This window comes from Cervus elaphus, chromosome 20, assembly GCF_910594005.1.
Source record: "Cervus elaphus chromosome 20, mCerEla1.1, whole genome shotgun sequence".
Classification (NCBI taxonomy): Eukaryota; Metazoa; Chordata; class Mammalia; order Artiodactyla; family Cervidae; genus Cervus; species Cervus elaphus.
Window position 1 is genome coordinate 81,190,122 of NC_057834.1, and position 137,443 is coordinate 81,327,564.

At 41.2% G+C, this 137,443-nt stretch overlaps 2 protein-coding genes and 1 long non-coding RNA gene across 12 annotated transcripts; 2 read left to right on the forward strand and 1 right to left on the reverse strand.

Moving 5' to 3' along the window:
* The first annotated feature begins 806 nt into the window (after positions 1–806).
* On the forward strand, positions 807–42,881 carry MCOLN3 (mucolipin TRP cation channel 3). Of its 6 annotated transcripts, none has more exons than XM_043878370.1 (13): positions 807–1,378; positions 6,914–7,143; positions 11,371–11,538; positions 20,069–20,222; positions 21,611–21,695; positions 21,770–21,866; positions 27,335–27,434; positions 30,494–30,606; positions 30,688–30,837; positions 34,310–34,411; positions 34,520–34,642; positions 35,759–35,965; positions 40,157–42,881. In XM_043878370.1, the coding sequence occupies exons 1-13, from the start codon at positions 1,303–1,305 to the stop codon at positions 40,289–40,291; spliced, it is 1,740 nt and encodes a 579-aa protein (XP_043734305.1). In that variant the 5' UTR covers positions 807–1,302; the 3' UTR covers positions 40,292–42,881. The 6 variants fall into 6 exon arrangements, with proteins under 6 accessions (XP_043734305.1, XP_043734306.1, XP_043734310.1 ...); XM_043878371.1 differs by having other exon boundaries at positions 807–1,170; XM_043878373.1 differs by having other exon boundaries at positions 822–935.
* Positions 42,882–51,774: 8,893 nt separating this feature from the next.
* Positions 51,775–112,846, forward strand: MCOLN2 (mucolipin TRP cation channel 2). 5 transcript variants are annotated; one of them, XM_043878044.1, is made up of 14 exons: positions 51,775–51,906; positions 68,157–68,316; positions 74,844–75,017; positions 77,238–77,391; positions 85,884–85,968; positions 86,618–86,714; positions 88,652–88,751; positions 94,249–94,361; positions 95,540–95,689; positions 97,089–97,190; positions 97,294–97,416; positions 107,593–107,799; positions 109,565–109,686; positions 112,041–112,846. In XM_043878044.1, the coding sequence occupies exons 1-14, from the start codon at positions 51,830–51,832 to the stop codon at positions 112,075–112,077; spliced, it is 1,701 nt and encodes a 566-aa protein (XP_043733979.1). In that variant the 5' UTR covers positions 51,775–51,829; the 3' UTR covers positions 112,078–112,846. The 5 variants fall into 5 exon arrangements, with proteins under 5 accessions (XP_043733979.1, XP_043733983.1, XP_043733981.1 ...); XM_043878048.1 differs by lacking the exon at positions 51,775–51,906 and adding an exon at positions 52,192–52,304; XM_043878046.1 differs by lacking the exon at positions 51,775–51,906 and adding an exon at positions 52,721–52,864.
* On the reverse strand, positions 98,995–100,667 carry LOC122677792. The gene is made up of 4 exons (XR_006335918.1): positions 100,557–100,667; positions 100,276–100,366; positions 100,104–100,166; positions 98,995–99,047 (listed from the first exon to the last, which is right to left on the reverse strand). It is a non-coding gene; the product is annotated as an uncharacterized LOC122677792 (long non-coding RNA).
* Positions 112,847–137,443: the final 24,597 nt, after the last annotated feature.

Here is a 137,443-nt window from a genome sequence, read left to right on the forward strand (position 1 = left end):
AAAAAAAAAAGAATTCATGAAGAAAAAGGTTATGGTTGGAGATCTATTCTCAAAAAAATTGTCCATGACACATTAAAGTGTCCACCCAGATAGTTATAGGGACCATTGCAATGGGATTTTCCAGTGGAGGGAGAAATGGAACTCAGCTCCTAATACAGCATGGGCAAGTGAAAATTTGCAGGGTTGGGGGGTCAGTGGATGGAAAATTACTAAGAGAAAATAGGGCTAAATTAACCTAACAGGATTCTTATTGAAAAAGAGCCAGGACAATCAGACATCACCTGGGGAAGGGTGGAAGATGAGGAACTTGATCATATATTGAGGATCATCAGATACTGGGGGAGGGGGGGTGTTCCTAGTTAAACTGACTTAGTAAAGTTCTTGCTAAAACTGGATTTTACAAGGAAGTGCACAGATGAGCCTAGGAGAAGGTTTCAGGAACCTGACTGAAGTCTGGCCAAGCAAAGAATCTTCACTTCAAGTATTTCCAGTCACATTTTTTTAAAGAGCTTTTCAGGGCTCTTTCAGACGCAACATCCGGTTTAGAAGAGCCTAGTCAACATCCAATAATTTCATAGCAATTCTCCCAAACTGAAAGGGTACAAGGCTCAAGTTTTAAATATCTTCCCCTTCCCGGTTTGCTTACAAAAATTGGAATAGAAGGCTGCTAGAGAGGACTGGGTACTCACATGCCTCCAGGCATTTGACATCCTGCCTGGCTCTTCTACGCACCCACCCTTCCCCGCAGCCCCAAGTAGAGAGAGGAAGCCAGGAGCCCACGCCCTCGCACCCGGGCAGCGCAACTCTGGAGCAACCTGAGAAACCCGAGGAGGGCGGAGAGGATCGTTTACACAGACGGGGAGGGGCGCGAAGGGAGTTAGGCGTCCAGAGACCGGATGGCCCCGGGCTAGTTCAGACGGCCTCCTGCGCCCCAGGTCCAGAAAGACCGCTGCAGAAAGGGGCGTGGGAGGGAGGGGAGCTGCGGAGGAGGGTCACGGGTTCACTCGGCCGGCGGAGGGAGGATGCCACCGCTGCTGGGCTCACGTCGAACCCCGGGCTGAGCTGGACTTCAGAGGCTTCTAGAGCCGGCTCACCTGCCGCGGCCCGAGCCGCGAAGTAGGCCCCCCACCGGTCCTCTCTGGCGCCCCGCTTCCCGCGCCGCGGCCGCAGGTGAGCCGAGCCCAGCCGCACCCGGAGGCATCAGGTGTCGTGGGAACGGCGCCCGCGGCGCGAAGGGAGAGCCCGCCCCGTCTCCAGCCATCCGTGATACCCGGCGGGAGGGTCGGGTGCGACGGCGGCGCCATGGAGGGGACACAGGAGGGAGCGGGGTGCGAGCTGCAGCGGTTCGGTCCCCCGGCTGCTCAGCAGCCCGCACAAGGTCAGTGGCGCCCCCGCAGTTGCGGGGACTCGGGCTGCGGCGCGCCGCCACCGGGAGGCCGGCCTCACCCGCGAGGCCTGGGAAGGGGGCGGCCTTCCGCGTGGTGCTCGGGGCTCGGTGGCGGTCTGCTGGTGGCACAGCCAACCTCTCCGGACTCGGAGTGCTGTTTTATTAGAAGGAATGGGGAGGATGTACTTGGGACCAAAGCCGGCGTCCCCGCGCGGGGAGAAAGCAGTCTCCAGTCGGTCGTGAAAGGAACTCGCGTCCTTGTCATCAACTGAGAGGCTCTTACTATTTACACGTATTCTTCGGCTTTAACTTTCTGCAGTTCACTACAATTAAGCCTCTGCAGTTCACTACAATTAAGCCTCTCCTCGCCCTGAATAAAGAACCTCAGGGTGTTCGTTTGTAGATTGTAAGAGCAAACCCAGCATCGCGGATCGACTCTCCTGACCCACGTCTCCACGAACCCTGAATCCTGCGCGGCGCCCGGGTGGGTGTGCAGGGTTTGGGGCGACTCGCCCTCAGCGGCGAGGGGTTCGGACAGTCTCCGTTTTTAAAAAGTGAGCCTTTAGACGGGCTTCTGTGACAGTAAAGCGAAGGTTTGCAGCGAGTTGAGCGGTCAGTCCTTGTGAATGGAACATCTTTTTCGTAAGCTTGGTGCGCGATGTGCTGAGTAAGTTAATTGTGGTTGGCTTCTTTTTCACTTTGTTCCTATGGGTTACTGTTACACGGCGTGTGGCTGGTTTGTTTATAGTTTAATTTTCCCTGTATCAAAAATAGAAAGGGCTGAATGTGAGCTCCAATCTGTCATTCACTAACAGAGGCTGTATTATCAACAGTTCCATTATTTTGTTACTGTTCGTGTGCGAATTTCCATGAACTGGCGTGAATCAGCTTCCTTATAAATCCCATAGATAGTGTCTTTAAATGCTGATGAAAACATTAATATACCCTTTTGAAGAAGGAAATAAAATGTTCTTGAGTGAAAATCCTAAGGGATTATCTTTTTTCTCTCCCTATGTCTTTATCTAGGAGTTACTGTACTCAGACTTGGACAGGCATTTAAACACACACAGCAACCATACTTTAATGAATTCTGTCATAATTACTTCACTCTGAAAGTGTATTGTATGTATTAGCACACTTTGACTCTTCCCCACATCCCAATCTCTGAGTAGAATTTTCGGTAAAAAATATCACACAAAATCAGCCTTTCTATTCTGTAAAAAAGAACACTAATGTCTGTAGTATTTTGTGGTATTTTATTTTGAAGAAGTTTCCATAATATCAAAATTAGTCTGAGGGACAGTCCAGGATAGGTTCCAGATTACAAAGTGACTTCTTTATCACTTTGGATAAGCTGACTATGAAGACAGTAAAACCAACCCTATCCCTTTCAAAGGGACAAAAAAAAAAAATTATGAAGTGCTTTGAAAAGTAAAATGTGCTATATAAATATAAAGGTCCTCCATAAAAAGCTAATGCAAGTGATGTTGCTGATTAGGATTTGGACTTAAATTGAGATTCTGAGTTCTCTGCAGACCTCCTTTGTAAGTCCCCTGAAGCTCACACTGCCTCTTAAGAATTTTGTTGGCTGTTTAGGAAGCTGCTATGTCTGCTGGGGCTGTAGGGAAAGTTAGGCTGATGGTTTAGTGTTAGACCCTATGCAAGGGCTTTATTTTCATTTTCTCACTAGAAACACATGAAGGTGTAGATATTCTTATTCCTATTTTGCAGAAGAGAAAACGGAGGCTCAGACAGGCTGAGTGACTTGTATAAGGTCACAGAAGTGTCTCAATGTAGAACCAGGATTAGAACCAAAACAGGATCTTTGTTCTCTACATCACATTTTTTACCTTTAACTCAATGGTTTAAAATTTTTTTTCATATAATCTGATAAAACTGTATCTCCCCAGGAAAATTGCCCATATCCATATATATACAAAATTTTGCACATAATTTCAGAGTCCAGCCTGCTTTCTGATACCTTTCCAGTGCTTTGAGGACACCCTACTCTGTCTGTTGCTGATTGAGGCAAAAAGCATATACATACTATATATTGGTATTATAATCTATTAACAGCAGCCCTTTGAACTTGGTAGTTTTCAATTGCGTAAAAATTCATTCAGTGACTGAAATAAAAAGAAAAATGACTTGCTATGTTCTAATTGATTCTGTAAACACCAAAATGCAGTTTATTTTTTTTATAGTTGTAATCACATTCTTTTTATTTTTTAAATTAAAAAAAATTTGTTTTATATTATAGTTGACTTAAAATGTGTTAGTTCCGGGTGCACAGCGAATTGGTTGTCGTACATATACATGTATCTATTGTTTTGTCAGATTCTTTTCTCATCTACATTATTACAGAATATTGAGTGGAGTTCCCTGTGCTACACAGGAGGTCCTTGTTGATAATTTTATTTATGTGGTGGTGGTGGTGGTGGTGGAGTCACTCAGTTCTGTCCGACTCTTTTCGACCCCATGGACTGTAGCCCACCAGGCTCCTCCGTCCGTGGGATTTTCCAGGCAAGAGTACTGGAGTCGGCTGCCATTTCCTTCTCCAGGGGATCTTCCCGACCCAGGGATCGAACCCGGGTCTCCCACATTGTAGACAGACGCTTTACCATCTGAGCCACCAGCAAAGTAGTGTATTTATGTTGGGGCTTCCCTGGTAGCTCAGTGGTAAAAGAATCTGCCTGAGATGCAGGGGACTTCGGTTTGACTCCTGAGTTGGGGAGATCCCCTGGAGGAGGAAATGGCAACCTACTCCAGTGGTCTTGACTGGGAGAATTCCATGGAAGGAGGAGCCTGGTGGGCTACAGTCCATAGGGTCACACAGAGATTAAGCGGCTGCAGCAGGGGCAGTATGTATATGTTAATCCCAACCTCCTAATTTAACTCTTCTCACCTTTCACCTTTGGTAACCATAAATTTGTTTTCTGTGACTGGAAGTCTGTTTCTGCTTTGTAAATAAATTCATTGTATGACTTTTTTTCCCCTTAGATTCCACATCTAAACAATATCACATGATATTTGTCTTTCTCTGATGTCATTTAGCATGATCATCTGTGGGTCCATCCATGTTGCTGCAAATGGAATAATTTTTTTTATGACTGAGTAATATTCCATATATGTATTCATGCCACATCTTGTTTACCTGTTAATATGTTGATGGATGTTTAGGTTGCTTCTATGTCTTGGGTATTGTAAACAGCACTGCAGTGAACATTGGGGTGCATGTATCCATTCTAACCATGGTTTTCTCCAGATATATGCCCTGTACTTGGATTGCTGGATCATATGGTAGCTCTGTTTTTAGTTTTTTAAGGTACCTCCATACTGTTCTCCATAGTGACTGTGCCAAATCACATTCTCTTCTGTAGTGTAGAAGGATTCTTTTTCTTCACACCCAGCATTTATGTTTGTAGATTTTTTGATGATGGCCATTCTGACTGGTGTGAGGTAACATCTTCATTGTAGTTTTTTTTTTTGATTGGAGGATAATTGCTTTATAGTGTTGTGTTGGTTTCTGCCGTACAACAACGTGAATCAGTCATAAGTATGCATATATCCCCTCCCTCTTGAGCCGCCCTCTCAATCCCCATAATCCCACCCCTCTAGATTGTCACATGGCACTGGGCTGAGCTCCTTGTGTTATATAGTGGCTTCCCACTAGCTATGCGTTTTACACATGATAGTGTATATATTTCTCAGTTCACCCCACTCTCTCTTTACCCCACTCTATCCACAAGTCTGTTCTGTATGTCTGCATCTTTATTTCTGCCCTGCAAATAGGTTTATCAGTACCATTTTTCTGAATTTAATATATATGTATTAATATGCAATATTTGTTTTCTCTTTCTGACTTAACTTCACTCTGTATAACAGGCTCTAGGTTTTGTCTGCCCTCAGTTCAACTGACTCAAATCTGTTCCTTTTTTATGGCTGAGTAATATTCCATTGTATATATGTACCACTTCTTTATCCATTCATCTGTCAGTGGACATCTAGATTGCTTCCATGTCTTGGCTGTTATAAATGCAATGAACTTTGGGGTACATATGTTTTTTGAATTATGGTTTTTTAAGGGTATGTGCCCATTAGTGGGCTTCCCTGGTGGCTCAGTGGTAAAGAACCCTCCCGTCAATGTAGGAGATGCAGGTTCTATCCCCAAGTCAGGAACATTCCTTGGAGAAGGAAATGGCAACCCACTCCAGTATTTTTGTCTGGAAAATCCCATGGACAGAGGAGCCTGACAGGCTGCAGTTCTCGGAGTTGCAAAAGAGTTGGACACAACTTAGTGACTAAAAAACAAACATGTTGGGGTTGCTGGGTCATATGGTAGTTTTATTCCTAGTTTTTTAAGGCACCTCTGTACTGTTCTCCATAGTGACTGTGTCAATTTACATTCCCATCAACAGTATAGGAGGTTTCACTTTTCTCTACACCCAGCGTTTATTGTTTGTAGGTTTTTTGATGATGGCCATTCTGTCTGATGTGGGGTGATACCTCATTGTAGTTTTGATTTGCATTTCTCTAATAATTAGTGATGTTGAGCTTCTTTTCACGTGCCTCTTGACCACCTGTAAGTCTTTGGAGAAGTGTCTATCTAGGTCTTTTGCCCATTTTTGATTGGGGTTGTTTGCTTTTTTATATTGAGCCACATAAGCTGCTTCTAAATTTTGGAAACTAATCCCCTGTTAGTCACATCGTTTGCAAATACTTTCTCCTATATATTTTTTAATATTTGTCCGTGGGTTGTCTTCTCATTTTGTGGTTTCCTTTGCTGTGCAAAAGCTTTTGAGTTTAATTAGGTGTCACATGTTTATTTTCGTTTTTATTTCCATTACTCTCAGAGACAGATCAAAAAGCATAACTGCGGCTATTTATGTCGAAGAGTATTCTGCCTGTGTTTTCCTCTAAGAGTTTAATAGTATCCAGTATTACCTTTGGGCTTTCCTGGTGGCTCAAAGGTTAAAGCGTCTGCCCGCAATGCTGGAGACCCGGGTTCAATCCCTGGGTCGGGAAGATCCCCTGGAGAAGGAAATGGCAACCCACTCCAGTATTCTTGCCTGGAGAATCCCATGGAGGGAGGAGCCTGGTAGGCTATAGGGAGGAGCCTGGTAGGCTACAGTCCACCGGTCACAAAGAGTCGGACACGACTGAGCGACTTCACTTTCAGTCTTACCTTTAGGTCTTTAATCCATGTTGAGTTAATTTTTGTATGTGTTAAGGAATGTTCTAATTTCATTCTTTTACAGGTATCTATCCAGTTTTCCCAGCACCGATTATTAAAGAGACTGTCTTTTCTCCATTGGGTATTCTTGCCTCCTTTGTGGTAGATTAGTTGACCATAGGGTTTACTTCTCGGCTTTCTGTCCTGTTCCTTGATCTTTGAAGGTGCAGTTTAGAACAGTGGTGCTCATTTGAAAGCAGATCTTTTCTTTGGACTCCATCAACTATCCTGCAAAAACAAAGAACATAGATGTTGCCTTTACTTACAGTTTTGTTTTGTTTTTTTCCTCCTAGAGATGGCAAATGCTGAGGCTGCTGTAAGTAACTGCAGCTCTCATGAAGAGGAAAATCGCTGCACTTTTAACCAGCATACATCTCCCTCTGAGGAACTTCTATTAGAAGACCAGATGAGACGAAAACTCAAATTTTTTTTCATGAATCCTTGTGAGAAGTTCTGGGCTCGAGGTAGAAAACCCTGGAAACTTGCCATACAGATTCTAAAAATTGCAATGGTGACTATACAGGTAGGCACCTCAGATCATGAGTTTATCTAAGTCTTCTTTTACTAACAAAGATGACTATGTGTTTTATTTTGTTTTTAGATAACTTTTTAACTATATGCCTCATAACAATAAATTAGGAGATATACAATCTTAAACCCTTCCTCTTCCATATTTGTGAAAGAAGACTTTTTTTTTCCCCCTAACTTGTTTCTTTTTTTTTTTTTGCCCCCCCCCCCCCCCCGTTTCTTTTCATCTTTCATTAAATTGTGATTTTACTCACATAGTGTAACTAGATTTCAGGAAAAGAAAATTTTAATATTTTGCTTTCAGTCAAGAAATTTAGCTGAAGGTTTCTAAACCAACTTTGGAAGCTAGCTATTGCCCAATTAGATAATTCTTTTTTTTCCTAGTTAGTTGCCTGAAAATTTCTCTCTCTCCATAATTATTTGGATTCTCATAGCCCTGTGATCATGTGAGCCCTGAAGTGGAAGAATGTGGAGCTGATTAAAAGAAGTAACATAGGTAGTGAAATACGAGACTTCATTTTGGGAAATGTTGAATCTCATTTCCTTGGCTTCTCTTAACATTTTGGGAGGAAATTATGTTTTGTGATTTTTTATATATATTTATGATTTACTCTTGTGAAGGTATGTTCCTGCTAGTGAGAGTAATTATCTCTTGTTTAAAGCAAAAGAGCAAAAATAAAAGCGCATTTTGATAGAAAAAATAGGTGATTTATTTTTTCTTAACTTGGTGAAAAATGCACATGTAAATAAATGACTGGTATGTAAGGAGAATTTTTTTAACTCTGAAATCACGCATCTTAGCTCATTATTGAGGACAAATTCTTCTCTATTGTGAGAAGCTGGCAATCATATGAAGTTGGTGAAATTCTTTTATTTATTTATTTTTTAATTGGAGGATAATTGCTTTACAATTTTGTGGTGGTTTCTGCCATATAGCAATGCAGATGAACCGTAATTATACATATATCCTCTCCCTCTTAAACCTTCCTCCCCTCTCCCACCCCTCTAGGTCATCAGAGCGCCAGACTGAACTCCCTGTGTTGTATACTTCTCACCAACTATCTGTTTTACACATGATAGTGTATATATGTTGATGTTACTTTCTCCATTCATTGAAGTTGATGAGATTTTTGCCTAAGTTTTTGATGCTAGATATTGTGTAAAGGAAGCTGAAATTTGAGTGATTATCTTGTTCCAAGACATTATTTTTGTTTAATTTCAACAATACTTCTATTGGATAAATACTGGACTCCTTCAGTTTACAGAATAAGGAGCTGATATTTATAAAGTTTTTTGAATGCCACATGACGAGTACTGACTAGTACGGCCAGTGGCAGAATTAATACTTTAGAGACATGTGCTCTTTCTAATTATCAACATAAAAATGATTGTTTGATTCCCAATATACTTGACAAGTTGGAATTGAAATTCTTAATTTCCAAGTGATAATGTATGTCACAATAGGGAAAGTATTTCTCTATGTTGTTTCTGATAAGTCAAAGGGGAAGCCTCTATCAGTTGAACATAAATATATTCTACTGGTAATGATAAGTACCACTTCTATGTTTACTGTGTTTCAAGCTAAAGAGCATCATAGTCAGTTCTTAAATCAGAGGTAGGTAGTGGATCCCCACTATACAGATGAGAACACTGATGTTTAGTGAAGTAAAATAACCTGTTATAGTCAGGAAACTAGAAGAGTAGAACTGAGACTCAAACTCATATTCTATTCTAAGACTTATGTTCTTAATTACTCCTAAATCATTTAGGGAGCTCCTCTTAACTTTCCTGTGTCTTCTAAGGCAGTCAAGAGGAAAATTGACTAACAGTTTAAGATGTTAAGCCTGTTAGTATTAAGCATATAAAAGGCATTTAGTAATTTTTTTTTTTTTTTAAGTAACTGAGGGTTTTTCCTAACAGACTCTTGAGAGTCCCTTGGACTGCAAGGAGATCCAACCTGTCCATCCTAAAGGAGATCAGTCCTGGGTGTTCATTGGAAGGACTGATGCTGAAGCTGAAACTCCAATATTTTGGCCACCTCATGTGAAGAGTTGACTCACTGGAAAAGACCCTGATGCTGGGAGGGATTGGGGGCGGAGGAGAAGGGGATGACAGAGGATGAGATGGCTGGATGGCATCACTGACTGTATGGACATGAGTTTGAGTAAACTCTGGGAGTTGGTGATGGACAGGGAGGCCTGGCATGCAGAGATTCATGGGGTCACAAAGAGTTGGACACGACTGAGTGACTGAACTGAGCTGAGTATTTACTTAATCTACATTGGAGCAATCTAGCAAATATTACATAAAGACTTTGAGCAACAGAGGGTGACTTGATGACAGATTTCCTCTTTTCAGGGAAAAGACGGTGGCATTTCTGTTAAGTTGGAGATTCTGTATCTGCAGCAGCAAAAGAAAGATGTTTGTGATGATAGGTAGCTTAGGAAAAGTTTCCCTTTTCCCACTGCCTGACCCAGTCTCTGATTTATAGCAGTTCTTTCTCTGCAGTGCCCCTCCTGTCTGCCCTTAGGTCCCTGAGGTCAGGGACTGTGTCTTCACATTGGATGCTTAGGACCTGGCTCAGTGCTGGCTTGTGGAGGCACTCATATATTTGCATGAATTGGTAAAAGTATCTTTGGAAATTCTCTGGAGGCTTTTTGATCATCAGCTTCAACAGATATAAAATCCCTGGACTATCAAGCCATCATCTTCCTAAGATTAAATAGGACACAGTTTAAAGAGACTCTTTAGAAATGGAAGTCAAGTTAGGTAAAGAGTGATGATGTGAGGGGACAGGGCATACATCACAAGGGTAGGTGAGAGGGGAAAGGATTGGTCTAACTGTCTCTGTTCTTCCCTGAAAAGATCCTGCATACTTTGTGTAGCATGATAGTGTAGTTAGAGCTTAGATTTAGTTTGTTAGACTTGGGTTCGAATTTTGACTATACACTTGCTACCGAGTGACCTTTAAAAATTATTTAACTTCTTTGAGTCTTTATGCATCTGTGAAGTGGGAGTATTAGGAACTATAATGTGGGATTGGTATGAAGAAAGTACCTGGAATAGTGGATGGAACATAGGTTTTCAGTGTTGTTCCCTTTTCTATGCAAAATATATGTTATCCCCTCACTTTGGGATCTAAGTCAGAGTGTATATTCTAAATTTATAGTGTGTGTGTGTGCACGCACGTGCATCAGAGAGAACAACAGAATTTCATGTAAAACTCTGGGGTCAGTCCTACATGAATATTAAGAATATGTTTAAAAGCTGAAAGTGAAAGTCACTCAGTCATGTCCAACTCTTTGCAAGCCCATGGACTGTATAGTCCATGGAATTCTCTAGGCCGAAATACTGGGGTGGATAGCCTCTCCCTTCTCCAGGGGATCTTCCCAACCCAGGGATCGAACTGGGGTCTCCTGCATTGCAGGTGAATTGTTTACCAACTGAGCTATAAGGGAAGCCCTAAGAATATATGTTAATATTAATTTAGAGATGAGTTGAAAGAATATTTTTATTTTTAGTCTTATTGTCATAGTTTTGGTAACTAGTCCTAGAAATATAGTTTGATTATAAGACTTAAACTTACATATTTCTCAGGTTTTATTGTACACCTGCTTCAAGCCTTCTTGATGTCCTGAAGAATTCATTTTGAAATCTTCTGCTTGCCCTTCAAGCTCCTGTACCATCTGACTTCAGTGTTTCTGCTCACATTTTTCCTCACTTTTTTTCTAATTGAATTATGCTGGTGTGTCCTCAGTGTCCCCTTCAAAGTGCTAAGTTCAACCAGACCTTCTTAGCCTTCTCCAGATGCTCCTCAAATGTCCCCTGCCCAAAGTTATGCACATACTACAGGGTTTCTATTATTCTTTCTTCCCTTAGGGAAACCTTCCAGCTTCCTTAGTCAAAGTTATCTTGCTTCTCTGAGCTAAAGAACTCCTAAAGGACTTCTCAGAGCTCCTAAAGTTTTTATTGGTGGGGACAGTGTCATAAGTGAGAAAGTACATGAAAGTAAATGTTGAAAATATGCAAAGTCAGTTTCTTTAGTTTAAAACTAGAAACCCACCTTATCTTTAAGGACAAATTAGTTCCCAACTACCAAAAGTTTAATTTCTATAGAATATATTAAGAATTAATTACATATTGAATCTTGAATAGATGAATTAATCATTTAGTGGAGACCTTTATTTCATTGCTGTTTCACCCTCTTTTTCTTTCTTTTAAGCTGATCTTTTTTGGCTTGAGTAACCAGATGGTGGTAGCTTTCAAGGAGGAGAACACTATAGCATTCAAGCACCTCTTCCTAAAAGGATATATAGACAGAATGGATGACACATATGCAGTGTATACACAAAGAGATGTGTATGATCAGATCGTCTTTGCAGTGAACCAGGTAAGTCAGGCACATGCATTCTTTACTGGGGAGAAAGATTTGGCTGGAGAATTGTTAGCAATGTGCAAAATGGAAGCTGACATTCTGGTGTACAAGGGTGAGCATTTTTTAATGAAATTATAAATGTTTTGTATGAAACCATTAATTTTTGTAACTTTGCCAACAAACTTTTACAAAACTCTAAGTTGAGAAGAGCTTTTGCTTAGTAATAGAGAGGCAGAAACTTCAAAGACTTAATTAAAAGAGTCAGATCTAGGGCTTGGCATAGGAACCTCAAAGGTTTCAAATTATTAACCATGACCTTGATTGTAAGTAGTCATTAGGTCTTCAGAGTTTATATGTTCAGGGACCCTTAAGAAACAATGAGATTATTAACCTCGCAGAATGTGTAGAGCAACCAAGACCTGAAATTCATTTAAAAAATAAGAAAGGCCTTTATGTCACATAAGGCAATGGTTCTATTATAACATTGATTAACTGCCTGAGAAAGGAAGCTTGTTTTTCATACATGTGGGTCAAATTTCTACTCTAAGTTTTTTTAATCAATTTGTTTTTGCTACAAACAAACAGTACTTTCTCAAGTCCGAAAATCTCCTATTTTGTAGGAATCTTTGGCAGCTTTCTTGACGTCAGCATTTCCAACCTGAGTTACTACTGCAGACAACATTTCTGCAGTACTAACTGCAGTATATATAAAAATTATAACTCTTCTTCAAAAATTGTTATAGTGTAATTCAGTTCAGTCACTCAATCGTGTCCAACTCTTTGAGACCCTATTAACTGCAGCACGCCAGGCCTCCCTGTCCATCACCAACTCCTGGAGTCCACCCAAACCCATGTCCATCGAGTCGGTGATGTCATCCAACCATCTCATCCTCTGTCGTCTCCTTCTCCTCCTGCCCTCAATCTTTCCTAGCATCAGGGTCTTTTCCAGTGAGTCAGCTCTTCGCATGAGGTGGTCAAAGTACTGGAGTTTCAGCTTTAGCATCAGTCCTTCCAATGAACACCCAGGACTGATCTCCTTTAGGATGGACTGGGTGGATCTCCTTGCAGTCCAAGGGACTCTCAAGAGTCTTCTCCAACACCACAGTTCAAAAGCATCAATTCTTCGGCACTCAGCTTTCCTTATAGTCCAACTCTCACATCCGTACATGACCACTGGAAAAACCATAGCCTTGACCAGACGGACCTTTGTTGGCAATGTAATGTCTCTGCTGTTTAATGTGTTGTTTAGATTGGTCATAACTTTCCTTCCAAGGAGTAAGCGTCTTTTAATTTCATGGCTGCAATCACCATCTGCAGTGATTTTGGAGCCCAGAAAATAAAGTCAGCCACTGTTTCTACTGTTTCCCCATCTCTTTGCTATGAAGTGATGGGACCAGATGCCGTAATCTTAGTTTTCTGAATGTTGAGCTTTAAGCCAACTTTTTCACTCTCCTCTTTTGCTTTCACCAAGAGGCCTTTAGTTCTTCTTTACTTTCTGTCATAAGGGTGATGTCATCTGTGTATCTGAGGTTATTGATATTTCTCCCAGCAGTCTTGATTCCACCTTGTGCCTCCTCCAGCCCAGCGTTTCTCATGATGTACTCTGCATATAAGTTAAATAAGCAGGGTGACAATATACAGCCTAGACGTACTCCTTTTCCTATTTGAAACCAGTCTGTTGTTCCATGTCCAGTTCTAACTGTTGCTTCCTGACCTGCATCTAACTGTTGCTTCCTTCCCGAGAAACCTTGACAGGTTTCTCAAGAGGCAGGTCAGGTGGTCTGGTATTCCCACCTCTTTCAGAATTTTCCAGTTTATTGTGATCTACACCGTCAAAGGCTTTGGCATAGTCAATAAAACAGAAATAGATGTTTTTCTGGAACTTTCTTGCTTTTTCGATGATCCAGTGGATGTTGGCAATTTGATCTCTGGTTCCTCTGCCTTTTCTAAAACCAGCTTGAACATCTGGAAGTTCACAGTTCACGTATTGCTGAAGCCTGGCTTGGAGAATTTTGAGCATTACTTTACTAGCGTATGAGATGAGTGCAATTGTGAGGTAGTTTGAGCATTCTTTGGCATTGCCTTTCTTTGGGATTGGAATGAAAACTGACCTTTTCCAGTCCTATGGCCACTGCTGAGTTTTCCAACTTTGTTGGCTTGTTGAGTGCAGCACTTTCACAACGTCATCTTTCAGGATTTGAAATAGCTCAACTGGAATTCCATCACCTCCACTAGTTTTGCTTGTAGTGATGCTTCCTCAGGCCCACTTGACTTCACATTCCAGGATGTCTGGCTCTAGGTGAGTGATCACACCATCGTGATTATCTGGGTCTTGAAGATCTTTTTTATACAGTTCTTGTGTGTATTCTTGCCACCTCTTCTTAATATCTTCTGCTTCTGTTAGGTCCATCCCATTTCTGTCCTTTATTGAGCCCATCTTTGCATAAAATGTTCCCTTGGTATCTCTAATTTTCTTGAGGAGATCTCTAGTCTTTCCCATTCTGTTGTTTTCCTCTATTTCTTTGCAGTGATTGCTGAGGAAGGCTTTCTTATCTCTCCTTGCTGTTCTTTGGAACTCTGCATTCAAATGGGTATATCTTTCCTTTTCTCCTTTGCTTTTCACTTCCCTTCTTTTCACAGCTATTTGTAAGGCCTCCTCAGACAGTCGTTTTGCTTTTTTGCATTTTTTTTTCTTGGGGATGGTCTTGATCACTGCCTCCTGTACAATGTCAGGAACCTCCATCCATAGTCCATCAGGCACTTTGTCTATCAGATCTAGTCCCTTAAATCTATTTCTCACTTCCACTGTATAGTCATAAGGGATTTGATTTAGGTCATACCTGAATGGTCTAGTGGTTTTCCCTACTTTCTTCAATTTCAGTCTGTATTTGGCAATAAGAAGTTCATGATCCGAGCCACAGTCGGCTCCCGGTTTTGTTTTTGCTGACTGTATAGAGCTTCTCCCTCTGTGACTGCAAAGACTATAATCAATCTGATTTCAGTGTTGACCATCTGGTGATGTCCATGTGTAGAGTCTTCTCTTGTGTTGTTGGAAGAGGGTGTTTGCTATGACCAGTGTGTTCTCTTGGCAGAACTCTATTAGCCTTTGCCCTGCTTCATTCTGTACTCCAAGGCCAAACTTGCCTGTTACTCCAGGTGTTTCTTGACTTCCTACTTTTGCATTCCAGTCCCCTATAATGAAAAGGACATCTTTTTTGGGTGTTAGTTCTGTAAGGTCTTGTAGGTCTTCATAGAACCATTCAACTTCAGCTTCTTCAGCATTACTGGTCGGGGCATAGACTTGGATTACCCTGATATTGAATGGTTTGCCTTGGAAACGAACAGAGATCATTCTGTCGTTTTTGAGACTGCATCCAAGTACTGCATTTCAGACTCTTTTGTTGACCATGATGGCTACTCCATTTCTTCTAAGGGATTCCTGCCCACAGTAGTAGATATAATGGTCATCTGAGTTAAATTCACCCATTCCAGTCCATCTTAGTTCACTGATTCCCAGGATGTCGATGTTCACTCTTGTCATCTCCTGTTTGACCACTTCTAATTTGCCTTGATTCATGGACCTAACATTCCAGGTTCCTATGCAATATTGCTCTTTACAGCATCAAACCCTGCTTCCATCACCAGTCCCATTCACAACTGTGTGTTGTTTTTGCTTTGGCTCCATTCCTTCATTCTTTCTGGAGTTATTTCTCCACTGATCTCCAGTAGCATATTGGGCATCTACCGACCTGGGGAGTTCATCTTTCAGTGTTGTATCTTTTTGCCTTTTCATACTGTTCATGTGTGTAATTTTCATATTCATAGTGTAATTAGGGCTTTTCATTTTCCCAGAGACAAACTGTAGGATAAAATACATATTTGTGACACTAAGGCTTTCTGATGACATTCAGATTACAAAAATTGTCCAGAAATCTATAATAATAGAAGTAAACTACATGCATTGTTAAATAGAATTACATCCTACAGTTTGTAAGGTCAAATAGTAGTAAAATTCTGGAGATACTAAGTTTTGAGACTCTTGTTTTAAGATTACTAAGTTTATCTAAATTACTCTGAAGCAAATTAGTAATTTGTTTTTGACCGGAGGAGTGGGTAGAGGCAAGAGATAAACAGTTCGATAAATTCTTCCTAAAACATTTTTACCTCTATTATTAAGGTTAAAAGCAGTAGTAAAGATATAGTATTTGGCATTCAGGCAGTTCTGTTTATCAGATTTCTTTTTTCTTTACAGAATTGCATGTAGGTAGATTCCTTGTGCTAGTAAATAGGTAAATACTATTTTGGGGTAGAGTTTACCTTGGGCAAGTGACTCCCTACCATCTATCAAGCACTATCATGCGTTTTAAACAAGGTAAAAAAGTATCTTAACCATAATATTAGTGAATAAAGTTTTTGTGGTTAATAAGGTCAGTTATTCTACATGATTCCAGAGAAGTGAATAGGGAAAACATGGACTGATATGAAAGAAACATCTTTGTCTGCTGTAAGGAAATACCCTGATAGTTGAGGTGATAGTCACCAAGAACTGACAGGTAAGACAGTAGCTTCTCAGCCTAAGCTTAGAGTTATATCCATGACTAGTTTTCCTGAAGAGTGGAGCCCTAAAATGTCATCTAACTGAATAATCTCTAGGGCTTATCCTGATTTAACACTGGTTGTCACAGCATCACTCTTGTTTAGTATGTCTATTTATGTATTGGAGTGTCAAAGACCAAGTTATTTTAATACTGTATCCTGGCTTTTACCAATCACGTTTGGGTCGACTTTACTGGGTTCCTTCTTTCAGCTGCCTCTTGACTTAGGGCAGTCCTCAAAGGTCTGTCCTTTTCCTACAGAATTTCCCCCATCGTCACCCATCGCCAAGACAGATGTTTCCAAAACAGTTGCTCACACTGTTGTGTGAAGTGTTGTGCTCACACTGTTGTGTGAAGAGAGCTCACAAGCTCCTCAGAATCATTCTGTTCAAAGCAGGTGCATATTCTCTTCCCACCTACTTCTCAGAGCTGCTTCTCTTTCTGATCAGTTGCTTAGATTTAAAGGTCTCAGGATCTTGGGACCACTTACTTTTTCAGCTCAAACACAGTCTATAAATCCCTACTTCTAGTTGGTTACCCTCTTTCCCTCCCACCTGTTCTACCAGTTCTTGGCAGTTTATTCTAAATGATTCACCTGAAATCACAGATCTGACTACGGGGTACTCCTCATTTCATAATAGTGTTCAGTGCCATATATTAATATATTTATTCCATGAAAATGGAGGTACATACCAGGCACTCAGATGTTTGTGAATGAATGAATGAGCTCAAAAGATTCATGTGTTCAGATCAGATAATCACAGGGAGACCACAAAAAAATGCATCTGTAATCAAGGAACAAGCTGTTTAATCTGCTTTACTTTGGGTGCCACATTTCTCAGGTAAGGATTTTTATGTGTTTTTATATAGTCTCCCAAAGGATGCCCTAGGACCCATGAATCTGTGTGAAAAACTAGTTCTTTCAAGGTGGAGCTGCAGAGGCAAGTGGGGGCAGGTGCCAGGCTCATCAGAGCCCGACAGAAGTCACAGCCGCTTCGGTGCCCCCTTAGTCAGCGCTGCCGGTCACCTGCCTTTCAGTGACGGTCCTACACCACCTGCCACTCCCAGAGTCTTCTGACTCAGGCTCCAGATTGGCCCTTTAGCTGGCCACAGTTCTGCTACTTGCCCCTGACCGTTGTTGACTGGAAAAAAAAAGCATAGCCTAAAAGTTGAGATTTATGTTTTATTCAAGGACCTCACCGAGGACTGTAGTCCAGGAAGGCAGCCTCTCAGGTAGCTCTGAGAGACTATTCCAAAGAGGGTTTTTGCAGAAAACAAAATAAAAACCATGTAGTGGAACATCAAAAGATTACTGCTAATCACAAAAAAACAGATATCTCAAGCTAATAATTTTCTGGGATATGAATCTGGCCTAATGGCAGTTATTCCTTTGATATACATCTTAACCATCCAGGACAAGTATTCTGTTTTTCTCCATCCTGAATTCCCCTCAGGGCATACCCTCAGCACCACTACAGTGGCTGAAGGCTTGATGGCTGGCAACACTTGTTGTTTATGGGAATGGCAGGCAACACTCTTTGTCCACACCATCCAGCTCTGCAGGTGCTCAGACCTCACGTGCTAAGTCACTTCTCCAACTCTTTGTGACCCTATGGATAGTAGCCCACCAGGCTCCTCTGTCCATAGGATTCTCCAGGCAAGAATCCTGGAGTGGGTTTCCATTTCCTCCTCCAGGGGATCTTCCCAGCCTAGGGATCAAACCTGAGCCTCTTACATTGGCAGGCAGGTTCTTTACTGCTAGCGCCTGGGAAGCTGTCAAACTCTATAAGGAGCCTTATTAAGATAGCAAGGAAGTCTGGCTGTAGAATCGCTTATAAAAATAGCATGTACCCGAAGGCCTACAGCTTGGATCTTTTGTGTTTCAAGACCTTATAAGGTTTAAGACACAAGTTTCTATGATAGGAGGTTCAGATCTTTAAGTAATTCCTGTCTGGACTGCTCCATAGGGAGGGGCCCTCAGAAGGGCTACAGGGGCCCAAACAAGTGTGACCCCTGCATGCCTTTCTGGCTTTACTGCCTGTTACATGTCTCACATTTCAGGCGTTGGTCTCCGTGGTACCTTACCACATTCAATATCTTTTACTTCTTTTTTCATTTAATATATTGTATTCCTCTTACTCCCCCATGTCCCAATATAAAACTACCAATTGGACTCTGAGTAGCTTTAGAAAGACTTAAGGCACTTATTTCCTTGTATGGGAAATATCTCAGAACTAAATATGTCTAGCATTACACTATTTCCTCTAGATGCAGGACATAATACTATTTAATGATTTATGCAGCTTAATTACATTACTATAGATTTCTGGCGCGTTTTCCCAGTCCCAGTGCTAGCAGAAATGTTGGTGCCATAACAAATCCTATCCTAGCAGTTTACCATCTTCCTGTATGTAGATGAGCTCTAGTGGGTGAAGATCCTTTATCATATTATAGTAGTTTTTCACCTCACCATTAACTTGACAAATATTTGAGCATGTCCTCTGTGTACTCTTGCCTGAAAGCTGGGTTTGCCTCTTAGTGGATGTTGAGCAAAAAGCCAGAAATCAGAAGGAAGGATTTATTAGTTGCAGCAAATAAGGAGAACACCAGGGATCTTTCTCAAAGCAGTGTCTCCTGGGACAGTAAAATTGGGAAACTTTTAAGTTAAGGACACCTGCATATTTATGAAGGGGCTTGGGCAGTCGACAAGTCCAAGTTTTAGTTGATTGAAGTCATGAGGGTCAGAAAAGGTTGTGTTACGGGCTAATCTTTACCACTGAAACAGAACTGGGAATCTTTACAGTGGATGTGTTATCTATGCTGTTGTTACTTCTCTTGTCTGATAACAGTCATTTGTTTCTATGTTCGTTTGTCCCCTTAATATTATTAATTACTGAGGTCCTTAAGGACCAGCATTTGATCCAAAAAGGCTGAGGCCAAAAATGGCTTCTCTTAAAACAGTCACCCGTATTCTCTTTCTCCAAGGACCCGCCCCCTGCCGAGCCTATCTGCTTACAATATGGTTCTAAGTGCTGAGGTTAGTGCAGTGGGCTTAATAAATTCCTTGCCCTGTGGAACTTAGATTCTAATGGAAGAGATGGATTTTAAACAAATTTAGCAAGATAATTTGATTTCCAACAGTGATGACTGCTGTGAAAAAAAAATTAGGTGGCATAAAACATGAACAGTGGTCTCAAGATGATCAGAAAAGGCTTCTCTGGGGACTTGAGGTCTGAGGAAGAATATTTCAGGCTGAAGGAGTGGCAACAGCGAAAGCCCTGGAGGCTGGAAAACATTTAGTATGTTTAAGGCAAGTGTGCAAAGGAGTGAGGGAAGAGGCAGAGGTACGGCTTTCCAGGCCCTGGAAAAGAGCTTTTAAGTTTATCCTGAGACACAGGAAATTATGGGAGGACTTTCAGTAGGGGAATATTGCTTAAAACTGACTAAGCTGTATTCTTGCAAAGATAAAGATTAACAAAAAATTATCTTTAGACAAAGTTTTGCTGGTTAGTCTGGAACAGTTTTATCCCACTTCCTGTAATATAGTAAAGCAGAACTCTTGACTAGAGAAAATAGTTCAAAGATAAAGTTTGTACTCACATTAAATGTAAAAGTCACTTCCTAAACATAGTTCTTTAAAGGAGGAAAGAACTTGAAATGTTATTTAAGGTTAAATTCAGCCTTTAATTTTGCAGGTAAGAAAGCAGAGGCTGATAAAGTTTGTGACTTGCTCACAATCACAGAAATGAGACTTGAACCCCAAACTCTAATTCACAAGTGCTCTTTGCCCTCTGCCATCCCAGTGCACGGTAGCATGTCAATTACTTTCCAGTCTCCACCTGGACAGGAGGTGGGAACCTACCGTTTCAAAGGCAGGGAGGGAGGGGAATCATGGCTTCACTTCTGACTGGCTGGATGCTCTCATTTTCTGTTTCTCTTTTTGGTTGAAGTACTTGCAGCTATGCAACGTCTCAGTTGGGAATCATGCATTCGAGAACAAGGGAACGGAGCAGTCGGCCCTGGCAGCCTGCTGGCACTTCTACAAGCAAGGAAACATCTATCCTGGAAATGATACCTTTGACATTGACCCAGAAATTGAAACTGGTGATATTCTTCTATAAGCTAGAACTTCCATTTTTAACTCCTTGATTTAAAGTCAGTAATTTCATCTCTGAAAATATTGATTTGGCCTGTGCTATTAGGTCATAGTAAGAACAATATCAGTTATGCCAGGTACTTCACTATAGCTCATGATTCTTAAACAAACCAACAAACAAAAAATCAACAAGACAAGCTTATTATTATCCTCATTTTACAGAAGACTGAAGTGTGGCTCAGAAGGTTTAATAATCTGCTCAGGTGGACCTACTGAGAGATAGTGCTGAAATTTGACCCAGGCTGTGCTCTTGGCCATTTTATTCCACAACCTCTCTTCTGGATAAGCCAGTTTAAAAGATAGATATTGCCCTTATAAAACAAATGTTTGCAAATTCTTGAGTATATAATATATAAAACTTTGTCCCCTCAATAGTACTTCACTGTTCAGTATCTTTGGGGGTAAGTTGAGGAGTAATGAGATTCCCTCGTAGCTCAGTCAGTTAGAGATATGCCTGCAGTTCAGGAGACCTGGGTTCAGTTCCTAGGTCAGGAAGATCCCCTGGAGAAGGAAATAGCAATCCACTCCAGTATTCTTGCCTGGGAAATCCCATGAACAGAGGAGCCTGGCGGGCTACAGTCCATGGAGTTGCAAAGAGTCAGACACAACTTAGCAGCTAAACCACCACCAGTGAGAACCAGAATTTAGAATAGCATAGCTTATTCCTATTAGCAAAGTTCTATTTACAGTTTGTACCTAAAACATTAGCTTAGGTCATTGAGTTAAAAAGTAAGTACTTTCAGCAATAGCCACTGGGATTTTTTTCTTTGAGAATAATAAATATTTAATAGTTAATAATAAATTATAATAAATAAATAATAATTAATAAATAATTAATAATTAATAGTAACTATAATAAAGGATTATAGTACTGATTAGTAAAAACCTTCTAAGATGCTGTCTTCCTTTTTTTAAAAGTGTTTATTGAGGGAAAATTGTCAACGCATAGTATTTTTTAAAAATACATACTTTAAACATAGAAAATTTTATCTTAGACACTCTAGGTACTTCAAATGTATGCATAGGAATCAAAAAGAGAGGGGCCTCAAAATTTAGGCTGAAAAAGACAGAAAGGAAGATGGCCTTCTATACCAGATTAGTGAAATAGAGTTCAGATCTTCCTCTACCTCCATCCACTCAAGAAATGTTATAGTCACATCTTACAAACAAATAAAAGTCATTGTAACCATGTGGTATGGATGTTTAGATTTAAAAATCTTAATTCACAAAAATGCCAGAATCTGAATATTCAGTTTTCATTAGATGATCCTTTCAAGATGCAGTTTTCTGTGTTTATTTCAGGTGCTATATTATGTTTTGTTCCTTTCTATGGCAGAATGTTTATTTGTGGAACCAAATGAACCTTTTCACATTGGAACACCAGAAGAAAATAAACTCAACTTAACACTGGACTTTCACAGGTGAGGGAGGCGGGTGGGAGGGAACTCCTGTCCGTGTGTGCGTTTTCACCGCACTAAAATCTCCTGTTTTCCAGACTCTTAACAGTGGAGCTGCAGTTCAAACTGAAGGCCATTAACCTGCAGACCATTCGTCATCATGAGCTCCCGGACTGTTACGACTTTACTCTGACTGTGAGTGTGGGCTGGGCTAATTTGATTCCTGTCTGGAGAAAAATGGTTTTATCTAGTTATGTGTTCCATCTGCTTGTGTTGAGGGTTGATCAACTGTATAGGGTGTTCTTGTCCTAATTGGATATGCACAGAGGAGACATTGGTTCAGCTAGCTCTGTTAGGCCTTTCTTAACTGCATTTTCACTTTCCGAGGTTTTAGTTATCATGTTCAACCTCTGTCTGAAAACATTTAGTGGGAAAATTCCAGAAATAAACCACTCATGTATTTTAAACTGCTTGTCATTCTGAGTAGCATAATGAAAACTTTCTGACCCTCCTCAGTATGAATCATCCTTTGGTCCAGTGTATACCATCCATTAATCACTCAGTAACCCTCTCAGTTATCTACATATCACAGTACTTGTGTTCAAATAATCTTTATTTTACTTAAGAATGGCCCCAAAGCTGGTGATTCCAATATGCCAAAGTATTTCTTTAGGTGAAAAACTGAAAGCTCTTAACTTAATGAAGACAGAAAACCAATTGTTTGTTGAGATTGCTTAAGCTACAAGAAGAAGAAATCTATACGTGACATTGTGAAGAAGGAAAAAGAAATCCATGCTAGTTTTACTGTTGCAGCTCAAACTGCAAAAATTATGGCCACAGTGTGATAAGTGTGTAGTTAAGATGGAAAAAGGCATTTAATTTGTACAAGATACTTAGACCACATTCATGTAACTTTTATTATAGTAGTATATGTTATAATTTTCCTATTTTATTATTGTTGTTTATTCGCTAAGTCATGTCTGACTCTATTGTGACCCCATGGACTGTAGACTCCTCTGTCCATGGATTTCCCAGGCAAAAATACTAGAGTGGGTTGCCATTTCCTCCTCCGGGGGATCTTCCCAACCCAGGGATTGAACCTGTGTCTCCTGCATTTCAGGTGGATTCTTTACCACTGTACCACCAGGGAAACCCTTTTTTAAAAAATTATTATTATTATTGTTTTTACTCTCCTGTGCCTAATTTATAAACTTGATCAAAGGTGTGTATGTATAGGAAAAAATATTATATATGAAGTTTGGTATTATCTGTGATTTCAGGCATCCGCTGGGGATCTTGGATAAAGGGGAGGGACTCTTGTACCCACTTGTTTAGTTGTTAATCATTGGTCTTCTATACCTCAATGTAAGTTCTCTGAGGGCAGGGACCTTGTCTTGTTCACTGCTGAGTCTTCAGGATGAGGAACAGCACCTGGCAAATACAAAAAGAACAGAGGTTTGTAGGTTTGTATGGTTAGCTCTCAGTAGTCGGTGGCAGTCTGCTTAAGGTCATTGCCAAGGGTTCTTGCTGCTGAGTTTCCTCACTGTGGATATTTGCAGCCTATGGAAGTTATTGCTCACAGTGCCTCCTGCATGCTGCCTCTGAAAGTTCTGGTTAGTTTCCTCTTCTCTGTATTCCAGTTGCAGATGGAGCTTTGATGCTCTCTATGGAGCACAAGATGCCTCTCATGCTGGTTCATCACCTCACAAGGATCAGAGTCAGTAACGCAATGCTGAGGGGCACATGCAGGACAGCATTTGATAACGGCTTGCCTTCATATGGTCCAGATTTCTTAGTACCACAGTAGTAGTTTGTATCAAAAGTTATGTCCATGATACTCAACTAATTGGCTGTTAGAAATAAAATTTTCAGAAATTGAGATTAAAAATATTTTAGGATGTAGTATAATATAATTATGCATATTGTTTAATAAGAAAAAGCACTAATTCTGTAAGACTATATTTAGGCTACACATTTTGATCTTAACAGTAACCAGCAAGTTGTGAGTTTTCAAAATTACATGATTTTTTAAAAAATTGAGCTGTTATCCACAGTCTTCTCTCTCACTGTCTGCCTCTCTCTTATAGAGAAATGATACTTTTAAAAAGCCTTATAATCTTTTAAGGCTTTGGTCAACTGAGACCTTCTTCATGGACCTCTTTGTGATTCCTCAGTTAGAAATACATTCTGTGCTCTGAAGCCCTAGATTTTGTTTTTGTTTTTTATTGTATGTCTTACTACCTTCTCCTTTAAGTTTTTCTAGATGTCTATCACCAGCTCCACTAGAATGAAAGTTCCCTGTTAGAAATACATTCTGTGCTCTGAAGCCCTAGATTTTGTTTTTGTTTTGTATTGTATGTCTTACTACCTTCTCCTTTAAGTTTTTCTAGATGTCTATCATCAGCTCCACTGGAATGAAAGTTCCCTGAAGGCAGGAGCTGTTTTATCTTTTCATCTCTCAGAAAATATAGTAGGTGACTCTGATATTTGTTGAATATGCAAGCAAAAGACTAGTGAAATGTAGATCTTTTCCCATGACACATTACAATGTGAAAGCATCCTGGCCTTTAGTCACATGCAGATGTTATATTTTTGCCATTCTTGGAGAATTATCCCCAGCTATGTCTGTTCATTGTGTATTTAGCAGTACATCTCATAGAACTGTGGTGGAAACTATATCCTATCAGGTAATTTGATAATAAAAGCCATTAGCGTGACTTCTGCCATAAATAAGCATGAACTGTGGTAGTATATCCCTGATGTAAAATACAAGGCTTTGGAGTCAAACAAATGTAGAGTTTAATGTTAGCTTACCAGTTAGTAGCTATGTAATTTTAGGCAAATTATTTAATTGGTGTGAGCCTCAGTTTTCTCATTTGGAAAACCAAATTAATGCCCACCTACCTGACAAAATTGTTGTCAAGATAAAACATAGCACATATGAAGGACCTACCAAATTATCTGGTGTGTGGTAGATGTTTGATTCAACAGCTATTTACTAAGGTTATCTTGTGTGTGCCCAGTTGGGTTCATAATATAAAAGTAGTGCATTAGCATTCATTCATAGGAGTTTGATGAATTCTTGCAACTTGTATTTTGAAGCTCTTTATTAAGTGTATAGACATCTAGGGTTTTTTGTGTTCACTTGAACTGACTTTTTTTATCATTGTGAAATGGCACTTTTTAACCCTTATCATATTCTTTGCTCTAAAATTTACTTTGATGTTAATATAACCATTCCAACTTTCTTATAACTAGTGTTAGCATGGCATATCTTTTTTCATCCTTTTAAATTATTTGTATCTTATATTTAAAGTAGGTTTCTTGTTACACAACATATAGTTGAGTCTTGCTTTTTTAATCCAACCTAGCAATCTCTATCTTTTAATTAAGGTGCTTATATCATTTAAATTGCATGAAATTATTAATATGGTTTCTTTCTTTTTCTGCCTTCTTTTGGATTAACTGAGTGTTTTTTTAGGATTCCAGTCTATCTCATATGTTAGCTTATTAGCTATAACTCTTTTTTGTGTTATTTTATAGTTTATAGTACACCTATTTAACTTATTACAGCTTACTTACTTTTTTTTTTTTTTACAGCTTACTTTCAAGTGATGGTGTGCCAGTACATGTACAACATAAAAACCACCTGGCATGGTTTTCTTTCTGCATAAAGGGCTTCCTTTAATATTTCTTATAATGCAGATCTGCTGGTAATAAGTTCTTTCAGCTTCTGTATGTCTGAAAAAGTATTTCACCTTTGATTTTTAAAGGTAGTTTCACGAGGTGTAGACTTCTAGCCTGGCTGTTTTTACCCTGGAACTTTAAAGATTTTGCTCTTTTGTTTATATTGTTTCTGATGAGAAATCTGCTGTCTTCTTCATCTTTGTTCTTCTGTATGGGATGTATTTCTGCACCCTCTGGATGCTTTTAAAATTTTTCTCTTCATCTCTGATTTCAATGGTTTGATTCTGATATACCTTTATGTAGTTTTCTTCATGTCTCTTATATTTGGGGTTCATTGAATATCTTGGATCTGTGGGTTTATAGTTTTTATTATGTTTGACGTTTACTCAGTGTTATTTCTTCAAATATTTTTCTATCTCTTTCCCCCTACTTTTCAGTTTCCAATAATATGTATATTTGGGCACTTGAAGTTGTCCTCTTCCTTTTATTTAATTTTCTATTATTTTCTCTGTGCTTGACTTTGAATATTTTTATTGCTGTGACTTCAAATCACTAATCTTTTTTCCTATATTATCTAGTCTGTTATTAGTTACACAGTATTTTTTCTTTTTCATTTAAAGAATTCAGTTTCTTCTAAACCTTGCTTAGATGTGATTGACATTAAGTCAGAGTTTATTGGATATTTAATGAGCACCTACTGTTTGTAAGACCCTGAGGCTCTTTGTGTGGGCAAAGAATGGTTTATTCTTGGCAAAGATTTCTGACTCATTCAGATAGTACTGAGCATCTTCCTTTTGTGAGGCTGGGTCTCAGCAATGATAAAGATGGGCATACATTATCAATATCCTTGGTTGCTTGTCATGGGAAGAAATTTATAGACTAACATGAGGGGAAACAAAGTAACTAGACTTGCTAAGTTTATTTGTAATCTTGTGTCTGAAGTGATATCTGATTACCCCACATGAAGATTTTCAATTAAACTCATCTAAAAGAATCCACCTGCAATGCAGGAGACCCAAGTTTGATCCCTGGGTCTGGAAGACCCCATGGAGAAGGAACCCACGCCAGAATTCTTGCCTGGAGAATTCTGTGGACAGAGGAGCCTGACAGGCTACAGTCGATAGGATCACAAAGAGTCAGACACAACTGAATAACTAACACAACAAATTGCAGACTTGAACTTTCCTTTTACTTTAGGACTTGAGAGAAGAGGCACCAAAAATGAAAACAAAACCCCCAAAGCAGACTAATTTCCTTAGTTTGCCTTCCAAGTGTCTGCAAGGAGAAGGTGGGGGGAGCCTGAAGGGGAAGACGGTGGAAGAGCTATGAAAGGTGTTCTAGCATGGCTTTGTCCTGTTGGTGCCCGGTATCCCAAAACAGTACCACAGTCCCAAAACCAACCACTGTTGGTTCCCTGTGACCACATCCTTTGTAATATTGTACAACAGTTCCAGAGTGACAAAGAAAACGAATCTTGGGAGGAAAAGTGAAAAAGCTCCACCTGAAATGTTTCAAGACAGAAATAATGAACATCTGTGTTAGTAAGAACAACATTAAAAATCTATCCCTAGCCAAGGCTCTGCTGAAAGAAGGGGAAAAACGTGCTTGTACTTGCTCAGGAGGACATCTAGAGGTGCTTAGAATGAGAGGAGGGGGAAGTTCTCTTGTTTTACAAGTGGTTCAGGGCTTGAATACTACCCTAGAAACTTAGGATTTTTAGAGACTAAACATTCTTTATGGAAGATCTAACTCAACTTTCTCAGCTCACAGAGAAATAAAGGGGACTTCCTGAGGTTGAATGGAGTTAGCATCAGGTGAGAGTTGAGGGTCTGGGTTTCCTGTAACTTTGGGAGAATTGCTTCCTAATGAATGCGTAGCGGCACCTTGGCTTTAAAAGTAGTAGATCAAAAAAAAAAAAAAGATTAAAAAAAAATAAAAGTAGTAGATATGTTTTTGACTCTTCCTGTTCTTCACAGATAACTTTTGACAACAAAGCCCACAGTGGAAGAATTAAGATAAGTTTAGATAATGACATTTCCATCAGAGAATGTAAAGACTGGCATGTATCTGGATCAAGTAAGTAATGAATTTTACTAGTTTTCAAAATGGTTAATAAATAATATTAAATGGTTATTAAATTACTGGTCCCAAGGATATGTGGAACATCAAATGAAAGAATTGGATCATGTCCAAGTCCCTAATTCATTTTAGTTATCTAATGTTCCAAGTAATTCATAAGTTATTAGTAATGTAAATGGTTTTTCTTGCCTTTTCCATGAGACTTCACTGGCTAGTCCTTACCAAAAAAAGTGCTTATAATTACCCCAACAACAAAAATAATCACATCTACTCAAACCAATATTTATTGAGTGTTTATTGCATAAGTACTTTGACCTACACTTTCCTTACTTCCGTGTTTTAAAATATCTTTGAGATAGGTAGTATCCCTTTTTTACAGATGAAGAAACTAAGGCTCAGAAATGAATTTTGGTGTCTGTGGTCATATATTCAGGGGGAAGTCAGGTAGGATGTGGCCCTGAAATATCCCACACATGATAATTACCTTCTATCCACGTCAAAAAGTAGATGAAATAAGGACAGAGTACAGTCCTAGAAATATGGACACAAACTCAAGTATAAACTGAGTATCCCTGAGAATTTTGGAGCTGAACTGGATCAAACCAACTGGAAAGAATTGCTCTTAGTTCCTTGTAGTCGTGTGTGATAGTGTGTTCTGCTTGACTTTAATGATTAGGTCTGAGGGTCTTGGATTCTAGTGAGCAAAAGCACCATTCCAAGTACTTGCTAAGATGCAGTTTTCCCAGCTTCACACAAGACAGTCAGTAGGTCTGGTGGTGAGACCCAGGAATGTGCAGAGAGTCCTTATTCAGACCATACTTGGATAATAATTACTTTAGGGTTCCCTACTAATGGATTCACAAAGTTCAGAAGTAGTAATAAGATAGCATGAATAAATGAAATAGAATGTCTTCATTTTAGTATTCTTTTCACTAATAGGTAACTTCAAATATATGAAGATCTGAACTCACAAACTTCAATTATAAAATGTCAATCACAAAATTGTTTATTTGAAACACAAGCCTGTTTTGTCATCTGTAAACATCTTAATACTTCACACACTTGGGAATAGGAAAAATGAGAGCATATGAAGGTGCCTGGCACATAAGCTTTCTCTCAAATGTTTGGTTCTTGGATTTTAAGTTTTCCTGAAGTAGATTTAATCCTTCATAGAACATTTAGATGCCTCTTGACAAAATTATGGGTTGCTTCATTACAGAATAGTCTTGAGTTCTTTCCATCAGCAGAGAGCAGCCCAACTTGTTAAGTAAGACAAGCTCTGTAAGAGAGCATGTGACGGCCACCCTCTGCTCTTCACGTAGCTGTGTTTCTGCTGGGAGGACTGATTGCCAGAACCTCTGTGTGGGTGGCTCTGCCTTGTCATTCAAGTCTCAGCTAAGAGCCACTGCCTCTGGTGAGGCCTTCCTTCACTGTGTTGTACAAACGAACCTTTCTTCTCCCCATTCCCTCTCCCAAAGCTCCCTCAGCAGTGGTGCTCAAATTTTAGTATTACCTGGAGAGCTTAGGAAAGCAGTTTTTGATTTACTAGGGCTCGGGTAAGGCAGGAGGGTGTTCATTTCTAAGACGTTCCAAAGAGATGCCAAGAACTACTAACAGAGTGACAGATGCTGGAGACAAACTGCAAAGGTTTTAACACTGACTCTGCACTTACTGGCCATGGAATCTTAGGCAAGTTCTGTGACCCCTCTGGGCTTCAGTTATCTCACCTGCAGAGTGGGGATAATCATACCTACTTCGTGGGGTTACTGTGAGGTGCAGATGAGTTAAATCTTCAAAAATGCTTGAAACTATGCCAGGTAGGAAATACACTTAATAGCTGTTTGGATTTACTTTCTTCCTATCCCTTACTCCTATCAGGAAGTGGTTTGTTCATTTACTTCTTTACTTTTTTCTCTTATCTCACTGGAGTAGAAGTTCCACAAGGTCAGGAACTCTGTCTCTCTTGTTCTCCATTGTATTCTCAGCATGTGAAAATGCACCTGATGCTTAATGAGTATTTTATGCCTAGATAAGTATATTTAAATAGGATATGCAGGAACCCTAACTGTATTAAGAACAAAAGATGACAGGTGATAGTTAAAGATCTTTGATACGTGGTTTTTAACCTTCTTTAAATACTAACAGAAGAATTTGTATCAGAGCTTTTTCTGTGTGTTATCTTTGTGGAAAGAATACTTGAATTTTTAAAATTATTCTGAGCATGAGTGTGAAGAAGATCCATATAAAACTTGAAAATGTTTCTGAAGGATGGAAAAAAAAAGACTCGACACATTATGTTTTTCATCAAGTGATTTAACGTGAACATGTCAATTCTCCCTAGATTAATCTATAAATTCAGCATGATTCCCCCAAAAAATTAACAGTAAGATTTTTATTGGAATTTGACACTTTGATCCTGAAGAAATATGGAAAAATAATAAGCAAGACAAGCCAGCAGAAATTCTAATTTAATTAATTAATTAAATTCTAAATCTAATTAAATTCTAATTAAATTCTAATTCTAAGTAATGAGACGTATTTCTCTTAGGCATTAAAACACACAAAAAAATTGGAAGGGGGAGGATATGGTACTTGAATACATTCAACAGCCATTTGGTACATGATAAAAATGGCATTTCACATCATTAGCTCCTTTTATTGGTAAAAATTAATGAATACTGATGTCCAATGATGAAGAAGATGTGGTGATGGTGTGTAGGTATGTAAACTGGCATGATATTTTTAGAGAGCAGTTTCTTAGATCTATTTTTAGAAAGATGCATATGCTTTAACCCAACAATTCCATCTTTGGATATTCATCCGCCTAAAGAATCTCTTGAACCTGTGCACAAAGAGGACCTGGAGAATGGATTGTAGTAGTGAAAACCAGATTACAGCCTGAACATCCTTACAAATAAAGTATTGTACATCTGTACTGAAACAACACAATGCAGCTGTTAAAATAAATGAGGCTAAAAATGGGGGGAAAAGAGTAGAAGTGAATGTCACAACATTGATGGTTCCATTACATAAGCAGGTAACCTTCTTTCCTCCAGTTCAGAAGAACACTCATTACATGATGATCTTTGATGTCTTCATTATTCTGACATGTTTGGCTTCGTTAATCCTGTGTGTTCGATCTGTGTTGAGAGGACTTCAGCTTCAGCAGGTAGGAGTCACTGCTTTCTAGGAATGCACTGGTCATTTTGATTGACAGAAATTCACCATGCTTTCCCTCTTTTCCCTAAAGGAATTTGTCAATTTTTTCCTCCTCCATTATAAGAAAGAAGTTTCTGTTTCTGATCGAATGGAATTCATCAATGGATGGTACATTATGATTATTATTAGTGACATATTGACCATCATTGGATCAATTCTGAAAATGGAAATTCAAGCTAAGGTAAAATTTTTTCCTATTTATGTCATTGTTAGTATCAGATTTGCCTTAACTGTCATTTATTTTTCCAAAATGTAAGGATTCACAGAGTACAAGATTTTTTTCAAACATTGTTTTGAGTAAACCTGAAATAACAGTAATTTGTAAGAATCTAATCAGGAAATATTTTAGGCTGTTTTCAAAGTGTGATTTACAGTCCTCTGAATCAGGGTCATTTGGGTATCTGATAAAATACCCCACGTTAGACCTACTGAATGTGAACTCTGGGGTTGGGGCCTATGAATTCTTGCACACACTGAAAGTCATACACACACCAAGATAACTAAGGAAAAAGATTTTTGTTGTTGTTCTTACAAGGAATGCCAGAATCTTCAATAGAAAGGGTTGGACTGTGGGCAGGAGCTGGGGAGTGAGGCCAAAGTACTATTGTCCAAGTCCTTGCAGTTGTTCCTCTGTACATTCAAATTGAGAATATTCCCATTTTCTTACTGTTACCATTGATGTACTACAAGGTTTTCTGTTTTAAGTTAGGACTAATCCAGATTGTATATCAACCCTCCCCCAAAGCAAAAAAAAAAAAAAAAAAAAACTAATACTGTTCAAACCAATCTTGTTCAGATTTATGTTTTTCTATCCTCGACTGCAATTAAGGATGAGTATGAATCACATGGGGAGCCTGTTTTGGTTCAGATTCCTAGGCAGAGATCTCAAATGCAATAGCTCAGATATGAGAAGAGCTTATTTCTCCCTCATGTAGTTGTCAGGGTGGGTTTTCCAGCCTGGCACGTTACTCAGCTCCACACAGTCATTCAGGAATCTAAGTTTCTCCCATCTTTTTCTCCAATGACCATTGAAGGCTCACCCAGACTGCATGATTGATGCTGGATTGTCTCATGAACAGGTGCAGCCCGTGGAAGGGAAAACTTGGTGTGGTAGGTAGTAGGTCTCTTACAGTCTTATGCCTTGGCCCAGAATGGCAGCCTTCATTCTGTCCAGTCCTGCTGGAGAAAATTTAGTCAGATCTGACTGCAAGGGAGCTGGGGGAGACAGCCCGCACATGTACCTCAAACAGAGAGAGTGAGTTTAGAAGCTATGGAGCAGCTTTCACTATCTGTCAGGGTAACATATATCATTGAAATAGATATTTAACTTTAGGGAACAAATAAAGAGAAGTAGGGGGAGATTTGCAGCAAATCTTCATTTTTACTAATCTTCACCTACCATTAACTTCAGTGAGCCCTTAATGGTGTCCAGCAGTCTTTCTACATTTTTCTAGACCATGCATTCCCCCTGCTTTCTAGCTGATCATTTCATATTTTTTTCTCACTTGAAACTTCTAATACCTCTTTCCCATCCTTTCTTTCAGCTGATGACCCCACTTTCTGTTTCACAAAATAATAAACAGAATTGAAATTCTACAAATTCCCACTTCATTTATGTACCCATCAGCATCAATGCCCATACACCTTGTGTTTTCTCTTACTGTGGATATAATATTTAGGTTACTATCCAGGGCCAACTCCTCCACATGCCTATCAGATGCTGTCCTTACTCGCTTGTTCCAGAGCATGGCTCCAGCTAGTCTTACTCTGTTTCTTATGCATCCTTAATTTCCTGTTCTCTACCATGGCATTTCTATGAGCATGTTTTCTTGTTTTTTTTTTTTTCTTTTCCTTTCTAAAAAGACAAAATCTCAACCTATTCTCTCTCCAGCTACTTCCCCATTCTCTGCTCTCCTTTACATAGCAAAAGACCTCAAAAGATTATTTAGTACTGTTTCTGACTCTGTTCATCCCGTTCTCTCTTGTAACTGTTCTAATCAGGCCACATGGAAGGTGTGTTTTCCAATGACCTGTAACTGTTGCTGTGTCTAACATTCAGTGATTTACCCTTATTTTGACTCATTAGCTTTTTAACATTGCAAGCACTTTCTTTGTTGATGAGTTTCTTCACTGGCTGTCACTTACCTAATTTATCTCCTGAATCATGGCTGGTCTTCACTTCCCTTTGCTGTTCCCTCTCACTTCACCAAGCTATTTAAGTAAAAGAGCTTCAAGGCACCATGCTTAGACACATCGTTTTTCTGCCATTGTTTTGTGATCTTATCCTGTCCTATTGCCTTAAATAGTACCTATTTTCCAATGATTTTCAAATCTGTTTATCCAGTTTGGAATTATTCCCTGACCTCCAGTCTCAAACTGTTTCTTCCACATCTTCACTTGAATGTCTACTCAGCTTCACAAATTTAACATACCTAAAACAATCATTGTCTCAATGGACATGAGTTTGCGCAAACTCTGGGAGTTGTTGATGGACAGGGAAGCCTGGCGTGCTGCAATCCATGGGCTGGCAAAGAGTTGGACATGACTGAGTGACTGAACAACAAAACCACTCCACCTCCATAGTCAAAACTCACTTCTCTGTGGCCTTTCAAATTTCAGTTAATGGTAGCTCTTTTCAGTTGTTCAAGGAAAAAACCATAGATTCACCCTTGACTCCTCTTTTTCACTAATTCCCTCTCCTCCATATCTCATCCAAGAGAAAATCCTATTTGTCTACCTTCAGAAATCACCTCATCACCTCCACCATTCCCAGCCTGGCCCAAAGCACCATCAGCTCTCATCTGCATTATTGCAGTAGCCATCTCTCTCTTCCACAGTCTGCTGTCAACCGTAGAGCCAACATTGGATTACAGCACTCCTGTTTAGAGCTCTCAGTCTCCCCCATCTATTCAGAGTAAAAGGCAAAGTTGTTAAATTATACTTGTGAAACTCTAAAGTACCTGCATGCAGAGTACATCATGAGAAATGAATGTCTACTCAGCTTCACAAATTTAACATACCTAAAACAATCATCGTCTCAATGGACATGAGTTTGCGCAAACTCCGGGAGTTGGTGATGGACAGGGAGGCCTGGCATGCTGTGGTTCATGGAGTCACAAAGAGTCGGATACAGCTGAGCGACTGAACTGAACTGAAATGACTACCTGCTCCCTCACCTTGGTGACTTCTTACTCTTCCTTATTGTTCTCTAGCCAGACCCACTATCTTGCCAGATGCCCTCCTGCTTTTGGGCCTCTGCAGATACTGGTCCCTCTGCCTGGAAAGCTCTTCCCCTAGATTCTTGCTTGGTTTGCTCCCTCACTCCCTTCATTTTGCTCAAATGCCACCTTTTCAGTAAGACCTTCCCTGATCACCCTTTTGAAATGCAGTGCACAGCCATCCTCTGTCCCCTCCCCTGAATTTTCTCCTCACCACTTACCATCCTCTCATGTATGAAGGGTTTCGCTAATTAATTTCTATCATCTCTCTCTACATACACTAGAATGTAAACCTCATGAGGACAGGGAATTTTGTGTTCACTACTTTGTCCTTAGCACCTAGAATGGTGCCCAACTCTTTGCTACTCAATAAATAATTTTTGCCCCAATGAATTTCTGCTATATAACTGATAATTTTTTTCCACTGTGTTTTAGAGTCTAACAAGTTACGATGTCTGTAGCATACTTCTTGGGACCTCTACCATGCTTGTGTGGCTTGGAGTTATCCGCTACTTTGGTTTTTTTCAGAAATACAATGTAAGGAACTCCACAGATCTCCAAGCTGTTGGTATTTCTCTTTCAAAGTTACTGCACTGCTTTGTTTGAAGGACAAAGGGATTCTAATGACCTCTTTTACCTTCCCAGCTCCTCATTCTCACCCTCCAGGCGGCACTGCCCAATGTCATCAGGTTCTGCTGCTGTGCAGCCATGATTTATTTAGGCTATTGCTTCTGTGGATGGATTGTGCTGGGGCCTTATCATGATAAGGTACTGATAAACCGCTTTCTCTGTTGCTATTAAGTTCTCAGGATAGTACCAGTGTCTTGTTATTTTAAAATAAGCTGCTTTTACTTTGTGACTCAGCCTTAAAATGTTGAAGGTATTGTGTCTGTTGCCATGTTTTTAAACTGGTGAGGTAAGACCAGGTGGCACTCGTGGTAAAGAACCCGCCTACCAGTGCAAGACATGTAAAAGATGTGGGTTCAATCTCTGAGTCGGGAAGATCCCCTGGAGGAGGGCAGGGCAACCCACTCCAGTATTCTTGCCTGGAGAATCCCATGGACAGAGGAGCCTGGCGGGCTACAGTCCATGGGGTCGTAGAGAATTGGACACAACTGAAGTGACTGAGCACACACACAAGGTAAGACCGACGTGAGAGGATAGTTGATTCAGTTGGTTACCTCAGCTCCTTTTGTGAACTGTGTCAGATAGTTAAGTCCTTCCAGTGAAGCCAGGTTTGACAATTTGATTCATCAATATATATTGATGGGCTATTTAGGTAATTTTTATTGAAATGTGACTTTATTTTTAAAAGTAGTATAAGGAGAAACTTGTAGAAATATTTGAAAATTTTGTTTACTAGAGTTATAGTCTTGACTATAATACCATCATCTTAAATGGAATGAACTTTAGAACAGAAGCATGAGCATTCCTGTTCGAGACCTGAATTCTCTGGAGAAGCATTTCAAGGATCTCTTTCTACAGAAAAGTAAAGGAGAGGGGAAGGCTTGACTCAGAGGAGCTGGTCTGTCACCTTCAGTGTTTTTTTTCTTCAGTTCAGGCTCCTCCTATGAAGAGGAACATCAAGAAGGCGCTCCTTGTTCCAAGAAAAACAGTAGGCATGTACATACTATGTAGATCACAAAACAAATGTCTATAGGAATGACTTTTCCTGGTTGTCTCCATTGTGTACACGTTACTAAAATTTTGTTTGATTTTCTCTTGTTTAAAAAAAAAAAAATGCCTGTGGTTACCCAAGGGTATTTGTTTGAAAGGGTAACTTGGGATATCTAGTTCCTCTATTTTTATTACGGAGTCATGATCAAAGTCTCCAGTGGGAGGGAACATGAAATAAAATGAATTTTTTTTTTTTTTTTTTTGCAGTTCCGTTCTCTGAACATGGTCTCTGAGTGCCTTTTCTCGCTGATAAATGGAGATGATATGTTTGCCACATTTGCAAAAATGCAGCAAAAAAGTTACCTGGTCTGGCTGTTTAGCAGAATTTACCTCTACTCATTCATCAGCCTTTTTATATACATGATTTTAAGTCTTTTCATTGCACTAATCACTGATACGTATGAAACAATTAAGGTAGGTTCATCTAGAACCGCGAGGAGTGACATTTTCCTAGAACTTGTAGAGAATCAATAAAATACAGTACCTAATGGGGAGAAGATCAATGGAATGGTAATTTCTTCAGAGTAGAGAAAAAGGGCTTCAATTTTAGATCCCGAGAAACAGGATTTCTAGAATGTTGAAAGTTTTGTCTTTGAGTAACTGTGTTTTCAAACAAGCTTTCTAATCTTTTATTAGCATTATAAGGATCATTAGGTGTTGGGGAGTGAAACATGGCATTTCAGATGGTCAAAATTTTGTGGGGCGCTTTTAAAATCCAATTTTCATGAAGAAAAATTGACCTTTTTATTTGAAGTGTGCTGTAACTGAATGCATCATTCTGCTAGGCCCTTCTTGGGACCACCCCAGAGGCTTCGTCTCCAGAACAGTCAGGGAACTGATAGGTCAAGAACTCGCCATGTATGTGTTCCACATTTAGGAGCATGATTTGAAAAGCTGTTATTTAGTCCCTCAGTTGTGTCTGACTCTCAATCACTAATACTGTTATTCACACTGGATTTTAAAAATCAGTTTGAACCCTTTGAAATATGGAAAGGCAGAATAAATATCCATATGTATTCAAATTTCTAATAACCTTCCCACATGGTGCTAGTGGCTCAAGAACCTGTCTGCTAATGCAGGAGATGTAGGAGACTTGGATTTGATCCCTGGGTTGGAAGATCCCCTGGAGAAGGAAATGGAAATCCACTCCAGTATTCTTGCCTGTAGAATCCCATGGACAGAAGAGCCTGGTGGGCTACAGTCCATGGGGTTGCAAAGAGTCAGACATGACTGAAGCAACTTAGCCTGCACACACATGTTAGTAGTAGCACATTAGGTATATTATTGGCATAGACACTTCCATTTGGGGACATCTGTTTCTGAACATGAGAGGGGTAATGAAACATGATGTCATGTGAATAAATAAGGAGAAAGATGATCAAGAGTTGATGGATTATATATTGGTAATTACATATACCTTGTTCAGGCAACCAGGGCTGTGACTTCATTCTTACTGAATCAGATGTCAAGAACCGACTGTCCTCAATGCTCACTTGACTGACTTGCTTAGAGTCACCAAGGAGACTGGAAAGAATGTAGTTGTACCTGTCCAAATCCCTTCCCACGGTGCGCTAAAAGTTCACTGCCTTCACCTCTGCATATAGAAAGCTATATGTTCTCAACACTACTATTCAACTTAGTTTTGGAAGTGTTGGCCACAGCAATCAGAGCAGAAAAAGAAATGAATCCAGATAGAAAAAGAAGTAAAACTCTCACTGTTTGCAGACGACATGATCCTCTACATAGAAAATGCTAAAGACTCTACCAGAAAATTGCTAGAGCTAATCAATGAATACAGTAATGTTGCAGGGTATAAAATTAACACAGAAATCCCTTGCATTCTTATACACTAACAATGAGAAAACAGAAAGAGAAATTAAGGAAACAATACCATCCACCATGGCAACAAAAAGAATAAAATACTTATCTACCTAAAGAAATGACAGACCTATATATAGAAAACTATAAAACACTGATGAAAGAAATCAAAGAGGACACAAACAGATGGAGAAATATACTGTGTTCATGGATTGGAAGAATCAATGTCGTGAAAAGGAGTATACAACCCAAAGCAATCTATAGATTCAATGCAATCCCTATCAAGCTACCAATGGTATTTTTCACAGAACTAGGACAAATAATTTCACAATTTGTATGGAAATACAAAAGACCTCGAATAGCCAAAGCAATCTTGAGAAAGAAGAATGGAACTGGAGGAATCAACCTGCCTGACTTCAGGCTCTACTACAAAGCCACAGTCATCAAGACAGTATGGTACTGGCACAAAGACAGACATATAGATCAATGGAACAAAATAGAAAGCCCAGAGATAAATCCACGTACCTACGGACACCTTATCTTCGACAAAGGAGGCAAGGATATACAATGGAAAAAAGACAACCTCTTTAACAAGTGGTGCTGGGATAACTGGTCAACCACTTGTAAAAGAATGAAACTAGAACACTTTCTAACACCATACACAAAAATAAACTCAAAGTGGAATAAAGATCTAAATGTAAGACCAGAAACTATAAAACTTCTAGAGGAGAACATAGGCAAAACAGTCTCCTACATAAATCACAGCAGGATCCTCTATGACCCACCTCCCAGAATATTGGAAATAAAAGCAAAAATAAACAAATGGGACCTAATTAAACTTAAAAGCTTTTGCACAACAAAGGAAACTATAAGCAAGGTGAAAAGACAGTCTTCAGAATGGGATAAAATAATAGCAAATGAAGCAACAGACAAAGGATTAGTCTCAAAAATATACAAGCAACTCCTGCAGCTCAATTCCAGAAAATAAATGACCCAATCAAAAAATGGGCCAAAGACATTTCTCCAAAGAAGACATACAGATGGCTAACAAACACATGAAAAGATGCTCCACATCGCTCATTATCAGAGAAATGCAAATCAGAACCACAATGAGGTACCATTACATGCCAGTCAGGATGGCTGCTATCCAAAACTCTACAAGCGATAAATGCTGGAGTGGGTGTGGAGAAAAGGGAACCCTCTTACACTGTTGGTGGGAATGCAAACTAGTACAGCCACTATGGAGAACAGTGTGGAGATTCCTTAAAAAACTGGAAATAGAACTGCCCTATGACCCAGCAATCCCACTTCTGGACATACACACTGAGGAAACCAGATCTGAAAGAGACACGTGCACCCGTGTTCATCGCAGCCCTGTTTATAATAGCCAGGACATGGGAGCAACCTAGATGCCCATCAGCAGACGAATGGATAAGGAAGCTGTGGTACATATACACAATGGAATATTATTCAGCCATTAAAAATAATTCATTTGAATCAGTTCTAATGAGATGGGTGAAACTGGAGCCCATTATACAGAGTGAAGTAAGCCAGAAAGATAAAGACCAATATAGTATACTAATGCATATATATGGAATTTAAAAAGATGGTAATGATAACCCTATATGCAAAACAAAAAAAGAGACACAGATGTACAGAACAGACCTTGGGACTCTGTGGGAGAAGGCGAGGGTGGGATGTTCTGAGAGAATAGCATTGGAACAAGTATGCTATCAAGAGTGAAACATCTCCAGCCCAGGTTGGATGCATGAGACAAGTGCTCGGGGCTGGTTCACTGGGAAGACCCAGAGGGATGGGATGGGGAGGGAGGTGGGAGGGGGTATCGGGATGGGGGACACATGTAAATCCATGGCTGATTCATGTCAATGTATGGCAAAAACCACTACAATATTGTAAAGTAATTAGCCTCCAACTAATAAAAATAAATGAAGAAAAAAAAAAAAGAAACGAAAAAGAATAAAAAAAAAAAAAAAGGAAAGCTATATGTTATTCAAGGGTAGTGATATCTGAGGTCTCAAAGAGTAACATGAATGGACAGCTCTTGACACAAGCCTAGGACTCTTAGTTTAGATGTTAACCTCTTTCCACGGACTTGGGGCACTTGTCACATGGACGAGTCCTTTCTGATTCTTTCTGTCCCAGGGCCCGTTCTCGGGATCTTAGATCCCCAAACTGAAATAAATATTAGGCCCTTATATAAATCTGTCCATCTGGAAGAGAGACTCCAAAAGCATGTGCAGGCTGGATTTTCCCTGGAAGGAGGTCTCAGATTCAGATTCAACATGTCCATTTCAGGTTGACTCAGACCCATGAAAGAGAGCCCAGGAGGGCACTGCAGAATCTTAGACCCACTTTTCCTTAGCCAAGCCTAAGAGTGATTCTAGAGGCTCCATTGCCATGAAAATACGTGGAAGCGAGTGAACTATCCCTTTAGAAAAATCCCTACCTAACCCACCCCTGTAGATTTCTCAGGTGTCACTAGTGGTAAAGAACCTGCCTGCCAATGCAGGTAGATGTAAGAGATGCAAGTTCGATCCCTGGGTTGGGACGATCCTCTGGAGGAGGGCATGACAATCCACTCCAGTATTCCATGGAGAAACCCATGGACAGAGGAGCCTGACCATAGGGTTGCACAGAATTGGACACGACTGAAGCGACTTAGCATGCATCCCACCCCTGTAGCCAAATGATCCACTCTGAATTTGAAATAAAGCTGTTGTCAGGGGACTTACTAATGAAAACTTTTTTTCCTTTCTTTCTATATAGCATTACCAACAAGATGGCTTTCCTGAGACTGAACTTCGTTTATTTATATCAGAGTGCAAAGATCTGCCTAATTCTGGAAAGTACCGATTAGAAGAAGACACTCCAGTATCTATATTCTGCTGTTGTAAAAAGTAGCTGTTAGGCTAATCTGTGCTCTGGAGGGGATATATTATGTAAATGAGTTGGGAGATAAAAATGGGTATTATCAGTTGTAGTATGTCTGAAGACTACTATTTTGAGCAAATTGATGACTATAATTCATCAAGAACTGTGTTTATATTTTTAAAGCAATATTTAATGTCTATAGCTTTGTGCTAGGTTTATTTTAAAAAAACCCACTTTGATGAGGGAAACTTTTGGATTCTTGTCCTGTTTGTTTTGCCATAGTTTTAGAATATGTTTTCCATACTTTTCTTTACTCTCGCTTCCAGTTATTTTGACTATGCTGACTGTGTCATCAGTAGAAACAGTTCCTGGTCTGATGTCAGCCAAGTCACTAACCCTGGCCTGGACCATTCTCAGTGGTCATCTGAGAGACGGGAAGGTTGCTCTCTATCCAGTAATCATTGGTGGCTCAGATGGTAAAGAATCTGCCTGTAGTGCAGACCTGGGTTTGATCCCTGGGTGGGGAAGATGCCCTAGAGTAGGAAATGGCAACCCAGTTCAGTATTCTTGCCTGGAAAATTCCAAGGACAGAGGAGCCTGGTGGGCTATAGTCCATGGGGTGGCAAGAGTTGGACATGACTGAGTGACTTTAACTTTCAAAAGAAAGAATGAGAAAGAAAAAAGTCACCAGCTAACAGTCACATATTTGGTTCTGAAGGACAACTGTTATTTGATACTCTTGATTTCTGGAGAAGATCAGATTTTTTTTGTACTCAAGTATAGGTTTTCTCCTTTCCTATAGTATTAAAGGACAAACTTGAAAGAGTATTCTATAAATCTGTGAAAATTAAAGTGCATACCAAATGCATATTCAGTCCCACAAGGATCGATTTATTGGTACTTGCACAGCCTTGTGAAAAGTGCATGATGCACCAGGTCCCTTGGGGGAACATTCATTCTCACAGAAAAGAGTAGCGTCTCAGGGTCACTAATCGCGGTTTCATGGGGAGAAGTTCTATAACGGACATGAAAAATGTTTTGGAAAACAATTATGTTCAAAATTTAAAAATAAATGGGAAATGTATGCCTTAAAAAGACACAAAACCAAAGTCTCCACTCCTTGCAGACTGCTGATTAGAAGCTTCAGGGATTTTCACAACATAAGTCTTTGTTTTGTGTGCTATTTATTCAAACAAATTAATTCAATGATGTGATGTGCAATAAAGGTTTTCTGAAAGCAAGCTCTTTTTTTCCAAGGAAATTGATTATTTTTTTATTTTAACCTCGAGACTCTGAAATCTTATTGTTTAACACAATAACATTCATAATAATGACTCTTGGTGTCAAAATGTGAGATTCTGCAATGAATATAAGCTATTTTGTAGTACCTGTGGCTTTAAAAAACTAGAAATCTAATCTATAGGTTAATTTTTTTTCTTTGTTCTAATATTTGTGTCACAATCATTTTTGGAATTTGCTAGAATGCATTGAGTCTTGAGATTGTGTTCATTATCTGACAGATACTTCTTTTTACCCCTTGAGAAGTTTTTGGATTGGCAGTAATATTTCAGTGGAAATGTGAGACCGCTGACTTACTACTCTGAGGTTTTGCTTTGCCCTGAAGTCACTATGTTCCTCCTGTGAAAATACAGCCAATGACTTGGCACCTTCACATCTTTCTCTTGATTGTTCAAGATTTCTTATTGTCAGGAATCCGTGATAAAGTCCAAGGCCTAATTTTTAGTAATCATCCTTATGGTCTTAGCTGGAAAGCTTCTAAGTTTCTCACTGTTAGGTAGGATATGGGCTGTAGATTTTTCACAGATGTTCTTAATCGAGTTGAAGATATTTCTCTCTGTTCCTAGTTTGCCGACAATTTTTAAAATCATGAATGAGTATTGGATTTTGTCAAATGAATTATTTGCATCTATTGATATTATTGTGATTTTTTTTTGAGCTTACTGATATGATGAATTATATTAGTTTGAGTTTAGAGTGTTGAACTAACTTTGCATACCTGGAATAAATCCCAGTTGGTTGTGGTGTTTGATTATTTTTATATATTGTTGCATTCAATTTGCTAATCTTTTTTTGTTGAGAATTTTGCATCTATGTTCATGAGAGATATTGGTGTGTAGCTTTTTTGTTTGTAATGTCTTTATCTTTTTTTGTTGTTATCAGGGTAATGCTAGCTTCATGAATATGTTAGGAAGTATGATCTTTGCTTCTGTCTTCTGGAAGAGATTATAGAGAACTGGTATAATTTCTTCCTTAAATGTTTGGTAGAATTTACCAGTGAACCCATCTGGATGGGTCTTTCTGCTTCAGAAGATTATTAATTATTGATTCAATTTCTTTAATAGACGTAGGCCTATTGGATTGTCTGTTTCTTCTTACAGGCCAAGAATAGACCCACATCAATGTAGTCAACCAATCTTTGACAAGGAGCAAAGGCAATACAGTTGAGCAAAGACAGTCTTTTTCACAAATGGAACAACTGGATATTTACATACAAGAAAATGAACCTTGACATAGACTTTACATCTGTCACAAAAATTAACTCAAAATGGATCATAGTTGTATATGTAAAATGTAAAATTGTAAGATTCCTGAAAAAAAAAAATAGGAGAAAAGTCTGGATGACCTTGGGTTTGGCAACAACTTTCTAAATATAACATCAAAGGTACACTCCATGAAAGGAAAAATTGATGTTAGGTTTAATTAAAGTAAGAATTTCTGCTTTACAAAAGACACCATCAAAAGAATGAGAAGATAAACCAAAGACTTGGAGAAAATGTTTGCAAATGACACGTGATAAGGGACTTCTTTACAAAATATACAAAGAATTCTTCAAAGTCAACACTAAAAAAACAAAAAACTTGACTGAAAAATGGGCCAAAGACCTTAGTAGGCATCTCTCTAAAGAAGATAAACAGATGGCAAGTAAGTATACAAAAATGTGCTCAGCATCATATGCCTGTAGGAAATGGCAAATGAAAACAACAGTGAGACCACTGTATGCCGGGAGCCGTTATGGGGGGTCCCTCCCGTGACGAGGTCATGAAGAAAATACCAGGCAGGCAAGGCCGTCCGGGACCCCATCCATGACGAGGTCATGAGGAAAATACCTGACAGGCAAGGCCATCTAGGATAAGGGACCCTCCAGGTTGGCCTCGGCCTCTACCCTACCCTATATCCTCCCCCCTTTTCTGCTGTTCTTATTTGCCCTGCTGCAGATTCTTGTGTTGCCTGCCGAGAGCTCTCCTGCTCCTCTTTCACTAAATAAAGACCAACTTAAAAGCTAATTAATAAATCCCCTGGACGCTGGTACCCTATGAAGGGGCCAGGGATGAAGGAAATGCTTCAGTTCAAACCCTTTTGCTGGCATTCTGGCTTGTTTGATAAATGTGTGCTCTCATTGCACAAAATGCTCATGATTGTTCTAAACATCCTAAGTACAGTACGCTAACAAAAGAAACTATTAAGCATAGGCCCCTTCGCGGGGTGAGAAAAGCTCCACAAATATTATAGCCACAAATGTGCCTAATAGAAAATAGTTTAGATAGAGATTAGATGGCGACTTCTTGCAGCTAATTAACTTTTGGACTAAGAGCCTGTTTTGTGCCATATCTGCTGTTTTTGCAATCCTTTGCATTTCTGTTCTGTAAAAATGTAATCCTATCTAGTTCCCTTGGAGATGACACCTAATAGAAAATAGATTAACCACAAAAAAGACAGTGTCGGCTACTGAAGGTGCTTAACGTTGCACCAGGTGCAAGCCATAAATTTTCAACAGGCCTGAAAGCCAAAAGATATTATACATAGAGATTAACCATTAAAAAGGCCCTAATAGGCACAGAGCCCTTTGGGGGGTGAGGAAGCCCTATTAGAAAATACAAAACATATTGTTTTAAAAGTGGTTATTAGATCAACGTTTGATTGATGTTAATGTGCTGAGGTTGTGCAGTGGACACTATTGTTAATATAGTTAAAGATCTAGTAGGTAAGAGCTTAGCCCTAGTGTAAAAACAATAAGATAATTGTTAATTTTAACCAAGAGCGCTAAACAGGGGCTGCCTCACCAGAGTCACAGAGTCTTTGTGTGTTAAGCTTTTTAGATAAATTTAGCTGAGAATTTCTGCAAAAAGACTGACTTTTATGTTAACAGGATTGTATTTCTATTATGTTGCGACTTGCTGTACCATGAGACTGCCAATTTTCTGTTTTCTGCTAACCTCAAGGCCAGAAGATAATGTACAAAAAAATCTATGGAAAAGACTCTCATAAACAAAAATATACAGAGCACACCTGGTTTTGTGAAGGACAAGCTGATGTAATGTTAAACTAAGTCTGTATGCTTATCTGCCCCTTAGAAATGTACCAACTTAGGGTATAAAGGCTACGGTGAAAAATAAAGCAACTGCCAGACTCTGCTGCATATTCCTGGTCTGGTCTCTTTCTCTCTTTCTCTCTCTCTCTCTCTCTCTCTCTCCCTCTCCCCCTAGCAGACTTGGCCCTATCAAGGCCGGTCCTACGTGTCTCTCTCTCGCCGACGCCGTTCATCCTGAGGGTTCCCCTGGATCCTGCTGGGGCTGGACCCCGGCAACTGTATACCTAGCAGAATGGCCAAAATGTAAACCCTTGACAACACCAAGTGCTGGTGAGCTGTGTAGCAACAGGAACTCTCATTTGTTTCCAGTGGGAATGTAATATGGTACAGCTGCTCTGGAAGAAAATTTTGACACTTTATTATAAAACTAGTCTTACCATATAACCCAGCAATTATGCTCCTTAGTATTGATCAAAATGTGCTGAAAACTTTTGTCCACCAAAAAACCTGCACGTAGATAGAGCAACTTTATTCATAACTGCCAAAACTTGGAAGCAATCAAGACGTCCTTAAGTAGGTAAATGTATACATAAACTGTGCTACATTCAGTAATAAACTATCACTCAGTGTTGAAATAAGCTACTAAGTCCTGAAATGACATGGAGGAACCTTAAGTGCATATTCCTAAGTGAATGACGCCAATCTGAAAAGGCTACATACTGTGTGATTCCAAATACACAACATTCTGGAGAAGGCAAAACTATGGGGATAGTAAAAATATCAGTGGCTGCTAGAGGGTGGCAGGAGAAGAATAAATTGGCAGAGCACAGAGGATTATTACAGCAGTTTCTTTATCCTTTTGGGCTGCTATGATAGAATACCATTTTTATGGTGGTTTATAGCCTGGAAAATCCCATGGACTAAGGAGCCTGGTAGACTTTAGTTCATGGGGTCACAAAGAGTCAGACACGGCTGAGTGAATTCACCTCACCTCATAAGCAACAGAAGTTTATTTCTCACAGTTCTGGAGACCAGGCAGTCCAAGATCAAGATGCTGACAGAAAAGAAGAATGGAACTGGAGGAGTCAACCTGCCTGACTTCAGGCTCTACTACAAAGCCACAGTCATCAAGACAGTATGGTACTGGTACAAAGACAGACATATAGATCAATGGAACAAAATAGAAAGCCCAGAGATAAATTCACATACCTACAGACACCTTATCTTCGACAAAGCAGGCAAGGATATACAATGGAAAAAAGACAACCTCTTTAACAAGTGGTGCTGGGAAAACTGGTTAACCACTTGTAAAAGAATGAAACTAGAACACTTTCTAACACCATACACAAAAATAAACTCAAAATGAACTAAAGATCTAAATGTAAGACCAGAAACTATAAAACTCCTAGAGGAGAACATAGGCAAAACACTCTCTGACATAAATCACAGCAGGATCCTCTATGACCCACCTCCCAGAATATTGGAAATAAAAGCAAAAATAAACAAATGGGACCTAATTAAACTTAAAAGCTTTTGCACAACAAAGAAAACTATACGCAAGGTGAAAAGACAGCCTTCAGAATGGGATAAAATAATAGCAAATGAAGCAACAGACAAAGGATTAGTCTCAAAAATATACAAGCAACTCCTGCAGCTCAATTCCAGAAAAATAAATGACCCAATCAAAAAATGGACCAAAGAACTAAACAGACATTTCTCCAAAGAAGACATACAGATGGCTAACAAACACATGAAAAGATGCTCCACATCACTCATTATCAGAGAAATGCAAATCAGAACCACAATGAGGTACCATTACATGCCAGTCAGGATGGCTGCTATCCAAAACTCTACAAGCAATAAATGCTGTGGAGAGGGTGTGGAGAAAAGGGAACCCTCTTACACTGTTGGTGGGAATGCAAACTAGTACAGCCACTATGGAGAACAGTGTGGAGATTCCTTAAAAAACTGGAAATAGAACTGCCCTATGACCCAGCAATCCCACTTCTGGACATACACACCCAGGAAACCAGATCTGAAAGAGACACATGCACCCCAATGTTCATCACAGCACTGTTTATAATAGCCAGGACATGGGAGCAACCTAGATGCCCATCAGCAGACGAATGGATAAGGAAGCTGTGGTACATATATACAATGGAATATTACTCAGCCATTAAAAATAATTCATTTGAGTCAGTTCTAATGAGATGGATGAAACTGGAGCCCATTATACAGAGTGAAGTAAGCCAGAAAGATAAAGACCAATACAATATACTAATGCATATATATGGAATTTAGAAAGATGGTAACGATAACCCTATCTGCAAAACAGAAAAAGACTCAGATGTATAAAACAGACTTTTGCACTCTGTGGGAGAAGGCGAGGGTGGGATGTTTCGAGAGACCAGCATCGAAACATGTATATTATCCAGGGTGAAACAGATCACCAGCCCAGCTTGGATGCATGAGACAAGTGCTCAGGGCTGGTGCACTGGGAAGACCCAGAGGAATGGGGTGAGGAGGGAGGTGGGAGGGGGAATCGGGATGGGGAATACATGTAAATCCATGGCTGATTCATGTCAATGTATGGCAAAACCCACTACAATATTGTAACTAGCCTCCAACTTATAAAAATAAATGGGAAAAAAATAAATAAAAAAATAATTCTAAATTCAAAAAAATAAATAAAAGACTAAACTCTTGGATGAAAAAAAAAAGATGCTGACAGATTCGGTTCCCGAGCCTGCTTTCAGGTTCACAGACAGCTTTTTTGGTTGGTTGTTTTTGCTGTGTCCTCAAATGGCTGAGGGGGCAAAGGAGCTCTCTGAAAGCTTTTTTTATAAGGATACTGATCCCATTCATGAGAGCTCAACCATTAGGACCTAATAATCATGTCCCAAGGGTTTCATCTCCACATGCCATCACACTGGGCATTAGGAATGAACATATGATGTTTAGGGGAACACAAACATTCAGTCTAGAGCAGGTAGTGAAACTATTCTGTATGAAATGGTAATGATGGATACATGTCATTCTACTTTTGTGAAAACCCAGAGATAACACAATTCAAAAAGAGTGAATCCTAACATAAAGCATGGGCTTGGGGTGAAGATGTGTCACCACAAGTTCACCAGTGTACCACTCCAGTGTGTGATGTTGCTAGTAGGGAATGCTGTGCCTCTGAGAGGGCAGGGAGTAAATGGGATTCTCTGCTCTGAAAAATAAAATCTTATTTTTTAAAAATTAAGAATATTCCGTGACATGTGGACGCAGTGGCCCTTTTGTTTATGTATTGTCTGTGACTGCCTTCACCTTAAAAGGGAAAAATTTAGTAGTTGCCACAGAGACAGTAGCATACCCTTTAAAGCCTCAAATATTGACTATCTGGCCCTTTACTGAAAAAGTTATCCAACCCTTGATTCATAAGATAGCTTGTTGAAAACTGACTTGGTCATGTAGAAAACCCTAGCTGCCTTCTTCCCTCTCACTAGATGCCAATTTGAAGTACAATGGACTTTCATATGATAAAACTAAAATGCTGTAGAAAATGCAGAAGAATATTTGTGACCTATGGGTAGAGAAAGAACTCTTAAGATTGTAAAACCACAAGCCATAAGGATTAATATTTGATGTACGGCGAAAGTCACCACAATATTGTAAAATAAAAAAAAATTCTAATCTTGGTTTCAGAAGATCAAAGTTAACTTCCATCCAAGGAGGAACACCATGGACAAAGTTAAAAGATAGGTGAAGACTGGAAGAAAATATAATGTCTAAAACTGGCAAGGAATTGATACCTAGCATATGTACAAACTATCTGCACATTAACAAAAACTGGAAAGGATGTGAAAAGTAAATAAAAAGTGCCAACTTTCCCCACTATTTTATTGTTTCTGCCACATAAACTTCACTGAATATTGTTCTTGTCTATTCCAGAAAATTTTAACTATTAGCCTACCTCATGTTTTCTAGACTACTTAAATCCCTTTTACCAGTGTAAATGTCAGTGAAAGTTGTTTTTGTTTGTTTAAAGGTATATATATTTTTAATTTATTACTTTTTATTGAAGGATAATTGCTTTACAGAATTTTTCTGTTTTCTGTCAAACCCCAACATGAATCAGCCATAGGTATACATGAAGGCAACCTGCTAGAGAAATTCAAGAGAAAGTTTTGTACATTTAAACTTCTATGTTAGAGTACGTTATTGAGCAACAGTCTTCTGTTATTTGTTTATTGGTCATTATAAATTTGAATCAGGGCACAGAACTTTTTGTACTGTCAAATACAGAACAGAATGCAGACATTTGAAAGGAACAAACTAGCACAAAACAATGACTATTACTGCACAGTGAGAAATGAGCCAAGATCTTTACCATAAACAAAGTGCCTTTTTGAAAGTGAAAAACATAATGCCAACTGTGAATTAATTTTCTAATTTAGAATGGTCAAGATTTGGTGTGCCTAGAAACAATAATTTATATCTTAACATGTGTGACATTTACAGCATTCAGCCATCTGACTCCCAACTATCCTTCAATCTCACACTGCCTGCCTCTTGTCCATCCCCAATTCCCTCAAACACTCAGTTTAAACATTTCCTAGAAACTTGCTACTTAAAAGAGTGATGGGCGGACCAGCAGTATCAGCAGCATCTTCTAGTTAGAAATGCAAACCCTCAAATTCTATTCCAGACAGACCCACTGAATCAGAGTCTGTTTATATCAATTTGCTGATATAAAAAAATGTTATCCCAGTTTACGGTCCTCTTCTAAAGGGACTGTAGTTCCTAGTGGAGTCCTAAAATCTTGAAGTGAAGGGTTGTCTCTTTATAGTGGCTTTATATGTTTGTTTTAAATCTTTTTATTTTGTATTGGGGTATAGCCGATTAACAAGTGATGGCTTCAGGTGAATAGCGAAGGGACTCAGCCATACATATACATATCCATTCCCCAAACTCCTCTCCCATCCAGGCTGCCTATAGTAGCTTTTGTTAGTAATTAAAAAGGCTTAAAAATTCTTTAGCATAAAAATTGTGTATATAGATATATATCTGTATAAATATAATATTTCTTACTTAAAACACAAACTTCCTCCAACACTCTCCAACCAAGCTACAGTCTGCCTCCTTAGACCAGCGTCCATGTCCTTCCCACAAGAACAGTGCTGCAACACTTCCTCTCCTTTTCTTCTAAAAAGGAACCACACCACTGCTGCACCCACCTGCAGGGACTGTGAATACACAAACAGGATCTTCCAAGTCTGTCTATACCCAGTGGGCACCTCTAATGAAACAGGCTCTAAACTACGGCTTTTGCCCAATGGCCTATTGAAAGTGACTTTTGGATGTAAAGAAACAGTGTTGCCTGCCATTTCAGTTCTACAAGGATCAAGCCATGGACAGTGTACCTTGAGGGGAATTCAGGATGATGAAAAATAGCTTTCTGGGCTTGGATACACCCAGATAGTTAAGATACATATCTAAGGGAAAATGTCAGTGATCCCAGATTCTTATCATACATATAAAAGCACTAAGATCATTAACTTGTTTGTTCTTTGTGATTAGCAGTGATCTTTGGATGTTCACCCACCCCAGCAAAAAATTCATGCACATTCTGGCTCTTCCCCTACCTCCTATTGAAAGGAAGCACAGTCCTAAGGAGACCCAAATAATAATAATGTAGCCATTAAGCATAGTTGGGGACCTTTAGTTCCTTCTCAAGGGCTATAGATAATATTCTGAGCCATAGCCTGTGAGCTGTCTTATAGATACTGAAACTCCTACCAGGTGGAAGAAGTTGCCTATATGGTGACCAGACTAGACATGACATAAGCTGCCACAATTCCGAGAACTGGCCTCAAAGAAGTAAAAACAAACCCACCCTGGAACTGAAGATTAACTGTACCTAAAACAATCAAGGTGATGTTGGTCAGACCACTGACGACCAATTTCAAGATGACTATCAGAACTGAGTGAACTGTTTTTGCCTGTAACCCCTTTCACTCTGTCTGGAAAAGCTCTTGCCCCTGATCATGTGGAGATGGGGAAGCTGGCCTTGGGACGGATGTTCCCTTCCCCACCCAACACAGCATCGGAAAAAAAGCAAACTTTCCACCATCCTGGCCTGTTCATTGGCTTTTGAGCTGTGAGCAGCCAGACCCAGCTTTTGGTCATGCTATTAGTCAGACACGACCGAGTGACTGAGCATACACATATGCCTCAGCTCCTCAGAGCTATCTGATGGGCTGTTTCCTGGACTATTGTCCTCAGTAAAGTTCTCAAGCAAAACTTAACTCCCAACTTTTGAGGCCTGTTCTCTTCTTTCCGTGGACAAGGGGGTCAATTAGGTATCCTTCTATATACATTATGTGTGTTCAGTCACTGCAGTTGTGTCTGACTCTGCAACCCTATGGACTGTAACCATCAGGCTCCTCTGTCCATGGGATTTCCAGGCAAGAATACTGGAGTAGGTTACCATTTCCTTCTCCAGGGGATCTTCCCCATCCAGGGATCAAACCTGCCTCTCCTGCACTGCAGGCAGATTCTTTACCACTGAGTCACCCGAGAGACCCTTTATATATGTTACTTACTTCCAACTGCTTCTATCTGGAGATGCATATTGGTAGAATATTCTTTGCCCAAGTTAAACCCAAAGATCTTTTAAAGAGTTACTAATTCGAACAGCCTGGACCTCTCGGACCTTGCCGCTTCTGCGGCTACTAACAAGAATAGGGCCCCTTGGAAAAGAAGCTATTGGCCGGTTGGGACTTTCAAGTCAACATAACCCTCAGCTGAAAGTGGCATTTGGGTAAGTGACCGTGACCTTCCTTTCCAAGATCCATGTCCCGTTTCCAACAGGCGTCCTCCTTAGAAGCTCTGGGAGGGTAGAGCATCAGTGGCTGCAGCATGTGGTCTTAACCGGGGGTCCTCAGTGCTGAGCCCTGGGCTTGGCATTCATTGAAAGTGTCCCGTGTCTTGAACGCATCAAAATACAAATGACTTTTAAAATGGTCAAAGGACGGATGTCAGAATCAAAAGAATGCAGAAATCAAGGAAGGATAGAGTCAGGCGCCCCGGAGGGCAGGGAGTGCGCAGCCCGGCCGCTCGGGGGCGGTGTGGAGGGCGCGGCGTCTGCCCAGCGTTCACCGCCCGCGCCGCTTTTGAAGGTGCTTCTCCGCACTACCGCCCGGCAGCCACTCAGGAGGCCGCCTTCTCCCGCCGCTCGGGGCAGCACCATGGCTCGCGACGTGGAGGCGCTGGACCTGCCGGCGTGGAGCAGGGCCTCAGGTCCGTCCCAGGGGCCCCAGTGCAGGTCAGTACCCTAGGGGCGATCGCCGTGGGGCGCCCCCCTCCATCCTGCGGTCGCTCTTCGAGGGGTCCCCAGCCACCCCCTCCCCGGGCTGCTCTCCTCCTTGGGTCTCCTGGCGCGCGCATCTGCGCCCGGGGGCTCGGAGAGGCCGGCTAGCGCGGAAAAAGTGCTCCAGGACACCAAGTTGAAACGCTCTCCGGACGTGCTCCAGCCGGGAGCTTGGAGACCAGGCGGAGGTGGGGACTCGCGGCGGCGCCGGACGCCTGGCCACGCGCCCCTCTCCTCCAGGCGTACGCCCACCAGCCTGGTGACCCAGCCGCCGGCGCCGCCCGAGCGACCCCGCGACTCGGTGTGCCTGCTCTCCGACCCGGGTCCGCGCGCACCGGACGGCTGGTGGAAGAGTGAGAGAGAGGGGCTAAGAGGAGGGGGCCCCCTAGGAGGGGTATGACTTCAGGGGAGGCGGTCCCGCAAAGCCGAAATGCAACGCCGAAATGGAAAGTTTTGAAGGCGCAGGCATGGGCGGGCAGCCCTATCCGTTTCCCCAGGCCAGGAAGCCAGAGGAAAGATCAGGTGTTTTCAGGTTAACCGTCAGAAGGCGCCTGATCTGTGTCTTTCTAGATACTGGACTCTGAAGAAATACTCATCAAGTAGATGACTTTCCTGTTCTAGACTAGAGCTTTCTTGCTGCCTTGCTTATAGTAACTGCTTGCAGTTAGTTAAACCAGGCTGGGCTTTGCCTTCCGGAACAAACAGGCCTTTTCCTCAGGTGGGAGGGTTATAGTGTGGTTAACCCCAGTTCCTCTGCCTGTATGAAAAGGCGTACAGTTCAGACCCGGGGCTCTGCCAGGGGGCCCCACCTTCTTGGTCAGAGCTCCAACCACCCAGCCGTGCAGCTGAGCCTGGGAGGCGCGGGCAAACAGGCCTTCGCTCCCCTTTTAATGATCGCAAAACAAATTCAGTGGTAGGTCGTTAAATTTTCTTAAAATAGTGCGGAGACATTCCTGACTGTCCTGCGTGGCGCTCTCCATATTATTACAAATGAACTTAATGGTAGCAAGGAAAGCAGAAATCGTGGGGAGGATTTACTTCATCTCTGGTCGCTGCCCAGATAAGTATTTACCTAATTCCAAGTAACTCTGGTATGTATTTTTTTAGACTTTTACGGACAAATTTTGAAGTAGATGACAAAATTTTGGTGCAGCTTTTCTTGACAACTTGATACCTGTGAATGTCATATCGAAATAATTGAGTATGCTTGAGCTTCCGAAATAATTGAGCTTCTGAGGTGGTACTAGTGGTTAAGAACTGGCCTGCCAATGCAGAAAATGGTAGGTTTGTTCCCTGGGTTGGGAGGATCCTCTGGAGGAGGGCATGGCAACCCACTCCAGTATCCTTGAGAAGAATCCCCATGGACAGAGGAGTCTGGTGGGCTACAGTCCACAGGTTCACAAATGGTTGGAAACAGCTAAAGCAACTTCGTATGCACACATGTAATTTATAAACTCTCTTAATGCTGAGTGTTTGTTTTTAATAAAGCAGATGGATAGAAATTAAACACTGCTTCCATCTACCATAGCCGTAAAATCCCTGTTGTAAACATAGGGAGCAAGTTGATCCTGGGCTTATTTACTATCTTTTGCTTGGGCTGATGAACAGACTTGTGCTTATGATGGGTATGTTGTGTATAATCTTTATTTCTTAAGTTCACTTTAGTTTTTTTCTTAGCATATTTCCTTCAGGAATTAAATGGTTTTATCATGTCCAGTGAATATCTTCAGAAACTCCCATTCTTAGAGAACACACACTTGGGTGCGCACATAAATAGGTTTTGAAGGGATTCTAATTTGAAATATACACACATCCGGTTGTGCCGTACCAGTGGCACAGAGGATTTTGTTTCATCTCAAACAGAATGGAGGGTGCAGTCAGTAAGAAAGAGGTAGGAAAGGTTGTCTTATGGATGTTAGGATGCAAATTCTGATGTGTTATGTTAAGGGGATTAACTATATGGTTCTTGCAGAGGTGGGGTATGAACTTCACTCGTCAGAAGTGTGTGTCCACAGAGATGCTCATCATCTCTGTGACGCACTAACCACACAGCACAAGTTTGGGGGAACCTGGTATCTCCTTCTGATCGAGGTCTTAGCTCATCTTCCTCTTCACACTTTAAGCGAAGTTAAACTCGCATTACTGTGAACTCTCGTTTCTACTTTAGTATTGTGCTCATTCGCCCAGTCATGTCCAATTCTTTGTCAGCCTTTGGACTGTGGCCTGCCAGGCTCCTCTGTCCATGGGATTTTTCAGGCAAGAATACTGGAGTGGGTTGCCATTTTATCCTGGGAAGGTGGGGGAGATCTTCTCACCCCAGGGATTGAACCCGAGTCTTCTGCATCTCCTGCATTGCATATGGATTCTTTACCTGCTGAGCCACTGGGGAAGCCTACATTAGTAAACCTGCCATAAATCAGGCCCTGTGGTTTGGACCCTTTAAAAACAGGCACATTTCCCACACATCTCCTGACAATTTTCTTGCAGAGGCCATCATAATAGTGCAAATTTCTCCTGCACATAAAATCTGGTAAATCCCGATGAAGTGTTTGAGGAGGCCACATGCTCCTCCCTTTCTCCCAAGGAGGGGCACATCAAAAGTGTTTTTAACAGTAAGATGATACATGTGAAATGTCTTAATGAAGCAAGTGGGAAGAATGGGGAGACAAGTAATGTACAAAGTGGCAGAGAATACAGAACTGAAAGTCAGGGCTGATCATATATGACAGCTAATCTCTTTGACTAGGTCTCTATCCGTGAAGTGAAACCTAGTTCTTGATAAGTTAGTTCTTGAAACTTAGTGGAAAAACAGGTCGGTTCTTGTGGCTACAATTTTTCTAGTGGCCAAAGAAAACCCTTTCGGCTCTGAAAGTTAAAAGTGGAATCTTCTTTGAGACTGGGCTGTTCTCTTTAGCTGAGGCTTGGAGTCTAAGCCCCATGTGTCTGTTCCTAAGAATGAGCTCACCCTTCAGTTGACTTCTCACATCATGTGTTCTGAGTTTCATAGAGAAAAGTAATTTTATTTCCAGACTTCATTTTCTCTATCACACTGCCATATTCTTCTCAGTACCAAATGTGTAAAGCCATGTTTTGGTTTGTTTACCTATTTGTTTGCTTTGGCAGTCATCCAGGGTTTTTTCTTCCCACTTTCCCCATCCTGCCTCCAGCTGAGCTTTTACTCTGTTCTGAGCTTGGGCCCCACCTCCTTTTCCCTGGGTGAGGAGAACCTTGCAGATATGTTGCCCATAGATATTTATTCCTCCTCAGTTGGGAAGACTGCTTCCTTTTTTCTCCTTTGAAGCTTGTGTTTTGTTATCTCCCCTTGAATACATCTAGTGATTTTAGCCTAAAACATTTATCAGATAAGAGTTGGTGACTAGTGAGGCTAAAGACTCTGGAAAATTGTCCTTGGTATAATTCCAGAAGACCCACAGTTTAAAGGGTGGGCTTAAAAAAAAAAAATCCTATCACCTATAGCAACTAGAGGGAGTTGCTAGAGATAGCATGAATCTAGGGTCTCCTCAACTGGCACTGAGGTGGGCTTGTCCAAAGATAAGGTAAACTTATCCCATTGTTAGAGGAAAAATGATAAATTATAACTTTGTTGTTGTTTCTGTTTAGTCGTTGTGTCCGACTCTTTGTGACTCCATGGACTGTAGCCTAACAGATTCCTCTGTCTACAGGATTTCCCAGGCAAGAATTCTAGAGTGACTGGCCATTTCCTTCTCCAGGGCATCTTCCCAGCCTAGGGATCGAACCCTCGGGATCGAACCTAGGGATCGAACCCTCCTGCATTGGCAGGCAGATTCTTTACTTCTGAGCCACCAAGGAAGCCCAATTATAACTTTAGTTATAACTTTATTACTTCCTTTAATGTTCCTTCTCCTTAGGGAGTGTCATCAGCATGACCCTGTTATATCAAGCACTTACTGAAAATGTTAGAGAAAGCAAAATGTAGGCAATAGTGTAATTGCAGTCATCTTTTCCAACTTTTACTGCATTTGGAATCCTGTATTGCTTAGAAATGGAGTTTTGCTTTGCTTTTCTCTCTGACATGGAGAGCTGATTCTTCAGGCTATGTTTTCAGAACACATGTTCAGAACGAGCACTTTGAAAATGCCAAGCCCTAGTTTTGCTTTCCTGCTGACCTGAGGCAGCAAAGTGATGATAGGAGATGATTTTATGGGAACTTGGTGGCACAGTTGTCTTTAGGGAAATTCCTGAAAGTTGTAGCATGCTCATCTGTTATGGGTGACTCTAGAGGAAAACGAAAAGCCCCTAGTCTCTTTTCCGGGTATTTCTCAGAATTAGAATGACCATGTCATTTTTGAGTGCTGTCCCGAGAAGGTAACTACAGTTTCTTTCTTTGATTTTTTTTTTTAAACTTACTTTAATTGGGGTCCAACTACCCTAGAGCCTGAGCTATCTGGACATCTTTCTCTTTTTCTCTCTTCTGAGGTTAGCAAATCTTGAGAAAATAAGTTCATTGTAGGAACTTGAGTGAAAAAACAAACAAACAAATCCATGTGGAAGTTTGGGATTGGGCTAAAATCTTCCATCTGCCAGATTTTCTAGGACATTCACTGTAGGGTCAGCATGATCATTGCTGTAGAAGCCCCGAATTTTAGTCTGCATTTACTTCCCCTGATTCTCCTCCTCCTATCCACTGCTCACAAACTAAGGGCAGGGAAATATTGGATTATCTGATATGTATTATTAGACTCTGTGAAATAGCTTATTTTAACTCAGAATGATAACTCGAGAATTCATGTTAATCACCCCAAATCAGGAAAATATGGAAAACTTGAAGAAGAAAATTAAGATTACCTATGATACTACTTCACAGAGATTACTAAAAAATTTTTTTCTGGTTTATGCACTTTTAGACTTTTTAAATGTCTACATATAGCAATAAATGTCCACATTTTTGGAAAAATGAGATCTCAACATGTTTATTTTGTAACTTTGAAGAAATCTAATGGTATGTCATAGACATCTTTAAGTCAATACAGAGTTACAAAGAGGTTTGCAGTGAACGTTTTTTGTAACCATGTTTTTGACTGGTTATTTAAACACTTGTAATATAAATCCATAGAGTTTTAATTCCAAGATTACAGATACTCTTCTGATCTCATTCTCTTCTACCGCCAAGTGTCCTTGTTTACATTTCCTTTCAATAGATGGTTTGTGTGTGTGTGTTATTGATAAATAAAATTGAAGATAGATTTTAACCATTGTGACTGTTAGTAAGTTTGTTGTTAAATGACCATTGGCCTGTTCCAATCCTTTATATGTAACAGGAAAAATGTTGAGTTGATTATTAATAATTTGGAGCTCTCTACAGGTAATGGATAGTAAGCTTTTGCCTGTTTAAATATAATGTAGACATTTTCCCCCCCAGTATTTTTATTTCTTAAAGTCATAACTTTTTGTGTTAAGATCTGTAAGTTATGTTCATTGGCTTCTGAACTTTCTCATAATTAGGCATGTTAAATTATATTTTTAAAAATTCTATCTTATGCTTCTATCAACTTTATTTTTCAAATGTGCCTAAGTTTTACCTTTGCATTTGGTTTGAGGGAGGACTCTAGCTTTTTCTCTCCCCAGTGCATCACAAGTTTTCATAACAATTCATTGAATAATTCATTCTTTGGATGGACTTCAGGAATATTAATTGAAACAAAATAGGTTTTTTATCAGCAAACCAAGCAACTAAACTACCTAAAACCCTCTAATGTATCTTGGCTAAGATATTTTCAGTATAGTTTACATCTAATTTTTGGTATCAATTATTTTAGATTTTCTATTATATTTTTTATTTGTTGTTATTTTATTTTTGTTATTATTATTTGATCTTAATGGATGCTGGCCAAGGAAAAGTTCACACAATTAGGATTGTCATCTTTTTTCACTGACTCATTTCTTTTTTCCAAAAAATGTTCACTGAGCATCTATCATGTGTTACATAGTCTGCTGTATGCTGGGAATAGTCATAAGCAAGACTGGGTCTTCATGAAGTTCTCTTGTAAGGAAGACCAAAACAAAGATTTCAAAGTCAATTATGAAGGAAATTAAGTGATGACAGAGGGTGTGGAGAAGTCCTATTTTAACAAAGTGATCAAGGAGCCCACTCTGAAGATCTGTCACTTGAGCTAAGAAGTGAAGGTGAGAGGATCTGAATGTGTGGCGAGTTGAGGGGAGTAGGGTAGGTGAAGTGGCAAGTGCACATGCCCAGAGCCGGGAGGGAGGTGAGGTGGGGTGGTGAGGAAGGGGAAGAGAGGGCATGGGAAGGAATGGGCAGGGAACTTTTAGGCCGTGGCAAGAGGACTGGATTTTATTCTGAGAGCAGGGGGAAGCCACTACAGGGTAGAGGAGTGATGTCTGCCTTACACCTTTAGAATTACTCCTCTGGCTACTATGTGGAAAATTGGGAAACCGGCATAGTTTTCTGGTGAGGGATGATGATGCTGGGACCAGGGAGTCTGCAGGGGGTGTAGAGAGAAGGGAGCCACTCCACGTTGTGTTTTGAAGGAAGACTTGTTCAAGTAGGTGTGAGGATTGAAGAAGAGGAGAAATCAAAGTGTGACTCTGAAGCAAAAGTTCCTGTACTTTACTGCATGTTAGAATCTCCTGGAAAGCTTATCAAAATCTCCATGCCCAGTGTATACCTGTGTGTGTGCTAAGCTGCTTCATTCGTGTCCGACTCTTTGCGACCCTATGGACTGTAGCCCGCTAGGCTCCTCTGTGGATGGGATTCTCCAGGCAAGAATACTGGAGTGAGTTGCCATACCCGCCTCCAGGGGATGTTCCCGACCCAGGGATCGAACCTGCATCCCTTGTCTCCTGCACTGGCAGATGGGTTCTTCACCACTAGCTCCACCTGGCTTATACCTGGTCACCAATTAAATCTGAATGTCTTGGCACTGAAACCTTTAAAAAATCCGCAGATGATGACTGTGCAGCCCATGTGGAGGACCACTGACAGAATGAGGGTTTGCAGCTGAAACATCTGGATGGATGTGTGTAATCATGGCTGTGAGCACATGTGCAAAGAAGAGGGTGGAGTGTTGGTAGGAGGAACCTCTTAGTCATGTGGGTGGAGTTTCAAGGAAGAGGTTGGCTAAGGGAGTCTGTTTGAGAGAGACGTTTGCTGGAGATGCGAATGTGAAAGTCCACATCATGTAGATAGTATTTAAAGCCACAGGACTCCATGAGCTCTTCTGAAAGAGCGGGTAGAAGAGCCGTGGGCTGTGTGTCCTGAGGCACTCTGGCATCTGGAAGTCAGAAGGAAGAGGAGCCAGTAAAGGAGACTCAGAGAAGCTCAGTAAAGGGAGGGAGAAAACTAAAATGGTGGGGTGTCCTAGAAGTGGAGAGATGAAGTTGTTCCAGGTGGTCAGCTGGATCAAGTGCTGCTGAGCCACCAAACTGAGGCCTGAGAAGTGGCCATGGAATCTGCAGCAGGAGATGGTTCCCTCTGAGGGGGTTCAGAGTGGAAACCCAGTGTTTGCTCTAGAGAATCTGAAGCACAAAGGTACCTCGACAACATTAAATGCTGGGTTCATTCCATTACATGTCTTTATTTGTTTTTTCCTTCTCATTTCAATAATGTGACCATTTAGAAGTCTCCTAAATGTATTGCATAGGGTGCTGTGGTCTGCCAAATTGTCACACTTTTAAATAAGAGAAATTATGTTGGAAACATTAGTTTATTTGAATATGCCATTTTTTTCCCTTCATTCCTGACCATCTTATAGGCCATTGCTCTTTAAGAAATACTAACTTAGAGATCAAGAAGGAACACTGGAAAAGAATTCTTATGGGATTCTTGGATCTGATTCTTATTCTAAATTGGATTTTTATAGCTGGGGGCAAATTGCAACCCCTGGGCACATTAGTTGCCTTGTTTGTGAAATGAAGAAATGTGAACAGGTAATCTCTAAGGTAAGGAGTTCAAACTGGGTGCACATTAGAATCACTTGGGGAGCTTTTTAAAAGCCCCAATGCCCAGGCTGCATCCACACCAATCAGGCCAGAATCTCTGAGGGGAGAAGCGGGGTATCAGTACTTTTGAGGTGCCCCAGGTGACGTGGTGTAGAAATAATAATCTAGCTCTAATACTGAATTACACATGCATTTCTGCCCTCAAAATCAGGAAGAGGGGAGGAATGAATAGATAGTGGATGGCAACAAACAGTGTCTGTCCTGGGGGATCTCAGATTTCCTCACACAGGAAGGGATTGAAGGCCACTCTCCACAAAAACGAGAGAGTAAAGAAAGAGGTGGAGATGGAATCCAGGAAATGTGGAATCCAATTTGGGAAGGAGGCGAAGGGAATTTGCAGACTGATGGCCCCTGAAAAGGGATTAGAAAGCAACCCATGTAGCTGGAGGGTTTCTCTGGTGGCTCAGACAGTAAAGACTTTGCCTGCAATGCAGGACACCTGGGTTAGATTCCTTGGTTGGGAAGATCTGCTGGGGAAGGGAATGGCAACCCATTCCAGTATTCTTACCTGGAGAATCCCTTGGACAGAGGAGCCTGGTGGGCCCTAGCCCATGGCATTGCAAAGAGTCGGACACGACTGAGCAACTGAAATATATGTAGTTGGAATAGGAGGATGAGGGCTACAGGAATGATATCTCTGGAGAAGAAGAGAATTGACAGGATGCCCAGCTTGGTTGACTGTACTGAAAAGGAGCTGGCAGATTCATCAGCGTTTGATGCTAAAGCCCTGGTTGGTATGTGGAAAACTAAGCAAATGAGGAAAAAGGCAATTAACTCCAGAAAGAAAATTTTGTAAGTGAGAATGTAAAATCACAGTGTACTGTGTGTACTGATGGCTCAACTCTAAAGAGTATTTGCATATTCACTTCATAAATTCTGAATGTTAATTTATCCAAAATTTTTATTAAAACTTAGTTGGGAAGATGAGTGGGGAGGTAAACTGTGTATGTTGCCTGGTGGGGGGCAGCTATAAGAGCTATATCCTTATTTCCCTCAGTAGGCTATAAATGGATAATATCCCAAAGAGAAAAAAATTATGGAATAATGTTATTTAGAAATATTAAAGTAAATAGCAACAACAAAAACCCAAATAAAAGTGGTTGTCCCTAAGGGGCAGAACCAGGAATGTGGTTCATTGTAGTCCATTTAAAATTATGTACACAATTAAGATGAGGTGGGAAATGACAGTGGGACCAGATCCTGGAGAGCTACCCAGATGTCAGTTCCTGGAAGGCATCTTGGTAGTTCTGTTCACTGTGATGAGGATGCAGGAAGAAGATAGATTTGGGAAATGAGCTACAGAGATGTCAGTTTCTGGAAGGCAGCCTGGTAGTATTGTTCACTGTGATGAGGATGCAGGAAGAAGGATAGATTTGGGAACTGGTTCACCCTGCTTCCCCTGCCCTGTCCTTTATGACTAGGAGGTACTAGTTGTGAGTTAGCAAAAACATTTTTCTCGTACTGCTGCATGACACATGATATCTATATAAATATGATAGGAGAAGGGTTGCCTGTCAGTGTTATTTTCCATTTATTTGTTGGAGCCAGAGGAATAGACATCAATTTCTCTCAACATCAGCTGGAATAACAAAAGAGCAACCACCTCTCAGGTGGGGCTGCTGTTCTGAAACACTCGAGAAATCATCCCAAATATTTTTGATAACTTATCCCCATCAGTTAAAAGAACACCTACTCTCTCTGAATGGATATTTACTTATATATTGTATGTAAAACTCTTGAGAGTCCCTTGGACTGCAAGATCCAACCAGTCAATCCTAAAGGAAATCAGTTCTGAATATTCATTGAAAGAACTGATGCTGAAGCTGAAACTCCAATACTTTGGCCAGCTGATGTGAAGAACTGACTCATTTGGAAAGACCCTGATGCTGGGAAAGATTGAAGGTGGGAAGAGAAGGGGACGACAGAGGATGAGATGGATGATATAACTGACTCAATGGACATGAGTTTGAGTAAGCTCTGGGAGTTGGTAATGGACAGGGAGCCCTGGAGTGCTGCAGTCCATGGGGTCGCAAAGAGTTGGACACGACTGAGTGACTCAACTGAACTGAACTGAAAACCATATATACTATAAGACAGGTAAAATGAGCATTTTAAGGGGTGCAACTGATGAGGGTGTTAAAAAGTCACTGCTGGGTGAAGTGACTTTATGGTATGATTATCATATCATATGTCATATATCATCATTATATAATGTCTTAGGGTACATTATATACACTTAGGGCCAAGTTCATCATGTAACAATAGTAGATTTTGTTAGCATTTTAAATACTCTCTTGATAAATCTATTTATTTCCCAACTTCTTTTCAGATCAGATTTTCATTTCATCTTTTTTTAAACTCATGGCCGACAAATGTTGTGTTAGGGAAATGTTAGCTCTCCCATTTTCTTGATGTAAATTTAGATTTACATTAGTTTTACAAGGAGTCTGATGTTTTGCAAGAATCTTTATTCCCTTGCTCATATTACGAGGATTAACTAAAGTGGATAATATACTCCAACAAATGCTTAAGTGGACCCATATAAACCCTAAGTGGTGGGAATGTGCTGCAACCCAGTTAGGGCGCCACCTGCTTTGGGAACCTGCACTGTCCCCCCATATTGCCTCGTGTACTTAAGCGAAATACATGCATCTGACTTTCTGACCACGTGAGGGTATCTTAGGTGTATAATTCATACACTGAAACTTGTAAATCTTAACTTCTCTTTGCTTGGTTAATACAGTTAGAAGCCCTAGCCCTGTCTTCTCCACTGTTATCCCAGTGGACGGTCTTGCATACCTGCCCCGTGTGTCTGCACCCCACTTTGGAGGTCACTGCAGTAGAAAACAAGCTTTCATACCTCTTTTTGAGTAGGGTAAGGGCCTTACAAGCTGAAAAGAAGTAGCAGTCTGAGCTGGTTAGCATATTCACTGAGAAAATTGTGCTCATGGGAACAAGGTACCATCGCTGAAACTGATACGTGCATTTTTCCAAAGCAAAGGTCAAAAACCTTAACTGGTTCCTCGGGGGTTTACCATCCTAGCAAGGTTAAGAATTGCCGATAATTTGTTCTGTTTTGTTATTTTCCAAAACTTCAAGCTTCCATCAACTCTTTTGGCTGTTGATTTGCTAAAGTTGGAATTACCCTTGGTCATATGATTGCCTTAAAATATGATCATATGTATGCCCTATGTTTAAAACCCTTCACCTACTGGAGAACTAGGGAAAATCCACAAATTGAGAAGAACAGGGCAAGAAAGAGCCTTCAGAAATGTAGTTTAGAAAGCTTACACGTTTGCATTTTCCTTGTGATACCAGAATTTTTTAACCTAAGTATCATTAATATTCTTTTCTGTATTTCTATCATTCTATCATTAGTTGATCACATTTGACTAATACTAGCTTCCCAGGTGACTCAGTAGTAAAGAATCCTCCCGCCAATGCAAGAGATGCAGAAGACATGGGTTTGATCCCTGAGTCAGGAAGACCAGCTGGAGGAGGAAATGGCAACCCACTCCAGTGTTCTTGCCTGGAGAATCCCAGGGATGGGGTTGCACAGAGTTGGACACGACTGAAGTGACTTAGCAACAGGAGTAGTGCAGTTATTCTCTAAGTGTGTGTTCAGTTGCTCTGTCGTGTCCAACTCTTTTGCTGCCCCATGAACTATAGCCTGCCAGGCTCCTCTCTCCATAGGATTTTTCAGGCAAGAATACTGCAATGGGTTGCATTTCCTTTTCCCGGAAATCTTCACCTCCCCAGGGATTGAACCCACGTCTCCTTCACTGGCAGGCAGATTTTTTACTGCTGAACCATCAGGGAAGCCCTATTATCTACCTCAGTGAAAAACGTCAGGAAGGATACAGGAGTGTAAATAATTTAACACCACGAGCAATCCCCATGACATTATCTGGTACTTTGCCCTTTTTTTTCTTGCCCAAAGCTTATCTTCTTTAATTAGTTTTCTTAGTTTAATATTAGTGTCAATTACCATTTCTTGAACATTTAGTGGCCATATTAATTGAAACCAGCAGCTAGAAGAATTACTTGAAGCCTCTTGGAGTAATTGGGCTGCATCAGTTTCCTTTTGTCTGTTCCAGAGCCCTCAGTGCATACTTCAATTTGAGCACTTAACACGTTTTATTTTTATCTCTTCATATTTTACTCTTATCTCTTCATATTTTACTCTTATCTCATCACATTTCTCCCTTCCACTGGACTGAGCTCCTGGAAGGCAGGAAAATGTCTCTGGCAGAGCTTGGCTCACAGGTATTTACCAAGCACTTGACCTGCTGCCCCTGTATTTCCACCACTGTTTTCCAGAAAGCAACCTCCTCTTTCTTCAGTACGGGGTTTCTCACAAATCGAGGCCAGGGGTATGTTCTAAGGAGGAGTTTCCATGCCTTATTCTCAAGGTGCTATCATAACTTTTCAGATGCCCTTTTCATTTTATTAAGTGAAAAGACATTGTGACTCATCAGGATGAGTACATTAGCTGCATGGAGCCACTGAAGTGATGGTGGTTAACGCTAAAGCCCACAAGGCTTCCACAGGCGTGTTCTCAGGGGTCTGAAGGTTCCTGTTGGAGGCTGTGGCTCTCAGGCACAGTTAAGATGCCACCTTATTCTTAGAAATGCCTCCCTCAGTGCTTCTTGTCAAGAACCCTGTAGCATCTACTACTCTGTGTATTAGGACACGTAATGGGATTCCTTCTCTGGCTTTCTGAATCTGTCTCCCTTGCTTCCATAGTACATTTTTTTTTTCTTTTGAAAAAATTTATTATTTAATTGGAGGATAATTGCTTTACAATATTGTGTTGGCTTCTGCCATACAACAATGTGAATCAGCCATAAGTATATATATATGTCCTCTTGAACCTTCCCCCACCCCATCCCACCCTCTAGGTTGTCACAAAGTACTGGGTTGAGCTCCCTGTGTTGTAGAGCAACTTCCCACTGGCTATCTGTTTTGCACATGGTAATGTATTAATATATGTTTCAATTCTACTCTCTGAGTTCCTCCCATTCTCTCCTTTCCTACCTTGCTGTGTCCAAAGTCTGTTCTCTGTGTCTGCATCTCTATTTCTGTCCTGCAGATAAGTTCATCAGTACCATTTTTCTAGATTCCATATGGTGCAGCATCCACTGAGCTAACTGATTACTTACACATTTGTGTTAACGAGTCTGTCTCTCCTATTGGATGTTGAACATCTGGGCTTCAGGGAACCTACTTATCTTTATGTCCTCAGCACCCAGTACAGTCGCTCAGCACTGCAAGTGCTCAGTAATTTGGTTAGATGGAATCAGGAGGTAACTCTAGCAGGTGCAGGGAAAACACATTTAAAAAGTCTTCTTATACTTATGAAATGAGACTCATTTTGGTCAATGATTTTTCATTTCTAAAAGTTTTTTTTTCATTTTTCCCAAGTTTTTCTTACAGACATTTTAACCCATGTGTTTTTAAATGTGGTAAGCATGGTTGTTTTTTAGCCTGTGTCTGATTCTGATATGCTTGGCTGTGTTTCTGCTGTTTCTAAGATGACTGTTTCATGCTACTTGGTTTCCTTGTGGACCTGGTATGTTTTAGTACCTGTTGGTTCATGTGTTTTATAAGCTGTTTGTTGGAGCTCCCCAAGTTCCAGGATGAGCATCTAGGGAGGTCTACATGTGTCTGCCAAGAAAGGCAGGGCAATTCCAGTCTGAAGTCCCCTGAACCAAGCAAGCTGACAGTTTGGTTTGACCCAGTGCCTGGGTCACCCAGGCACGAGGCTCGAAGGATTGGGTTGTGACCCTCATTTCTCAGTATGGGTCCCTGCCCTCCTCTCAGTCTTCCTCTCTCCTTCCCTCCACCCCTCCCTCCCCAACTTCCTTCCTTCTTCCCCTCTTCTTTCCAGCAAAATAACCTGGCCAATTAATTCTGGAAATAGGAGGTCTAAAAATCAACTTAAAAATAGAAAATCACTAGCAACTGAATATAAGCCTTAAAAAGTCTTAAAATAACTCTTAAAATAGTCTTTTTTTGGAGCATCTCTTTTTTTTAAGCTTCTTTTAAATTTGTTAGTCAAGCTACATAAGTCATAAGTCAATATAAAGTATCATTACAATATTTCAGGTGAAAAGATCCCCAAGAATGACCCCCAATTATAAAAAGTTTCTGAGAAATGAGCAGCTTGAATGATGGCTAAACTTAATAGAATTTGTTTATTAAACTTGACATCAAGACATTTCTTGTTTCAAGAAACAGAAATTGAACTTGAGTCAGTTCAGCTCAGTCGCTCAGTTGTTTCCGATTCTTTACGACCCCATGAGTCGCAGCACGCCAGGCCTCCCTGTCCATCGCCAACTCCTGGAGTCTACTCAAACCCATGTCCATCGAGTCGGTGATGCCATCCAACCATCTCATCCTCTGTTGTCCCCTTCTCCTCCTGCCCCCAATCCGTCCCAGCAAGAGGGTCTTTTCCAATGAGTCAACTCTTCGCATGAGGTGGCCAAAGTACTGGAGTTTTAGTATCAGCATCAGTCCTTCCAGTGAACATCCAGGACTGATCTCCTTTTGGATGGACTGGTTGGATCTCCTTGCAGTCCAAGGGACTCTCAAGAGTCTTCTCCAACACCATAGTTCAAAAGCATCAATTTTTCGGTGCTCAGCTTTCTTCCCAGTCCAACTCTCACATCCATACATGACTTAAACAGGCCTAAATCCCAAATTTGTTGGCTCAGTTTGAAAGTCTTGGAATGATGGGTTCAGACACTGCTGGCTCCCGGAACTCAAACATTGTCATTAGGCAATCTTGTCTGTTCTTTGTTAGCTCCACTCCTTGGCAAGCTCTCCTATGATGGCTTCAAGGAGAGATGGTTAAAATGGCTTCTAGGAATTCTAGACTCAGTCTATGCTTTTGGTCTGTGATCCCCAGACTTTGCTGATTATGCATTCAACAGTAAAAGTTAAGCACATATCCCCAATGTGTATATATTTGTTTATATTAATAAAATATATGCTACTATATTGCCACTGTTATTTTATATATTGTCAGTAGAGCTCAATTTTCTTGTTTTTAAGATGAAGAATAAAATATAAGTACTAATGTTTTCTGTTCTCCCAATGGATGTTTTGCATAGCCCACTTTAGGGACTTCTTAGTGGAAAGACCACATCTCTTCCATTGGTTATAATTACAGTCCTGTGTCCACATCTCATTGGTTCTTTCTGGCCTAGGTTCAGTCATGTGCCCATTTCTGAGTTCAGAGTCCTTGAAATAGTAAAAGCAAAATTTTTCTAATGTATGAGATGCCAGAAATATCTGACTAGGCATAAATAGAGAGATGATATTTTAACTTTAAAATGATTTATAGTTTGGAATCTTATAATCACTGAGGCTCCATGGTTCAGTCATGTCTGACTCTTTGTGACCCCATGCACTGTAGCCCACCAGGCTTCTCTTTCCATGGAATTTTCCAGGCAAGAATATTGGAATGGGTTGCCATTTCCTACTCCAAGTATGCAGATCTTTCTGACCCAGAGATTGAAGCTGCATTTCTTGCACCTCCTGCCATGGCAAGCAGATTCTTTCCACTGTGCCATCTGGGAACCCCCATAATCACTGATATATCATTAAAGATACACAGTCTTTTCAGAACAGAGTTACAAAACAGAGATTCTCTATTTCCATAACAATTTAATTCTAGTTCAGTTCAGTTCAGTTCAGTTCAGTCACTCAGTCGTGTCCTACTCTTTGTGACCCCGTGAATTGCAGCACGCCAGGCCTCCCTGTCCATCCCCAACTCCAGGAGTTTACTCAGACTCATGTCCATCGAGTTGGTGATGCCATCCAGCCATCTCTTAATTCTAGTAGTCTGTGCTAAATTTCTGGGATTTCAAACCTAGAATATCATGAAAGTATCGGTTTAGTTTTTGTTAATACTCTAGTAACATGTGAATGGTGTATATTAAGATGTTGGAATTGACACGTCTTGCAAATAAAATCCTATTTTTATAATTTTGATAGTGGCCATTTGGAACAAGATGGATAGCTATATGTAATGGCAAGTGATAGAGGATCCTGAATCATTGTCAGATTTCTAAAGTGAAAAGGATTTCACTGGTTGGAGAGAGTTTTGCTTTAAGGAATGGTAAAACATGTGAATGGAAAGTATTCTTCAGGAGATTTCAGGCTGTTCAGTGTATTTAAAAATTGACCTTCTTTGGCAGAGATGCAATGGCTCATCTTGATTCTGAGGTGAAAGAAGAATGTCTGAGAGAAGACCTGAGGTTTTACTTCATGAACCCTTGTGAAAAATTCCGAGCCAGACAACAGATTCCGTGGAAAATGGGTTTGCAGATTTTGAAGATAGTCATGGTCACCACACAGGTAAATGATATTATCAGTTCATTTGTTTTTTGTTCTTACTCCAAGTTGAGACTGTTTTTCCATGTTCTGCCACTTGACTTTTGTCCTGAAAAGGCCACACACTCATGTTCGTAAATCTCTAAAATTATGTTGACTCTGGAGGGCAGGTGGTAGGTTGAAGTTCAGTTTAGATGATGACTTTGTTTTAGTGAGGGACTCTGAGGTCATCTCTCACGGGTTCTGTAAATAGAGATAGTGTTAGATCTGAAGTGGGTAGGGTTTCTATAGCTGAATGAGGCACAAGGCTGGTGAAGGCTGCCTGGTCCAAAGTGATCTGTGTTCTTGAAATCTTTCATCTTTCTTCAGATATATCTTATTTAAATATACTTTTGAAGTCTGCACTTTGAACCATTTTGATTTTGGGTTTACAGAATGCTAATGCTAAGTTTTCTTTTCATCAGTAGCTAAATGCTTGAGTAAACACTCCCCAACCTTACCCACTCCCCGCCTACCTCCCCAGGTAGGCCTGGGTAAGGTGGGGGAGTGTTTGCTGAGGCACTTAGGAGTGTATCAGGAGTGTATAAAGGCTGCATTGGGACATTTCGCCTAAATTGATATTGTTAAGTATTTTATTATCAATATAACAACAGTCACCCAAGTTGTCACCTAGTTTTTGGGCCTGAACCAGTTTTAGGGAGGCTTCTCCATATGTAATTACATTTGAAACGTGTGTCCTTTAAAAAACAGTACTGATTTGGAATATTAGGCTCCGTGGGCAAATAATCATTCTGTCATCACTGTAAAAGTGTTTTTAAAGATGGGATTTCTGGAACACAAAAATAAATAGCTTCCTAAAAATAGCTCCAAATGCTTTAGAAATGAGAGAGGCGGTTCCTGCCGTAACTAACGTTGCATCTTTATTCTTTGTTCATAAAGAGATCTTGTTACTACACGACATGCCGCACCAGCTCATCACATTTTAGGGTAAGCAAGCTACTTCCAAAGAAACAAAGATGAGAGGCAGGGTCACTCTTAAATGTACATGCTTAGATTTTTCTTCTTAAAAATTTTTTTTCATCTTAATTCTTGGTTTTAAAGTTTTAATTTTGGCAGCCTATAAAGCAGTGCATCGTTAGTATTAGTTAGAAGAAGAAATAATGTCCCCTTTTGCCATTTGGTTAATTTTAATTTTCCCCCAATTACTTCTCTTGCCAAACTAGCTTTCAAGTTTTTGATCTATTAATATTATTAATATTCTAACTCATCTGGGCATAAAAGATCATCACCTTCTTTGACTTACCATTTTGGTCCTGATAGCTACTAAATTGCATGGATTCATCCTTCAAAACTGCATCTCCATATGTTTTGCCATATTCACTATCTTGTCTCCAGCATAGACTCTTACCTTGTTAGTTAATTTAAAATATTGATATGTGTGAAGCACCTCATATGCTCTGCACTGTCTTGGGAATATAGCTGTGAATGTGTTACCCCTGCTGACAGCTCACACATAACCTAGCAGTTCCATGTGCTAGGCACAGTAAGTGCTTTATGTGTGTTAGCTCATTTCGGCCTCACTGGACTCCATGAGGTAGGTTCAATTTTTACTCCCTTTGAATAGAAGAGAATACCGAGCCAAAGAGAGTTGAGTAATTTGCATGTGGCCATTCAGCCAGGAGGGGCTTCCCAGATGGCGCTAGTGGTGAAGAATCCTCCTGCCAATGCAGGAGACGTAAGAGATGTAGGTTCAACCCCTGGGTCAGGAAGATACCCTGGAGTAAGTAACTACAACCCACTTCAGTATTCTTGCCTGGAGAATCCCATGGACAGAGGAACCTGGTGGGCTACAGTCCATGGGGTTGCAAAGAGTTGGACATGACTGAAGCAACTTAGCACGCATACATTCAGCCAGGAAGAGGCAGAGTCAGGGTTGGAACCCTGGTAGTCTGGCTCTAGTCTGCACTGTTTTTCTCATATTGTTTCTTTCCCCATGTAGATCCTCAGAGTTTGCACTTGAGAAGTACACGTAAGTTAACTAGGCTGCTTCTGGAATTCATCTTATGCCTACCTTTCTTATCTCCAAACTTACCAGTCCATTCAATACTCATGTTAGATTAATTTTTCTTAGAATGCTTTTATGGTATCTCTTCTTCTCAAAAACTCCTATGGAACTGTATTTCCCATAGAACTAAATTTTGACTCTGTGGCCTGGAATTCACAGATTTCCATAGTCTCCTTCAACTTGCCTTTCCAACAGGTTTTCATCTCCTGTTTCTTCCCCATGTCCCAGCCAGATGGACCCACTCAATGATTCTGGCTCCTGCCTTGTTTTTCCTCCAAGAACAGACGGGCTCTTTTCTCCCTCATCTTTCAGCTGCTATTTGAAGTCCACCTCCCCTACCAGCCTTGCCTGATCACTCAACGTGTGGTTTTTCTTGGTTCACTAGTACCCCGTGCTGGCTACATCACTACTTTCCCTTTTAATAAAATATTTCTGGGACTCGATCATTTACTTTTTGGGTGGGTCTACCCTACCTCCCATAATAAAACTGAGGTGGTTAAACCTGTATTCCACTGTTGGGTCATTCTAATAAATTTTGCTACTTGGGTGATATATAATTGGAATGGAATTCTCGAATATCTTTCTTTCCTTCAAATCCCACTTTTCCCTCCTCCTCTGTTTTTTGTCTCTTTTAGCACTCCATTCTCAAGTCTAATGGAATGGGTGGTGTTTTGTCAAGGTTGATGGGAAAGAAACATCTTTTAAAAGACATTCCTACTCTGCATTCTGCAGTAATTTATAATCTCGAGAGAAGTGTCTACATTCTTTTGCTGGATCTGCTCTTTTCTTCCTGTATTCTTCGTATATTATTAGAGTGGTATCTTGTTTTTACCTGGCACAGAATATTTTCTCCTCCATTGATTTCATAATCAGGTTTTAAATTCACAATCTTTGCCAGGCTGCACTTAATGTGTGATTATTTTTCTGTCTTATAGTCTCAGCAAATCTTAAAGTCTAGTTAGTGGGTCTAGAATGAATATTTTTGTCATTCCTTTCTTAAAAATAAAATCATTTGACCAGTCCTTCATCATCTCTTCACCCTTGCTCTGTAGCGGACCAGCCCTCCATCATCTCTTCACTCTTGCTCTGTAGCATATGTTTCATTCTGCCATAGTAGGAAGGGGACCTCAGGATCTCCTCCCCAGGGTTTCTCTCTACTGAGATGCTTGGGGAATCCTACCTGGACCTGGTTTGAGGCTATACATGTGGATCTTGACTTGTTCTATGAACAACAGTATGGAGGGAATTTCTTGTTCTTGATGCCAGATGGGGGTGGGTCCAAGCAGAGGTTAAACCTCCATATTCTCTCATTCCCAAAGTTGAGGTAATGTGCTTTGAATCTAAATAAGGTGGTGTTGGTGTTAATTGCTCAGTCGTGTCTGACTCTTTGCAACCCCATGGACTATAGCCCGCCAGGCTCTTCTGTCCATGAGATTCTCCAGGCAGGAATACTGAGGTAGGTTGCCATTTCCTACTCCAGGGAAATAAGATGGTAGCTGAAAATATTAGCACATTGAATGCTGCTGTGTTCATCAGGTTATTGACTCCCCATTTACTTTTTGGGTTTCTTTAGCCTAACTATGAGTGTGGGAAGAGGGACTCTCATGTCCCCTCTTCTAGAGTTAAGTTGGCAGCTTTTCAGTTTGAGAGGTTGTATGGCCAAGTGGTCAAGAGAACTAACAGGTGAGTCAAACAGACTTGCTGTCACACTTCTAGCTGTTTCCACCTGGAAAAAGTACCCAACTTCAGGTTGCAAGTGTATAAAATGCGATGGACAGACTCAGTACTTGACTCTGACATTGTGATGGCCACTATTCCAGTTCCTGAATATATGTGCATGTGTGTGTGTGCTGAGTTGTGTCCAACTCTTTGTGACTCCCATGCACTGTACCCACCAGGAATTTTCCATGGAATTCTCCAGGCAAGAATACTGGAGTGGGTTGCCATTCCCTACTCCAGGGGATCTTCCTGACCCAGGGATGGAACCTGAGTCTCCTGTGACTCCTTCACTGGCAGGTGGATTCTTTACCACTAGCACCACCTGGGAAGCCCATTCATTTGTGTATCAGTAGGTTATAAAACCCCCAGTCATGTGTATATTGGTCCCCTGGTTTACTTTTTTAGCTTTCCTTTTCTAGCATTTCCTTGCAGGCACCATTGATAGACATCACGTGCTTGAAAGAACTTTAGCCTTTGGTTGCTTGATTTTCAGCACAGGTTGGATGTCGTGGGACTTCTTATCTATCTTCCTTAGAACAGCTGGGTTTAGCAATTGCTCAATCTTTTGACTTGATATTTGAGGAATGTGATCTGGTGAGGCTCAGATGCTAAAGAGTGTCATCTGTGTACATTCTTCAACAACAGTTGCAGTTCTGGAAAGTTAACACCTAGATTCTTTCCTCGAAAGGGAGGCCCAAAATCAGAATTTTCTTCAGATGAAAATCACGCAGCGCAACAGAAGTGACTTTGGAGTTAGACGTGGCTTTCATTCTAGTTTGGTGACATGGGCAGTGTGATGAGACTAAATCTCAGTTTTTACATATATGTAAAGTGGGGTTAACAGAAGTAGCATTTTCATAGGGTGGTTGTGTTAGTAAATGAGATATTGCAGGTAAAGCAGTTAGTACAGTGCCTGGAGAATGATACTTGATGAAAAGTGGTAACTATTTTACATCATTTAGCCTTTTAAAAAAGTCAGACAAAATTTGAAAACTAAAAAACATAAATCACTAAAAAGAGTATGTAAGTTTGCGTGTGCAAATTAGCATCTGTTCATTGGAAAGGTCTAGTAATTAAACCATGTAGTGACAGCAGGTAACACAAATATCAAGGTCATCTTGTTGAATTTGCTGGTTTCACATGACAGCAGAGTCCCAAATTGTTTTGGTGACTTTAGCAGGGTGAAGGTTTGGGGCAAATTTTCTGGACTCTCACTGTCTTAGAAAGCAGATGAGGAGATAAAGTGGGGAGATAGGGAAGAGTGTGTGGGCCTGGGTTTATAAAGGTGTGACTTCTACAGTTACATGTGTGTGTCTGTGTGTGTGCATGAGAGAGAAAGAGAAGCAGAGCACTTGTGAGACTGTATGTATGAAACAGGGTATGTGAGATAGTACTTATGGAAGTGTGAGAGCCAGTGTGCAGGAGAGTGTGAGAGTGTCCATTTGAGTGTGAGTGGAGACAGAGGCTGTTTGTGTGTGGAATGTCTTGGGTTTGGCGGTAAACATTTAGTGCCTACTAATTTCCCCTCCTTATTAGATTCTAAGAGGAAAACTTTAAGGCAGAAAGAATACACTCAATCCTGTTGGAGAGAGCCTTTGGCATCTAATCCTGTGCGATGATACAGTTTAAGGGGAATAAGTAGAAGTTCTGTCACAAGAAGATGGGTGCTTGGTGACCATGAGTGTGTTTGACGTCACGGAGGTAGAGTGAGCCCTGTTATTCTGTGTGGTGCTTTGATGCTGTAGATCTTGGAGGCAGGAACTCTTAGGTGTAAATCTTATGTGAGTTCTTGCAGAGCTAGAGAAATTGAATTCCTTTGATGACAATTACCTCTTAGCCGGAGGAAGTATTATATCGGCCACTTTCAAAAATGTTTTTAAAAAGTCACATGCAAAACGCTTAAGATTTTTAAAAATATTTGCAATGTTTAAACGTCAGATCATTTAGATTTGACTATCAAACAGTAAAGCATGAGAATTAGTGGTTTACTAAGTATGGTTGAACATAGCAGGCTTGAACCACACAGATTCACCTTTACATAGACAGAGATATATTTCAGTAGTAAATACAACAGTGCTACACAGCCCATGATCCACAGTTGGTTGAGTCCTTGAACCCTCAGGCTGGACTATAAATCATACTTAGATTAATCCCTATATTGTTCAAGGGTCAGATGTACATCAATTTTGAAAACCATTAATTTGAAATGCAAGTATAAGAAAAATGGATTCAAATTAGATAACCAAGGACCTACTGTATGTCATAGGAAAATATACTCAATATCTTGTGATAACCTATAATGGAAGAGAATATAAAAAATACTGTATATATTTACATAGATGTGTAATTGAATCACTTTGCTGTACATCTGAAACTATTACAACATTGTAAATCAATTATATTCAATAAAAATTTTAAAAAGAAATAAATAGCATATCTATTTAAAAAAAAAAGAAAAATGGATTCAGGCTTAACTTTGAATTTCTCCTTTCTCTTCTCCTCTGTCATTAAAGTCCAGTAAGGGTATTAGTCATTGGGAGTGGTCACTTCTAATTTTATGCTACTTCAAGTTGCTAATGTAGCTTGATGAGGTTGTTTCTAGGGGGAAGAATTCTTGTCTTTTGACATTGATGTGATTAACAAAAACCAAAGCAGTGAGATTTTTCTTGCTGATATTTATAGGTGAGGGTTAATGATAGTAAGAAGGCATTTGCCATCCCTGGAAAATGGTAAAATACATATATTTCTATTTGATATTCTTTCCTAGCTTGTTCGTTTTGGTTTAAGTAACCAGCTGGTCGTTGCTTTCAAAGAAGAAAACACTGCTGCTTTTAAGCACCTGTTTTTGAAAGGATATTCTGGTTCAGATGAAGATGATTACAGCTGCAGTGTGTATACCCAAGAGGACACATATGACAGCATCTTTTTTGCTATTAATCAGGCAAGTCTTTTGTTGCAAATTATTAATACTTAAACTTGAAGAATATATTGATACCTGACCTTGACCTTGACCTGCTGTCTTAGCAAAAAAAAAATTATATGTATATTCTGGTATATATGACATATTAAGATATGTAACATATTCTGATTTAAATTTTGCGTAGTCTGCCAAAAAGTGTTTATTGCTATTTCTGTAGCTACATTTCCATACAATAGATTTTGCCAATTTAAATTTTTGTTTTTTAAGATTTATATTTGTATTTATCCCTTCCTACCCACTTCTATTGGGAGATTACTTTGTCCCAGATCAAATAGCCAAATAGCTAAAAACAGGCTTATATTCTCAGAAGGTTTGAGGACTGAGAGACCAAATCTAAGATTCCAAGCCTCAATTTTGGTGTTTTAGCATTAGTAAGCCTATCTGAACCCTAAGAATATGGAGTAGGATATGACGTATCTAGACAGTATTGAGAAACCAAATTGGTAGGCCTGAAGAAAGTATTTAAAGGAGAGAAATACTTATTCTTTCTTGTTCATTCACTCATTCATCCATTTACTCAGTCCGTAAATATTTTGGTACCTATTATGTACCAGATACTATTCAACACACTGGGGATACATCATGAATAAAAGAGACAAAACCCCTGTCCTTATAGAACTTAATTCTAGAGGCGAGAGCCAGGCAAATGAAAAGAAGTAAAATAGTACTAAATGCTGATTCCTTGAAAATACCACCCCACCAAAAACAAACAAAACAAAACATATTGAGAACAAAACTAAATTCACTGCTAACAGTAGTAACAGAGGTGCTCCCTTGACTATTTTCCGTAGGGTGCAGAGTGCAAGCTCCAGATACAGATTTTGAGGTCTGGTTTAAGGCAGATCTTTCAGTGTGAGGGGAGCTTGATAAGAATTGGGTAAAGGTCATCATATAATAGTTTAGGATTGGTGGATATAGCAATCCTATATCCCCAAACCCCTGTGAGAGTTTGGGGAGGTATTCAAAGTCTTGGAAGTTGTTAGACTGAATCTTCAAATAGGTCATTTGTTTGAGGTTTTTCAATGTTTCTGAAATAAACAATACAGTTATTGTTTTTAAGTTCCTGGGGAAAAGTTTCCTGGAATAATAAATCCATGTTAATAAAGACAGTTGCTGTTCAGTTGCTAAGTTGTACCTGACTCTTTGCAACCCCATGGACTGCAGCACACCAGGCTTCCCTGCCCTTCACCTATCTCCTGGAGTTTGCTCAAATTCTTGTCCATTGAGTCGGTGACACCATCTCATCCTTTGTCACCCCCTTCTCCTCCTGCCCTCAATCTTTCTCAGCATCAGGGGCTTTTCCAGTGAGTTGGCTCTTCACATCAGGTGGCCAAAGTACTGAAGCTTCAGTTTCAGCATCAGTCCTTCCAGTGAATATTCAGGGTTGCTTTCCTTTAGGATTGACTGGTTTGATCTCCGTGTTGTCCAAGCGACTCTCAAGAGTCTTCTCCAAGACCACAATTTTTTTTTTTTTTTTTTTTTTTTCAAGACCACAATTTAAAAGCACCAGTTCTTTGGTGAGATGGGGGCCAGCAAAACCCTGTTAGTGCAGATAGGCAGATGGGAAAGCTGTGTTAATGTAAGCTGTGGGTGTGGATGGCTTAGGTCCTCAGAGATATGTGGAAAATGATAACTGGAATAAAGCAGGGGAGGAGACTGGACTGCCTGTTGATGCCTGTATACCAGAGATAGATGTTTATAATTTTCACTGGGTGATAAGGACAGGCCTCCTGGAGGCAATAATATTCGCATCAAGGTCTGAAGTGAACCTTGCAGATAGATAACCTGGGCTTCTAGGCAAAGGCCACATCAAAGGCCCCAGGCGGGAGTGTGCCTTGAGAGTTCCAGGAACTGCCTGGAAGCTCACAGGGCTTGGGAGGTGGTAGGTGGAGCCAGAGGCCCATAGTGGGTTAGGAGGTCAGAGGATAGGCAGGACCTTGTCTTTGGCGCTGAGTAGTTGGGAGCCTCTGTCCACATGTTTACTTTAGTTTCAGGTACTGTGGGGCAGTGTGTTTTTACTCAACCCAAGAAAATTACCTTGTGGTATTTTACTTTTGGGGAGTTCTGTTGAGGAATATGAGATAAACAAATGAAAAAAAGTTAAATGTATGTTCCATGTGCTGTAACTTCTGATGAAACTTGTTAGGCTCATAAGTATTTTTATTTAACTTTTTTTAATAGTTTCATCGGCTAAGGAACTTATCTCTGGGGACCCTTGGTTATGGAGAAAGCGAAGACAACAGGATTGCTTTAAAAGTCTGTAAGCAGCATTACAAGAAAGGGACCATGTTTCCTTCTAATGAGACACTGAATATTGACAGCGACATTGAAATAGGTAACGCAATGGTAATTTCATTTCTTGCCTTTATCATCTCTGTGGTAAGAGTGAAAAACACCCTCGTGCACAGGAAACCCAAATGAAACCACTCAGCTAGTCTGTTTGAGGATTTAACATTTGCCTGCCAAGGGCTTTGGCTCAGAAAACTGTGGGTCTGCTGTGATTGGACCAGGAACATTTGTGGATCTCTTTGGTGCAACTCAAGATTGTTGGGTTTAGGGTAAATGCACAGGTGTTTCCTGTTTAAGTTTTTTTCTCCATGATAAGGTGATTAGGCTTTTTGAAACAAAACAAAACAAAACAAAAGTGAGTTTGTATTTGTTAAATGACATATTGTGGGTTAAAATGCTTGGTATGCTTGCTTTTGCATACGCACTCATGCCCAGCCCTTCAGTCATGTCTGACTCTTTGAGATCCTATGGACTGTAGCCTTCTAGGCTCCTCTGTCCATGGGATTTTCCAGGCAAGAATACTGAAGTGGATCATTTGTTAAATATATTAATGCTCTTCAAAGGAGAATTGTGATTAATAACTCATTTTCTCTGGAGATCGTTTGGCAAAAGTTAACATCTCATTACGTAGAATTGTTTTATGACATGCTCTTAAGAATTTAAGAGCATACCATATGTAAATGCAAAGTATTTGACTTGAGGCTCTGGAGATTTTGTCATTCATTCAACAAACCTCTGGTGCACAGTTTCCACACCTCAAGCATTCAGTGTTTTATGAACTAGGGCTAGGGTTGCAGAGATAATCTGTCATGGCTCCTCAATTAGCTAACAGGTCAGGAATCAAGGTCCTAGTAGCAGTGTAAATTTGGAGTGGTTTTATTAAAAAGAGAGCTTCATAGTTCATTTGCCCATATTTCCTGTAACTTGATTTTAAGGTGTTTTGGTAATATAATAGAGGGACATCCGTATAAAACAAAGCTTCTCATGCTTTTTTTCAGCAGGCTATCTGTTTAGAATCTTTCACGAGTAAATGCGTCCTGTCCTCTTGCCTCTAAAACGAACAGCCCCAAGCCAGCACTGTCAGGCTGCTTCCAGAGACCCATCAATAGCTAGTTCTGTGGCCAGCAGCCTTATCTTATTGCCTCACAGGATCTTCTTGGAGAAGGAAATGGCAACCCACTCCAGTATGCTTGCCTGGAGAATCCCAGGGACAGAGGAGCCTGGTGGGCTGTCATCCATGGGGTCACACAGAGTCAGACGCGGCTGAAGTGACTTAGCAGCAGCAGCAGCACAGGATCTCCTATCCTGAGAGCTGTCTTGTAGTCAGTCTGCAGGGGCTGATCCAGTTTCACCCTGAATCTCTTTCCTGAGCTGTCAGCTGTGCTCCCCATCTTGGGCAGTTCCTGTAAGAGTGATGAGAGTCCTGAGAGGCGGAGCTCAAAGCTTGTCCAGTGACCCTCCTACAATAAACTACTTACAATAAACTACTGGCCACGTGTCCTTTTAAAAATGTGAGACTTAATTGGATGAATCATATGACTGTTTCCCAGTGATTCTTATGTTGTTTTCCTCAATTGATTTTTCTTGGAAAAATGATTAAAGAAATGTGGCCAAAGTAGGTATCAGTGGCTAGGTGAGACATAGTGCAGAAAGCAGGATTTATTCCCAGACTATCAGGCAGTGGTGTTCTTGGTCACTTCCTTTCTATCATATAGACCATTTTTAACCAAATAGAGAGAAGTTGATTATTAACTTGACTTTAAGAGACTGCTGAAGCCAGCTGATTGTATCTTTTGAGTTATTAAAAATAACTTGTCAAAGAGAACTTTTTGATGTATCTATTCAAAAGGTGTAAAAATATTCTTAAAAACACTTGATACTGGGTTTTAGATTTTCTGGTCTTAGACACCTTGGAGGAAGCCTGCAGACAGTATAAATACGGATTGAGTTTGACTTTATTGGTGTGGTGTTATAGTTTAAGGAGGTGAATTAGCAGAAGCTGTCCTAGATGACTAATTTATGAATTTTGCAGTATCTTTCCAATTAAGAGGAGCATCTTTCAGTGTGTTCAGTGCAGAGATCTGCTGTGCACTGCTTCCCCGGTGGATTTATGTTTAGTTGCATGACTGATAGAACAGTTCAAACTAAGGGTTTCCCTTAATTCATGCTGAGGGTATATCCCCCCGTCTGCTCTAGACATGTCACTTTATAATTCAGCTTCACTGGAGACTGTTGTGAATCCTGTTAAAATAACTTTTTTTTTTTTTAACAACATTTAGATGGATATCATTCTAATACGGTGCTTCACTTTCTATACTGCATTTTGAATTTCTTAAGTTGTCCTTTCCACATGTTCTTAACATGAAACATTATGACCACTTCATCATTCAGTTCAGCTCAGTTCAGTCGCTCAGTCGTGTCTGACTCTTTGTGACCCCATGAACTGCAGCATGCCAGGCCTCCCTGTCCGTCACCAACTCCCAGAATCCACCCAAACCCATGTCCATTGAGTTGGTGATGCCATCCAACCATCTCATCCTCCGTCGACCCCTTCTCCTCCTGCCCTCAATCTTTCCCAGCATCAGGGTCTTTTCCAATGAGTTAGCTCTTCGCATCAGGTGGCCAAAGTATTGGAGTTTCAGCTTCAGCGTCAGTCCCTCCAATGAACACCCAGGACTGATCTCCTTTAGGATGGACTGGGTGGATCTCCTTGCAGTCCAAGGGACCCTCAAGAGTCTTCTCCAACACCACAGTTCAAAAGCATCAATTCTTTGGCGCTCAGCTTTCTTTATAGTTCAACTCTCACATCCATACATGACAACTGGAAAAACCATAGCCTTGACTAGATGGACCTTTGTTGGCAAAGTAATGTCTCTGCTTTTTAATATGCTGTCTAGGTTGGTCATAACTTTCCTTCCAAGGAGTAAGCATCTTTTAATTTCATGGCTGCAATCACCATCTGCAGTGATTTTGGAGCCCAGAAAAATAAAGTCAGCCACTGTTTCCACTGTCTCCCCATCTATTTCCCATGAAGTGATGGGACCAGATGCCCCATGATCTTAGTTTTCTGAATGTTGAGTTTTAAGCCAACTTTTTCACTCTCTTCTTTCACTTTCATCAAGAGGCTCTTTAGTTCCTCTTCACTTTCTGCCATAAGGGTGGTGTCATCTGCATATCTGAGGTTATTGATATTTCTCCCGGCAAACTTGATTCCAGCTTGTGCTTCCTCCAGTCCAGCGTTTCTCATGATGTACTCTGCATATAAGTTAAATAAGCAGGGTGACGATATACAACCTTGACGTACTCCTAGCCCGTGTCATTGTAAGAACATATCCATTCCACCCTCCCTTTGTCTCTGGGAGGGTTGTTCTTCCATCTGCTCGAGTGTTCTGCCCTGTAAATGAGAGGCATTTGAATGATGAGGCTGTACTCCCATACAAGTTTGTTCTGTTTGAAGTTTGATAATTTTTTTACTTAGGGCTTTTGCCATTCTTAAAAAAAAACTCAGTTCTTAGGTTTTGCTGCCACCAGGTGCATGAGTATAGCATAAGGTAAGACAGAGTCCAGAGTTCTGAGTGTGTGTGTGAACAAAGTGTAACTCTATTATCATAATGAAAGAATCTGAATAATCAAGTAGACTTTTATAAGGCAAATTTTACAGATAGTATTACATTGACTAACATATACTGCTACATTTCTCTGAATCTAAGATGTCATCAATTTTAAAAAAGACTCATCGGTTTTAGAAACAATTGAAAGTGACAAAAATTAGTGTCTTAGAATGAATGAAATACAGGAGAAAAAGACCTAGGATAGTATATCCGGCACATAGATTTTTAACATATTACTCCTCCTTTCAGAATATTGTCATTTACTCAGATCAGTTTAATTGAAATGTTATTTTTTCCTCTTCCTTTAGAATAAGAATGTTAGAGATAGAAGGGCCTTAAATATCCTCAGTTTGAACTTCACTTTACAGGTGAGGAAACTGAGGCTCAGTCAGACTTGGTGATGCCGTGATTTAGTGACCGAGGGTCTTTGCTTCTCCAAGCCCAGTGACATGGAGCTCACCTGGGAGCTTGTGAGACAGGCAGAATCTCAGGGCCCCTTAGAGCTGCTGAGTCCACATTTCCATCTACACACATTAAACTTGGGAAGTACCGGCTCCATACTCCCCAGCTGAAGGCCTTTGACTTTGCACAGATCTCTCTCTTACCAACTTCACACATTTTCTACCACCCATCACCATCAGCCTTCAGTGTACCCTGTACACGCTGGGACGCCTCTGCCCATCAGTACGCCGTGCCCTGCTGCGCTTAATCTCTCAGTCGTGTCTGACTCTTGGCGACACTGTGGACCGCCAGGCTCCTCTGTCTGTGGGGATTCTCCAGGCAAGAATACTGGAGTGGGTTGCCATGCCCTCCTCCAGGGGATCTTCCAGACCTAGGGATTGATCCCAGGTTTCCCGCATTGAAGGCAGATTCTTTACCAGCTGAGCTGACAGGGAAGCCCCACCTATCAGCATGTTTCCTTACAAAAGCTGCTGGGGCAGGCACTTGCCTCTCTCACTTCCTTCTCTCCTGAATCCTCCCAACCGTCACCAGGGTCTTCCATTGGTGAGCCCCACTGCCCCAGCTGCTGATGCCCTTGGAGAAACGGGCCACCATAATCTGCAAGCCTCCTTGCACAGCCCCTCTCCACTCCCTGTCCGCCTGGTGTTACAGAGGTGAGGCCGTAGTCAAAGGCCCCCCCACGGCACCGGGGCCCACCCGTTTCAGCTTTCAGAAGCCACACCCTCCTCTCTGAGCTCAGTTCCTCCCTGAACTCGAGACTCCTCCTCCACTCACCCCACTGTGACTCGACTACTAAGGATTTCAAACCTGTTGCGTTCAAACAGAACATTTCAAACCTGCCTGGCTCCACCCCACCACTCTGTTTCTTTCTTACTCTTCCCCATCCGCGAAAACGAAAGCAGTGTTTTCATATCATGCCATCATAGTCCCAGTTGCTCAAGCCCCAAACCTGAATGTGTTGATTTCTGCATTTCCATTGCCACCTCTGTACTCCAAACCTCCGTCGTTCTTGCTTGGATCTTCACCCACTGCCCTGTCCCTCAGCAATCAGAATGATATTTTTTTAAACCTTGGGGAAATGGAGTCATATTATTCCCTGGCCCAAAATCTGTGAGTGACTTCCTGTTCTGTTTAGAATAAACCCTCAAGTCCCTATAGTACTGGCCAACTGTCTGCCTCCCCTCAGGCCCTCATACCCACCCCGAGTTCATTGTTCCCACCTCTTTGCTGCTTGTTAAACAAGTCAAGATCTTTCTGACCTTGATCTTAGTGTCGCTCAGTCGTGTCTGACTCTTTACGACCCCATGGACTATAGCCTGCCAGGCTCCTCCATCCATGGGATTTTCCGGGCAAGAGTACTGGGGTGGGTTGCCATTTCCTTCTCCAGGGGATCTTCCCAACCCAGGGATTGAACTTGGGTCTCCTGCATTGCAGGCAGACTCTTTACTATCTGAGCCACCAGGGAAGCCCCCAAACAAGTCAAGAGTTTTCTGGCCTGGATGTTAGTGCTCACTTAAAAAAAAAAAATTTTTTTAATTGGAGGATAATTGCTTTACAGTGTTGTGATGGTTTTATCCATACATCAGCATGAATCAGCCGTGGGTATACATATGTCCCCTCCATCCTGAACCTCCTTCCTGTCTCCCACCCTATCCCACCCCTCTAGGTTGTCGCAGAGCACTGGGTTGAGCTCACTGCATCACCCAGCAAATTCCCACTGGCTATCTATTTTACATATGTAATGTGTATGTTTCCATGCTACTCTCTCAATTTGTCCCAGCCTCTCCTTCCCCCAACTGTGTCCACAAGTCCATTCTCTGTGTTTGCGTCTCCACTGCTGCCCTGCTTGGAGCTTCATCAGTACCATCTTTCTAGATTCCATAATATGCCTTCATATACAATATTTGTCTTTCTCTTTCTGACTTACTGCACTCTGTACCATAGGCTCTAGGCTCATCCACTTCATTCAGATTGACTCAAACGAGTTCTTTTTTATAGCTGAGTAATATTCCACTGTATATATGTACCACAAGGTTTGTTCTGTCTGGAGCACTCCCCTTGGATCTGTGCTCAGCTGGGGTCCTTCCTCCCTCAGGTGTCAGCTCAAACCGCCCAGGGGCCTCACAGCCCCTCCCCAGCAGTTCTCCCCTGGTAGGGCCACCCCACCCTCTGACCCCCCATGACTTCGCTCTGTCTTTGCAGTCGTGTGCATACTGTGAAATTGCCTTGTGTGTATTTTTCATTCTTGGTTTATATCCCCCACTACAGTGTAAGCTCCATATGGACCTTGTCTATCTTGGTCATTGCTGTCTTCAGCGGCCTGGCCTCTGAAAGCTTTCAGCAGATATTTACTGAGCATCAGGTAGAAAGCGGGGTCTCCTGAGTTTCTGAAATAGAAGCTCAGGGGTCAGCCTCATCAGTGTACTGGTGAAGAACTCAGGCTCTGGAACTGAGCACATGTGGACTTAAATTCTGGTTGCCCACCAACCAGCTCTGTGACCTTGAGGAAGCTTCTTGGCCTCCCTGTGCCTTGGTTGGTCCATCTGTAAAATGGCAGCAATAGTGTCCATCTCATAAGATTGCTTCAGGAGTTAAACAAGATGATGCATTAAACAAGAGAACATATTAAACCCCAAGCACAATGCCTGGCAGAGAGTAAGTCCCCATATGTGTTTGCTATTTTCATCATCCTGAGTCTTTTTCTATAAAAAGTGAGTTTCTTTTGATTATCTAGCCTCACTGTATCAATCAAGGCCCAGTCAGGAAAACAACACTCAATTGCTTCTCGACCCTAATGGTCCATTTGCCAAACACCGGGAGACACCCCCTATGACACCTGCCCTTAAATATTGTGGCTGTTGAATTGTCCACTCAGGTCCATGTCCTCAGTTTTAGACCAGAATACCTGATTTTCATAAAATGTAAGTGTATCCTCCATAGTTTGAGTGTCCTATATGCTAAGCAGTGTTTAACAGCCACAACAGTTATGCCCTTGCTCTCACAGACCTTGCCCTCTAGTTGAGGGAATAGATAAGCAAATAAAGAGTCGAACTGTGGCAGAAGATTCTCAGAGAACAACCCATGGGCCCTTCCCGGATTCTTGAGCACCTAGCTAGTGTCTGGCATTGCAGAGGCCCTGACTTTCCTATTTTCGAGGCGGTGCCAAGGTGCAGCAACAGCCCGGATAAGAGCCGGCCAGGCTGGTTCACACCAGTTCTGGCATCAGGGCTGGATGGCCTTGAAAGGCATTGACCATGAAAGGTGTTCATTGTCTCCAGGCCGCCTCAGTTTCCTGCCAAGGTGTTAGGCTACAAAACAATGAGACTAATTTTTATGTGAAGGTCTTGGAATCATTCTTATATAGTTTACAGCTCCTAATTCGTTTTTATTTAAATACAGTCTAAGTTCCTTTCCTCTCTCTTAATTTTTTTCTTTGGAAAAAGTATTGGACTAAATAGAAAGCTTGCCAGCTAGCACAAAGATGTCCTTGTATACCTTTCATCTAACCTTCCCAAATGCTAAACAAAGGTACTCAACCAAAAAAGCTAACTTTATCACATTTGCTTTATCATTCTTCCTACATATAAAAATTTCTCCTGAAACATGAGAATAAGGGACAGACATGATGTCTCTGCCTCTAAATACCTGTATAAAGAAAGGAAAGTAGAAGTGTCAGTTGCTCAGTTGTGTCCGACTCTTTGCGACTCCATGGACTGTAGCCCACTAGGCTCCCTCTGTCCATAGGATTTTCCAGGCAAGAATGCTGATGTGAGTAGCCATTTCCTTCTCCAGGAGGTCTTCCTGACCCAGGGATCAAAGCTGGGTCTTTTGTATTTCAGGCAGACTGTACTGTCTGAAGCACCAGGGAAGCCCAAAATACTTGTGTTTCTGTCCCCAAACTATACAGTGTTCAAAAACATGAGTTAACATGGATACAACAGTATAATCTACAAAGCCTATTCACATTTCATCAATTGCCCTAATATTCTCTACAGCAAAAGCCACACCCAACTTTTTGATCCAGCATCACACACTGTACTTAGGTGTCATGTATCTTTAGGCACCTATAATCTGGAGAAAAATGAAGTTTGGGGCTTTTTTTTTTTTTTTTATGATCTTAACATTTTTAGGGAGTAGAATGTCCCTCCCTTGAATTTTCCTGTTTCTTTGTGACTGGATTGAGGTTATGTATTTGGTGTGGAAATGCCACACAGATGGTACATGATTTCAGGAGGCTTATGATGTGTCTTTATCTCATTCCTGATGATGTTAACTTTGATCATGTGGCTAGGGTGGGACCTGCCAGGTTCTCCACTGTAAAGTTACTGGTCTTTCTGTTGTGATAAATAAATATTTGAGATGCTTTGGAACTTGGTGAGCCTCCTGCTTCTCATCACACTTTGGCCTTCTGGTTTTAGCATCTGATTCTTACCTGACAGTCACTGTGGTTCTTTCATGGCCCTAGACTGCATTCACCTAGACCTTGAGGCCCTCTCCAAGGACACTCAGGACTGGAAGAATTCATCATTCTTCAGGCTGGAATTTTATCGGTAAATACATTTTTTTAAATTAATTTTTTTCAAATTTATTTTTTAATTGAAGGATAATTGCTTTACCGAATTTTGTTGTTTTCTGTCAAACTTTAGCATGAATCAGCCACAGGTATACACATGTCCTCTCCCTTTTGAACCTCCCTCCCATCTCCCCACCCCCCGCCCACCGCTCTGGGCTGATACAGAGCCCCTGTTTGAGTTCCCTGAGACATACGGCAACTAGAGAAAGCCTGCGCAGTAGCGAAGACTCAACACTGTGCTGGCTTTCTCTAGTTGCGTTGCGTGGGGGTTTCTCTTAGTTGGGGTGCGAGGGCTTCTCATTGCAGTGAAAAGCACAGGCTCTAGGGCGCGGGCTTCAGTTGTTGCAGCATGTGAGGTCAGTAGTTGTGGCTCCCGGGCTTGAGAGCACAGGTGCAATAGTTGTGATGCACAGGCTTCGTTGCTCTGTGACATGTGGGATCTTCCCAGATCACGGATCAAACCCATGTCTTCTGATGTGGTGGGTGGATTCTTTACCACTGAGCCACCAGGGAAGCCCCAGTAAATACATTTTTAAGTCTCATTACTCAGGACACAGGGATGGGGGAAGGGAGAGTAGGGTAGGAAGACTGTGACAATTTATATCTAGTAATATGTTTTTATTCAGGCTCTTGCAAGTTGACATCTCCTTTCAACTCAAAGGCATTGACCTGCAGACGATTCATTCCCGAGAGCTTCCAGACTGTTACGTATTTCAGAATATGGCAAGTATCTACTTCACTAAGCCACTTTTTATCCTTTTCCTTGACTCCTTTTGTAGGTGCAGAGTGTACAATGTAACTGCCTATAGATGTATTATACAAAAGTGTGTTTAAAACAGTTTGAATGCCATGCTATAGCATCGTTGGTCCAGAGGCTGTGACTTCTAAAAATGAGGCAAGCCTGTTCCAACTTTTTAAAACTAGATTTCTGGGTTGAAAAGAGGAGTTTTCAAAGTGGACTTTGACTTCCTACTCTCCTAATACTTTTTTTAAAAAAAGTTTATGACCAGGGCTTTGAGTGTCTATATTTTTCCTGCTTTCTAAGGGAGGTCTTTGCAAATGTTGTAGCAAATGTTTTCAAACCTCAAGGCAGAAACTGCCCCCTTGAGCTGAAGGCCAGTCTGCAAAGCCGCAATTGCTGCAGCTTTTATTTTTGGACGGGTGGCCATGTGCCCTGGAATCCTTCCTTCCTACCTTCTTTCTTCCTTCCCTTCTTTCCTTCCTTCCTCCCTCTTTCCCCCTTCCTTCTCTCATGTTTAGTGATGGGCAAAACTGAATGCTAAACTGGATGTTATGTGTCGTTGCTGTTTTAGCAGTTTGGAAGTGTGCTTCATTTAACCACAATCGCTAAGTGCTCTCTGAGCCCCTACGAGGCAGCAGGCAGGGTGTCATGCTCTAGAGGTACCATGGCCCTCAGGAAGCTTATACCCTAGTGGGAAAGACAGATAGAAAAACAGGTCAACAAAGAAATAAAAGTAATTATAAGTTGTGATGTGTAAGTAGGGAAGAATGTCTGGAGCAGAAAGTAGCATGATTTATCTCCTGGAGTGACCTGCACATTGCAAAACGCATTATGAAATCCAAGGTGAAGAGCTTGGAGAGCTGAACATGTAGGTTCAGCTATGATTGAACCCATGATCACATCTATGATTGAACCCACAAGTGAGCATCTTTGAACACAAACCACGTGCATGCTACACATTCTCAGTGTAATCCAAGAATATCTCCATGACCACACCAGAGGTTAGAGAATTAAGCTCTACAAACCTCACTTCTGTACCTATGAGCTCGGACTAAACTCCCACTAGTCCTGCCATTCAAGGCCTCATTCCCTCCAGGAAGGCCCCGAACATGCTTCTCTTAAGTCCTAACATACTCTGTATATGTCACTTATACACTTTAAATGCTTGATATATAATGTGAAAGATTGAGGGCATTTGGAAATCTTAAATTCAAACCATAACCTTGGAGCAATCTTTGCCATATCTGAAAGCATTGTATGTAACACTTCTGAAAACATTATATATAGTGCCTGAAGCAAATAGAAAAATAATCTCTAGCATAGTAAAAGCCTAGAATCTCATACCCAAAGGACTAAATTGAAGCAAATGCTTATAAATTCCACTCAGGGTAATAAATGACATCTTTGTGTTCTCTTGTCAGAAATTGGTGGTGAATTCTCATTTTCGTTCCTCAGACCAGTTGGCTGTTTTGCATCAGGGTTTCTCTGAATCTGAATGTGGGTTTAGTAGAATTTCATGTATACACCCCTTGAACCAGCATCTTTTTGGCACCAAGGACCAGTTTCGTGGAAAACAATTTTTTCACAGACGGGGGGAGGCAGCACTCGGGAAGGATGGTTTTGGGGTGATTCAAGTGCATTACATTTATTGTGCACTTTATTTCTATTATTATTACATCAGCTCCACCTCAGATCATCAGACATTAGATCCTGGAGGATGGGGACTCCTGCTTTGGACCACAGTTTTTCATTAATAATAGGCAGCTATGAAGGGATCTTGTGAGGAGGACATTTTCATTGGTCTGATTCCTTTTGGATCAGCACACCGTTTGGATGCCATTGATGTTTTAAGCAGAACTGATCTAACGTGTCATACTTTGTGGTGGGTTGTAACCTCTTCATCTGTTTGTGTCTCTAGATTGTCTTTGACAATAAAGCTCACAGTGGCAAAATCAAAATCTATTTTAACAGTGATGCCAAAATCGAGGAATGTAAAGACTTGAAAATCTCTGGATCTAGTAAGTATGTTACATGCTTGCCCATTGTGGATTGTGAATGATCCTTAACACTTCATTTGGGGAATTTGGGTATATAAAGGGTTTACTTGGATGATAATAAGAAGAAAGAGCTCCAGAAAACCACACTTTGAATGTTTGCTTCTGTCAAGCATACTCTGAAGCTTTGCGTTTTTGTTCAGTTCAGCGAATGTGGATTATAGACCTCGTAGGAGAGGTTGTGTTGCCCAGAAGTTAGGAGCAGTTTCTAGAGCCTGACTGCCTGGGCTTGGATTTTGGTTCTGTTTCCTGTGTCTGTGATCTCGGACAAATTCCTTCGCCTCTCCATGTCACAGTGTCTCTCTCTGAAAAGTGAGAGTAACCGTAGTACTTACTTTCCAGGATGCTGAGTAGTCAATGAATGATTGTGTTAAGCCAGCACTGAGAGCCAGCGTTGGCAGACAGTCATTGCTAGCAGTCTGGGACAGAAAGAAAACACCTTCGTGAGGGACGCTGACATGCTTAGACTAGCTTGTCCTGGATCAGAGTAAGTGGTGGAGGCACAGCAAAGGTTCACTTTAACAGGGGCAGAGCAGGACGTACAGAACAGCAACACTTCTGGGAAAAGGTCTGATTTGCCCTGAGCCTGTGACAGTGGGGCAGGATCAAGGCCTTCAGAGCCCAGAGAGCAGCCTGCACAGACCTGGGTTGGTTACTCAGTCCTTACTCATAAGACACTTCTTGACCCACAGGCTCAAGTGGCCTCCTGAGACCCCTTTCTCATTGAGGGGTTTGGATGATGTTAACGATGGGTGGTCAGTGTTTTTTCATTTACAAGTTTTGTTTAACCGAACCTGCCTTGGACCAAATCTTAGAACAAAATAAAATGTAAAATACTTGTGGTTCCTGACCATTTTGTATTAGTTTTAAATTAGACTCATTTTGTGGCTTTTCAGCTATATAATACGTGTGTGTGTGTGTGTGTGTGTGTGTGTGTGTGTGTGCGCGCGCGCGCGCGCTCTTTGCGATCCCATAGGCTGTAGCCCACCATTCCTCTGACCATGGAATTTTTCCAGGCAAGAATACTGGAGTGAGTTACCATTTCCTCCTCCAGGGGATCTTTCCCACCAAGGGATCGAACTCACTCTCTTGTGTCTCCTGCACTGGCAGGTGGGTTCTTTACCATTCATGCCACCTGGGCAGATGATTCTGAAGTTTTGGCTTTGTAGTTCCATTTGCTGACTCAACCTCTGATCAGAATACACGCTTTTAGTTTCTGTTAAAAAATGGTTACTACTCCTCAGCCTTCTCCGTACAGAAAGGCACAGACCAGATGCGAATTTTCCAAGGCCACGTGTAGGCTGCAACTATTTTATGTGAACAAAGCTAACCCTGGTCGTATAGGAAATGTGGTTTGGAACAGTCATTTGACCAAATAAGTTAGTTAAACAGTTTGCCAGAACCCGGTTTCCTTCCTCCCCACGGGCACGCTGACCACACTGGCAAGTTTTCTCTGAGCCTTTACTCAGAAGAGAGGAGCTCTGGCTCCCTCTTGTGGCCAGTGGGGAGAAACACAATCTCACATCTAGAAATATTTACATATTCTTCTTCCAAAGCTGCGCCCTATAAAATCAGATTCCATGACCAGAAGAGAGCAAATTTAAAATAATTTGACAAGTCTTAGAAACCTGAAGTTTGGAAAGCAGCTTAGAAAATGGATTTTTTTTTTCTTCTATCTAGGAAGCTGTCTGGTGGATTGATTGCCCTGGTTTTGGGGGAGGGGAACAAAGGCAAGGGTGACGTCTTAGGGGGTCCTTGTGCTATTTGCAAAACATTCTGAGATTCATTCACATCCAGGCACTTCCCTTGACACTTCTCTAGCTTTGTCGTTAACTGTTGTCTCAAGGTGAAATAAAAGAAGATATCCAAAAAAAAGAGAGGATGACCATTTTCACATACAAACTCAAAGTTGCCTTTTACGACTTCTAATACCCATTCCCAGTACATCACTAACCTTCATGTTAACTTGATTTGTAAATGTAGCCATTTGAGCCTGGGAGCTGGAGGGGGTGTGTACTGACAGGCAGGACTCCCCGTCCACAGGTGATGTGACTGAATGTCTCAGGGGAAGGGGTCCAGTAAGTGTGTGAAGGGAGCTGGAGGGGGTGTGTACTGACAGGCAGGACTCCTGGTCCACAGGTGATGTGAATGAATGTCCCAGGGGAAGGGGTCCAGTAAGTGTGTGAAGGGAGCTGGAGGGGATGTGTGCTGACAGGCAGGACTCCCCATGAGAGGTGATGTGAATGAACGTCCCAGGGGAAGGGGTCCAGTAAGTGTGTGACGCGTTGGTCTGGGTCCCACAGGTGGCAGTGGTGGTGTGTGGGGGACTTCTCAGGGCCCTGGAAGGACTGGGTGGTGGGGTAGGATTTCCCTAACCAGGTTGCCAGAAGCAACTCTCTGGACTAGAGTTTTGCAGACCCAGTTTTGGGAACTGCTCTTGTGGAAATAACTTAGTGTCAGTAGAATAAGAAAGCAGTTATGATGTTTGGGCTTCCCTGGTAGCTCAAATGGTAAAGAGTCTAACTGCAATGCAGGAGACCTGGGTTGGATCCCTGGGTCAGGAAGATCCCCTGGAGAAGGAAATAGAAAGTCACTCCGGTATTCTTGCCTGGAGAATTCCATGGACAGAGGAGCCTGGTGGACTACAGTCCATGGGGTTGCAAAGAGTTGGACATGACTAAGCTACTAACATACACATGATGTTTATAAAATACTTTTTGTAACATATCAAACTAATCTCAATAAATCAAATTTTAAAAATATAATACTTATTTCTCTGTTATGAGGGATGATTTATCTTCTTAGTTCCAGGCCTCAGTTTTCTTAACTGTAAATAAGGCCCAATCCAAGCAGTCTTAGAGATTTTATTCTAGTTATAGGTCAGAAAGGAAGGTACTAGATGCTGTGCTTGCATTTTTTTAAAAAAGATTTCAGCCCTATCTTTCCAAGAACTGCCCCTATTCTCTCCAAAAAAAAAAATAAATAAATAATGATGGTCTTGGATTTGGTCAGGTTGTGTTCTTACCTACCTATTAGATAGTATCTCAAGATAACTTAAACTTGTGAAGTAGAAAATGCTAAAGAGGGAGGTAAGTGCTCCGTGTGAGACACTAACAAGGATCATTTGCCTGATTTCCTGACAGTGTATGAAAGTGCTACGGCTATGCTTCCATGTGGTACCCACGGCACCCAAAGCTGAGCAAGGCTAGCCAACTCGCTCAGTGAATTACTGAATTTACTAGCTGCCATACACATAGCCCACTGGATGAGCTGCTCTCAGACACGTGCCGAGATGCTCACGCCGTTATTATCTCTAAATCTGTGGACACGCTCCCGTCTTCCTCTTCAATGCCTTCTCTGCAGAGGTGTCTCTGTGGAGCACCCTGACTTCAGACGCTCCTGAAGGTTGCCTGTCCCCAATCCTGCTTCCTGCTCCCCTGGCCTTTCTCCATCTGGTTCCTGAGTGTGTCTCCTCTCCTAATTCCCAGACATTGCCACCCTGCTGCCCGCAGCCCTCATCCTTCCTAGTCTGCATTCCTGTCTGCCATCTCTGATTGGCTGAAGCCCACGGTTTTAGTCGCCACCAAGTCGTCCTCTCCTGTCATGAATGTCCAGACTGAGCCAGTGGACCCAAGACCGAGAAGAGGTCCTCGGTCAGTCCTTCCTTACTCCCTAAGTCCCACTGAGTCTCTCTTCTTCATCTCTTGCTGCCTTGTGCCTTATCCTGCTGTGTCTTCTCTGCCTCTGACGTTGCTCAAACCTTCACAGATTCCAACTTAGATTATGGTCATCTGCTTATGTTCTGCTGGGGTCACAGTACTGATCTGTAAGCATGCTGAAGCATTATGCTAAGCACAGGCATTGTAGTGTTGAACAAAATATATCCAGTCCCTGCTTCCCAGAACCAATCATGTAGTGGGGAAGATGAACATCGAATGGTATAGTAACTGCTGTGTTTGTTATTATGTGTATGGGGCAGTTCTAGGTGCTTTCGTATATGAACTTACTGGATCCTCATGATAGCCCTCTAAAATAGGTTTTTTTTTTTTTTTCATTGTACCCATTGTTTTGGATGAGGAAACTGAGGCAACTTCCCCAAGACTCCACAACTTCTGAGTGCAGAGTCGAGATTCAGAGCCAGGTCTCAGGCTCCAGAGATTGTCCTTTTTCATTTTATACTGTCTCTGTGCGCCTTGCTGCGCTGTCTTTGAATATGCAACTATGAGTTCAGTGCCCATCAAGCAAAGGGGAGTGAATGGAGCTATAGGTGTGTACACCTGTGGATAGGGCTATGATAGGGTTTGGAGGGAAGGGTTAATAGGGATGGGAATTTAGGGGATTCTGTTCTGAGGAGGAAAATACTCAAGGCTGAATAATCCCCGTGCGTGATGGGCAGAGGTGCAATGTCCCTGCGGGGAGAGAGGGAGAGGGGCAGAGGGAGAGAGAGAGAGCGCGGAGCAGGGAAGAAGGAAGACCAGAGTGGCCTCAGGGTGGAGGAGCTGGGGGCTGGGAGAACAGCAAGCTGCCAGTGACGAGAGCTGTCGTTGGGATTTAGGTCAACACCACAAAATCTGAGAGAAGCTCAGCTTATAGTTTGGTCTTCCTCTAGTACACTCCCTGTGCTACTGTGTGTTCCAGGATCCAGATCTCAATGCTCTGTGGTGACTAAATGTGAAGGAAATCTTAAAAAAAAAAAAAAAAGAGGGGGGATGTATATATATGTACAGATGATTCACTTTGCTATACACTTTGTAAAGCAACTATACTCCAAAACAATAGAGACACAAATCTGATTACTACTCTCTGTACTTTCATTCCAAGTGGTTGTTTTTCCCACATGTAAGAAGAGCTTATGGAATTGCCACTCTTTGCTGGGAAAGTGCGTAGTAAGATTGAGAAGCAGAAACGGGGATTTTGAGTGGTGGATTTTAAAATGTTTGTGCTGTGCCTAGTTAGTTGGTCAGTCATGTCTGACTCTTTGCGACCCCATGGACTGTAGCCCTCTGTCCATGAAGATTCTCCAAGCAAGAATACTGAAGTGGACTGCCATGCCCTCCTCCAGGGGATCTTCACAACCCAGGGAAGCCCTTTAAAATGTTTGTTCCCTCATTAATGGAGAACTTATGTTTTTGATTTTGTGTGAGAGAACTCAAGAGTATGTCAATAGTTTTGCCTCTTTTGAATAGGGTCCAAATGGACCACCTTCTATTGAATTCTACTCTACAGTAAATATTTATAAATACATTTTAGTATATCTGTTAAGAATGTATATGATTTTAAATGTGTAATTCGACATCAGGGAATGATTGCCTTGTTTGTGAACCTCTGAATGAATGCAGTGTAATTTGTTTCTGATGTTGAAGCATTTATCATTTGGTCTTATTTTCCAGGTGCCATATTGTTTGGAAATTATTCCCAAGTAAGGTGTGTTTGACGTTTGAATTCTGTTTTTGTTTCTCAGTTCAGAAAAACACTCAGTATGTCCTGGTGTTTGATGCATTTGTCATTGTGATTTGCTTGGCATCTCTTATCCTGTGCACAAGATCCATTGTTCTTGCGCTGAGGTTACGAAAGGTAAATGTGTGTTGGAATATTCTCCCTCCCTTCCTGACCTCGGCTTTCAGCTTGTCCAAACAGTGGGGCCTTGACGTCGGGTTATCCTGCCCTATCTGGGGCCTTGACTAAATTAAATTCCTTTGAGTGATTGTCCTCCAACAAGGCATTAATCAACCTGGGGTGTAGAGAGTGAGTCCAAGTTCCTGGCATGTCAAGTAGAATCAGACAATTATCCTGCTTCAATCTGAGCACAGCAGTGAACTTCTCAAGATTTTGAATGCTTCTAGAATAAATGAGACCCTTTTAAATTCAAGAGTGATCTTAAGAACAGGGTAATAGCATGTGTGGGTTTCATCTTTTGTCTTCAGATCAGAGTTCATTTTGACAGGAAGGCATGGTAAATGAGTTATAATGATACATAAGGTATGTTATCCTATTTTTTAAAATAGTTTTAAAATTCTCCCCTGAGGTTCCTTTTACCTTTTTACCCTTAGGACTCTCGTGACCACATACTCTAGCACAAATTTTATCCCGGTGTGTGGCTCATGTATAAACACAGACTAGGGTCAGTGGAAGTAGGAAGTCATCAGAATACCACACGTGGAGCAAGAAAAACGGTCTTCATTCTATTTTCTACTTCTTGACCTGTGTCAGTTTATTTTGTAAATACCCAGTTCTCTTACCCACCCACCCCCACCCCAAGTCCCTTGATATTCTGAATCCAGCGTCAGGGTCTGGGTTCTGCCAACGAGAGTGTGGGGCGCTGGGAGCCCACACCTGGGAGCTGGGCCACCTGGACTCAAGGCCTGGCTCGGCTGCTCCATGTCTCAGTTCTTTCCTCTGAAAGGAAGGGTCCGTGGCGCCTAGTTCGTAGGGTTGTTGTCTGGTTGAATGTGTTGGGAATATGTCAGGCGTTTGGAATGGACTCTGTGTCAGCTGTTTCAACAAGAGTCTGTTGGAGTGAGAGCGCGGCATTGGGTGTTGGAGTCACTCAGTTTATTGGCGTTCTCGCCTCCAGCCAGGGTAGATGGCGGGGGGACGTGTGGGCTGTTATCTGTACCCTCCAAGTGAGAATCCATCCTGTTGGAAAAGGCAGTGTCATGCCATCAGACTTGAAAGAGCTCTGTTCTGCACTTTTTTCCTTCCAGAGGCCAGTGCAGTTTGTTAGAAATGATTTTTTTTTTTTTTGGCTGCAGAGATTCCTAAAGTTCTTCCTGGAGAAATACAAGCGACACGTGTGTAATGCCGACCAGAGGGAGTTTATCAACCAATGGTATATCCTGGTGATTATCAGTGACCTCCTGACAATAAGTGGGTCCGTGTTAAAAATGGAAATTAAAGCCAAGGTGAGGGCAACCCATTTTAAATCTTTGGCTCTTTCTATTCTTTTGGGTCTCACATACTCTTAAGATATGTAGTGATTCTCATGTTTTCTCTTTTGTCACATCCATAAAACTGAAGCCTCCTTTGACCTGGTTTTTGGTGAGCGGAAAATGAGGAGGTGGATGTTCTGTGGAAGGTGATATTCCCATGAATGTCCTCTCGGGAACTTGGCAGCATCTTCAGAATAGGAATTGAAGTGTGAGAGGATTGATTGCTTGGTCAGGCTTTATTTATTTTTTTAAGTTGCAAAAAGCAGCCTCTGACCCTTGATCCAATCACGCCGTGAGCCAGGGGTGCTCACCCATGACTGATGGGGATTCTGAAAGAGGTTTTATTTGAGGATGATTTGAGTGCCTCTAGTTGCCTGGCCCTTGGGTAACTTAGTTGATTTAGTCTCCCAAGTCTTGACTCCTCCCCTTGATGCTCTGCCGTCAGTTAGCAAATCTTACCAGCCTTCCCTCCTGACCTCTAATACCTCCCTCTCATCCATGGCAGCTGCTCCGCTTCCTTCAGGCCGTCTTCCTCTCTGGTCTAGATCTTCTCTTTGCTGCGGCTCCTCCTCCCGCCACAGCTGTCTCCTCACTGTTGCTCTGCCTTCAGCCTTGTACCCCTCGGACCCATCCACCCAGCCGTCAGAGTCATCTTTCTGGCGTCTGTCTTGCAGTGACAATCCTTTCTGCCTCAGAAACCCCCTCTGTGATGAAGTGGCCTTCATTCAGTGTGGTCTCCAGGGTCCCCATCGTCCAGCTCTCCCTCCCTCTCCCACCCCCGCTTTCTCTGGCCTGTCGTGTGGGGCCCCCCGCCCGAGGCCCTGGCTCAGCCTCTGTTGACTTGCAAGGCTCTCCCGGCCTGTCCACCAGACCCACCACTCGGGTCACGCCCGTGGGAGCCCAGTGTGACAAGTCCGGCCCTGTGCCTCTCACTGCACATAGCACATTATATTAGAATTGTGTTTGTGCGTGTGTCTCTTCAGTTAGACCTGGGAGTCCTTGAGAGCAGGAACTGTTAGCACGTCATGCTGGGGCTTTCTTTTAAAAGTGTTAATAGCTGGAAGGTATTGTTTGATATTTAGCAAACATCACTAGTTTATATGCTTTAATGCCTAAGTCAGTGGTAAATGCAGTCTCTAGTTCAGAGTATTGTTTGAACAAAGATTTAGTTCAACAAATTGCAATACTAAAAGGAAACGAGAAACGCATTTGGAATTGTGCACTCTTATTAATTTTCTTCTTCAGTTTAAAAACTCTTAGAATCACTATAGAGAGGCAGGCAGATCATTCTTTTCCAGTCAGTTTCAAGCGAGGTTCCTGAGCTGAGTGGAATAGAATATTTTACTAATACGTCTGTTTTTTCATTTCCTAGAATCTCACAAACTACAATCTGTGCAGCATTTTGCTTGGAACGTCTACGCTCTTTGTCTGGGTTGGCGTCATCCGATACTTGGGTTACTTCCAAGCCTATAATGTAAGGATGTGCGGCACCACTGGGATTCAGGTCCACTTCTTTGGGATCTATTAGCTACTTTTTAATAACTCCCATTCTGCTGTTTTGTGTTTTTTATTTTCAGGTGCTCATTTTAACAATGCAAGCCTCGTTGCCAAAAGTTCTTCGCTTCTGCGCATGTGCTGGTATGATCTATCTGGGTTACACCTTCTGCGGCTGGATTGTCTTAGGACCATATCACAACAAGGTATGTAGTCTAATTCTTCCTCCTGCACACGAGGCACTTGGGACCCTTAAAAGTGGGTTTCAGGACTTCCCTGGCAGTCCAGTGGTTACGACTCCACACTTCCAATTCAGGGGACTTGGATTGCACCCCTGGTCAGGGAACTAAGATCCCACAGTGCTCACAGCATGGCCAAAAGAATAAGTAAAATGTTTTTTCTTAAGTAGGTTTCTAGCATTGACCTTCATCCCACTTCTCTCTAGCACATACGCTTGACATCAGTGAACACATATCTTTGCATTAGTTTTCCTTTTCTTTCCCTTTCCTGGATGTTGAAGTGACTTTAGGATATTAAAACAAGAACGGCAGGAATCCGGAGAGCACATTTATTTCATGGTTGTCTGGGTCTGGCTTAAGGGGTCACATGTTGACCCAGCTGGACACCACATAAGAAGTGTTAGGACATGAGATCACTATAATAAAAATGAAAGTTAAGTAAGGAAAAGCACTTCAAAATCCATTTAACTCAAAGGGTTACAGTTTTCATCCAGATTAACTGAGGAGGATGGAGGAGGATAAAGACTGCCCGGAATGACCACAGTAGTTATGATTAGAAAGGTAACACATCTTGCCTTTGCAGGGGGCTTTGATTTCAGCATCATCTTACTGCCGTATTAAAGTTCAGTATCTGAATTCTCAACTATTACTGGGCTGCAGTCAGTATCATAATTTCAGGGACAACAAAGTTATGTTCAGATATTCTTGTTTTTTCTTTTTAAATGATTTTATTTATTTACGGCCGTGCAGGGTCTTCAATGCTGTGTGGGCTTGTCTCTGTTGCAGTGAGCAGGGGCTTCTCCCTAGTCGTGGTGTGTGGGCCTCTCATTGCCAAGCACAGGCTCTAGGATGCTTGGGCTTTGGTCGTTGCAGCACCTGGGCTCAGGAGTTGCAGCTCCCAGGCTCCAGAGCACAGGCTCCGCAGCTGTGGCCCAGGAGCTTAGCTGCTCCAATGCACGTTGGGATCTTGCTGGACCAGGGATGGAACTCGCATCTCTTGCATTGGCAGGTGGATTCTTTAACACTGAGCCGAAGCTCTTGGGCAAATTTTAGATTCTAGTTTTCTACACACGTATCTGGTTAGAGAGGCCAGGATCAAGAAGCCTGGGAGCTGGGAATCCTCAGCCATAGTTTTGGCTCTGCCGTCAAAAGCTCTGGGGCCTTTGGCGAGCATCTCAACTTTCCTGAGACTGTTTCCTCCCCTTAAAAATGACTGGATGCTTGCTCAGTTGTGTCCAACTCTTTGCGACCCCATGGACTGTGGCCCACCAGGCTCTGTCCATGGGATATCCCAGGCAAGAGTACTGGAGTGGGTTGCCATTTCCTTCTCCAGATGTTCTTGTTTTAAAATGATAAATTTGATTCAAAGATATAGCAGGAAATGAAATTTGGTAGGCTTTGTTTTCAAACCAAAAAAGTAAAAGCAATGATTGCATCTTATAGTTTTTTTTCCACAGGCCTTTGGCAGTTGGGACAATAGAAACAACAAAAATAAAAATAATAGCAGCTAACACTTGAGGTAATGCTAAGCGTTTCTCTCTTCTCTTTCATTTAATTTTGTCAACAGCCCAGGGTACTGTCATCTTGACTTAGATGTCCTACAAGGAGAAAAGTAAAGATGTAAAGGATTGTATTGACACTGGTATATACAACTCAGCTTTAAATCTTGACCTTGATAGTCACATTAAAAAAAACCATGATCAAATCTGGTTTATAAACTCGTCACAAAAATTGAGCAATCCATAAAACTCAAACTTTTGGTATTGTCCTACTAAAATAAATCCTAGTAACTTGGAATCTACCCAGACTTTCTCCTCTTTAAGCATTACATTTAATTTGTCCAAAGAGAATTACCATTTTCCTACCTGAGAAACTGTATAGTCAACAAAGTGAACCATCTCTGGGTTATTAGCAAATCTTGATCATCTTACTGCTCTTCCAGTTCTATCCCACTGATTTAAACGTGACTCATCAGTAAAAACTGTTCTTTGATATGATCTCTCTGATCTGGAGAATTTACTGTCTTCGTGCCCAGGAAAAGTAACTCTTCTTCCTCACTGGCCTCGCGGTCTGAATGCTTTGCCACATTTTGGTCACTAGAGGGCAGTGTTGCACCATGTGGAATAAATACTGCTCTTCCGCAGCCGGTGAATTCATCCAGTGATCCTGAGGCCGTTAATGGTTCTCTACCTTCCCTGCTGGCACCAGTGGTAAAGAACCCGCCTGCCAATGCCGGAGACTTAAGAGACGCGGGTTCGACCCCTGGGTCTGGAAGATCCCCTGGAGAAGGGTATGATGGCAACCCACTCTAGTATTCTTGCCTGGAGAATCTCCATGGACAGAGGAGCCTGGTGGGCTACAGTCCCTGGGGTCGCAAAGAGTCAGGCACACATCTTCCCTATCCCATCATTGTTCTGGAAGATGCTCAGAAATGTTGCTTTAATTTTACTAAACTAGCTACCATTCTCAAGGGCTATGTGCTACCTAGTTAAAGTGCCCATGTTCTTTACCTCCCTTGCTCTGTTAGCCCTCCCCTTAACCCTGTGAGAAATATTATTATCTTTTGACAGAAAATAAGGATCTTAATATGTTAGATTCCTGGGGTTGAATAGTTAGTGAATGGCTGAGAGGATTCACACCCAGGTCACCTTTACCTTAATACACATCCTTTGACCAATAAGCTGAAGGCTTTTCTTCTTTTCTTTTCTTGGCATTACCTAAAACAAATCATTACAAAAGAGCATTTAGTCTGACTCAAGAGTGGCCCAACCATGAGAGGAAAGCCGAGTCATCAGTCTTATTTCTTTCAATATGTGTCAAGGTTACCTTGTGAATGATGGTGTTCTTTGCTTTGTGAGTCTTGACTGTATTTTCACATCTTCAGTTCTGTCCTTTCAAAGGGTCCAGAGGATCAGCACTATCCAAGAAAAATATGAGAGCTACAAATGAGAGCCATGTCTACACTTTAAAATTTTTTCTAGTAGCCACGTTAAAAGCTTTTTTAGAGAAATGGATGAAATTGAATTTAATTATGTGTTTTATTTCACCCAGTATATTTAAAATATGACTCCAGCCTGCAGTCAGTATAAAACATTGAGATATTTTACCTTCCTTTCTTAGGCACTGAGTCTTTGAGATCTGGTGGGCATTTTGTCCCGACAGCACATCTCGGTCTGGACTGGCTGTTGATCAGATGTTCCATAGTCACCGGAGCTGGTGGTGGCCACATTAGACATGTCACCTCTTGGCTTACGTCTCTTAGTTAACGCCAGTCTGTTACTTCTCCCCTGGAGGAGTAGAGAGATAAGAACTGTATCTCTGGGGTTGTATAGCAGGTCTGTTTATGGCTTCTATCTCCCATTCCTAACCACGCTGATATATTCAGAAAACACAGAGTTGAGTTAATTCAGTGGATGCACTGCTCAATAGTCAGAGAAAACCTTCACTTTCGTTCTAGACTTCTGTCTTTTTCTTCTCTATATTACGTCTTCTTTGAGTCTAAAGTTAGAATTGTTTACTACCCCTGCACATCTCTCTCCAAACCAATCCAAATGGTCAAAAATTTCAGGTTCTGCCAGTCAGTCACTATCTGTTAAATCAGAAGACCTTCAAGTATTGCCTGAAAGCTTGAAAAATGGCACCATAGTGAGCATTTTCTAGAATTTCTAGAATCACAGCTAGCTTGGGTGTAGAAGCTCAATCGTTCTTTAAACAAACAAACAAAAGAACTCTAAAGAGAAGGTATCAGAAAAACCAGAATTTCACCCTGATGCTTGTCTGGCAGCAGGAATCCCACATTTTAGCTCCTGGGTTTCCTGTTAGACATCAGATTTCAATGGTTCAGCTGAAAGAGAATGAAAATACAAGTGTCCTGCCGACATTTACTCCAGCACTAATGGACATTGGCACAACGCCCTTTCAAAATGTGTGAGCTTGGCGGGCTGGAGCCTGTTGCTGTTTAATAATTCAAAAAGGACTGGAAGAACATAACTGTAATGTAGCTTTGACGTTTCCAGAGTACTTTCTGAGGAATATACCACAGTCTTGCATTTATTGTCTCCATTTTGCAAATGAAAAGACAAAGCATTGAAAAATCACTGGTCTTGGCTGACGCCATTGGTAAAAGTTCAGTGGCCCCTGAGCTACACCTTCTCGCTCTCAAGGCCTCTGGTTTTAGCCAAGCACCTCTCTTATTCAAAACAACTATTAGCTGGTTAAAACATTTTATGTGAATGCTACATGAGACTCTTAGCACCAACTCTTGAAGCAAATTTTTATGTCACTCTCTGACATAAGCCATTGCAAATTGTGCTTTCATTCACATGAAAGTTCTTTTTGGTTCAATTGAAAAATTATCATTTGTGGAACAAATGCTTGGGTTTTCACTGTGGTAGCCTGGAGCCCGTGGAGACGTTTTATGGAGATATCCATTTGATATTTATTCAACATCTACTGTGCCCCCGACACTGTCGGATCCTTCTAGCCCAAATTCTTAGAGGATGGGACCGTGGATTATTGCTCTTTGCATTCCTCATGTCGCGTGTGGTACATAGAACATGGTAAAGGGCTCAGCAAGTTTGCTGAATGACAAGAAGCAGAGACGTAGCAGAACCTGCTTTCTCGGGACTTATACGCTTGCAAGAACCAAAGCAATTTCCTAGGAATGCATTTATAGCCTGGAAGCACAATAGCACCTTATTTCTCTTTACCTTGGGTATTTTTTTAAATCTCTATTTTTAAAAAATTGAAGTAAGGTTGATTTTGAGAAGGAAATGGCAACCCATTCCAATATTCTTGCCTGGGAAATCCCATGGACAGAGGAGCCTGGCGAGTTACAGTCCATGGGGTCGTAAAAGAGTTGGACACAACTTAGCAACTAAAGAACATAATTGATTTACAGTGTTTCAAGTGTACAGCAAAGTGATTCAGTTATACAAACGCACACACATATATGTATTCTTTTTCAGACCCTTTCCCACCATAGGTTATCACAATACATTGAATACAGTTCCCTATGCTATATAGTAGGTCCTTGTTTATCTGATTTATATATAGTAGTGTGTATCTGTTAATTCCAGTTTCCTAATTTATCCTCCTCCCCGTTTCCCTTTGGTAACCATAAGTTTATTTTCTATGTCTATGAGTCTATTTCTGTTTTGTAAAGAAATTCATTTATATTTTAGGTTCCATATGTACGTGGAATTCACATATAAGAGATATCAGGTGATATTTGTCTTTCTCTGTCCAACTTACTTAGTATGATAATCTCTAAGTCCATCCATGTTGCTGGAAATGACATTATTTCATCTTTTTATAGCCGAATAATATTCCATTTTATATATATATATATATATATATATACTTTATCCGTTCATCATTTGGGTTGCTTCCATGTCTTGGCTGTTGTAAATGCTACAAACATTGGAAATCACATATCTTTTTGAATTAGAGTTTTCTCTGGATATATGCCCAGGAGTGGGTTTGGACCTGCCATACTGTTCTCCACGTTAGGTATTTTTAAAGCTCGTTTATTAAACTATGGATCTTGGCCACTGAAACTAGCTCACAGCCACTTTTTTTTTTTTTTTTTTAAATTTTTTATTAGTTGGAGGCTAATTACTTCACAACATTTCAGTGGGTTTTGTCATACATTGATATGAATCAGCCATAGATTTACACGTATTCCCCATCCCGATCCCCCCTCCCACCTCCCTCTCCACCCGATTCCTCTGGGTCTTCCCAGTGCACCAGGCCCGAGCACTTGTCTCATGCATCCCACCTGGGCTGGGGATCTGTTTCACCATAGATAGTATACATGCTGTTCTTTTGAAATATCCCACCCTCACATTCTCCCACATAGTTCAATAGTCTGTTCTGTATTTCTGTGTCTCTTTTTCTGTTTTGCATATAGGGTTGTCGTTACCATCTTTCTAAATTCCATATATATGCGTTAGTATGCTGTAATGTTCTTTATCTTTCTGGCTTACTTCACTCTGTATAAGGGGCTCCAGTTTCATCCATCTCATTAGGACTGGTTCAAATGAATTCTTTTTAACGGCTCACAGCCACTTCTTATGGCATGAAATGGTAGCGTATGTACCAATTACTTACCTTACTAGGTCTCTGTTTAACTTTTGGGTGGGTTAAAATAAATCTTACGTGCCCAGAGAAGAGGGAGATAAATAATGTTAATGCTGAGATGCATATTGTGTCCAAATTGATTCTAAGTAACTGCACAGGAAACTAAGGGATAAATTTGCACTGTGCCCACCAACTCGCAGTTCTGGAACTTGAAACACAAACTGTTGGAGGTTCTTGACACTAAAGAAAGGAATTGGCCAGTTTCCAAGAGAAACTCTGAGAAATATGGATTTAAAATTCTTTTAATTAATTAATTGTTGGTTGTGCTGGGCCTTCATTGCTTTCTGCGGACTTCTTTAGTTGTAGTGAGTGGGGTCTACTCTTGGCTGCGATGCTCGGGCTTCTCACTGTGGTGGCGTCTCTTGTTGCCTTGTGAGGGCTCTAGGGCACACGGGCCTCAGTAGCTGTGCACATGGGCTTAGCTGCTCCTTGGCCTGTGGAGTCTTCCCGGACCAGGGATCAAACCCATGTCCCCTGCACTGGCACATGGATTCTTAACCACTGTCCCACCAGGGAAGTCCTGAGACATGAGGATTATTAATGGTGCTGTCAGAGTTGTAATTGATGTTCATGGAAACCAACTTGAACTACATTGTCTTAAGGCTAGTGGTGGGGTGGAAACTAGTTACTCTGGGAACTGCCTGTCTTATTATTAAATTATCTGCATATTAATAAGTGATTTTCTCCATGGATGTTCCCTCCAGGGCTCTGTGGAGAGTGACTTTAGTCCAGGTCTTCAGAGTTGTTGCCGATGTAGCAAAGCCATGGGCATGATTCTTATTTGGGGTATGTCTGTATGCTCTCCCTTGGTTACAGAATTTACCCCGTGAATCTGTCATGGACTGGGAGTTTGCTAGCTGGTTGGGGTACAGAGAAGTGTGCAGACAACAATTAGAAGACCAACCAGTCGTTTCTTCTGTGGTTCTTACTGAAGTAGAGAACAAACTATAGAGCTGCCAGGGCAGTCTGTCTTCATGTAAGACTGAAATAGCCCTTCAACACTGGCTCCATCGGGCAGAGACGATGACGGATGTACCAGATGAAGAGAATAAATCCCATGATTTAAAGACAGAGAAGTGGCCCAGGTGCTGTGAGAGGAGGCAGACACACGATCTTGACACTGCCATTCAAGGGGATGGCATGAGGCCCCATAAATGAGGAACTTACTCCAGGGTCCTTGGCTTAGATTTTTACTCTGCCTCCAGACTTTGCATTATTGCTAAGCAAGAGAAATGATCTGAAGGCTATGTTCTTTGAAGTTTAGATTTTACTGCAGCTTGGATTGGAGGCTGAAGAGGTTGGAGGGAGGAAGACTTTTCTGGAGTTTTCTGTAATAAATATTTAAGTGTGACATCAGAGAGGGGTAGAAAGAGTGGGTTAGAGAAGCACCATACAAACAGACAAACCTTATTAGATTGTAGAGCAGGGAAAATAAATCCATTCAACACACTGCTTTTTTTTTAAATTGAAGTTTAGTTGATTTATAGTGTTAGTTAATTTCTGCTCTACAGCAACATGATTGTTATACATATATATAGATTCTTTCTTTAAATATTCTTTTCCATTGTGGTTTATCACAGGCTATTGAATGAGGTTCCCTGTGCTATATAGTAGACTTTGTTGTTTATCCATTCTATATATGATTGCTTACATCTGCTAACCCCAACCTCCCACTCCAGCCCTCCTCCAACCCTCTCCTCTTGGCAACCACAAGTCTGTTCCCTATGTCAGTGAGTCTGTTTCTTTTCCACAGATAGGTTTCTTTTGTGTTGTATTTTAGATTTCACATATAAACAACACATAGTTTTAAGCACTTGATTATTTTGGAGTAATCTTTTTCTGGTAGGAGGCTGGAGTCGCAGACAGAGATAGAGAAATTTGGAAGGGAAGCCCGTTTTCTGGGCTCAGATGGTGGGAGCTATTATTATGTTGCATGTGAATCCATATTGATAGCACAGCTCCCAACTGGAAATGTCCCAGAGACATTCACAGGGACTTGTCCCCACAGCCACACGCGCTGACTTGATGGACGTACCGGCCCCTCCTGCCGCTAAGGACAGAATATGTTCTGTTACAGCTTTGCAGCAACCTGTTGTATCTGCATTTCTGAAAACTGTGTCGCCTTTTGCCTATTAAGTCATTATCATTCTTCACATAGAAACTTTTCACACTCATCTAATGTTTAACCCTCTGACCTCAGAGACTTCATTCATTAAGCACTTGCTGTTTACTTTCTGTGGATATGGCAGCTGGTGGTCAAGTGCATAAGCCGGGTGGGGGCTGCGAGCTTCCTGGGGCATTCCACACCAGCCCCTGCTCAGCTCTGCCCCCAGGGCTTCAGGTGTTCCGTCAGCCTCTTGCTAACTACCTCCTGTCGCTGCCTCTACCTGCCCCTTAAACTGGCCTTGTCTGGAGCAGAGTCCATCGGGGGTTCCTCCCCCACCCTCCTGGGCTTACTTTCTCCCCACTTTCCTCTGGATTCCTTGCAATCCTGGGGCCCAGCACTTAATCCGACTGGCCTCCTGGCCCCTGAACTTGTCTCATTCTGGGAGATCTTCACATGCCATGGAAACAGAGAGCAGATCCTATCCCTCTTCTGTCCAAGTTTTCACTCTTCTCCAGGGAAGCCAGGGTTAGTCTGAAGTGTTTACAAGTCCAGACAACGCTCTGTGAGCACAGCACACACTCTCTCCAACCACTCCTTAGGCTCCACACCTATTCCCCCCACATTCACTGAGCAAATTTCTCTTCCTCCTCTCACTGATGAGCACCTCGGCTTTCAGGCCTGAATTCTGAGGGCCACTTTCCTTAGGCAGCCCACCCAGCTTTGCCACAGGGGTTAGGTATGTTGGCAGTGGCCAGTCCAGTATTAGCTGGGGAGCCCTCAGAAGACACACCATGATCATTCATCCCAATGCACTTTCCCACCTCTGGTAATCTTGAGCTTTTATGGCTCGAAAATTATCTGAATCCATGGTTGGAAAGGCTACAAAGAAACCAATTTTCTTGAGCCTCTGTCTCTGGCCTTCCACCTTTGCTGGTGGCTGCAGTTCTTTCAGAAAGCAGTTTAGCAGATTTTAGCCTTAAAATGTTAATCGTGGGCTTCCCTGGTGGCTCAGTGATAAGGAATCTGCCTGCCAATGCAGGAGACACGGGTTCGATCACTCATCTGGGAAGGCCTCACCTGCTGCAGAGCAACTAAGCGTGTGCACAACTACTGAGCCCCTGCTCCACAATGAAAGAAGCCACCGCGATGAGAAGCCTGCACATCGCAACTAGAGTGTAGCCCCTGCGCACTGCAACTAGAGAAAAGCCAGCGCAACAATGAAGACCCCACATGGCCAAAAAAAAAAAAAAAGTTAATACTGAGACCTAATAATAGGAAAAAACTCAGTGTCAAGAAATGTGCATTGTGTTGTTCTTTACAATAGCAAACATGATTAGGATGTCCCGTGAAAGGGAAATAGTTACAGTTGACATTTCCAACAAATGATCTCTGGGTATGAATAATACAAGACTATGTTAAGTAGAAAAGAAAGAAAAATCTGATCCAAAATGGTTAGGTGACATGACCACAGATATATAAAAAGTCATTGGAAAAGACCCTGATGCTGGGAGAAGGGGGCGATGGAGGATGAGATGGTTGGATGGCATTCTTGGCTCAATGGACGTGAGTTTGAGCAAACTCTGGGAGACAGAGGACAGGGAAGCGTGGGTGCTACAGTCCATGGGGTTGCAAAGAGTCAAACATGACTATGCAACAGCAACATAAAGAGTGCAAAGGAAAAAAACTGAGAGAGGTGTCAAGAAATTATCTTTGTGAATGTAGAGGAGAGTTTTGAGTAACAATTTGCAATGCATGGTATTCCAGTGCCCTAAGGTGAATGTTAATCGTAATAAAAATGGCAGCAACAATGTCTTCAACAAAACCAGCTAACTAGATACTTCTCTACTTCCTTGACTAGTCTATCTCAGACTACTTTTGGTCTCCCCCCTCCACAGTTTGAAAATCTGAACACGGTTGCTGAATGTCTGTTTTCTCTGGTCAACGGTGATGACATGTATGCGACCTTTGCTCACATCCAGCAGAAGAGCCAGTTGGTGTGGCTGTTCAGTCGCCTGTATTTATATTCCTTCATCAGCCTTTTCATATACATGATTCTCAGCCTTTTCATTGCACTTATTACAGACTCTTATGACACCATTAAGGTAAGCAGTTATCATTATTTCCTACCAAAAACTATTGCAAATTCTGTATAGATTGGAACATAGGAAAATACTATAGTTTTTTACTTACTTAAAATACTATTACTTAGATTTTTGAGATTTTGTAGAAAAGGAACTTTTTAGATGCTGGAGGTTCATTTTAAATATGCATTTAGGACATTGTCCTTGGTGCCCAGATTGGGGTGGACTGGTTTGGAGGTGTAGTGGGAAAGAGAAAGGAAATGGGTAAAGATGGGCCTGCCTGCCGGCTAAGTCGCTTCAGTCGTGTCTGACTCTTAGTGACTTTGTGGACTATAACCCGCCAGGCTCCTCTGTCCATGGGATTCTCCAGGCAAGAATACTGGAGTGGGCTGTCATACCCTTCTTCAGCAGATCTTCCTGACCCAGGGATCGAACCCCCGTCTCCTGCATTGTAGGCAGATTCTTTACCACTGAGCCACAGGGGAAGCCCATAAGAATGGGCTGAATTTGGTAAATCAGGTAGTTGGGCTGTGGATCTTCGTGCTTACAGGCATACCTGCCTGTCCTGGGACTTTGGCTTTGAGTGCTAAGTTTCAGTGATAAGGGTGACCATCTTCCTGACAACCGTCCACGTGTGGGCACACCTCAAACACTGGATGCCACTTGTGTGATGCAGGTTTCCTTTAAGTTATAAAATCTAAGGCTTTTGGGCCGTTTAGCTTCTTCCCTTCCCAAGCTACCCAGTGGACCCTGTGTCCTTTCCGACCGGGTCCATTTAACTGATCTGTAGCAGGAAGGAAGTTCTGTAGCCTCGGGCGGTGGTGTCTCCGCAGCAGGTGGCCGTACTTGGAGCCAGCACCCTGTTTGGGGCCAGCATCTGAGCAAGCAGGGATTCCATATCCGTGTCCTGCAGCATTGTCCTCTTCTTGAACTTTCTTAGACTATCCCAGAAGAAGCCAGTCCATTGGAAATAACTCCTGAGCATTTTGTGCCGAAGGAGACACGTGTTCCTGTTGGGATGGGTGCTTGGCTGCAAGAGGGCTGGCCGTGGGGAAAGCAGCCAGGCCTCCTCAGTGTGGGTGCTGGCCTTGGATCTGCCAGTGTCCCTTTGAGGGCGCCAAGCCTTGGTGACCTGGTGGATGATCTCACTGAACATGAGGGGAGGGGTCTCTCAAGAGTCTGTATCTGCTTGGAGGAACCTACTTCCTTCTACCTCACTAAGCGACCAGCTTCTATAAAACTTCCCAGCCCAACTCCATATGGGCAGTGTGGGGAAGGGGAGGTTTCTCCTGGGCTTGCAGTGAACACGAAAGCTTTAGACTATTTCCTTCACTCCTTTAATTAACATGCCTCTAGGCTCCTTGGTGGCTCAATGGTAAAGAATCCGCCTGCCACTGCAGGAGATGGGGTTTCGATCCCTGGGTCAGAAAGATCTCCTGGAGAAAGAAATGGCAACCTACTCCAGTATTCTTGCCTGGGAAATCCCATGGACAGAGGAGCCTGGCAGGACACGGCTTAGTGACTAAACCATAACAACAACAACCCTTTCCCCACTAAGGCTTGCTTTCTGGAGTTTTCCTCCGAATGGCTGTCTATTCCCATGGTGGCCCTGGCTTGGCTTTCAAGGGACCCAGAGATTGATTGATTATTGTTAGTATCAGTTCTTGGATCTGAGTTTGCAACGTGGGAGAGTTTTATTTTAGCAGAGGTGGGTTTGGTTCGTTGACAGAGGGAGCAATTTCTCATGCTGTATAAATAAGGTAACCACACTGTGTACTTTTTAAAGAAATACCAACAGAATGGGTTTCCTGCCACGGATCTTCAGGAATTCCTGAAGGAGTGTAGTAGCAAAGAGAAGTGTCAGGAAGAGTCACCAGCTTTCCTGTCCAGCATCTGCTGTCTGAGGAGGTCAGTATTGTGTCGAGTCAGGTCTCCATGCTCCCAGGATGAGATGCTCTGTTGCCTTAACAAAGAGTCCTCCCAGGGCAAACGCTGCACTCAGAAATCAGCTGATTGGAGGAAACAATGCAGCCTTCCTTTCTTTCCTCCCACTGGACTTGGCTTTAGAAATCTATTGTTGCTTATAAAAGGTACAAAGGTACATGACATGGTTGGAATCTCTTGGGAATGTTAAAGCCTGTTACGAAAAGGCATGAACTATGTCCCTGAAGTCAAGAGGGTGGGCTGGCCACAGGAAGAGGTCAGAATCCTTCATTTACAGGTGTAGCTCCAGGAATGTCAAAGATGTTTTCCCCTTTTCACAATTGGTGGTACAAGTAACCTTCCTTGAGCAGAGCAGAAAATCTGCTTGAGAGGGCCTCTGTGTGTCCTTGGCTGCAAATACAAATCAGTTGATCAATGACTCTTCGCTCACCATTGATCGGGGCACTTACATAAATAGTCCGGACCTCAGTGGCAAAGCCTCCGCACAGTGGGTTGGGGACGAGAATGGGGGACACATGAAGATAGTCTTATTAACTGTGCCCATGCTTATTTTCACCTTAAGTCAGGGATGGGGGTTGTTAGCTAGAAGTATCCCCGACTCACGTCTTTTGAGAAGCATTCGCTAAACCAGTCCTGAAGGAAGAGGAAGAACATAATTGCTACTTAAAATCACAGGATGTATTTTTCATTAATCAGTTCGTACTACATCTTGGGATTTGAAATGGTATGATGGAGCACTTCTAAATAATGTCTAGTAAATATGAAATGAGATCTTCTGAGAAGAGTTAAGTTTTTACAATCACATTTTATCCTCTCAGAGCATTAAAATGTTGCCATGGAAGCAGGGATAAAGGGAAATTGATTTTCTTAATAGGCAGCTGCCTCCTAAGGGGTACCTTACATAAGGATCCTTTTCTAATTAGAAAGTTGCTTTTCTAATATGTAGTTAACCATACATTTAAAAAAATCATCTCAGAATGTAAAATAGTTGTGAACACTGGACAGTAATGGACAGGCTTTTGGTGCTTGATCTTTGTACCAGGAAAAGCCCCAGAGGGTTGTTAGATGATTTCTCGTGCAGCCATATGAAACAAGTGAAAGATTTAAAGAGTGAACTGCAGGACTGATTGATAAGATTGAGTCTGGCTGGTGAGAATGGAGCAACATCAGCAGGCAGTTTTCCCTAAGATGAACTAAGACTTGTGGAGAAGGTGTGTCTGGTGCGAACAACAGTCTGCTCATTTCATAGTGAGCAACTAGAGAATTAGTAGAACAGGAGGGTCAACCAAAGGAAACAAAGAAGAACAGGATGTTGAAAGTTTTGAAAAAAAGAGGAGATCAAAAATAGAAACAGAAGTGGCTATTACCAAAGATGGCCATGGGTGAAGTTGGCTTGATCCGTTTTAGCTGAATAATCAGATCAAAGGCTGGAATCCAGGGGGATCTGGCTGGACCCTGCATAGAAACAATGAAGGTCATAGGGTCTAATGAAGGAAATGGGTTGTACTGAGGCCTTGGAACAAGTGATGGATTTGAAATCATCGAAAATTAAATATACCTGGATGTGTTTAACACAGCTGGAAACTTAAGAATGAAATAAAATTGAGGAAGGTGACAATTCTATGAGCCTAGGACTCACTTTATGACTGGAGAGTACATGTTGGAGAAGAACCATAAAGGCATCACAAGTATTGGTGTCTGGGCCCTCTCCAGTGCCCATGACATGCAACCCAAGTATCACAGCTCTGCCTCCTGCAGAGGATGGCCAGGTTGCTCTTCTTAAAAAAAAAAAGCAGCCCAGCAACCACCAGAGACTCATTCTCTCTTGAATAATTGACAGAGCCTCTAGCCTGATGGTCAGGACACCTGGGTTTTCATTTTGGATCCTGCCAATTACTGAATGTGTCCCATGACCTTTCCTAAGCCCCTGGGTCCCTCTATGGTATCATTAGGGTGGAACAAGTAGCCTCTGCATCCTCTTCTGGTTCTATGGGGAGGTATGCTTCTGGTCTGGTTCTCTGGAGGGGTGTGCTGGTTTGAGAAGATGCAGTTAATCTTTCCCCTTCTCTACCATAGTGAAGGAGGAAAATCTGCAGTTCTAGCCATGGAGATGGAGGGTGGACAGCTCCTCAAAATTGCCAGAAGCATCTAGTCAAACCCCAAATAATATAAATTGTCCTGAAGTTTTCTTCCACTTATATGTTGCACTCAGCATGTCATTAACTTATGTATGCCTGCATGATAGAGCATGTAATCCTGTTCCATCTCAAAGAGTTTTAAGTTATTGCTCTCTTTACTTCTCCCCCTTTCTGTTACAGGAATAGAAGTGATGACCACTTGATACTTATTAACTAAAATCCTCCTGCTGACGATGATCAAGTTTCAGGTCTCCCTATTGAATGACAATGTAGAGGGGTCCCAAATGGCTTGGACAAGCACTTCCAAAAACACCAATTGTGGATGGGGAAAGAGGACTGTCAGCTGGCTGAATAGAACTGAAGTTCCAAAGTTCCTTTTTATAAACTTGAATGATGAAGAACAGACCACAGTCACCTCCTGGGCATTAGTGTCATAGAGCAGTGACAGTGAAAATCTGTCTTGGTCTTTTAAATTATGATGTCATATTTCAGAGTGGGTAAAACAATGGTATTTAAAGCCATGTATTTAAAGATGTGAGTTTATCATCAAATACAGGTTTGTCTTAAAGTGATTCTTGGGTGAGAAGACATTTATTAATCCATGGTCTGCACAAAACAGAAACTGGTTGCACTACCAACTTAGAAACTCAATGCTGGAGAACTATTAAGCCATGTAATACACTTAAATCAACAAAAAGACCTCTTGCAGTGGACATCTCTTGGCCTGTTTTCCTATGGTCTTCTCAGGATGATCTGAAGAAACTGTTGGTAAAGTCAGTGGGAAGAATTGGAAACAAAGTTGTTTGGACACCTTGTCACTTGTGCTCCTTGTTGGTTGTATACCCGGGACATGTGGACATTATACTACAGCCGTGGCCACTCATTTCAACACCTGAACTCCACTGTGGTGGGGATTTACCCTTGTCAAGCAAGGAAGGTGGTATTTTTTTTTTCCAAAATAAATTAAATTTATTTTTATCATAACATATGGAACTATTGGACTTCCCTGGTGGCTCAGACAGTTAAGAATCTGCAATGTGAGAGACCTGGGTTCGATCCCTGGGTTGGGAAGATCCCCTGGAGAAGGGAACAGCTACCCACTCCAGTATCCTTGCCTGGAGAATTCCATGGACAGAGGAGCCTGGCAGGCTACAGTCCATGGGGTCACAAAGAGTCAGACACAACTGAGGTCTATACACAAAATGCTTTGCTAAACTTATCATTTTAGTTATAAACTTCTTTACTTAAAAAAAAAAATGTTGAGTTACAGTCAAGTTTTAAATTAAAGACCGTTTAACCTGTGGTTCTAGGGTCATCCCCATGCAGAAGCAATGTGCAATTAGATCACTTATTCACCCCGAATATAGCCCCAGTGCATCATTTATCTCTGAACAGAATTGCTATTAATGCCTTTTATACAATTTGAATTGAAGATTAATGATGGTCTTCCATGCTTATGTTTTTCTTTCATTGGCTTTCATGTTTCCTTTTATTTCTTTTCCTTCCAGCTGAACAAAACACTTTCAGGAAGAAAAATCTTTTTTCAAGGTTACCCTGTGTCTGTGGAAACATTGTTTTCTCTCTTTTTAATGATTTTAAACAATTGTCACCTTGACAACTCTGTTATCTATTTGGATTTTATTGAAAAATATTTTCTTATAACTCGGCTAATAGACATATCTGGGACAAACCATTTTCTTTCCTTCCCTAGGCTTCCACTTGGAGAGTTCACTGTGAAAGTTAGGAGACTCATTCTTTCTGCCTCTTGGTTTCATTATGGGATCCCAGTTCTTATAGAACATACCTCTATGGCTTGCAGTGACTTCCTCAAAGCCTGATGTAACATTCTTAGGCCTATTGACTTGGGCTGGTAAGCAAAGGTCATGGGTGACTTTCACTTCATTGAACTACTACTAATTTTTTTTAATGTACTGTTTCTTAACATCTACCTAATGAAAAATGCATATCACATCTCTATCAACATACTCTCTGGTCTTCAAAAGGGATTGCTCACTTTCTTAAAAGCAGTGAGGGAGAGAGAGGGGCTAGTTTGTAGGAATTAATAAATATTTATGATAACGACTTGAGATTAAGATCATTTCATGTATAGATTTAGTTCATACCTGAACTATTTTAGGGGTCAACTATTTTAAAGTTACTGGTGAAGAGTAAGATTTTAATTAAGTAGGACTCTCATTACAAGACTCTCCCTCATTGTCTCCTGCTCCTCCCCATCAAGCCCCTCCCAGGATTTTTCTGGTCCCCCCACTTCTTTCTGCATACACCCATACTTTTATCATGTGTCCATACCACGTCTAGATAGCTAAAATCCCAGCTTACCCTGAACTTCGGTGCCTGGGCAAGTTACTTCCAGTTTCTAAGTGATGAAACCTCAATAAACTGTGGGATTGGCATTTAAGTCAGGTAATTCATGCGAAGCCTGACGTTGAACATTGAAACCTGAGCCATTCTTAGTTTTTATTTTCTGCCACGTTTGTATTAATAAGTAGGTTCCATGAAATCATGGGGGAGTGAAGATGTTAAGCCATTTAGTTTGCCAGGGTGCCTGGCCTCCTACTATCTGAGTCTCCTTGGACAGGTCACACCAGCCTTGGTTTCTTCATCTGTAAAGTGGGGATTGCAGGGATTAAATGAGTCAAATGTAAAGTGAGTAGAACTGGGCATGACTTATAAGTGCTCAGTGAATATTGGATCTTCCAAAAGCTTTTCTTGCGTGGTCTACACATGTACAAATCTATCACCTGGGCAAGCCAGGAAGATCTTTACCACACAGTTTTGGTGAACTTTGTTAGGCCTGTAGGTGAGTAGATACCCACATCCATCTTTGTCCTGGAGGCAAAGATCAGTTCAGTGTCTAAAGCTCAAGCAGTTGTGGAGGAGCCTGTGGACCTCAACATCCTAAAGGCCCTGCCCTCGGGGCAAATCTGTCAGTAGGATGGGTGGATAAAGGTCCCTGAGGTACAGAAGTGTCACAAATCCCCACCCTGAGACCCTGAGACCACCGCGCCGCGCCCCCCCCCACCCCGCACCCGTCCTCAGCTAGGAGCCCACTGCCTTAACCAAATTTGTCAGAAGGTGTGCGGTACTCATCAGCTATTACTGATCTGATGTAACAAATGTGAAAAGGTGAGAAAGGGTCTTCAGGAAGAGGTTTTCCTAAAAATCTTTTAGGAAGGTTTTCCTTCCTTCAGCCCCTGCTGAAGGTTCACATTGTAACAATCGTGGGAGGGGTGCCTGACCTACCCTTCATCCCCTCCCAAGGAGGCCTCAGCTCAGCATCTCCGGTTGATGAGAAGCACAGTGACCCAATCTCTTGATTACTAGCCAGACACCCTGTGGTTCCTGAGGGCCTCCCCATAAAAACAGCCCAGCACTGTCTCTGAGGTTCAGGGTCACTGGAGTCATTGGGAAAGTATGTTCCCCAAGTGCCTACTATGGTCTTGGCCATGGATTGCTCCAGGCAATATAAAGAGCTGTGATGCTTAGAGGTCCGATTCCAGCTACCTGAATCACTCAATGTGTGGTGGCCGCTTTTTCCAGCAACATTGGATAACTAGATTGCATTTTGCTACTCTCTAGTTCCACATTTATTTTCATGTAATTTGAGCAAATTTTATTTTTCTACCCCTGACTTGAAGTTTAAATATCTCAACCACAGTATTCCAGTGGTGTGGAATCTTTCTCTAACTAATATCTAGAATTTCACATACTTGTGGAACACGCAGAAAGTAGCTCTTGTGTGACAGGGTGATTGAGGACCTCAAAGACAAAATCCTGAGCATGGCTTCTGGATCTTAGGCACTATAGGAAGGACAGTGAACAATCGCAATGAGAACTGGTACTAGAGGAGCGCTGAACACTTCTGCCTCCTCCCCCCCCCCCTTTTTTTTCTATTTGAGAGGTTCCGAGCCCTCAACACTGACAAAAGGCAGCTTCTTGGTTGTGTGATCTGTCCTTTTGAGAGGACTTCACACTTGATTTAATGTTCTTCCCTGATAGTCTTGAAATTCTCTATTTTTTTTAAGATTTTTTTTTTATGTGCACCATCATTAAAGTCTTCATTGAATTTGTTACAATATTGCTTCTGGTTTATGTTTTGGTTTTTTGGCCACAAGCCATGTGGGATCTTAGCTCCCCAATCAGGGATTGAACCTGCACCCCCTGCAGTGGCAGGCGATGTCTTAACCACTGAACCACCAGGGAAGTCCCATTTCAATATTTTTTGAACATGGGGCCACACAAGTGATGCAGCAAATTCTGCTGATTGGACTGAGTAACTCAGTGATTAGCAACGATTAAAGCATAGCCTTTTAGGAAAAGGCTAGCACTGTAGTTTTTCTTCAAAACAATTGAAATTTAACGAAAGGAAAGAATAAAGCTGATGGGAATTATTTTTTAATAGAATTTCCGATGCATCATTTTTTTCAGTCTCTGATTTTGCAAATAAGTGGCTATGGGGTGGCTTCTCATCTCATATCTTTGTTTCACAGATCAAACTTCTGTGGTTGGTGATATTAGCTAATATCGTTTCCATGTCACACTGGCATTTTGGAGCTGGACTTCTCACCTTGCCCCCTTTCTCTGTACACCCCCTTCTCCCCAGCAATGAAGAGTCTCATTTTCCAAATTTCCACTTCATGTTTTTCCCTTGACAGAGAATCGACTTAAGGTGGTTCTTCTAAACTCGAGCATGTTTGCCCAGTTGCTATATGGCCTTCAACCTGGCTCAACAAAGTCCTCTGGGACCTGCTCCTCCCACTGGACAATCAAGCACTTTCTCCAAGCTCTTTGCAGCCATTTACGTTTAGAATGAAAGACGGTCTTTGAATGGGAAGCTGTAGAATTGTTCAGCATGCTGTGTATTAACATAATAGCACTGGGAAAACTTCAAGATAAACCAAATCTCAAAATAGACACTCAAGTTGTTGGGGAAAATAATACAACTGATGGCTGTTCTACCAGGGGCTTCTTTACAGCAAAAGAGGCTGCAAACCAACGGGTGAAAATGATGGCCAGTGTTTTTCTTGCCATCTCACTCTGCCAGAGAACCAGGGAATGAATGAGAAAATAAATGGGTACACACGAACATTTCCACACCAGCTGACGTAACAAGGACAGCTAAACTCTGATTTTCCAAAGACTCCTGGGAGCTATCGGCTGTGGTGGATGGAAGAGACAATTTGTTACCATGATATATGTTTCTTAGTTTCTAATGATACATAAATTATCCCATGAGCCATGATACATACCGTTTAGAGAGAATTTTAAGTGAAAGAAATTTTTTTTTTTTTTTCTAGCAGCACTAATTGCCTCGCAGCACCTGCTGCCTGTGGGCTGTGGTCATTACTGTCTCCTGGAGGTTGAGACGATGTCCCCCAAGAGAAATGTTTGCTTTGACAAAATGAATTTACATCCTCCCTTTGGAGCCTGCCAAGCCAGGTCTACAGAAGGAGAGAGTATTAACAGTGCCTTTCAGACTCATCTTTATGCGTTTGTGTCATCCTGCACGTGTTATTTATGAAACAGGACAGTGTGTTGGGTTGTCCTGCATGTGTTATCTAAGAAACAGGACAGCGTGTTGGGTCATAGCTCTTGGCTGCCTTTGGAGAGAAGGCAGGGAGCTGATATCAACGCTTAATCTCCAGCTTGGGGGGGGGGGGGGGTTGAAAGGTAGACTTAGATAAGAAACTTGGACATTTCCTAATGACAGGTTAAGCAAGGCAAGTTGATAAGCACCATTAATTTGAAGAAATGTAGATAAATAACATGTCGATAAAAAATGGTGATGCTATTAATGACTAGAATTCAAAACATGCTTGTTGATTTAGAACATTGTGCTGGGAACTAAGGATGCAAAAATGAATGACATGATCCCTTCCCTCGTGAAGTGTGGTGTCCAGTGGGAGGAACAGTCATGTACCAAGATAATACAAGGTCACCCACATACTGAATGGGAGTGGAATGGCAGTAGCTCCTGACTGCCTGGAGTGTAATTGAGGCCTCTTAAGGAGACCTAGACAATGCTAGAACTGAGACTTGAATAATATATTTTATTTGACCAGATGGCCATGATGTGGGGTGGGGGTAGGGCTTTCTGGATAAAAGGAGTGGCATGGCAATGGCGTAGACATCTGAAAGAGAACCCAGCCAGTTGGGGAAACTATATGTTTTCGGGTGGTCAGAATATAGGTCAATGTTGGGGAAAATTTTAGAAGATGAGACTCAAGCAACACCAAAGGAAAGCTTTAGACCTGGGAGCTACATGACCGGAAAACGTAGAACTGGTAGAACTGAGAAGGATGGATTGGGGTGGTGTGAAATGAGCAAGGAAATCAGTTAAAAAGCTGCTACAATCATCCAAATTAAATTTTTAAAAAGTGATGCTGTTATCCTGTAATCAAACTCAAAACAAGCACAATAAGAAGCCTGCTTGAAACTGTCTCTAAGGAATGTACCTCTCTCATATACCTGTTTTGTCTGCCAGCATATGTATATTTTTTGCTTCCTTAAAAGATTTCTCTGCTAAATGCTGTGTCATTTCCCTAGGAATTTATGCTTTTAGACTCTGCATTTAGAGGGATGTTCTCTTCTTATAACTTCTATTATTGAGAAATATACTTACTGGGAGGAATGGGTTGAATGCATATATCTATCATATGCTATTTCTCCTTCCCATATATTTAAAAGAAAATTATCTATTAATAAGACTGTCTCTGTGTCATCCCTCCCCACCTACTCCACACACACCACACACACATACACTCTGAAGCACCCTGACCTTGACCAGCCACAGTTTATGTCTGTCGAGGTTGTGAGACTTGTGGGTATGTGAGTTCTAACAAAGCCAGCCTGATATCCATAGTTTGAAGCTTATGGGTTACACACAGACTTTCCGAAATTTCTATCTCCCTGCCCCCTACCCAGGACAGCCATGAAGATTTGGGTGTGCGGTCACAAAGGTCAGAACTGAGGGTGGCACCTGGGAAAGGAGAGTGTCACAGGAAAGAGCTGGGAGGTCCTTGGGTCGACGGCTCCTTAGTCTGGGGCAGTTTGTGGAGTGGGGGTGCAGGGGAGGGGAGCTGGTGGAGGGACTCTGAGGAGAAACTGTGGTGCTCACCCCCACTGCCTTGATTTGGAGGTTTGTAATGGCAACCCACTCCAGTATTCTTGCCTTGAAAAGAGTCAGACATGACTGAAGCGACTTAGCAGCAGCAGCAGCAGCAGTGAATGTGAGTGTTAGAAGAATGTTCTTGGGCCCAGGGAGCCCGAGACTAGGGGGAGTAAGGGGTGGGGGGAGTTGCGGGCAGAGCAGGGAGGGTGGCATGGCTTCCATCTCACAAATGAAGAAAACGTAGCGTGTACCAGTGCCTGAGTGCACCATTGCCTTCCAGACCCTGCAGAGAAGGGCAGCAGTTGGTGCTGAGACCAGCCCCAGCCGTGCCTCCTGTCACAGTCTAGCGAACTCACTTCCTTAGGACCAGAGGTGGAAGACTCTCAACATTTCCTTAATTTGTGGAGTGGATGAGGATATTGGCAGGGTCAGAACCCTATTAAGGGTTTCCTCACCTCTCAGAGTTGGGGGTCAGGGGAGCCAGCCTGGGTGTTGGAGGTGAGAGAGAACTCTCGAAGCTCTACAGACTGCCCACCCTGAGGGGCACAGTGGGCAACCTGGCTCGGCCTTTGGGGGTTCACCTCTTGGAGTGCTCACCTCTTGGTGTGCTCAGAGGGGAAATCATGGCCTTAAAGGTGCTGGACGACCAGCAAGACACTGGGGCAAACCGCCATGTCCACAACTGCTCCTGCACAGTGAGGCTGCCCAGCCTGAGGCTGATATCTGGGGAAAATGCATTTGTGTTTCCGGCCAGACTAACATGGAGACTGTTTGCCACATCTTTTCTCAAGAAAGTCAAGTTTCTGGAAAGTATTTAAGGAACCACAGTAATGGACTGAGGCAGGGATGGGTGGATCAGTAATAATTCTTCTACTAGCAGATGAGGGAAGTTTGGGGTGTGGGGGGAGCACGGTTGTGGCTAATAGGTGATGACCTGGCTCGCACTCTTTTACACTTTTCTCTGGGCTTAGGGAGGCACTAACTTTTAGCCCTTATGCAAAATACTGTGTCACAGTTTCTACATTTACCTGATTGAGACAAAAGAGCTGACATTTATTATTCTGCACTAAAAGTAAATCAATTAAATGGGAAAACTCCATAGATACATATTTCTATCCTATGGGCCTTTTCAAAGTGGGACAATTCAAGTGCACAGCAGGCAGCCCAGAGGGTAAGTTATTGAGATAGAAATGAGTATAAATCAAATATACTGGTCTCATCAACCAGCATCATTAGGAAGGTGTCTTAAAAAGATAACTATTCAGCACCTTGCAACCATGTAGCCAAATAAATTCCAGATGGATTTAAGATTTAAATGTCAAAAATGAAGACTGTAAAAGAACCAGAAAGAAACAGAGATGAATATTGATCTGCGTGAAGAAGTAGAGAGGGGCTTTCTGAGTTTAAAGCTGCAAATCAACCATACAAGAAAATCTAGTAGATTTACTACACAAAAAGGAAAATTTGCAGAGAATTAAAAATATAAACAAAAAATTTCAGTGCCCTGGGGAAAAAGAATTGCAACATACCTGACTGGCTAATATCCTTACTTGGTGAAGAACCATTACAAATTTCTGGAGGGTGAGCCCCAAAGAGGAGTACATTTTTTGCATTTCTATATTTCATGGATAAGGAGCTTCCCACGTGGTTCAGTGGTAAAGAATCTGCCTGCCCCTGCAAGAGATGCAGAAAATGCAGGTTCAGTTGCTGGTTTGGGAAGATACACTGGATTAGGAACTTGCAACCCACTTCAGTACTCTTGCCTGGGAAAATTCCATGGAGAGAGGACCCTGGCAGGTACAGTCCATGGGGTCACAAAGAATCAGACACAACTGAGCAACTGAGAGCATTTCATGTATATAGCAAAGCTCCTGATGAGTAGCAAGCACACAAAAAATAGTATATTTTTGAAAGGCTATATTAGGTTCAATGCCTAGTATGTACACATATTGTGTGACTCATCCCAACAAACTTATAGCTTACATATCAGGATTTTCATTTTACTGAGCACAGATCAGGTAACAGAGCCTGGTTTCAAATACAAATCTTCTGATCCAAAGCCCTCTCCCACTTCCCTTTCTTCTGCCTACTTTCTAAATAATGCTTACTGAAGAGAACTGAATGGCAGAAAAAATGTTTAACCTCCTTAAAGAGAAATGTGACTTCTATTTTCAAACAGCACCCTGTTAAACCACATTCCTCCAACTCACACAATACCAGTGCTTAGTGGAAACTAATCTGTTTTTTTGTAGGGGAGTTGAAATCTCCATGGGAACTCCCAGTTCTTACACTAAATTGCCAAGTGATTTAAAACAAGTTGTCGAGATGCTTGAAACCTCAGAATCATTATCTGTACTACAGGGATAATAAAGCTGAGAATACAGAGAGGTCACGGGACTTGTGCAAGGTCACACAACAGAAACCACCAGTGCTGGGACTCGGACTCAGGCAGTCCATCTTTAGAGCTGGCTAGCGCACAAGGCTGATGTAATGTCTAGAAGATAAAGGATGTAAGTAAGCTTTGAAAAGGATAAACTGGACCCATCGGATGAAAAGACATAAAAATTAAAGCTATAAGCCTGTTTTTTTGTGTGTGTGTATGTGCAAGAATTGTGAAAATAAGAGCTTGATAGGGACATCTCGGATGTCTGGGTGTGTCCTTTTTGACCTTATATCTATTTTAAAATTTTTTCAACTTAAAATGCACACAGGCAGAATGATCATCCCCTCCCTCCCACCCTCTTTATGTCAACCAGCATGGGAATACTGGTTAATGGATCAAAGACAACATGACCACACTTAGAAACGTATTCAACTAGCTCTTTAAAAAAAAGAAAATGAAAATGAAAATGAAACATATAATTGCATCCACTGGGGTGGAGTTGCTGGCATGTGCAATAATGAATCACTAGACAGTTGTGATTGAAAAAAGATAGCCACCCCATAAATCTCGACTCAGCACCTCTTTCATCTCACTGGCCAGAAGCCAGGAGAGCCAGTTTAAAATGTGTTTAATATCACTCATGTACTTTTCATGCCTCGGTGCAGTATTTGATCTCTGGCAAAGTCATGGAGGAGATCCAACCAGTCCATCCTGAAGGAAATCAGTCCTGAATATTCACTGGATGCACTGATGTTGAAGCTGAAACTCCAATACTTTGTCCACCTTATGCAAAGAACTGATTCATTGAAAAAACCCTAAAGCTGGGAAAAGATTGAAGGCGGGAGGAGAAGGGGACGACAGAGGATGAGATGGTTGGATGGCATCACTGACTCAATGGACATGAGTTTGAGTAAACTCCGGGAGTTGGTGATGGACAGGGGGACCTGGCTTGCTGCCCCCAGTCAAAGGGATTGCAAAGAGTCAGACATGACTGAGCAACTGAACTGAACTGAACTGAACTCAAAGTCAGCAGTTGCATGTGCACCCCACTCAGCATATCTTTTGGAAAACGCCGTTCATCTTCTGTCTCTCTCATTTATATAATTTATGTTTCTAAACCATTTGAGAGATGGTTATGTATATTATGCCCTTTAATGCATTAAAACTTCAGCATGTATTTCTTAAGATCAAGAATAGCCTCTTATACACAAGGATATGGGCTTCCCAAGTGCCTCAGTGGGTAAAGAATCTGCCTGCAATGCAGAAGAAACAGGAGCTGTGTGTTTGATCCCTGGATCGGGAAGATCCCACTGGAGGAGGGCATGGCAACCCACTCCAGTATTCTTGCCTGGAGAATCCCATGGACAGAGGAACCTGGTGGATACAGTCCATAGGGCTGCAAAGAATTGGACACAACTGAAGTGACTGAGCATGTACACACATGTACATGCATGCACGTGTACATGATATATTGTACAACACCAGGAATATAGCCAATATTTTGAAAAACTATAAATGGAGTATAATTTTAAAAATTGTGAGTCACTATGTTGTACACCTGAAACTTACATGTATTGTACATCAACTATGTTTTTGTTGTCCTGTGTTACATATAGCCCCTTAATTTGGATTTGTTGATGTTTCCTCATGATTACATATAGGTTAAATACTTGCAGCAGGAATGCCGCAACGGCATTGCAGTTTCATCCTCAAGGTATCTATCTAGAGCTGCATGATACTGCTGTGCCCTCATGGATGATATCTATTTGGACCACCCTGTCCTCTTTCTCCCTTATCACAGTGGCCATAAAAACACACAACTCAAATCTCCAGATGTGAGGAGCCTAACTGATGACTGTCCCGGCCGCGGTGCTCAGAATCCATTTGTGTGGAGACCCCACTGATGCTCTGGCCACTGAATGCATACAGCGAAGATCTCAAGGCAGGCCCATTTCTGCTAGATGGGCACCCCTCTGAGAGTGCCCCATCAGTCTGACTGACTTCCTCCTAGAACTGGGCTGCAGCTAAGACTCTCCCACCTGCCACTTTATCTTCCCCTCCCTCCTCCATGAGGTCAGACCAGCGTTGTCTGACAGCTTTCCCTGCCTCCTCTGGCTCACTCCCATTTTCCCCTCACAGCCACAGCCTCTCCCTGCCCCTACAAATTCTCTTGCATTTCCCATCTTGTCTTGGCATCTGCCTCTTGAAGGGTCCAAACTACACAGTAATATGGAAAGAGGTGATTGAAAACAGGTAGTAAGGTGAAGATTTGAGACTAGGTTAAGTCATCCCTGGTGGGTGAAGAGGATATCATCCTGAGTGGCAGGTGGGGGACACATAATCTTTGACACAAAGTGGTGGCCCAGTTACCAAAGATTTCACTGTTGGTGACCTGGGGATGCGTCCTGGTGGTCATGAATGCCACTGCAGCCAAGATGATTCAGGATCCTTCAGGCATTTAGAAGATACAGGGAGAAGGATGCTTATGAAGACAGATTGCTTCTAAGGTGACCGTCTGCAAAGGGGTGAGAAACTAAGAGCTGAGAAGTAGTTAAAGGCCAAGTGTGAATCAGAGGTGTTGGTGGTAGCTTACAAAGAGGACCTGATCTTCTGAAGTGCAAGAGTAGATAGACTGAGCTGAGGATTGAAGACCCTGTTTAGCAGACTTTCTTACCTTTATTCTATAAAAGTGGAGGCTCAGAGAGATGGAGTGCCTTTATCACCCAGCTCTCAACTTTTTGACAGGTCAGCATAACTTGTCTTTCTGCAGATCCACTTGTGTGAATCCATGGACTTTACAGAAAAAGAAGGTGGCCATAGGTTTTTGGGGGGAACACTGCCGTATCATATGCACCGCATATTCCATCTCACCCCTTCTTCACAACAATTTTGACTGCCCTTTTTTTTCATTTTTGTTTCTGCCAGACTCATGCTCTCCAGCTCAAGAATTCGGGGATACTTAAATAAGAGTGACGTGATGGGTCAAAGGTTTTAGTCAGGTTCATAAGAGCTACAAAACCAACAACTAAGAAAAAACACCTCTTTACACTAAACACTGAAACAAGTTTTCCTTCTCTTTGGTGTACATATAACTCCAGTGTGTGTGTTTCCAGGGAGAGAAAGGTGAATGGTGAGAATTGTTTTACTGGGCCATGATTTACTTACATTTTTGTAACTATATAAATGCGGGTAGTTTTACTCTTAAACATTAGTAAAAGCACAGTAATGAATAATTGAGATTTTACAGACATGTTCAAGAAATGGTGGATAAAGCTTTTTAATACTAACAACCCATCCTAGGACCATGGATTTATAATAATATCTTACAGTTCCATAGTACTAAATGTTTATAAAGGGCTTTTACATACATTACTTAATTTCATTCTCACAGCAATCTTGCATTAGATGGAGCAAGTTTTATTATCCCTATTGTATATATGGAGAAATTATGTTCTTTCACAAACCAAAAAACTAAATTAAGTTGATTAAAATGCCCATGCATTATAAGAAATGGATCTGAAACCTGGCATGAAAGGCACTCAGTTTCTGAAACTACCTACTGTTCTGCCTGGAAACTTTCATTTCTTTTATAATTTTTAATATTTAATATGTTAATATAATTGCTGATACAGTAAAGTCAGTGTCCCCAACCTGCAGAGAGTCCTCACTTAAATCTATATTTCCTGGTGCTTCTCTTTGCAATCAGGATTTAATAAATAAAATAGTACTAGCACTCAACATGATTTGCTTTTTTTTTGACATTGCTGAAAATTGTAAGTAGCTTAAAATCTTTTAGATTGCTATGGTTTAATTTAAAAAGGAGAGATAGAAGAACCAAACTTAGTAATTCTAGATCTGATTCATCTGGGAGATGAGATAGAAAGGGGTTATTATTTTTTTCCAGTAGGAATACTTCTCTAAAGTTTGCACAGAAAGTTAGGGAAAACCTTTTCATAGGCAAAACAGCCCTGCCTTTTTTAAGCAAAGTCTTTTCTTGGAGGATACATATGTGGTGATTCTCTTTATTTCAAATAACACTTTTTGTCTTCAGGTCTCTTGCTGGGTATTGATAGAGTTACACAGTCTTTCTTTTGGTTAATCTTTGCCTACCATATATTTCCTATCATTATGCCTTAAATATTTCTCATTCAAATAGCATGTGGCTGGATTTGTTGGCTCAATCAAAGTATCTATATATAAACTGGATAGTTTATTTTGCTTACATTGTTGTGACAATAAATATATTTGAACATATTTGTGTAATCCTAATTTTTGTTTTTCATAAATTATGCTCATTTTTCCTAGTTTCTTTCCTTCTATTGGATTAATGGAGCTTTTCTTTATTCCCTTCTGTTCCTTTTCTTTTGGTATTTACTCTTAACTTTTGAACCTTTTACCTGACTTAGAACAGTCTCAAGTTAATCAAAATTTTGATGTGTCTCTTCAATAGTATAAAAACCTTGGATCTTTAGTTTCAGGTCACCTTCATTTTCCATTTACTGTCTGTCTTACATGATTTTCTTGTCTAGTAACTTATTTCCTTTTTCTACCTCCTTTCCCTCATTAATTATTATTTTTACTTATTGTCTGGTGCAGACAATGTTTCCATAGTAAAAATGTCCTTTGTAAACCACTTCTTCTTTCTGGGTTTAATTTCCTTCTTCCTTGAGTAGCTCTTTAATTGAGTCTCAATCTTCATTTGAAAAACATTTTTATTTCATTCTCAGTTTTCAATACATAACTCTTTACCTGGAAATTCAATTAAATGGTAATGGTATTCCAGTGTACTAGTCTCCTGTTACTGAGAACTGTTATCAGTCTAAGTAATCTGTTTTTTCTCAATGGTGGCTTTTAAGATTTACTCATCTTTACTACTTCAGTGTGTGTGTGTGTTTGTGTGTGTTTAAAAATTCACTTGTTTGAGGATACTGTGGTTCTTGAATCAAAAATGCATGTCTTTCTTCAACTGAAAAATACTGAATCATTAGTTTAAAAACAATGGTATTTGTTTCTGCCCATTCTCTCTTATCTGCCTTTCTGATTGCAAACCTGTTGAACTTTCTCTTTTTGGTATCTCCTAATCTTTCTTTAAGGCTTTCCTGGTGGCTCAGTGGTAAAGAATCCGCCTGCCAATGCAGGAGGTGTGATCCCCTGGAGAAGGAAATGTCAACCTACTCCAGTATTCTTGCCTGGGAAATCCCACATATAGAGGAGCCTGGCGGGCTACAGTCCATGGGGTTGCAAAGAGTAGGATACAACTCAGTGACTAAACAACAATGATCTGTCTTTCATATTTTAATCCCCTTTATTCTTTCTGCTACAGTGGTAACTCCACTGGTGAAGAATCCACCTGCAATGCAGGAGACCCCAGTTCGATTCCTGGGTTGGAAAGATCCCCTGGAGAAGGGATAGTCTACCCACTCCAGTATTCTTGGGCTTCCCTGGTGGCTCAGAGGGCCTTCCCTTTTATATTTTGTCCTACCTCCTTTTGAAGACGATGGGCTGCTTTTCTGGGCGCCTGATGTCTTCTGCTAGTGGTCAGAAGTTGTTTTGTGAAGTTTGCTCAGCGTTCAAATGTTCTTTCAATGAATTTGTAGGGGAGAAAGTGGTCTCCCCGTCCTATTCCTCCGCCATCTTGGCTTCTCCCCCCGAGGGCCTTACCTAATAGCTCTCAGTTGGTAAAGAATCCGCCTGCAATGCAGGAGACCCCGATTTGATTCCTGGGTTGGGAAGATCTGCTGGAGAAGGGATAGGCTACCCACTCCAGTATTCTTGGGCTTCCCATGTAGCTCAGCTGGTAAAGAATCTGCCTACAGTGCAGGAGATCTGGGTTGGGAAGATCCCCTGGAAAGGGAAAGGCTACCCACTTCAGTATTCTGGCCTGGAAAATTCCAAGGACTATATATTCCACGGGGTCACAAAGAGCCACATACAACTGAGCGACTTTCACTTTGGTGGCTCAGATGGTAAGGAATCCATCTGCAATGTGGGAGGCCTGGGTTCCATCCCTGCATTGGGAAGATCCCCTAGTGGAGAACATGGCAACCCACTCCAGTATTCTTGCCTAGAGAATCGCCATGGATGGAGGAGCCTGGTGGGCCACAGTCCATGGGGTCACAAAGAGTCGGACATGACTGAGCACAGCACAGTATATAGAGAATTTCTTTAGAAATATCTTTCAGTTCATTAATTCTCTTTTCAATGGTTTTAAAATTTTTGTTCAAGTGGTTCATTGAGTTTTTTTTTCTATTTCAGGGACTCAGTTTTTCATTCCTAGAAGTTCTTTTTGATTTTCTTTTTGTATTGATTTTTTAAAGCGTCTTGCTATATGCTCAACTTGCATGAGCTGATCTCATAAGATGTAAACAAAATATAAATGTAACATTTCTCTTAATTCCCATTTAAACCTGATGCATGCTGAGGCCTTTTCCTGCCTTTTGGGTGAAGTCATATGCAAGTCTCATAAATATTCTAGTTATCATTAGATAATTAGGCATCTGTGATTACTTTTAGACACAAGAACAATGATAAAAAGACAACCCAATTTGAAGATGAGCACAACACTTGAGCAGAAATTTTAAGAATATAAATGAATGCTAATAAGCACATGAAAAGATGATGAAAAGTCACCAGAGAAATATAAATTAAAACTGCCATGAGATACCACTTCACACACACTATAATGACTAAAATTAGAACGACAAAGAAAACCAAATATTGGCAAAAAGTGAACAAAATGGGAGTCTTATATATTGCCAAAAAGAGTATAAAATGGTACAATCTTTTGAAAACCTATTTACTAATAGCTATTTCATATATATTTAAACATACACCTGTTCAATGACTCATGTATAAAATTGTACAATCTTTTGAAAACCTATTTATTAATAGCTATTTCATGTATATTTAAACATACACCTGTTCCATGACTCAGCAATTCTACTTGTTCTTTACACAAAAGAAATGAGAACATATGTCCATAAAAGTCTTGTATGGCAGTATTCAGAGCAGTCTTATTTATAGTAGCCCCAAACTGGAAATAGCACAAATGTCCATTAACAGGTGAATGAATATATTTTTTTAATATTTATACAGTGGAATTCTACTCAACAACAGAAGCAATGAACTATTGATATAGCAACAACTGGGGTGAATGTCAACAGTATAAAGCTGAATGAGAGAAGCCAGATATAGTATATGATTCTATTTATATGAAGTTCTAGAACAAAGAAAACTAAGACATAGTAATTGAAATCAGAATATCAGGGATTCACTGGAAAAGGGCCCAAGAGAAGTTCTGCTCTTCTTTTTCTATCTTTTTTAGTTAGACATTTAGGTCATTGATTTTTTACCTATATTTCTTTCTAATATCAGTACTTAAAGCTAAATATTGTTTTGGCTGCAGCCCATAAATTTTGGTATGTAACGTTTCCATTATCATTCAGTTCAAAATATTTTCTAAATCCTCTTGTGATTTCTTCTTTGACCAATAGGCTATTTTCTGCATGTTGCTTAATTTACAGATACTTGGGGATTTTCTAGGTATCTTTTTGTTACTGGCTTCTAATTTATTACCATTTTGTCCAGAGAATGATCTCAGTCCTCTTAGATTCATTGAAACTTGTTTTAAGATTCAGAAAATGGTCTAACTGTGACGATTACATGTGCACTTAAAAATACATGTATTTTGTAGTTGGTGGGTATAATGTTTAATAAATGCCAACTGGGTCAGTTTGGTTGATAGTGTTGTTCAAATCATCTATAATCTAATTTTTTGTCTACCTATTCTATAATTACAGAGAAACAGATGTTAAAATCCCCAACTATGAGTATGGATTTGTCTATTTCTTCTTTCAGTTCTGTTAAATTTTATTTCATACATTTTGAAGTTCTGTTATTTGATGAATGGATCCTTTTAACATCATGAAATAACCCTGCTTTATTTTTCTGGTAATAATCTCATCTTTAAAAAATTACTATAATATACTATCTCTTGCTAATTTTCACTTCAATTTGAGATATGTACATTATTACATTTATAGTTGTAAAGATTGAGTGAGAATGGCCAAGTTTGTATAACTAGTGAACACTAAAAGTAGAGCATACTAAAGTTAGTTGAGCATAGTAGAGCATACTAAAGTTTTTGAGTCTGACAGCAAGTCTTCGAAGTTATAGCTACTTTAATTAATACAGTCCCCTATGATAAAGTTCTATAAACTGTCTTTTTAAAAATCTTTTTGGCTTTCACAATATTTGGCTATTTAATATTTATTCCTACATACATGAATCATTATTCTTATTAACATTCATGCTTCTCTCATTGTTCTTTACCTCCACTGTATTCATTCCTACCACAATACAACATTATTAAAGTAAGCTACATCCCAGAAATGAAAAGGAAGCCGAGAATTGAGCTTCTTAAAAAAAATCCAATTATAGGAAAATAATTTATTATGACGTTTTCTTGTCTGTTAGGAAAAAATATTTATTAATGATTGCAAACCTAAGTATAAAATTATGTGATATGATTATTACAATGTGCTTCTTTCATAAAATCATAGAATCCTATTGTATTTTATATTAAATTCTTTGGTTTAAAATGTCTCCACATAAAAAAAAGAATGAAAATTTCTCTTGATCTTCTATTTTGAATGAATCAATCCTCTGTTTTAAATGGACTAAAGGTTAATCGCTCAAGTCTCTTCTGGAGTCCATTCATATCTTAGTCTTTTGTGTTATTATTCAAATTATACAAAAACATTAAATATTAACCCAGCCAGTGGCTATGAAATCCAGTTGAAACAATCAATCCTGGAGATAAGAATGTTAGGGTCATATTACAGCATTCTTTTGCAAAACAAGGGAAAATATTTAGTGCATGGAATGCAGAAAATTCTAACAAGATTTATTTACAACTGTTTGCTTTTCCTTTTTCAGGTTTACTAAAATAAATATTTGTGCAGCTGAAAGTGTTGCTGGTAGCAGGTCCTTGATGGCTTCTCAGGGCAAATATGTAGTGGTAGCCTGAGTGTCAGGTTTGGGAGTAGAAGCTGGCCTATTACATAAGGTGTTCCCATTGTCTATGCATGGCTTCAGCTTTGCCTGCCTCCACCCTTAGCACCTCACTGCGGCTGAATATATGCAACCTCCATGATGTACTCTTAAAGTTATCTTGGTGTCACATGTACACATTTCTCAGAATGCAAACTTGGGCAGGGAAACATGTAACTATTTTTCTAAAAGTGTATCTAAAATCTACCTTGAACCTCCTATTTCTATCACTGACAGGCAGCTTCATCAGTCTTGGTCATTTGAAGTTTATACTTAGGCTTCAGCCCCTCCCATTTTCTCCCTACAGCGGCAAATAAGTCCTGAACAGACTTATTCGTGTCCAAGTGTTGGGGTAGAATGAGTGGGTGATGAACACATGGTGTACCTTCTCTTAAGAGGTAAATCTGGATGCTGGCTCAGTTCCTGGTGTACCCACTGCCAGGATTTCCCTTCATGTACTTCTCCATACAGAACTGACTTCAGTGTTGTTTTGCATCAGTCTGGGACCCACAAAAAACTCAGATAGTGGGTTCAGTTCCTCCTATGTCTAGATGTGCCATGTCACCAATATTGCTGTTCCATTATCACTGCAGCATGGAGCATAGATGCAAGAGTGTTTCCTACCCAAGTCTCAGATGGACAGCAGGGCACAGTATATCTCTACTTGGACTAATGAGGATAAATTCAGTTATGCTGTGGTGACAAATGCTCCGCAAATCTCAGTGGCTTAAAAGGACAAAGGTTTATTTCTCACTTGTATGTCACTCCTGGGTCAGGCATGGTACGGCTGGTTCTTGCCCTCTTCACTCCTGGGTCCAGGTTGATGGAACTGACTCTGTCTGGGACACGGCTGGTATCAGAGCAGAGGGAGAGAGAACCAGTGAACTTTGTTCTGGCTAGTAGCACAGCTCACGCTTTATTGACCAAAGAAGTCAAATGGATACGCAGAGAAGTATAATTATTCCCCAGGAAGGGGCAGCTTATGGTTTTAAATAATACAATCTACCACTCTAATCCTGGGTTCATAATCAAAGGGAAGGATCTATGTTTCTCTAATAATTTAGCCTGAGGAATGGTGAGAAGTCAGCATCTTCATGCTCAAGGATATCAGTGTTGCTTTTTCTCTTCTTAAGTTCTCCTCTCCAGTCAAGGAGGACCTTATCTAGTCCTCAGGGAGGATGGTCTGGTTTTTCATCTGTTTTCTTTTAGTTGATTGTTTATGGGGAAATTTTTAAATGTTTTTTTATGTTCAGTTTCTTTCAGCATTTAGCCCTTTGAAGATTAAGAGCACCCAACTTTTGCAAATCACAAATCTGAGGTCAAGGGGCATCCTAGTTATTATGGTTTTATAATGTATCTTCATATCTGCTAAATCAATCTGATCACATGGACCACAGTCTTGCCTAACTCAATGAAACTATGAGCCATTCATGTAGGCCATCCAAGATGGACAGGTCATGGTGAAGAATTGTGACAAAACGTGGTCCACTGGAGAATGGAATGGCAAACCACTTCAGTATTCTTGCCTTGAGAACTCCATGAACAGTATGAAAAAGCAAAAAGATAGGACACTGAAAGATAAATACCCCAAGTCGGTGGGTGCCCAATATGCTACTGGAGAACAGTGGAGAAATAACTCCAGAAAGAATCAAGAGACAGAACCAAAGCAAAAACAACACCCAGCTGTGGATGTGACTGGCAATGGAAATAAAGTCTGATGCTGTAAAGAGCAATAATGCATAGGAACCTGGAATGTTAGGTCCATGAATCAAGGCAAATTAGAAGTGGTCAAACAGGAGATGACAAGAGTGAACATCGACATTTTAGGAATCAGCGAACTAAAATGGAATGGAATGGGTGAATTTAACTCAGATGAACATTATATCTACTACTGTGGGTAGGAATCCCTTAGACGAAATGGAATAGCTATCATAGTCAATGAAAGAGTCTGAAATGCAGTACTTGGATGCAATCTCAAAAATGACAGAATGAGCCCTATTTGCTTCCAAGGCAAACCATTCAATGTCACAGTAATCCAAGTTTATGCCCCAACTAGTAATATTGAAGAAGCTGAAGTTGAACAGTTCTATGAAGACCTACAAGACCTTCTAGAAATAACACCGAAAAAGAATGTCCTTTTCATTATAGGGGCCTGGAATGCAAAAGTAGGAAGTCAAGAAATACCTGGCATAACAGGCACATTTGACCTTGGAGTACAAAATGAAGCAGGTCAAAGGCTAACAGAGTTTTGCCAAGAGAACTCATTGGTCATAGCAAACACCCTCTTCCAACAACACAAGAGAAGACTCTACACATGGACATCACCAGATGGTCAACACCAAAATCAGGTTGATTATATTCTTTGCAGATAAAGATGGAGAAGCTCTATACAGTCAGCAGAAACAAGACTGGGAGCTGACTGTGGCAAAGACCATGAACTCCGTATTGCCAAATTCAGACTTAAATTGAAGAAAGTGGGGAAAACCACTAGACCATTCAGGTATGATGTAAATCAAATCCCTTACAATTATACAGTGAAAGTGACAAACAGATTCAAGGGATTAGATCTGATAGAGAGTCTGAAGAACTATGAACAGAGGTTTGTGACATTGTACAGGAGCCAGGGATCAAGACCATCCCCATGGAAAAGGAATGCAAAAAGGCTAAATGGCTGTCTGAGGAGGCCTTACAAATAGCTGTGAATAGAAGAGGAGTCAAAGGCAAAGGAGAAAAGGAAAGATATACCCATTTGAATGCAGAGTTCCAAAGAATAGCAAGGAGAGATAAGAAAGCCTTCCCTAGCAATCAATGCAAAGAAATAGAGAAAAACAATAGAATAGGAAGGTCTAGAGATCACTTCAAGAAAATTAGATATAGCAAAGGAACATTTTATACAAAGATGGGCACAATAAAGGACAGAAATGGGATGGACTTAACAGAAGCAGAAGATATTAAGAAGAGGTGGCAGAATGCACAGAAAAACTGTACAAAAAAGATCTTCAAGACCCAGATAATCACAATGGTATGATCACTCACCTAGAGCCAGACATCCTGGAATGCAAAGTCAAGTGGGCCTTAAGAAGCATCACTATGAACAAAGCTAGTGGAGGTGATGGAATTCCACTTGAGCTATTTCAAATCCTAAAAGATGATGCTGTGCAAGTGCTACATTTAATATGCCAGCAAATTTGGAAAACTCAGCAGTGGCCACAGGACTGGAAAAGGTCAGTTTTCATTCCAATCCCAAAAAAAGGCAATCCCAAAGAATGCTCAAACTACGGCACCATTGCACTCATCTCACACACTAGTAAAGTAATGCTCAAAATTCTCCAAGCCACGCTTCAACAGTACGTGAACTGTGAACTTCAAGATGTTCAAGTTGGATTTAGAAAAGGCAGAGAAACCAGAGATCAAGTTGCCAACATCTGTTGGATCATCAAAAAAGCAAGAGAGTTCCAGAAAAACATCTACTTCTGCTTTATTGATTATGCCAAAGTCTTTGACTGTGTGGATCACAATAAACTGTGGAAAATTCTGAAAGAGATGGGAATGCCAGACCACCTGAGCTGCCTCCTGAGAGACCTATATGCAGGTCAGGAAGCAACAGTTAGAACTGGACATGGACCAACAGAGTGGTTCCAAATAGGGAAAGGAGTACATCAAGGCTGTATATTGTCACCCTGTTTATTTAACTTATATGCAGAGTACATCATGAGAAATGCTGGGCTGGAAGAAGCACAAGCTGGAATCAAGATTGACGGGAGAGATATCAATAACCTCAGATATGCAGATGACACCACCCTTATGGCAGAAAGTGAAGAAGAACTAAAGAGCTTCTTGATGAAAGTGAAGAGGAGAGTGAAAAAGTTGGCTTAAAGCTTAACATTCAGAAAACTAAGATCATGGCATCTGGTCCCATCACTTCATGGCAAATAGATGGGGAAACAGTGGAAACAGTGGCTGAGTTTATTTTTGGGGGCTCCAAAATCACTGCAGATGGTGACTGCAGCCATGAAATTAAAAGACGCTTACTCCTTGGAAGAAAAGTTATGACCAACCTAGACAGCATATTAAAAAGCAGAAACATTACTTTGCCAACAAAGGTCCATCTAGTCAAAGCTATGGTTCTTCCAGTAGTCATGTATGGATGTGAGAGTTGGACTATAAAGAAAGCTGAGCGCCAAATAATTGATGCTTTTGAACTGTGGTGTTGGAGAAAACTCTTGAGAGTCCCTTGGACTGCAAGGAGATCCAACCAGTCCATCCTAAAGGAAATCAGTCTTGAATATTCATTTGAAGGACTGATGCTGAAGCTGATACTCCAATAATTTGGCCACCTGATGGGAAGAACTGACTCATTGGAAAAGACCCTGATGCTGGGAAAAATTTATGGTGGGAGGAGAAGGGGTCGACAGAGGATGAGATGGTTGGATGGCATCACCAACTCAATGCACATGAGTTTGAGTAAACTGTGGGAGTTGGCGATGGACAGGGAGGCATGGCGTGCTGCAGTCCATGGGGATGCAAAGAGTTGGACATGACTGAGGAACTGAACTGAACTGAAAGCAAGATCCCCATTATGATTTTCAAAATTGGTCACTTGGTACAAGGATAAAAATATGCAGAAAAGTAGTGATGGGATCAAAATCTAAGAAATACTGATATTTTTGAATGACTCATACATGTCATATGAGAAGGTTTACTCAATTTAAATGAAGTTTAAGTTAATGTTGATTTTTGATGTTTTGTTGTTTCTGACTATTCCTGTGATTTTCATTATGGCTTTCCACTTGAAGTTACATGCATTTGAGAGAGACTCTACAGGGCCATCACCTTCCTTATGCCATCTCTCTTTTCTTTTGGTTTCTTTAGAAATGACCTTTTCTTCAGGCTTTTCTCAGAACCTTCCAGATAAGTTACTTCAGGTACCACTGACATCTCACTTTATAGCTGCCATTCCACTTTCTTATACCATTCACCTGCTTTAAGCATCATCATTGCTAATTAGGCCAGATAAGCAAAATTGAACGGTGATTCAGTTCAGATACTTCCCAAAGGTAAGAAAGACAAATCCATGAGCCCCTGTCCTTATACTTGGAGGTCTAAGCTGAGCTGGGGGCAGAGGAACACCTCTTACAAGTCCTGAGAGGAAGAAGTCCTGCCTGTGTCCCGTTTTGCTTCTCATCATGGCAGCTGGCTGACCTGGTTTTAGTTTTGTTTGCTTATTTACTTATTTTGCAGCATTTATTCCCTGCCAAGTAAATGCTGGCTGACACAAGTTCTCCAAGGTCATAATTGTTCTTCCAGCCATCACTATTCCATTCTATCAAGTATTGTAGAATCCATCCCCTACACTGGCCTGCCTTTCCCCTCATAGAAACAATGTTATAAATCTTTGGGTCTCCAGGAACATAAACTAGACCAGTTTGTATACAGGAAGCTGATCAGCAAATGTTTGTTGAAAAAGTTTTGAATGATTTTCCAGCCAGTGATCTTTAAGGCAAAGTATATCCTCAGGCTTTGAGTTTACCACTTCTTGCTGTTAATTTTAATTTGGTTATACTGATTAAAAAAAATTTTTTTTTTTTTTTTTTGGTAGAGAAGTGAGACACTGTAGGCCCTACAAGGATTTACAGAATCTGGTGGATAATCCCTCCAAAAAACTAGAATTTAGAGCCACATTTGTCTCTTTACTTGCCCTTTGTGTCCTGTCTCCTTTTTCCTGTTCCCGCCCATAGGTCAATAAACTAGCTGTTCTTCCTGCCCCATCCCCTCTGCATATCTTTCTTGCATCACTTCCTTGTCTTCTGCTCAGATTTATTAAAAACCATCTAGTTAGAATGTCTTTTTCCTTTTGCAACACAGTTCACCATCTTTCCTTCTCCCTTCTCCCTTTTAAGGATTCATACATCAAAGGTAATCACATCTGGTTTTACAAGATCCCTGTTCCACTTTGCATTGCTCCAGTTCAGGAAGTTCCCAAGTTACAACGTAATAAGTTGCCAAAATCCCTTTGCTAATAAGTTGTTTGGAACTTGGAACAAATTTCCCAGCAAAAAGAAGGCTCTAAGTGGTGTTTACAGTTCCCAGTCCAGCCTACAACAAGTTACTCACTCAACATACTACACATTTATTGAGTCAAGGATTCGGTAAGTGCTGGTGGTTGAGAATTTTTGTGTTTACCACATTGCCCTTCAGCACTGTTATTTGAGTTGAGCTGTTCACTCCCCTGACCTCTTTCTCATATATATCGTCTGCAAGAGTTTTGCTTGTTCTGGTAAACATGATCTTTAGCACTAACTGCAAGTTGCATCTTTCTCTATACAGTCCATCTGTAAGACACCAGTCATTTTCTGCACACCCAGAAGAAGCAACAATATTTTGGGAACATGTTGATGAAAGTATGACCCAATCTCTGTCAAAGTTTGAAGCACACCAGGCTGTTATGGCCTATAGGATGAGATCCATTGCATAAAGAATAAAACATTATTATTTTCAGAGGGAGCAGAATTTCTTTAATGGTAAGAGGGAAGTTCTCATCCAGATTATTTCCTGGGATATGATTCCTAGTTAGCATATAAAAGGGCCCTATATCAACATTGAATGATGAATGAAAGAATGGATGAATGAATGGCAAAGGGTTACAGGAAGACATCTCTGCTTCTGTCTGGGTTTCCCAAGGTTTTGAAGCATGAGGAGGAAGGACCTTTACTGTATTTCCCTCCTGTGTGGTCACCGGGAAAACCCTACTCTGCACGTCTGTGCCCTTTTTGCTTTGCAGACTTCAGAGAGAACAAAGTCTTCATGACAAACATTGGTTTACTTTGCACCTTCCTTCTTTACCAAAGGTGGGTCAATGGAGGCTTTATATTTCAGCTTTGAGAAACAGTATCCAAGACTCTTGACCCCAAGAGGCCCAGAATTCTCTTACAAGAACTTTAAATATTTTTTGTTCCCTGTCGCAATAAACAGGTGCCTAGGAAAGGCCCCAAGTCAAATGTCTGTAAACACCCTTGG

Coding starts and splice junctions, on each gene's coding strand:
- MCOLN2 (XM_043878044.1), top strand. CDS start 51,830: ATGGCTCGCGACGTGGAGGCGCTGGACCTGCCGGCGTGGAGCAGGGCC. Junction 94,362..95,539: donor TTGCGCTGAGGTTACGAAAG/GTAAATGTGTGT, acceptor TTTTGGCTGCAG/AGATTCCTAAAGTTCTTCCT. Junction 109,687..112,040: donor AGCATCTGCTGTCTGAGGAG/GTCAGTATTGTG, acceptor TTTCTGTTACAG/GAATAGAAGTGATGACCACT.
- MCOLN3 (XM_043878370.1), top strand. CDS start 1,303: ATGGAGGGGACACAGGAGGGAGCGGGGTGCGAGCTGCAGCGGTTCGGT. Junction 34,412..34,519: donor GTTTTTTTCAGAAATACAAT/GTAAGGAACTCC, acceptor TTACCTTCCCAG/CTCCTCATTCTCACCCTCCA. Junction 35,966..40,156: donor ATACGTATGAAACAATTAAG/GTAGGTTCATCT, acceptor CTTTCTATATAG/CATTACCAACAAGATGGCTT.